General features: G+C 42.2%; 1 protein-coding gene across 1 annotated transcript; it reads right to left on the bottom strand.

Moving 5' to 3' along the window:
- Window positions 1-2,270: 2,270 nt before the first annotated feature.
- fgfrl1a (fibroblast growth factor receptor like 1a) lies at window positions 2,271-104,331 on the bottom strand. Its single transcript, XM_058649615.1, has 8 exons — window positions 103,817-104,331; window positions 101,185-101,296; window positions 74,879-75,151; window positions 18,803-18,880; window positions 13,315-13,608; window positions 8,382-8,554; window positions 8,120-8,300; window positions 2,271-7,610 (listed from the first exon to the last, which is right to left on the bottom strand). The coding sequence occupies exons 2-8, from the start codon at window positions 101,243-101,245 to the stop codon at window positions 7,168-7,170; spliced, it is 1,503 nt and encodes a 500-aa protein (XP_058505598.1). The 5' UTR covers window positions 101,246-101,296; window positions 103,817-104,331; the 3' UTR covers window positions 2,271-7,167.
- Window positions 104,332-106,675: the final 2,344 nt, after the last annotated feature.

The raw sequence follows: 106,675 nt of genomic DNA, 5'->3' as shown, positions 1-106,675 counted from the left end.
TCAGAGGTGAAAGTCAAGGAAACACAGTATTTGATTCGATTTTTTCCTCCCTCCTTAAATCTCATACCTATGAGAATAAAGACTAATGTCTTTCACAGCTTTACATTCTGCACGTCACTTCTTCTGACATGTATTTATCACCAGTGAAGCCTTTCCAGATGCATGGCAGAGGCAAGTCCATGCCACGGCTCCCACAGCATTGATAAATCCCTGGGTCGAGTTATTCAGCAACAGTCATGAGTACGTAACTGTTGACTTTGCAAAAAATCTCAAAACCACAAATTCCTGCGAGGTATTTCCCTTCTTTGTGTATTTTCATTTCTTTTCCCGCTCCGCTCGCTCATCTAATATTCCCTCAACCCCACGAACAGTTTCTGGTCCTTACAGTGCACAACACTGTGAAACATTATTGTACGCATGTGTAGTAATAACCATGTTTTGGTCAAAATCCAGTACGACTGTTCATGTTTCAGTCTCTGTGTGTTTCTATATGATCTAATTTAAATGAAAGTGGAAGAAAATATGGGAAGCAAAAGCAAACAAAAGACATTTTTGGCAAAGTCTTTTTCTCCCGTTTCATCTTTTCTAACTCACTTATTTACCATTTTATCCGTTCATTTTTAATCAAAAAGTAATTATTAAACTATGACTCTGCTGGCTCTGCTGTTTAAACACCACAGGGACTCTGGCCTACAGCGTATCACATGCGTATGTGATGGGATATAGTATTTCCACTCACTTTGTAAATAGAAAAGTCTCAAAAGTCCTATTTTAACAAGAAAATACAGAAAAAAACAGATACAAATCTGAACAGAATAACTTTTACAGGCACAACACATCCTGAACTCTGTGCGGGCGACTGAGATTCCAAGTTTTCTGAAGTAAATCTTGCAAAATTAGGACTTTTACATGCGACAAATTCTGTGATCATTGGTATTTTGAATGGAATAATGTGACTGAAAGTTAAAAACCATACAACATGTGCATGTAATGCTCAATTATGTCTTGAATAAATGGCGTAAAAGACTTTAGACAGGACAGGTGTTACCGATGACACTAATTAGGGTTCCATGTCATTCAGTTTTTAAATGAGCCTGCTATTGGAAAGGTCACACTATACGCCTCACTCTTTTTAATATTTCAGTATTTGTCCACGTGCTTGATACTGTTTTTCCTGCTACATCTACTTCTGTATTGTTAAACCTCTTATCAAGGACAGGACCAGTACTGTTAAGACTGGTACCCTCCAAAAACAGTTCAGATTTCAACACAAAATCACTTTGCTTGTCCCAAAAGTAAAAAAAACAAAACAAAACAGGAAAACAGCTCACGATGAAGGCTGGAACATTAGACGCTGAGAAACAAAGGGAACGCAGCTTATATACGTACACAGAGGTGGAGGGAGACAACGACACACAGGTGCACCTAATGAGGGCGGGGCAGACAATCAAGAGGCTGGAGGGGAAACACACAGGGGCAGGAAGTGAAGCGGTCTGAAACGAGAGAGGAGAGGTGAGTTTCACAATAAAACAGGAAACATAAAACATGACCTTCAGAGGAATGTCGACATGTATAACAAGTACATTAAAAAATAACATGGATATATATATATATATATATATATATATATAGATCTTTGGTTTTATAAGAAAACATAATTTGAAGGAAATCATTAATAAATACTGCATTTGAAAGTCCGCCGAATTTATTTATGTGTTTCATTGAGGCTGTTGACCAAATTCCGAAAGAATCAAGAAAACTTATTTTACAAGTTGGTCTATAGAGAGTGTGCCATAGTCAGGGCCATTCCAAGCCTTTGTGGGGCCCTGAGATGAACTGCTAAACAGTGAGGAGGAGCACAGAGATGATGATGATGATGATGATGGCTACCTTGGTTTGTGAGTCTTATTCTGCTCCGCCCTCCTCATCCTCAGCCTTTTCCAGTACCCCATCATTTCCACATCATTTTCTTTCATCATTTTATTTTCCTAAAATGACTCAGACAGAACAACAGAGAGAGAGAGAGAGAGAGGGAGAGCGGGAGGGAGGAGAGAGAGATCCCGGGCCTTCGCACCCTCCGTCTGCACGCAACGCTTGTCCGTCTGTCATCTCGCTCGACAGACATGTTGACAAGTGAAACGTCGGCTGCTGCTCTCACAATTGAAGGCCTACAACTATTTAGAGGATTTAAAGACAGGACTGGAATCCCTGTGTGTGTGTGTGTGCGACAGGAAAAATGAAAAGCAGCAATGAAGATGAAGACATCAAAATAATTCTTGACTTTTTTAATGGCACAAAATGAAGTGATTACAAATGAGAAAGAGGAAAAAAAACAACTTTTTTATCCTAAATAACGATGAGACTGTACAAGATTGTCGATACAAAGGTTATCGATAAAGTTTTTCGTTTATATATTCTGTCGGCACGTATAAATACAGTATCTTACAATGACGGGAGGAACATGGCGGCGTTTGCTACATAGCTTACATTAGGACTATAACACAGAAAATCCACTCATGCAGTATAATGCCCAGGTATATGAAAAAATAAAAATCATAAAACGTGTTTAAAATGAAAATAAATTAAAGGCACACTTTCCTTTTTGAATGTCGAGGCCAACTAGAGCTACTGTACGTTAATGGTCCTAAGCAGTAAATGACCTAGATTTCTCTCCATTTGATCATGTTGTTTCATGTACATACTAGTGGTAAGTGCACTCACACACACACACACACAAACATATATATATATATATATACTATATATACAGTCTGTCCATTGGCAGTCCATTAGCTTTGACACTTAAAACTTACAGTTTAAGTTGTGAAATGAGGGAGAAAAAAACAAAAAACAAAAAACAAAACAGTGGCTGGAGAATATTTTCATCTTTCCAGGAGAAGAAGAAAACTCTTAACGGCGAGATAACTCGGCGCAGCTGTTTGTGCGACGCTGTCAGCAGACGCCCAGAGAGCCAGGAACGCTCGGGAGGACAAGGAAAAACATCTCAAACAGAGCGTTACAGATGCAACAACTCAACTGCACTTTCCAATAAACGTCCCTAAGTGGACGGACGAGAATCGCTGACACAGCGCGTCGTCTTTGAAATCATTTTTTTATATTCCAGAGGCAGCAGCGTTTTATTCTTAATCCTCACATATATCAAACAAATTCTCTCTCAGTCAACTTTAAAATGTATCAGTGGAGGTCACTGTGATTTATCCACCTCTGTACACTTGCACATGTTCTACTCGAGTTTGAAAGAGATTTATGTGCAAAGTTAAGAAAGCCCAGATGTGGGCTTACACACGATGGTGCAGTGGCTCGCACCGTTGCCTCACAGTGGAGTTTGCGTGTTCATCCCCCGAGTGTACAGGTGAGTTCAGGTGAATTGGACACACTAAAAAGAAAGCGTGATAGTCTGTCTGTCCAGGGTGTGTCCCCAAACCCGGCCCACCCCCCTCCCCCGTGCTCCGACCTTTTGACCCATGTCAGCTGGAATTGGCTCCATCGTTCTCCGCAACCCTCACGTGGAGGATAAACTGGTAGAAAACGGACGGATAGAAGAGCAGATGTACGAACGAGTTCACCAGGTGATTTAAAAAAAAAAGGACCACTTCCTGTCACATGGTTGTTGAAGAAAGCCCGCCTTTCACCAAAATACAGTACAAATAAACAGAACTACACTTTTCTTTCATATTTCACATATATACACAGTATAATTTCTGCAGCTTTTCATGTTTAAACATTTAAACTCTCGACTTCTTCCATCCACACGCGCGACAGCTGCAACCTAAGTCGTATCTTGGCAACGTCACGTTAGTAACACGGTTTTTCATTTAGTGGTCAGATTCTAATGGACATATGAACACATGGACGACGAGGCGGACACCTGAGATACACTGAGAAGGTCTGCGGTTTATTCATTTGAGGGGTAAAACGTAAAGTTAACCCTTTAACACCGAGCGCATCGCAGACGACACGTGTGACACGTATCGGAAAAACTCCCAACGTTTTCTGAAAGTGGAGAAGTTGCATGTCAAAGACCTGTTTTTGGACATTGAGACTCAAACAAATGTTATTTTATCTGTTTTACACTGTTCAAATTTCAATTTTTTCTTTTTTTTTTTTTTTAAATAAAACTTCTTCTTTTTCTTCATTTTAAATTATAAATGTAAATCACTGCCAGATATTGAAAGTTATTCTGGAAAAACAGACAAAAGCACTTAGTTACAGGATACTTTTCTGTCTCATCTATGGTTGGTTATGGTGTTAAAGGGTTAATAATGGACAGGTGTGAAAGAAACAACTAAAAAGTCCTCGGAACAATCGAGCAAAGTCAAAAACGCAGTTAATCAGAGTTTCATTGAACACTTCCAAGAGGAGAAGCCAGCAGACCACTGTCCTGGAAAAGAGGTAAAACTCCACTGCAACAACATAATCTTTCTATTTTGAAATGTAACGGACAACAAGCGCTCTCCTCTTCCTCTAACTCTGACGTGATAACGTTTTAACTCCACTCTCTCTCCTCCGTGAACTCCCACTGACTAAACAGGTCCTCCTCGGATTCTTCGGCACTAATTGCTTTCGTCCACAGCTGCCGATGACCTCACTAATACATGGAAGGCCCTGCACAAACACACACATGTTTTCAGTTTCACTGATTAGATCTCTGCTCAGGATACAGCCTGGAGGGAAGAGAGCGTTAGGAAGTGTGTATTAAAGGTTTTCCCACTTGGTGTGACAAACATTAAATGAGGGGTGAGAGCGGGCGCGGGGCGGGGGGAAGTTTGGGGGGGGGGGGGGGCGGGTATCAGTTAAGTTTGCTCATGTCCACACGAGCATGCGGAGACGTCCAGATCGTTAAAATGAGTAATAATTCACAGATGCTGTGTGTGTGTGTGTGTGTGTGTGTAAATGCATGTACAGCACCTTCGGAGATCAAATCATATCCATTAAAACATGTTTCTGTGTCTCATTATTCGCTAAAGATGTGTTTTGCGATAACTCCGCAGGTGAATCTCTGAGTCAACGCATCCCAGGCCAGTTCAGACACATGTGCGTGCACTTACGTGTCACACGTGACAACAACAACAGCGCTAATCTTCAACTCAGTAACAACGGTATTTACCGCCATTATTTTACCTTCTCAGTATCAGAGAGGGAAATGGAGGCGGTCATTTTCACAGCAGCCATTTTGACGTGACACAGGTGGAAAATAAACAAATGAATCAGTTTCATCAGCCTTTGATGTTTTGATGTGTATTTTTGATTTACATACAAGAAACTGAATGGAAACACTTGACGAAGGTTTAAATGTAAATGTGAAGGCCGATAGGGCAGCAGCAATTAACCGATTAATTGATTATTAATGATTCATCTGTTTCAGTTTTTTTTTTTAATAATCAAAACAAGCTCTCTTGTTTGTGAATATTAAAAAAAAATAGATAAACCCCCTGATATTTATTAATTTGTGTGTACAATTTAATATGTTATGGCCACAAATAAGAGTTTTTGGTCACACTTTATATTAAGGAACATATTCACCATTAACTAGGTGCTTACTAACATGCATACAAGTAGCATACTAGCCCTTTATCAGTAATTATTAAGCACAAATTAACACCTTAACCAGGAAAAATCTTAATTCATGTCATAAAAGGGGTAGAATAAGGTTATGTAGAATAAGGTGTTATAATAATTACTAATAAAGGGCTAAATATAAAGTGTGCCAGTGTTTTTTTCTACCCCCATGTCATGTCTGGGGCTCCGTTACAAAGAAAATCATGAAACCTGTGGACAAAAACCAAGATATTCGAGAACATCATCGTTTCCAGGTTTGTCAAACACAGATTCAACAGTTTTTGAATATTTTTTGTCATTTTTCGACCCAAACAAGTCCTCGATTAATCGAGAAAATAACTGACAGATGAATCGGTTACGAAAAGAATTGTTTGTTGCAGCCCTAAAACACATTCGGCGAATAATAGATGACTTCTCATCCTGAAATAATCATCCAATCCAAATTTTGGGAAACGTAGCACCAGTCGCGACTATATGAACTGCACACTGCCATTGTTTATGTGATCAGTATCAGGGTTCTTCTACCAGTGCGGTGTAAAAACGGCTGCTGGGAAAAGAGGAGCGACAGCAGACAAACGTGTCTCGTGTGTGAGTTCGAGAGTTGTGAAAGTGTCTGTCTTTAAAGGACCTGTGTGATACATCCAAACATCCAAGAGTGGTCCATGAAATCTGTGAAAGACTCGTGGTGATGATCCCTTTGCTCAAAACAAGATGAGAACTGACGTACTGACAAGTGCAAACAGGAAATGCCGTCAATCTGTGGGTTGGAGGGGGGGGTAAAAGTACTTATCGGAGTCTGAAGAGATCAAGTGATTACTTCCGCATCTGCTGTCTGCAGGAGGTCCCCGGGCTGAAGCAGAAATCACATTTTAGCTGCTCAGAGAGGCTGATGTGAGCTCTCTCTCTCTCACACAGCAGGCGGCAGCAGCAGCAGCAGCAGCTGTGGGCACAGAGGCGTTTGTCTCCTGTTGTGGTTCTTATGGCTCTGAAGTTACATTACACACACATGCTATATGTTGCTATATAGATTATCCGGGATGAAGTAGCATGCTAAATGCCATATAATCATAATCCACTATATATACACGTGCAGCTATATTTGGAGCCTGTGAGTGTGAGCGAGGAGGTTGCGGTTGTTTCCTAAAGTACTAAAAGAACAGAGGCAGATAAATTGCCGGGTTGCAATTTGGGAGTCAAGGCTTTTTGATCAACAAGGTGGGAAAAAAACAGATATAATATAAAAAAGATTTGGTATTTAACACGAGGCGTGACTGCGACATATATTTAGGGATCGCTCAGTCACAGATTGTTTTTCAGATTTGCTCCCACGTTGGCTAAAAATAAAGATCTCCTCTCTGTCTGTACATTCTTCATTGTTTGTGTCTTGAATCCATTCGTGCACAACATTACAGCTGGAGCACAGTGAGGAAGAAGTTGCGTGACTCCATGTGTCCCTTGCATGTGGCTTTCCCTTGTTCTTTGCTGTGTGTGTCAGCGGCTTGCGTGGCACCGCTGTGACCGAATCCTCGCGCACAGGAAAAAACGTGTTCACGCGAGAGTTGATTAGGGAAACACGCCCCCAGGCTGCTAACACTGGTAGTGAATGTGCTGGTGCTGGTGCACTTTCCCGTCCACGTGCGAATGCGTGTGCGTGTGAATATCCGTGTAGATCTTGGGGTAGACCTTCGGCGCCAGAGGAGCGCTCCCCTGAGCCGCGAGCAGCTGCTGATGTGCGACGTAGTCCTCGTACGACAGACACTCTTTGTCCCCGCTGGACGTCTGCGGAGGCGGCGCGGGGCAGGTCCGCTCGCGGCTGCCCGCTGGCTGACGCTGAGCGGCGGGCAAAGCGGAGGACGAGGAGGACGAGGAGGAGGAGGACGAGGAAGAGGAGCAGGTGCGCTTCGACTGGCAGAACCAGAGGAGGGCGGTGCCTAAGATGAAAGCGACGCCTGCTGGTATTCCAATGATGACGGGCCAGGGGAGGCCCGGGGACGGTGCCGTGGGCACAGAGTTGATTATGGGCTTCTGATCTGTGAACAAATGAGACATGAACAACATCAGTTAACCCTTCTATCACCATCCCACAGGATTTGGTATCTAGAAAATTCAAATTCAAAAAACTACGGAGTGGCGATCTGGCCAGGGCGTGACACAGCACTTCTGATGCTGATGAGATTCACCACACGGGCAGAAAATCTCACTCATGAACATTTTTTTGACAATTCCCCAGCTATAAAATCAAAATAAACCCAGGGTTAAATGACAAAAGGATGGCAGCTTAAGTGAAAGATTACTATGCAAAGAAGGAATAATCCTTTTTTGGAACATGAAGGTTAAATTAAAGGAATACTTCACCGACTAGCATTTAGCTTTGTGTTACAACAAAGAAAAGAATGAAGATATTTCTCAACTCCGGGGTAACTGTGGTCGGGAAGCACAATTTCTTCTAAAATACTACCCCCCTATTTTAGTAATACAACGCTAAATGCAAATCAGTGAAGTATTCCTTTATCATCTGTGAGTGTCTGATGTCTCTGACCTGGCAGCACAGTCAGGTAGGCGCTCCTGAAGCTGTAGCCCATCGTATTGGCTCCCAGGCAGATGTACATGCCCGCGTCCTCCTCCTTGGCTCTGGTGATCAGCAGCTTGTTGAGGTAAGATCCGTCGGGACGAGACCACACCTCTCCTGTCGGCAGGACCACAAAGCGATGATCTCCGACCTTTGAATGAAACCATAAAAAAAGTTCACTTTAAACGCCACGCGGTCGTTGTTATGCTACGTGAATGTGCTCGCTCGTTACCTCTATGGTGGAGTTGAATTTGTTCTCGTCGCCGGGTTCGACCCGTTTGAGCCACTGGATCACCGGCTTGACGTCACTGCGGACTTTACACTGGAAGGACGTGGTTCCGCCGTAGTCTACGGTGGTGTTGACGGGGTGAGTGCCGGTCAGGATGGGTTTAGAGTTGGTACGCTCTGCACAGAAAAAGACACGAGAACAAGTAAGAAACACAAAGAAACTGTGCTACTTCTCTATTATGTTGCTTCTAGAGCTGCAACTGAGGATTATTTTCATGATCGATGAATCTGTCGATTATTTTCTCGCTTCATCATAAAATAACAGAAAACCTTAAAAAATGTTGATCAGTGTTCGTCAAACCTGGAAATGATGATGTTCTCAAATGTCTTGTTTTGTCCACAAACCAAAATGATTCACTTTTAATGATTTCTTTGTTCTCCAGAGCAAAGAAATAAAGAAAATATTCACATTTTAGAGGCTTAAACAATGGGAAATCTTGTTTTAATCATAATCAAAAGCTTCAAACTGATTAATCGATTATCAAAATAGTTGTCGATTAATTAAGTAATGGATTAATAATCGATTCATTGTTTCAGCTCGAGTTGCTTCCTCCCATTTTCCTGCATTCTGCTGACATAGAAACAGTTGTCTATGAGGCTTTGCTGCTTTTTCCACGTCTGATATTGGACTCGTCGCTGGTTGGAAACCACCAAAAGTTGTTTACAGCCGCTGCTGAAAGTCTACACCACGAGAACGACCTGTTACATTACATATTATATTTCAGTTTATTTTTAATTGGGCAGTTAACCGCTTGCGTTTCTTCATTTCAAGGTTATTTAAAGTGTTCAATGAAAGTGGAAAAGTGCAAACATTTGACCAGAAATAGATTTATGGTTGAATTCTTAAACATGGATGCTGTGACGAGAATGAAATATGCTATGAAAGCATTATTTGCACAGTTTCTGCTGTAGTCACCGCCACATCCTCCCACTCTTGTACACACAAACAGATCCCTGATCTTCTGTTCTCCCGCCCTTTTCTTTCTCTCTGTTCATAAAGCAGAATAAACACACCTGGCTGCCACAGACACATTCAATAGTCTCTAGTCTTTAGTTTTCAGTACGTGCTAAATGCAATCCCACGGGAACGGAACAGAAAATGACCCAGATTTGAAAGAGAATTCTCTGCCATCAGCTGTTTTTAAACTTGTTTTCTTTGTTCTGATAACCATTACGATGCCTGCAATGAAACTCAATAAACTAAAGGGAGTTTATGAAATCTTTGGGATCAAACTGAGATGTTGTGAAGATGCTTTTACTCTATTTCTGGGTTTTTACACGTCACCAACAGCTGCGAGTGATTGACAGCTGAGTGAATCTCTACTGATAGATAAAATATCACATTTGACAGAAGTGAACAGCGGTTTGATTTAATTCCTTTGTGCGTGCAGATAGAAAATGTGTAAGTGTCGGAAAGACTAATGCTGTAGTTTAATGTACAGCAGATGTGGCGCGAGTAAAGTGAGAATCAAGACAGCAAAGTCTGAGCCTCCCAACAGAGCTGTAACACGGAGAAACACACACTGGGATTCAACGCCAGCAGCTCTCCACTCAACTGCTCCACATTAAATCACTGGCGGTGAAGGAAAAAAAGCAAAACACCCAACACTTCTTCTTCTGCAGCTTCCAACTTCAAAAAACACTCAGCACTCATCATAACACACATTCAACAGTGAAACCAGAGTCCTTTTTTCGACGTTTTAAAAGTGCAGCCGGCTTCACCTTCACACTCAAAGTCCTGCTCGACAGTCCCTCACTCGCTTGAACGCTGTTTACTGACAACACTGGGCTGTGATCAATAAATGCCACTGAAGCAAAAGGATGCTTATAAAAAAGAAGCTATTTTCAACGTCTATTTTTGGTGCGGTTCTATTGCTAACACATTTTCTTTCCACCACACTTGAAATTAATGACATGCAGGTTTTTGCTGCTCAGGGGTTGTTGTTTGACATAATCAAATCTGTGAATGGAACTTGTTTAAAAGCGTTATTATATCTCACGTCCAATTAAGTTGAACACTGTCAGCGTGCAGAGAATATCTACATCCAGCTCCTTCCTCGAGCCCAAAGGAACTAAAAACGCTGCCAACAAATCATTTACGGCAGCTGAGAAGTTAATTATGATGACATTTTTGAAACAGAATCACCGGATTGTGAGTCACAAACCCGGTCATTTGCAGCCACAGTTGCCTCTCAGTCAAACAATAACATACAGCACATACAGTACACTGTGCAGAGAGCGCACATACTGCTATTGTGTGGCTTAAGTGGCAGAAAGGTATCGTGTAACAGCAGCGGGGAACACTCCACGTCTCACGTAGCCGCAAATCCTCAAATCTCTCAGTCGAATCCTGACATGAAATGACCGCTGAAATGCAGCTATAATTTTTGGATACACTCAAATTTTACAATCATATTTTTAGAGCGCAAATGGCCACAATATGAAGAGTCAGCATATTTTTGCTAACTGACAAGTTGACAAGCCACAGAAAACATTTAAGGTTATTTTTATGGCACATTTTTGCTGATTTTCTTCTCTTTTCCCCCTTTTTCATCATTATCTGCATATTTCTGGGTTCTGTTTTGGACGGCCGTGGACAGACACGCGCCATCCCATTACATCACCTCAGTCAGAATTGATCTCACGTTGCAAATGGCAGGGTCTAAATGTATTCGAGAATAAATAGACCACCCTTTTTATAAATAACCATTTCAGCATTCATTCATTCTCCACAGCTTATCCTTTGGGGGGTCACAGGGGGAGCTGCAGCCAACAATCCCAGCTGACTTTGGGCGAGAGGCAGGTTACACCCTCAACACAGGGACACTAACAACCATTCACGCTCACACTCACGCCACCATTTCAGTACAAATACTACATTTTCAAGGAAGACATCACTAAGTGACTCATATCTGACTTATTTTTTCCCCCTTGATGTGACTCAGATCCAATAATATTTTTAAGGGCTGTGTGGAAACAGAAATCCAATCATCAATTCGTCAAGATTGGCAAGTTTACATGACATATTTTTATTCCCATCTGGCTTTTATTCCGATGACTTGTGTCCGTATTAACACAGCTACTGTTGGATGTCAATAATTCTTACACACTGGACCTTTAATGATGCAATAACGTTTTAATTCCTGTCCAACTGATGCATCAAAAAGGTGATTTTGGGGATAAAAAGTCATAGTTATGAGATAAAAAGTCTTAATTATGAGATAAAGTCAAATTATGAGATAAAAGTCGAAATTATGAGATAAAAAGGTGAAATTATAGGATAAAAAGTAGAAATTATAGGATAAAAAGTCAAAATAATGAGATAAAAAGATATACACTTTATGGAGCATTGGGACAGCTGACTATTACACCAACAGGGGCTATAATGTCACATTTAAATACATATACTGTACTTTAATATGAAGTTGTTCCCCCCTTTTGCAGCTAAAACAGCTTCCACACTTCTTGGAAGAAGTGTTTCTTAGGGGAATTTGTGAATGTCCATTCATTCTGTGGAAGCATTTATGAGGTCAGACACTGATGTTGGATGAGAAGGCCTGGCTCACAATCTCTGTTCCACTTCATCCCAAAGGTGCTCGAAGGGGCTGAGGTCAGGGCTCTCTGCGGGCCAGTCAACTTCTTCCACACCAAACTCGTCAAACCGTGTCTTTATAGTCCATGTTTTGTGCACTGGGACAGAGTCATGTGTCATGTAGATGTAGAAAAGGGTCTTCCTCAAACTGTTGCCACAAGGGTGGACAAATATGATCCTCTCTGCTGTTGTAGAGTTAGTAGCATCCACATGAAAGTCAGATGCAAAACACTTGTTGTTCTACAGAATTGAGTATAATTTTGAACAATGTGGCTGGTATTTGTTACGTAGCCTAAGGCAAAGGCAACAAAAAGTGCAGTGCTTTATCAAAAAATCTGTAATAAAAAATGTAAAATGTGACTTTGGAACGCACTCAAAAAGTACACAAAGAGACCAGAGTGTTTATAATCATACTGTGCAAGTATCCATTTACACTAACTCCATCTGCTGATAGAGACGACTGTAATGCAGTTTGGATCTGTGAATAAAGGCCAATTCATAGTATTTCCATGTCTGCGAGTCAGCTGAGGACCCGCTGTGGTCTGCGTGACGTAAAAAGCCGATCCCCGCCCATGTTCACGACAGCACATGTGGACCCTAATCAGATGTCTGTGTAAAACCTGGACATTTGTGAGTGCAGGAAACGTAACACATTGACTCTGCATGCAACGGGATAGGACTAACAATAGAACGGAGCGGAGCGTGTGATCAGGTACACACATAACAAACATCAAAGTGGTTGAACTTAGAAACAAAAGTTCATCGAAATGTGAGTCAATTCAAACTCGATGCTTCAAATTGTATCAATACAAAAGAATAAGTTGCTTAATATGTAACAATTTCCTGTTTAAACCCACTTCCAGATTACTGTCAACGAGTCATTTCAAGCTGAGTCAGTGAAAATCAAGTTGACTATTGTTTTTAAATAGCAACATATAACTAACATGTTCAAAAATATAACCCATTTTGTTTCTCTGTCCACCACTTTAACAAAATTCCCAATTAGCTGCGACAATGAACAGCTGTCAGTTTATCTTCAGGTTTAATAACTTGTGTATAATGCCCATAAAGTGTCATTATAAGTGGTCAGATTGAAGCAGATGCTCATTTGAGCATGAATGGATGAACATAAAATGTACATAACTCACTGCACAGACATAAATGTGGAGTTCTATCACCTTTTCCCAACTGTTATCTCCACATTTGAGTGTGAGCAACAGAGTCAGCCTCTCACAATCGCAGCGCAACACTGTAATTATTGTTTATAAATGGTACGGTGACTCACGTATGACTTCCACTTTGTAGGTGGCGTTGATCTCCCCTGCTCTGTTGGACACGTGGCAGGTGTACTTCCCGCTGTGCTCCGGCGTCAGGTTCTTCAGACTCAGAGTCCACTTCTTCTTCTTTCCGTCTCCTCCGGCTCCGCCGTCTTCGTCCACCAGCGGCCGATTGTCCTTCAGCCAGACGATGTCGGGCCGAGGGTTTCCGCTCGCCGTGCACTTCAGACGCACCGAGCTGCCCACCGGGCGAGCGATGACGCGCTTCCTCATCTTTGCCGGCTGGGTAAAACGTGGACGCACTGCAAGAACAGAAACAGTGATTAGACGCGGGCAATATTCAAGTTCAAGTGAAAATATATTTATGTATGACAATATCACTCCGCCCGTGACTCACAGTCGGCACCAGGTGTGAAATAAGAGTAAGAAGAGCAGAGAACTAAGAGAGGGCAAGCGAGAACAGAGGGAGATAAATGGTTTAAAGAGCAGTTTTATATTTACAAGCTCTGTTCTGTTCTTCACAAACCAGTCAAAGGACGACAGGTTGGGGGGAAAGGAATTCATCAAATTCTTATTTGACACTTTTATGAGACGTAACAAGCGATCAAAGCCGCATTATCTGAAGAGTCTGTGACACAGATGGAGGGTTCAGAAGTGTTTCAAGTCTCCTTTGTTTGAAATTATATTCGTTTATTATTATTATTATTATTATTATTAGGAGACATTTTCGCTGTTTAACAAATTAACACCGTTCAAAAAGATGCAGCTTTTAGTTGTTAATTTGATGTTTTACTAACCATTATTCACCTTACACTGCTCTTTTTTAGGGAAATAAAACGATGTCAGAACAAGGTGCTGCATATACGGAGCAGTTAAACCCTCTATTATAACACTACTATCATTCACATGTTTTTATGAACACTGTTTTGTTGTTTAGTTGCCAACAAATCAGCTGTTTCCAAAGTTGAACCCTCGTTTGTGCATGCAGACATCTGCGGCAGCAACTACAAATGAATTTTCTGCCCCACAAATATTCAGCACTGGCGCGTAACCTTCCATTAGGCACCGGGAAATCAATTTTTTTGATGTTAATAATAATCTGCATCCACACGCAAGTGTCTGGCGTGAAAAAGGCTTCTGTGTTTCCTTGTGACAACATATGAACATGTGTTTGCTGTAATAAACTCTGATTGTTTAGATTTAAAAAAAAACTAACAAAAAAACAACAACCCTTTGATCACTTCCTTTTCTTTCTGACACAATGCACTTACTCGCGTGACACACCCACAGTTATTTTCCACTGATCCGGCAGAAAACACCAGGTTCTCGTTAAAAAGCCACATATATAGCTTGAAATCATGCTTCCACGACAGCTCACTGTAAAACCCCCGAAAATCTGCTCGACAGCAATGAAACAACACCGTAAATAACCCGGTCATAAATGTACATCTGTGCACAAGTCATACAGAGCCATACAGTGACAAACATCTGTTCACTCGCGGTAGTTTTTTGTTCCTGAAACAACCAGTTATCAGCCATAGACCTACATACAGTTACAAATGTGACTGAGTTTTAAAATGCACAGCCTAGAAACGCATCAGACGTCGGAAGTAATGGTGCAGTAGAGGGCGCTGTGAGTGCAGATTAGCTTTAAGATGACTGGTTTTTGCAAAGACTTGGAGTACACACTAACTCGAGGGTCAAATTTGATCATTTAGACCTTTTTTAGTAAGTAAAGTAAAATTTACACACAAATGCACTGTTTTATAATAAGACATTTATTGTTCTTGTCACAATTATCATTTTAAAATGTAAATGTAACCAAATATAAGCCACACAGGAGTGAACAAATGAAACAAATCTGCATCTCTTTCACGTCTGGTGTCAGATATCATAATAACATTGTGATGTTCTTAGTTTGAGTTTAGCACAGAGATTTTTCCTGCAGCAATATTAATTTTGTGCCTTCAGAGTTTCCGTAGCTGGTTATGTTCAGATGTTGTAAAACTGCATTTAGAGAACGTTTCATTCATTTACAGAGAGAGATTACAGCACAAAATACGCTCAGTAATCTGTACATGCTAACCATATAAATTAGCATTAAGCTAGCCTGACTTGTTTCTATAAGTTTAAACATGCTATTTTTATGTTTGTATGTGAATATATACAGTTAAAAATGATATGATGAGACAAACGACATATATTTGTACGTTTGTTTAGTTTTACAGTGATTTTCAAGTAAAGATATTGAAAGGAAACTTCAGCTTCTTTCTTGGAAACTGTTAAGACACGCCACACACGCTAAAGCGGGGGCTGAATAAACATAATAAGAGAACAGGAGGTGGCATGTGATTGAGGCCGATTTTCTGCCCCCAGTCTCTCCCGAGCCACAAATAATACATTATAAAAATGAAGACAATGATGATTATATTGTTTTGCTTTGATAATGGAGGACATAAATACGCTAAACCGTACTCTTGTGTGCCAAAGTAACAAACAAAGCAGCACAGACCGAACAAATAAGAGTTCTACCTCATCTGACTAATATCTTTAAAGGAATATTCATTTGAATTTGAACAATAACCCCCATTTTGCATCTATTCATACACACTCACACACACACACACACACACACATCCCCTCTTTAAAAATTCAACAATCAACAAGCAGTGAAAACAGATCAAAGAGGGGAAAAAAACTATCCAGCAGGGAGGGAGGAGAGGAAATCATTCACAGGAGCGCTTGATTTTTACAGCCCTCCTGCTTTAGCCACAGCAGATAGCCATCAACCGGGGCGATAAATCACCCTGAAACTACTGCAGTTGCGTCTGCTTCTTTGGACACAGTTATTATTCCAGCTCTGGGTAAACAAACAGGGGGGAAGAGTTATGTGACGGCTTTGCGCACACAAATCCGGAGATTTCACTACGGCTGCATTATTCAGCAGAATATAGCTCTCTGCTGACCGACCCGAAGCTGGGCCCGATGACAAAGAAAACACACCCGAAAGGCTTTTAAGTTTCGCCTTTGTCCCTCCTTGAGTCTTGAGAAAAGCTACTGGAAACTACAACTGTGCTGTGACCAGACTGAGTCAATACAGAGGGTGAGAAAAGTAGAGAAGAGGAGATGCAGAAGATGAAGATTGAAAGGTTTAATGTCGTCGCCGTGTCCGACTCAATATAAATTCCGACTGCACTTGTTTCAAGTGAAACGATGTGAAAGGAGGAGGACGGCGCCGGAGCAAAGTGAACCCGATCTGAAGTGAACTGGAGTGGATAAAGATGAGACTAACAAAACACAGTAAGGTGCAACTGAAAGGAACTGATTTATAATGTCCGAGCAGAACCAAATCAAACAGAGGTTAAGGAGAAAACAGATGGAACGAGAGTTCACGCGAAGGTTAAAACATTCAGAAGACCGATTGCTAAAAACAGATGAAACAAAACTGGGGTGATAGCAGAAAAGAGAAAAAACAAGAACAGAGACGGAGTTAAGACAATAAAAAGATTCAGGTAAGACAGAGGACACACAGAAAAGAAAGAAAGAATGAAAGAAAAACAGAGAGGATAAAGAGTGGGAAGAGGAGAGAAGGTGAGAGCCAGAGCGGACGAAAGGGCAGGCTTGTTCTGGGTCTCAGGGGCCACTTCAACGCCACACTTCACAGTGTAAAAATACTACTGACCCTCTGACAGACCGCCTTTGATCAGCGTGCCAGAGAGATAGAGGGTGTGGGGGAGAGAGATAGAGAGATAGAGAGGGAGAGAAGTGTGATTCCATCTTTAGATTTAGCCTATTAAAAGATTTTTTGTGAGGTAATTGTGGTTCCGTGGTTCATCTGGCCTTGGCCCGAGAAGGTTTGGGTGCTAGAATTCACATTTATCAAGTTCTCAAGTCCAATTTCTCTTATGCAGCACATTAAAAACAACTGCAGTCGAGCCAAAGTGTATTACATAAGCAAAGGATTAGAAAAGTCAAAACACGACAAAATCGTACAAAACACAAGACAGAGTACAAATTGCAAGAGTAAGACTCTCCAAAAACACTGCACAGAAGAACCAGTGGTCACCAAGACATGGTTTTTACAGCACATCATGATGAACAACTCATTTATTGAGCATGCGTAAAAGGTCCAGTATGTGAGAAGTAGTGACATCTAATGGTGAGACTGCAGAATGCAACAAACTGTAGTGAATGAACCGAAACTTTCGAATAACGTATTCCCCTCCTCGCCTGAGGTGGCGCTGCATCAAAAATTACTATTAAATATTAAAAAGTCTTCTCCTTAAATATTAAGGAGAAGACTTAAAAGACACAAGAAAACTCGCTCTATCTATCTATTGGTTAATGCAGGGCGTAACATAAGAGCAAAACATGGAGCGGCATCAAATCCTGTCGTGGTACACATATGTGCATATGTTTTTGGTTGTGTTTACCCACAATGCCCTGCGTTGTAGTCCGCTTCCTGCATTCGGTTCACTTGAAGCGAAACAAGACCTACGTTTTTTTTTAGGCGGACTGGAGTTCGCTTCTTTGGTCAGAGTTCGGTTGTGCATTCACACCTACCAAAACGAACCGGACTTTCCGAGCAAACGGACTAGATTCGATTAAGATTAAGATTAAGATTAAGATGACATGCTCTTTGGATACTAGTAAAACATGTCAGTGGACGATGGCGGCCTCTGTAAGGCCTATCCTACAGTACAAACAACGTAAGGCTATGGAAACTATTTTTATTTTAAGGCCATTAGACACAGATACAAACAAAAGTATGGGTAATCCAATATAACCCCCCCTAAATGTGGACCTGTGACTAATATAAATAAAGGTGGAACAAAGCTGAAGTAAAAGCATTTGGTGCGGGTTGAGTTTGATCAGAGAAAAGAGGGTTGAGTTTGATGAGAGAAAAGAGGGTTGAGTTTGATCAGGGAAACTTTAAAGGGGGCAAATCACACCTCACAAAAATAGACTGGTCTCCGCTCTGACAGAGCCAATTACCCACACAAACAACCACACCGGTGTGTATTTCTGTGCCTGTGTGTGGTGGGCATGTAACCTCTCTTTCTTCCCTCTGACAGGGTGTAAGGTGTTTATTGTGCTGTCTGCTACTGTGGTTATTTTTTACGTCTCAGATACTTTAAGGGCAGGTCATACCTACCATGTTCTGCGTCCCTGGAGAGCTGCTTTGCATTTCTACGTGCCTGCCGTTCCATTTATATTTTAATGAGGGTCAGTGTCCCACGCATGCGTTGATCGATTTTTTAAGTAATGGTAATTTCTCACCGGGAAATCGCCCTCGTTTGAGTTTCCACGGCAAAAACAAGAGCGAACCGCTAATTGGACCGGACAGACCGGGCCGGTCGACAAAATTTACATCATGCAGACCCTGGTGGACCTTCTGCGCACACATGGAGGTGGAAAGTATGACCTGGCCCCCGAGTGTCACTCCTGGGTTTCCTGCCTGTGTTTGTGAGATGACAGACGTTCAAACATGCTCACCCAGTTTCCCGGCAAGCTCTGGGCCGTGTTCCGAGTCGCCATTGGCCGCTCCTGCTCCACCTCTCGCGCCGGAGTCATCTGGTGAGGTAGAGAGAAAGACAAAAGGTTGAGTGTGCTGACAAATGCTGATCGTGACTAATTACGGTGGTCTTTGAAGTGTTCTGATGCAGGAAACGGCACTTTTTTTTTTTTTAAAAGGGTCTTGATTAAGTGAGGTGATTTGTTTGCTCCGGTTTGGCCTCACATATGCATGTGCACAGCCAGTTTTGAGCTACGCACAAGGTGGTGGTGGTGGTGGATGGGGCGGCATTTGTCTGTTTTCTGTCAGCATTTGACAGTTGTTTTCTATGATGTAGTGGTTTCAACACAGGGTCACGATGTACTTTAACACATTCACAAAACGCGCTAATTGGAGGCAGACGGATGCAGGTTAGGGGAGCGGTGAGGTAAATACTCTGTGACAGTTTAATGTTGGATGAGAGAAGCACGCCGCTGATAAGGAGGCGGGTGGTTTGATTCCCTGATGTTGCAGGGAGAGTATGATCATAGTGTGTGACTGAGGTGCTACAGGTCAACAATCGTGACACATATGAACAATTACGACACCTCCGCCTCACACTGAGGCCTTAAAGCTGGAAACACAAGAAGAAGACGAGAGACAATGACACAAGGATGTTGGATGACGTTCTTCATTGTTTGTTTCGGTCCATAAAATAAAGAGGATTGCATCCCTACGGTGCACACCATAACCCAAAAGTGCATTCACCTGGGTGTTCTCCATCGCTGCCGATCGACGCTGATAGAAACTCTCTCCGTCTATCGTGGAGTCATTTGACCCCGTGAGTGAATGCCAATTGTATCTATTCCCAATGCACATAAAAGCCAGATGTTAGTGGGTGTTAGTGGGTTTTCTTGACTTGTCGGAGCAGGAGCTTTACTGTGACTGTGATCAGAGATGTGATGTTGCTACAGGTCACTGGGGAAGGCCAATAATGCAATAATGTGCCCTATCACTGCTCACTGTTCAAAAAGATGCATTTCTGACATGGTACAAAGTAGATAGTGTTTTCTTTCACTGCCTTTATGCTGTAAATGTCTGGTTTCTTATTGATTACTACACAGATACAAACATCAGTGTGGGACCTTCCTGCTAGGAACCACTTCAAGATGGAGCCAATGTATGTGAGGGGCCCTATAGCAGGGAGCTGGGGAAGCCTGATACAGTGCAACATCAGTGCAATGTCAAAATACGTGAAAGGGGGAGGGGGGGTATGTGTGCTCTTAACTTGGCTTGAACCTGAAACTTCAACCAAAACCTGATGGTAGTCAAAGAACAAAATAAAGGACTATTCAGTCTTGGACCACCTGCAGAAAGTACAAGAGTGTGTGTCATTTTGAATGAATATGTCAATCGAGTTGTTGTTCTAGAAGTGTGCGTGGATTTAAAAAAAAACACAACCTGAAAGCTCAGGGGTGTTTAATGCAGCGCCAAAAACATCTTAAAAGCGTCACCATTTTCATGATGGAATAAAATATGCATTTGAAATGAAAAATATGAAGCATGGCCTGCATCTTCAGGGCTGGTATTAATAGCAGGCTAGCTGCGTGGTTACAGGCCCCCTGTATGTGTGTGTGTCCGTGTGTCACGAATTCCTCAGTGGGTGTGTCCGTGCATGTGTGTGTGTGTGTGTGTGTGTTCTGGCGCTATTTAACTAAATGGTAACTTGAGGTGCTGGTATTCCTATCAAACCTCACTCCTCCTCCCCCCCTCTCTCCTCTCCCCCCCTTCATCCCTCTGTCCTGCGACATGCACACTATGTTCTAAGAAAGGACACCGCTTTTGAAGCCAAAGTGCATAGGGGTCTGATTTAGAGGGGGGGTTATAATGAAAACAGGCCCAAACTGACCAACAGTGAACAATATTTTCAATTTTATATAAGCATAAATTATGTTTACGTCTGTTTTTGTGATTTACAGATTCATTTTGCATCGTAAATATGTTTTTTTATACACTTTTACTTTGAAATGGTGTCCAATATCATCCGAAAATTTTTAATAGCAACATCATGATGGATTATCAAGATATCATTTTAATTTCGAATCACAAAACAGTTAATTTTTCACAAACTGTTGGGGCTTTTCTCACTGACCAGACTAGAAGTTCACTGACCCCAAGGTCATTTTGAGTTTGAGGCCCCTGCTTACATCAGATATACAGTTGATTCAATTCAGACTTTACAGACTCGTAGTCTAGTAAAGTAAAAATAACAGCACAAAGCAAAAAGTTTGAGTGCCTAAAAAGCTTCCAAAAGCACAAAAAGGTTCATAATAATGTACAGTTTCTGAAAAGTAAGTCATAATATAACATTATACATAACTACTACTATTAATACTACTACTTTTATAGCTGCTACTCTTATAGCAGTGTAACAATGTCTCCACGGCTTAGATTCTAAGACTTCTTCTTAAAAACAGGTAGAAGAGAATGATATATTGCTATAGCTTTTTATAACATGGAGAAAATCTGCAGACATCTTTGAGTGACACGTCCAAGTTTTTCAACACAGGACGCTAAATTAAGATCTATAATATTTAAAGACAGCTGTTAAAGCGCCTATAGAATAACCGTAAAAGTTAAAGTCTGACCATAAACACACAGATGACCGGTGCACGTCTCCACTGTCACTTCAATCACGACACGATGAGGAAGCTTTCATCCAAAAGATGAGAGAGCGCGAGCAAAGTCAGCTCTGTGTGGTCGGACTTAAAACAGTCATTAACATCAAACTCTTGTGCAGAACTCCGTCACCCAAAGACTCCTGCTGGAAAAGCCATTCACTTATAATATGCTTTTATGTTTAGGATGTGACACCTTTTAAAAGCCATCTGTTTCTTTCGCCGCGTTAACGGTGACAAACCTACACGTCACATATCTGCTGGCATGTTTCAACATCGTTCACACCTCTCGTTAGTTGTGTGTTACTTACACAAGTGCAGGTCTGGGTATGTGTGTGTGTGTGTGTGTGTAAAACTAATGTTTTAATGTTTCACTGTTTTGTTTCAAGTCGAATGCACACAAAGTAGAAATCACAGTCCCGTCTCAGCTTCAGCTGCTTTCAATGAACGGCGTGATTTCTTCAGATCCTGTTCCACCGCCCTAGCGTTCAGCCAGATACGTTGGCAGGTAACAGCACACACTGTAGGTTTTAACACAGGTTTCACACAGGATTCGTAGAGAGTTATTGGCACACTTTGTTTCTGTTGTTCAAGGGCAGACAATTCAATCCTAGACTGTATGTATATACTGTATATCTTTGCACCCAATCTCCTCAGCAACGAATCGTTCACTCCTGAATGTTACGCTTTAAACAAACGTAATAATTAATCAAATAATTCAGAAATTAAATGCAACCACCTTTGCGTCCCAAGATTACGCACCATATAATTTCCAAAGTTGGAGTTGGACACACCCACTTTAGATCCACTAAATGGTCTGTATTTATATAGCACTTTTCTAGTCTTGACGACCTCTCAAAGCTGCTTTTACACTACGGTTTTGACATTCACCCATTCACTCACACTTATGTGCAGCACATTTTCTATCACTCATCCTTCATACCCATTCACATGCTGCCATAAGGGAGCAACGTGGGGGGTTAATTGTCTTGCCCAAGGACATATCGGCATGTAGATGTAACCTTCAAGTTGAAAGATGACTCGCTCTACCACTGAGCTACTGTCACCGCCTTAGTTTGGCCAGTAGGGGGCCGGTCAACTGAAAAACATGTTTTTTGGGGGGGGAAAAAGCAACTACTATTCAGTCGGGGTGAGCGAGTAGAGTTTAAAATGATATCACGACATTCCATCATGATATTTCACAGAATTTCAAAATAAAAGTGTCTGTGTTGACATGGCGTGATATATAGTTCATGAAAGCAATGTGTTTGTGATGCAAAAGGTATCTATTCCTTAAAAAAAAATATCAAGTGGCTATTTAAAAGACCTGTAGCGTAAGATCTAAAGCAGAAGGTGAGTTTGAGACCTCTGCTTTAGATCCTCAGCTACAGGTCTTTTAAATAGGACCCATAGTGTCTAGGTCAGGACACTAAAGCCAATGAGAAAGTGCATGGAACCTGCATTCCCTCCCATGTGTAAATGAATAAGAAGATAACAGTGCTTGTTTAAACCTGATTTAAAATGTCCGTAAACATTGTCCTGAGGAGTTTATGGTGTCAGATACTAGTTGTATGTCTTCTTCTTCAAAAAGGCACCATGTAAACGTAGTCATTGATGGACCCGTTTAGAGAATAAGTAAGACGAAGGGTATGCACGGGCACAGTGAGGAAAGTATGCCGGCTCACAGGACTTGCATTTACACTGAACTGAAGAGAACCATTGTTAGTGTGATCAGTAACACCTGTGGTTTTTCAGCTAAAAATGTCTGAAACATAAAAAGAAGAACAAAGGTTGCTGTGAAAAAGACCTATGATGTGATTGACAGCAGATGAGACCTCTGTTGGTCCTCGATTTCTTCAGATTTTAAAAACAGGACATGGCGCCCGACAGACTGCAAACGATAAATTCAACTATTATTGACCCCCAAAAAATCAGTGATGGTTCACTGCCATAGTTTACACAAACAAAAAACACTGTAAACACACTAAACTGAACCAAAATGATAAGAAGAATTACACTTTGGTGCTACCGTATATTTTTGGCCATATGCTTCTGATTAAAGTCAGTTTTTACTCTCGTCTTTGCTTTTGTCCCTCGAGTATCATTTCAAAGATTTACAGATCGCGTGGACGGACCGCGCGCTGAAAATAAAGACGTCTGAAGTCTATAATGGGATTGTAACATGTAAAGTACATTGAGTTGTTTATTTTCTTCCCGAAAACAGATAAAATATAAGATAAGTTGACTATACAACTTTTAAAATCTTGTCTCTTTACTCTCGCAGTTTCATTTTGTGCCTGATCTTTGTTTTTCATTCCTCTCTTTTAATCTACAGGGGGAAGTTAGTTCAACAGTGTGCTACATTTCACACATTCACTGGCGCGGTACCCCTATGTGAGTGTGTGTGTGTGTATATATTTGTGTAACCCCTTCTTGTATTTACTTTGAGGTCTGCAGAGAAAAGACGGCGATTGGACGTAAGCACGCTCAGACACATGAGTCCAGAAAGTCCACTGTGTTACTGTATGGGTGTGTTTATGTGTGTGAGTGTGTCCAGGGGGCCAGTGTTTTCCTAAAGGGTCATGTCCTTCTAGGTTTTAATATAGAGACACTGGATATGTGGACACAACCTCAGAGTGTGTGTGTGTGTGAGGCACAGAGAGATGTTTCTGTGTTAGCTCAGTGACCACTGATTGTTGAAGCGTCAGGGCCAAAACCAGCAGTCGTGATGTGAGTTTATGTGTCTGACAAACACAGTAAACTACTGTAAGTCCTCTAAAAACTGACCCCAGTGTGTAGCATCGAGCTTATGCACGGGCTCGGCCAAAACACATTTGCTGTAAGTCAAGAACGTCAGTGTTCAACGCTCCGGTGTGTAACGTGTGAAGGTTGCTGCAGCCCTCAACGACCACAGGTATTATTCTAAAAGGTGTCTCGGCGATTACAATCTAAAGCCGTGTTTTGGAACGGTTTTGTTCTGCATGGTCCGGTAGGTATTGTTTTGCATTTCCATTATGAACTGTACTGAATTAACTGCCCAGAACTGTTAATTTTACGGTTATGGGCGGTTAGTTTAGTACATAACAGTGAGCTGATTGGATGACAGAAAAAGCAAAATCCATGCTAATACTCTCACAGTGCTGTGTGAGTGAGAGGGGGAGTGGCCACAGTAGAGCAGCGAAAGCCAATGTGTGCTTCTTTTACCGATATATTTAACGATATCTTTTGCATTACTTAACCAAACAACGTCAAACTCGGCACTGCACTTGCTCGTGGCTGTAGCAAGACACCTGTCAATTTTGAAATCAATCGGACCATCGGTTCGAGAGATAACAGACAGACGTTCCTGCAATTTATAGATAGAATGTAATACACATTTGTTTATATTCAAAAGCTGCACTTTAGAGCTTCACATAATTATTTTCTGTCTTGCCTGTTCAGTTTCAGATGGTGGCAGTTAAGTTTGATGATCTGTTTCCTCTCTGTGGTTGGATCTATTAGCAGTAACTAACATTTTCAAATGAGTTGATACAACTTTCACTGAACAGCACATCAACAGGGGCCATGAATAACTTTTAAATTAAAAACAAATCCAGTTTTACCTTCAACTAAGTTAAATAATGGATGATTTCATCAGCACATTTTTCATTAATGTTGGCTTATGAACCAAACTTTAATTCTTCAGTTTATTCCCCCCATATAAATGTTTTAAAAAGAGTTAATTTTTGATTTTGTGGAAAGCAAACATATTCCTGGCTGGATTTAGTCAAGTTTGAAATGATGGTTATTCGGCCTATTACCGGTACATTAAAGCTTTTCCAAAACATCTGCAGCAGTGTAACTTTATCCCGAGGCACAATGTCGAGCTTTGACAGCAGGAAATGATGCACATCACATTTTCAGTTCAGTTAGGAAAAGTCATTTTTGAAAAGAATATATATATATATATATATATATATATATATATATATAAATAAAAAGAGCCACTTAATCAACGTTGAGGAAAAAAAGGACATCAGATTAACTTTTAATATGTTTATTTTTATGTTGACCTCTGATAGAGAGTACAGATAGCGTGAGCTTATTCTGTTCACTGTGGTTGTTTTAAAGTGCTTTACAAATACAGTTGGACTGGACCGGAGATATTTGAGGCCGAGCTTGAACGGCAGGATGACATGGCAAATGCTGACTTTGGGTATTTCCGAGATGAACTTAAAAAACCCCCGCTCTTCTCCTCCTCCAAACCCATCTACTGTAACAGGAAGACGGAGAAACGGCATTTGTCCTTCAGCAGTTGGTTAGCCTGTCAGAGCACTGACCCCATAATGAAACAACACACACTGTCATTATGTCTCCGTGCGTTCAGCGATACTACGAAAAACAACAAAACCACACGTCGTGTGGGTCTTTCCTTTTGTTATTCCGGGTGATGGAGTGAAACAAGAATTGACGCATTTTTGACACTAGAGGAATAAAAGGAGCGAGGCGTCCAAAATATCTCCCGTCTCCGTTGCACCACAGTTGTCCTGCGTTTCACCGCAGTCATTGCAGGAATATTTATCAGGATTATTTTGTAAGATATTGCAACACTACACACACACTGAGTGTGTGTGTCATTGTAAGAAATGATTAGATTTTACACGCTGCAGCTCCCGGTCCAAAATGTAATACCTTACATGTTGTGTGGAAACCTTCTGTCCGCCGTGGGGCTTGTGTTTCAGATGCAATTAGTGGCTCATTTAATCCTCTATGGACAGTAACTGTTTAACACAGCGAGGAACAGGCCAAACCACTGATGATGGGTCTGTACAGTGTTCAAACCGACATGGATATGCATGTAAAAATAGCCCTTTCTTAATTTGAATGAGTCCATTCAGTGAACGTTGTATATACTGCAGGTCTTAAGGAAGATGAAAGGTTCCTAAAGGTTCAATGGGTGAGATCACAGCGGCTTCTGTGAGGGAGCTCATGTGTCAACAAAGACATCGTCTTATAAAACTGATTAAGTTACAGTTAAAAGCAAAGAAAATTCCACTCACTGGCCAAGTTGAGCTACTACAAACTGACATTTTCAGCTCAAGGACAAAGTAATGATTAGATACTTTGTTAAAATGTGATTTTGGAAACATTTTTTTATAATTTATCAAGCAAAATACGACACAAATGTCGGTTCCAGCTTTTCCAATTGTACGGATGTATGTTTTACGTCACTGCACATTCCGTATCTTTGAGTGATGGACTGTAATTGGACAAAAAACAAGCGCAGTGTGCGGAGACAAGTTTGGGTTCTGGGAATCCACGATCGGCGTTATTTACTGACTTTTGACTTTTTTTTGACGACATAATCACGGCGGTGAACATAATCTCTTCCATATTTAATGTCTTTGGCCGCGTTGAGCCGCAGCTCCGTGTGGAAAAGGAGGTGATATTTTTTTCCAAAAGATTAACTGGACTATGAAAATAATTAGTTTCAGCCTTAATTTTTATTGTGAGTTTTAGCTTCTCTGGACCTGTGACCCTTTATGCTAGCGTGTATGTACACACACACACACACATGTCACAGTGATTTACGTCTCGCCTAGCGAGAGGCTGTGTCGCCTTATGGAAACCATTATAGCTCGTGCTGCTACACAGTCTTCAATTAACAGCATAAGAGGGAGACACTGAAAGGGGCTGTGACGGAGAGAGAGAGGGAACGGGACGGCACGGGATTGGACTCTCTTTCTCAAAGACGTCGCGAGGCAGCAGGAGGGAGACGAGAAGACGGCGATGGACAGAAAAGGGTGACAGTGCAGAGAGATGTTTATCAAGTGGAACCACAGAAGAAGAGACAATCGCACAGAAAAGCAAGATTAACAGCTTGTGTATGCTCATTAAAAGACAGAGAAGCGCACACACGATCACGCACACGTCACTTTAGCGAGGTTTTCAGGGCCAAACATACACCACCTCTTCCCCTTCCCCCCTCGGCCCTCCTGGTCCCGGCCAGGACAACAACCTTTTTTTACGAGTGCAACTTTTACGATGCTATTTACAAATGTGATTACAAGTTGTGGCATTCCGAGCCCAGGCGCTCTGAAATATGATGAACACACGTCAACGTTCGCCTTGGAATTGCTTCCAGGTTTCTGAGACTTATTTGGTACAAACCTGCATGTGCGAGGAAATCAAACACGCGCGCACACACAAACCCACTCATGCATCTACCCAGACACTATTTCATGTAACAACCTAGGTATGTGGTAGTTAGCCAAGATTTCTTTCTTTTTTTTTTGTTGCCAAGGGTTTCAAGAACTGTGTCATAACTAAATCACTCACTCTTTCTTTTACTGTATCAGGTAAAGAACAGAAGAAAGAGAGAGATTCATTAAAGTGAAATGGAAAACTTTGACATTCAGCTGTTTTTACTGGATAATGCACAATAACTATCTCCAAAAACTGAAGCACTACCTACAAAGACGGGACTAAATCATGTTGTCTTTTAAATAGATGAAATAATATAGTGATTAAATGAAAAAGGGATGAATAACAGCCATTTTTTTATGATTAAAGATCATTGATGAATGTCTCAATAATCTCCAGACTCTAAAGCTGTACAAATAAAGTATACACAAACCATGAGTTATAAAAGTATATATATGTATATGTACAGTTCTTTACAAAAATAGGATCTGTAACTAATTTTGATCAGAAATGTTGACGTAGTATTGGAAATCGAGAGGAAGCCGCTCAAGTTTTTCCGACGTCCATGGATCCAAAAATGCTTTTGTCATCGCTTCACATCACTTCCTTAATTTCCTTAATGGAATAATAAAAAAGTGCCAAATTTAATTCACAAGATGAATTCAAGTCTGCAAGTGACTGTGGAGCAAAATGTGGGTTGGACAGAAGAAAGTTTGTCACCGCACCAAAGAAAGTTTAAGTAATCAACTCAAGTATTGTATTTGTACATATGTGAAACCAATGCAAACACGACAGATGTTACGTACAGTACAGTCGAGCAGTTGGATATGATATTAAGTGAGATAACTACCTTCCTCTTTCTGTTGTGTTTAGTGAGGCAAAGTTTCAATCATCAAAGTTGGTGCCAGAGCACGAAACCAGGCCAAGACCTTGACGGTTGAAAAACAGCCAAATTAAACAATGTTAACTGTATCCACTGCTTTTTCCTTTCAATGGCAAGCTCTAACCACTCATACTTCCATTACAAAACAGCTCATTTATCATTTAATGACTCCACTGTTACAATTTAAAACAAAGTGGGAAGAAATGCAGGCTCGCAGAGAGACACATGCCCGGTCATCTCTGTGAAGCTCTTGACCATGAGACCTACGAGCTTCTCCTCCAGCAGCATTTTTTTTAACTGCTTTCATAACCTTGTACCCAGCTGGTCTGGCTGCACAGAAATCTACTGTGTGTGTATGTATGCCTAAGGTTGACTGGAGATATTGAACATTTACAGGCTTATCTAACTTTAAAATCCCCGGCTCGGCACCTTCTGTCGTCTGTATTCCGTCCCGTTGCCGCAGAAGCAAAATGCACAGTCTGCGAGTTTCTGCCGTGAGCTCAAACAGAGCTGTTTTGCTTACAGACTAAACAAAAACTGTTTACGAGGGAACCTTTTGTGTGCCAGCCTCGCGTTAGAGAGAGAGAGAACAAGACAAATAAAGAGTGAAGGTGCAGGTATCTGGATAAGTGTGCATGTGTGTGTGTGTGTGTGTGTGTGTGTCTAACTCCAGGCACGGATCTGTGTTTCCTGAAGCACACAGCACACCGCAGTTTGATGTTGTGCCATGAATGGGCTCAGCACATTAATTACAACCACCTGTGTGCATGTGTGTGTGTCAGAGAGAGAGAGAGAGAGAGAGACGAGTGACTGTATGATTGTGAAAAAAAGCAACCTGCTGTTTCCACTCTGTCTGCACACACACACACACACACACACACACACACACGTGTAATAATGTAGCATCATAAGAGCATCATAGAAGGAAGAGGTGCTGTTTTCCACTCTTGAGTTAACCTTGTGTGTGGATGCATGTGTGAGTGTGTGTCTGGTATGTGTCAGACCTGTTAATTCAGCTCGGCCTTGGCCATATCTCATAACCAGACCACTCCAGCTGTGAGTAAGCCACTCATTAGGCCAGGGATCAAAATCTGACAACATTTTAAAAATAAACACACTTGATTCTAAATATTTCTTCACACATTTCCAATTGTCTCATACAGCAACAATCGTCTGACTCGTATTTGAAAAATGAAAATGAAAAATTCCACACATCCTGATGCCATGAAACAGCTTCACTACACTCTTTAAATCTGCATATGGTTATTCACCACTCTGCTGTTGCCCAATTTTACCCACAATTTGGTTGGGTACAGTTGGCACAGAAAGGGCCAATGAAACAGAGTCGAAGGGAAGCGGGAATATCAACGTCTTTCAGTCGTTGTAAAGTCTTTTCAAAATTGGTAAAGATTGTGAATGTTGTGTAGTGTGTCCTTCACTCACCTCTCCCTTTCCTAAGTGTACCACAGAGCTACCGTAGCTTAGGGCTGTTTGATTTTGCCCCAAAAAAAATCCAGATTTTCTTCTCTCAAAACCCGATTTCCAATTACGAATGACAAAAGGCAAAGAAATGTTTTTATTGAACATTTTGCAAATAATTTCCGCATCGGGATGAGAGTGCAAACCTTGCTCTTTGTTAACCTCTGCTTCCCTGATGCCCCCGGTACCACTTCCACACAACGGACTTGCTCTTCTTTTTTTGCGTCAAAATCTAACGCCGACATGTTTGTTTACAATCTGTGGGGAGAGCGCGCGATGGGAGGACGGAGGTGGAAGTCACTACGGCAACACAGGGCAGCCTAGCTACATGAACGGGGGTTGTACTGTAAATACCCTAGTTAAAGTGAAAAATCGTATATTTTTTACGATTCTTACGTTTCAACATCGTCCTAATTAAATAATTGCGATTACGATTTAAAAACGATGAATCGAACAGGCCTAAGTTAGTGTTTGCTTCAAAGTGTGAAAAGCCTCTGTGGAAACTATCGTAAATTATAAAAGGTGAATTCTAACGCTACAAAAAGCAAACAATTTTTTTTATTTTAAAGCAATTATACACTATACACTATGTCACTATCAGATTGAATGTCATGCAGCCAAAGAAGCTGAGAAGTGGCATGTGTGTGTGTGTGGGATAAATCAGGACAACAACTGACTAATTGTGAGATCAGTCACAAAGCCACATACTCGACACACACACACACACACACACACACATTGCCCTTCTAGTGAAAAGCAGGCAATTTTATAGTGAAAGTTAGAATCACGGCGCAAACATCTGGCGTTCCTCTGGTTTACTCGTCAACAAAAAAGCACATATGGCTGAAGAAGAAAAAAAAAGAGCCATGCAGTAGTCAGAGTGTTGAATAACGGACAAAAAGCCACAGAGAACAGAAAAGCCCCTGAAGTTCCCAGTTCCCTTTTCCAGGTAACTAATTTAAGCCAGCGAGCAAGAGTCCTGGCTCAGTAATAAAATCTGTTCCAGGAAGTAAAATCCACACCCCAAAGGATGAAAATACTTCCAGACCCCTGAGCGTTGCAACTTCCATAGATGTTTTATATGGCCGAATTACCACATCCTTTTAAAAATAAATTACTTCATATTTCTGAGCTGTCAGCCGACACTTCAGCAGAGTCATGACAAGCTTCTTACACAGCAGCTGTACAGATTACAGGGAGATTACAGCCTCACAGATGATCAGATTTAAGCGTCATTATTCATTACTGAGTGGGACCATTTAAATCAACGTCAATCAGCATCACTTGCAGTTCGTTAATGTTGAAAATAAGAAAAATGACTGTGAAGCAACTAAAAGTAACTTGTAATTCCGTCTTTAATCCCACAGCCATGAAGAAGCACTACGTCTGTTCAAATCCACGACCACCACCATTCACACCACTCTTTAGGGGTCGCCACAGCGGACCATCTGTCTCCATCTTGTCCTCGCCCTCGTGTCCTCCTCTGGTTTCACCAACTGTCCTCAGGTCCTCCTTCACAACATCCACCAACCTCCTCTGTTGTCCAATATAATCCCTATCCCTCATCTGCAAGTGTCCAAACCATCTCAACCTTGACTCTCTAACTACATCTCCAACTTTACGCTCATTTCTAATCCTCAGCATCTTATTCAGTTCTGCCACCTCCAGCTCCAGCTCCAGCTCCAGCACCTCCTGTCTTTTCAAACAGTGCCACTGTCTCCAAGCCATAGACTTGTAGACCTTCCCTTTCACGTTTCGCGACCTTCTGACACTCGTCTCCACCCTGCCTGCCCTCTGTCTTCTGTCCATTGCTTTGGTTGATGGTATACCCCAGGTATTCAAATACCATCCAACACAATGGACGGTGTAATGACTTGAGACCCTTTTGATACATCAAGTTTACTACAGGAGAAAATGAAACATTAAAGAAATAGAAGAAGAATCACTAAAAATTAAACAGTATTCTGTATTCAACTGCATGAAACTGTATTTAAGTAAGGTTTTCTTCCTTAAGGTGTTAAAGAAACTAAATCCCCATCTATATTTCCATTGCTGACCCCGGCCCTTAACCTCTCTGCAGGAAGCCAAAAGAAAAGACAGGTTCCTGCTGGACTTCAATAAATTACCACACAGCTTTTTGACTCGAAGATCCAGTGAGTGAAATGTAGGCAAACTGCTTTTCCGTTATTCTTAATTTTTGTTGTGTTGTGTTTTTTGAGGCCGCCATGTTTGAACCACCGTGTTTTTACAATAGGCCACCATGGACAAACGGAAAACATCTTTTGAGTTTTGATGCTAACTGAAGGCTACATAGTTTCTCCAACACATTTGGAAGGGAGCAGCAAGTTGAGCGACATTTAGCTGCAACATGCAACATGCAACTTTACACACCGTACTGGATGTTGCCGCCTTGCCCCGAGAGGTGATTCAATCTTCTCGATTTAATCAAACTACACTGATCGTCAAGCCACGTTTTCATGGGAACGGATCCATTGTTGGGCAGAGTTACTCACCGACTCATCTGACAATGTGGCCAGGCACGAGCCACTTACCCTCATGTGGTCAGGTTTAGGTTAAATTCAAGGCCCCGGGTTTGGTTAGGACACGAAAAATGTTGAGAAAAACAACAGTGAGAAAATACATCAACAAACTGCCGAGTCCTCCGGCTCCGAACATGGACTCTGTCAGAGCGTAAAATATCAACAGAGCGATGAAATAACATACAGACATGAGGCATGAGTGGTTTCACTCACTCATAAACGTCACACAGTGACGGGGTTTATGAGTTCTGAAAACACAGTAAGGGGATCGAGTTTTGGTTTTGTGAGTGAGCGAGTTTGTTGTTTTAGGTATAAAAAGTTAGGTAGCCTGCTCGCCTTCCTTCTCTCTTTACCGAGCTCCCATCAGCTTTTCCATATGCGTGCGCATGTGTGTGTGTGTGTGTGTGCGCCTGTGAAAGTACATTCATCTTTGCGTCTACGCCGTGTGTGTGTGTGTGTGTGTGCCGGTTTATGTCGCTGTTTAACATCACGGTTCACACTTCAGTGACGGAGCAGCAGGGTCAAGCGTGCAACACAGACTGAGATTTCCCTAAAATGGAGACGATATGAGCAGCGCGCAGGAATCTGGCACAACACACTGACGCCGCCTACAGCCTCCATTGTTGACCTGCCAGATTTACGTAATGGAGGTGATCTGCTGAAGGACAGAGATGATTGTGAGGAATCATCCAGTTACTTCATGTCTGTTGCTCACGGAGAGTGGAAACAAAAAACAAAGTAAGCAAGTCATTTATTTATATAGCGCAAAGTGCTTTACAAAAATGAAGACAACTTTTGGCTTTTTTTGAAAACACGTACGTCACAATTTTAAAACAACATCTTTATATGTGAGCCACAGGTAGCGATGATCACCATCAGAAAAAACGAGCCGAACATCCTGAGACAATTACAGCATCCAAGACTGATTAAAAAGAAAAACACACACGCACGCACACACAGAATCAGACAAACAACAAACAGCAAGGACGAAAATCCACACCAGGGCCACGCGGCCATCTAAAACTGTTGCTTTAGAGCAAAAAGACCCGCGTTAAATGGACAGTGGACACTAAAGGATAAAGCAGTATACAATGAATGAATGAGAATCCACACTAATATGACAAATGTCCGTGATGAAAACCATGTTTCTGCAACACATTGACACTGGGCTGACAATCTGTAAGGGGTTCACCACCCACTTTAGCATGAAGTCACTCTCATGCGCACCTGTCCGCCATGTGTGCGTTCGACCACGTTCAACTTTAAACCTGTTTTTCTCAAACTGGGGGGCGGGGCCCGGCTGTCAGGAGAACGTAAAGACCAATCTGTACCAAATGTCAACAACAACAACCCCAAACGAATAAGGCCACGAGAATATGATGAGGCGTATCTCGCCTGCAGCTTCACCGGTGCAGCTGCGCTTAATGAAGACACGCCGCGGCGTGTGATTTGTCTCAGGACGACTGACAGTTTGAAGCTGAGGAGATACAACTTGAAGACTTCACATCCAACACACGTCCAACTTCAAAGCGGTGAAGCCACAGCCAGCAAAACTGGAGTCTGCACCGCTGCCAAACTCTTTATAACACGTCAATGCTCATTGCTTTAGCAGAAGGTTGAAGTGATGGATGGTAATAATGAGTGCTTATTTATACTCAAGTGTTGGTCATGGGTCAACACTGGAAATGGTTATCCGAAAAAGAGAAACATTACTGGACAGTAAAAAAAAAGGAGATTAAAACAACAGCATTTTAACTGAGTGACGTTGTGGCTTTATTTCTCTGTTATGACTGAAAATGTAAAACAACTATATTGGGCTGATATCAGTACTGTAAGACACTCATGGTTCTGAAAGCTGGATTGGCTTTGGACACAAAAAATGTCATCGTGCCATCCCTACTTTTTTATGAAATACATATTTGTAGTCCCTGATGCTTTCCTGCAAACATGTAATTATCATATTTTGAAAGAAGCTTATCTAAAATGGTAGCGAAAAGGAGGGATGCGAGTGCTTCCCTCAAAGCCAAGCGTGATACACCGAGTCCCGAGCTGAACAATGTAATGACAGCTGTAACTGCTACAGTAAACTACATCAAAACAAGATCCATCAGAGCGCAGGTTCTTTTTCCACACTGTATGAGAGGAAAACGGATCCGGTGTCCACAGCTGTTTTGTTTCACAGCGAGCACGACGGCTGTCTTGATGATTGTCTCATCCAAAGTGGTTGAATTGTGGGATGAGATCAGAATCGTCTCAGAGGAGCAGGGTAATGAACTTGCCCACAGGTTTGACCAGAACAACATCCTCGTGACACTTGGATACCCCGGTGACATGATTCAGAAACAACATCTGCACACGCACACCATCCACAACTGGCGGAGGGAATCTCATCACTCTCAAAAGATAAAAAGATGAAGAAACAGGAGTGACAGAGGGGGGATATGGACTCATTTGAAAGCCTCACATCATTCATCAAGGTCAACAAGCAGCTGAAGACAGATTCCACGTATGAAAACACATCTAGGCCTCACAAAAGCATTTCCAGAGGTATTTCCCAGTGTGGTATTCTGCAAACTATGAATGAAACCATATGACTATGCACTGCAAAAGAAGAACAGGTCATTGATGTCATCTCTGATTCAACAAAGAAGATGTATTGGAGTGGGTAAAAAGAAAATACAGTGGTATGTGTGCTGTGCGAAGTATGCTAAGCCACGTCTGAGACGACTCTCTGTCATAGCGGACGAAGTTTGTCTGATGCCGACTCCATTAGCACGACACATACATGGACGCCTGCCAGGGCAAATTATGTTTAATCACTCGCTGTATGTGAGCAGCGCAGGACGTGACGCACACCAAAGTCAATCATGTGGTCTGTAGAGCATTTGAGGTTAGGGGTTGATGTTACTGGCACACCATTCTTACGTTCAGCGCTGGACTTCCGACTCACTGACACCCGGGCCGACTCGCTTTTGTTGAGCAGCTTATAAAACGTCATGTCCAACATCATGAAGTGATTCAGAAGATGTGCAAAGACACGCACGCACATCCAAACTAAATAAACACGGAATGCCGGGCAGGATCGACAGAACCTAATATAGCAAAGTGTCTGCACACCAGCGGTGGCTCCAAACAAAACTCTTTATTACCAACGAGGAGACGTTTCCTCTGACAGACAGCTGGGGTCCAAAACATCACTTGGTTGACATCATGGGGTCTGAAAACTAAAGCCAATGTCAGCTAGGTAGGTTTTGGTTGAGGCTGCTTGCTTACTTAGGCCCTCTGTCCTTGTCAGAGCATAGGCCACCCAATGATATTCCTCCATTGTACTCGTCTCTGGGCCTTCTTTCTAAGGTGGTGCCTGTTGTTACTTACACTCGTCTTCCGTGTCCCTTGTCCAGCTGCTTTTAGACCTTCCTCTCTTTCGTCTACGCTGTAGATTCCAGGTTAGGGCCTGGTGTGTAATGCTGGATGGCGGCTTCCTAAGTGTGCGCCCTATCCAGGACCATTTCCTTTTGAGGATCTGGCTTCCAACTGGGTTTTGTCCTGCGCTGTCCCACAGCTCAAGGTTGCTGATCTTGTCTGACCACCAGAGTTAACCAAAGTTAAACCTTACAAGGATACAAATGGGCAGCAATCCACAGAATGAAGAGTGAACAGCCCCAACAATTTAGTCCACCTCTTTCATTGTGTGGGTTTGGTTTATGATAACTTATTTTCTTTCCCTAAATTATTCCTGGCATAGATGCCGTATACCCATGCTCAACATCTTTCCCGGTTTCGGTGTAGCAGAGCTGCAGCCCCACGTACAGAAGAGCCACAACGGAGCAACCCGGATAGTTATAAATAAGTCCGTTTGAATGGATGTTGTTGCTCCAATAACTCCATAAACACAATATAATCTCTTTTGTTAGTAGTTGTAGATAAGTGCCACCTGCTGGCCTTGTTTGTCAAGGAAATAATAAAATCCTCAGGCTCTGAATCGGCCAATTTTAAAAAGACTCCTAACACATGGAAGGAAGCTGTTCCCAAATCAGATCCATCCACCTTATTTTGTTTTTCTGAAGGCACAATCTGTAAGTGTACGTGTTTACGGCAGAGTCAAATATTATTTGTTGTCACAATTTAGTTGTTGGGATGACAAACGTTAGCAGTATGAAGGCAAAGTTTAAGATGTCTATTTAGACTCATTTGTTCAACAGATTTAACGTGTTAAGATTCATGCTGATATGATTATGTCTTTGTACTGTTTTACAGCTTTACACCGTTTCCATTACAAACCTTAAGCCAATTCCTTTATTGGTTCATCATGGGAGTGTATTTAGCTCACTGCCAAGCTTTGTCCGTAAGACGGGAGGTTTGAGGGAAAATGACAATACTTCTCACTTGATTTAAGAGTCACTGAACATTTTCAGGTCTCCTTCAATGGCACGTGATGTCAATAATGTAAAATGATCTTCTCGTTTAGAGGAGATTAAGGTAATACAGCGCAGCACATGCACTGTAAGTGGACACCAGTGTGATTGACAGTTGGAATTGTCCAGTAGCAGCGTGGTTGCAGGTGACATATGTTAACTTCTGTTTGCAAAACATGGTGCAGGCCAAAATTGCAAATCTTGAGGGTTTCAAATTCAGACTCAACATGAGAGATAACTCACTCAGAAAGAAAGAAACAAGATCTAGTTTAAGACTAAGAAAATAAACAGTATGCTTGATACAAAATAATACATGATATGATCATTTTACCTTCAAAAACCACAATTAACCAAGAGTCCAAGCGCGTCTCCACGCCACGTGAAGGTCCAACACTCACCGGGAGTGCACAAGTGACAGTAATTCTTTAAGGATGATGGATGCTGAAGGGATTCACTAATGTGCATGTGGCTGTTATATATCATTGCCGAACTGCGCTGTTGTCTTAGAAAGCAAAGATGTTTGGTTAAAACGCGGGAGAATAAATCCTCGCCGAACGCTCAAAGAGCCTCAGGCTGTGAGGTTTAATGAAGAAAGCAACAGCTGTGTCAATACAGTACGTGCGAAAGAAAATATATACGGCGCGTACGTACACATTTGTGTTTAACGTATGTGGTTTTTGTTTTTATTTAATTTGTATGCATGAGTGTTCGTCTTACCATCTCTGGGCCCTGTCTGTGTTTTTGAGCGTGTGTGTCATTAAGTGTGTTTACGTGAATGTCTGAGGGCTAAATGCTCACGTGTACTCAGTTTGTACCTTTTGTCCTTCACTGTGATACATGATCATCTGCCACTTAATGGCCATTAATACATATCTGACATTAATGTACACACACTGTTGACTGTGAGCGTTCAAGCAAAATTTTATTGACAATTTCCGTTTACATATTAAGCGTACGCACATAAATGGTGAGGTTTGACCTTAAATCTCCGAGAATTCACTGTACAAAAACAAGAAATCTTGAATTGTGCCGTGTATCTACTGTACGTGTGCGCCCCCGCACCTTATCTTTAGCATCCAGGTACATTTGTGTGTGTTATTATTGTACCTTTCTATGAATGTGTGTGTGTGTGTGTTTGTGTGCGCGTTCGTCCAGCTGCTGCATGTGTGTAACTCTAGTAAACATCAAGGCCGAGCTTTGCTTTACTGATTTAATGAATCTCTCACATCCATCGCCACGCACCCGACTTTGAAACACATACCGCCGGCCTCAGCTCGGCACTTTGAACTCCCAATCGCTCTCTCCGTCGCGCCCACCCTGCTCTTCCCCGTATCAAATTATGCTCCGTTAAATAGCTACTCATTAGTATTTTTGGTAGTTTTCTCCCCATTTGACCTCCTTCTCGTTTTACATTCCTGAATTCATTTTTGGCCATGTGTACAATCACAGCCGCTGTGGTGTCACATGGAGGTGGATCCTGAACACATCGTATGTATATTTCATTTCATTGTAGTTTATTCACTAATTCATTCTACTAAATGACTCATGGTTTAGTTTGTATTTCTGTTTTTGCTTCAGCTGATTTGAACCACGTGTACAAGTGGAAAAAAGCTCAATTGTAAGTCACAAGAAATATAAAACAAACTAGTACCGCGCGCGGTTCTGAACGGGTTCGAGCCGACCCACGCGGGTCGCCGTGTGCCACGGCTCCCCGCGTGCCTCGCGCTCTCACCCGTTCATTCACCGCGCGCGGTACTAGTTATTTTCAGTACTAGTTATTTTCAGCGGCGTCCCCGCGCATGTCGTTCCAAATTTCGAGGGGGATCGGGCAACGTATGGCAAAGTTATAGCGCACTTCCTGTTTAAAATGGCAGACTTCCTGTTCGGTCAAGTGCGTGTCCGTAAACGTGTTCAGGGAACTTCCCTTGTCTTACATATCAAGTTCTGTTCAAATCGGACAATCTTAGAACTTACTTCCTGTTTCGGTCATTCCACTTCCTGTTGGGAGGTCATCTTTTGCCGACATGCTCAGGACAGGTCCCTGGTGTCACATATAAGGTTTCGTGCAAATCGGACAACGTACGGAAAAGTTAGAGGGCACTTCCTGTTTAAAATGGCCAACTTCCTGTTCGTCTCTGGAAACATGTTCAGGGAAGGTCCTGTAACTCACATATCTAGTTTTGTGTCAATCGGACAATGTAAGACTTTACTTCCTGTTTCGGGCGTTCCACTTCCTGTAGGGAGGTGACCTTTTACGGACATGCTCAGGACAGGTCCCTGGTGTCACATATAAGGTTTTGTGCAGATCGGACAATGTACGGCAAAGTTAGAGGGCACTTCCTGTTTAAAATGGCCGACTTCCTGTTCGGTCAACGGCGTCTCCGTAAACATGTTCAGGGAAGGTCCAGTAACTCACATATCTAGTTTCGTGTCAATCGGACAATGTAGGACTTTACTTCCTGTTTCGGGCGTTCCACTTCCTGTAGGGAGGTGACCTTTTACGGACATGTTGAGGAAGGGTCTGGGGTCCCACATACTAAGTTTCAAGTGGATACAACAATCCCTGTTGGAGCAGCATCAAAAACTATAAATGTAATTCTGTCTGCTGTCACCAGGGGGCGCTGTATTTGAAAATGAATATTTTCATATAGACGTGTTCAGGGCCGGACTGTCATCAATCCTTGCAAGTTTGGTTCAGATCGGACCAGGATTGGCAAAGTTGTAACAGTTTGTTTTTTTAGAATTTTCTACCACCACCAGGAGGCGCTGTTTTCAAAATGTACCGTTTCAGCTATACAGTCGTCTTCAGCAACTAACCATCATCAACTATAGCAAGTTTGGTTGGGATCAGACCTTCCATCGCGAAGTTATAAGAGTTTCATTGTCTGTTATGAAAAATTATTATTATCTCCAATTTTGGCGCCCCCTATCTCGTACGCCATACAATATTTTAAAAAGCTTTTGATAACTTTTGATGCTCAACTCGTCCACATTGATCTCACCAAGTTTGAAGGTGATCGCACAAAAGCTCTAGGAGGAGATAATTGAAATACAAGCTGTCATATTGTCTGCTGTCACCAGGGGGCGCTGTTTTCGAAATTGGATATTTTCATATAGACGTCTTTAGGGCCGGACTGTCATCAATCCTAGCAAGTTTGGTTCAGATCGGACCAGGATTCGCGAAGTTGTAGCAGTTTGATTTTTTGTCCCAAAAATCCGACTTTGCCTCGTTGCCATGGCAACACCGTTAAACGATTTGTCGTCATATTGATCACGCATCATCTACCATGTGTCTTGACTGTTGTCACCAATTTTGAGTGCGGTACGATTATCTGTGTAAAAGTTATTCCCGAAATCGTAAAAAAACTTTTTTTTTGTGTATTTTCTTTCACCACAAGAAGGCGCTGTTTTCAAACTTCACCGTTTTTTCGTAGACGTCTTCAGCCATGGCCCATCATCAATGGTAGCAAGTTTGGTTCGGATCGGACCTTCCATCGCAAAGTTATAAGAGTTTTGTTTTTCTGATGCGAAACATCAGAATCATCACGAACTTTGCCGCCCCCTATCTCGTGCGCCATGCGACATTTGAAAAAACTTTTGATACCGTAAGCTCCTCAACTGGTCCACAGGGACCTCACCAAGTTTGAAGGTGATCGCACGAAAACTCTAGGAGGAGTTAGTTCAAATACCATTGCTGCGAATTCGCCAAAATCGCCAAAAAATGGCCAATCGACCCAAGATGGCGGATTTCCTGTTGGGTTTGGATCATGGTCATAATGTAATTTTTTCTTCATCCTGACCCACTACACATGTGTACCGAATTTCGTGCATGTGCGATATTTGTGTTGGTCATGGTGAATTTGGACAGGTGGCGCCGCACTTATTGGCCCCTCCCACATTCAATTTTCGATGCACATTCCCCGAACCTTTTTCAGACGTAAATTTACACCAGGATTGATGCGGTCACAAAAATTGGTGAGTTTTGGGGTATGGGAAAGGCCTCAAAAAGGCAATTCATTTGGGGGAATAATAAGAATAATAATAATAACTAGTACTGAAAATAACTAGTACCGCGCGCGGTTCTGAACGGGTTCGAGCCGACCCACGCGGGTCGCCGTGTGCCACGGCTCCCCGCGTGCCTCGCGCTCTCACCCGTTCATTCACCGCGCGCGGTACTAGTTATTTTCAGTACTAGTTATTTTCAGCGGCGTCCCCACGCATGTCGATCCAAATTTCGGGGGGATCGGGCAACGTATGGCAAAGTTATAGGGCACTTCCTGTTTAAAATGGCCGACTTCCTGTTCGGTCAAATGCGCATCCGTAAACGTGTTCAGGGAAGTTCCCTTGTCTTACATATCAAGTTTTGTTCAGATCGGACAATCTTAGAGTTTACTTCCTGTTTCGGGCATTCCACTTCCTGTTGGGAGGTCACCTTTTGCAGACATGCTCAGGACAGGTCCCTGGTGTCACATATAAGGTTTTGTGCAAATCGGACAATGTACTGCAAAGTTAGAGGGCACTTCCTGTTTAAAATGGCCAACTTCCTGTTCATCTCTGGAAACATGTTCAGGGAAGGTCCCGTAACTCACATATCTAGTTTTGTGTCAATCGGACAATGTAAGACTTTACTTCCTGTTTCGGGCGTTCCACTTCCTGTAGGGAGGTGACCTTTTACGGACATGCTCAGGACAGGTCCCTGGTGTCACATATAAGATTTTGTGCAAATCGGACAACGTACGGCAAAGTTAGAGGGCACTTCCTGTTTAAAATGGCCGACTTCCTGTTCAGTCAACGGCGTCTCCGTAAACATGTTCAGGGAAGGTCCAGTAACTCACATATCTAGTTTCGTGTCAATCGGACAATGTAAGACTTTACTTCCTGTTTCGGGCGTTCCACTTCCTGTAGGGAGGTGACCTTTTACGGACATGTTGAGGAAGGGTCTGGGGTCCCACATACTAAGTTTCAAGTGGATACAACAATCCCTGTTGGAGCAGCATCAAAAACTATAAATGTAATTCGGTCTGCTGTCACCAGGGGGCGCTGTATTTGAAAATGAATATTTTCATATAGACGTGTTCAGGGCCGGACTGTCATCAATCCTTGCAAGTTTGGTTCAGATCGGACCAGGATTGGCAAAGTTGTAACAGTTTGTTTTTTTAGAATTTTCTACCACCACCAGGAGGCGCTGTTTTCAAGATGTACCGTTTCAGCAACATAGTCGTCTTCAGCAACTAACCATCATCAACTATAGCAAGTTTGGTTGGGATCAGACCTTCCATCGCGAAGTTATAAGAGTTTCATTGTCTGTTATGAAAAATTATTATTATCTCCAATTTTGGCGCCCCCTATCTCGTACGCCATACAATATTTTAAAAAGCTTTTGATAACTTTTGATGCTCAACTCGTCCACATTGATCTCACCAAGTTTGAAGGTGATCGCACAAAAGCTCTAGGAGGAGATAATTGAAATACAAGCTGTCATATTGTCTACTGTCACCAGGGGGCGCTGTTTTCGAAATTGAATATTTTCATATAGACGTCTTTAGGGCCGGACTATCATCAATCCTAGCAAGTTTGGTTCAGATCGGACCAGGATTCGCGAAGTTGTAGCAGTTTGATTTTTTGTCCCAAAAATCCGACTTTGCGTCGTTGCCATGGCAACACCGTTAAACGATTTGTCGTCATATTGATCACGCATCATCTACCATGTGTTTTGACTGTTGTCACCAATTTTGAGTGCGGTACGATTATCTGTGTAAAAGTTATTCCTGAAATCGTAAAAAAACTTTTTTTTTGTGTATTTTCTTTCACCACAAGGAGGCGCTGTTTTCAAACTTCACCGTTTTTTCATAGACGTCTTCAGCCATGGCCCATCATCAATCATAGCAAGTTTGGTTCGGATCGGACCTTCCATCGCAAAGTTATAAGAGTTTTTTTTTTCTGATGCGAAACATCAGAATCATCACGAACTTTGCCGCCCCCTATCTCGTGCGCCGTGCGACATTTGAAATTTTTTTTGATACCGTGAGCTCCTCAACTGGTCCACAGGGACCTCACCAAGTTTGAAGGTGATCGCACAAAAACTTTAGGAGGAGTTAGTTCAAATACCATTGCTGCGAATTCGCCAAAATCGCCAAAAAATGGCCAATCAACCCAAGATGGCGGATTTCCTGTTGGGTTTGGATCATGGTCATAATGTAATTTTTTCTTCATCCTGACCCACTACACATGTGTACCGAATTTCGTGCATGTGCGATATTTGTGTTGGTCATGGTGAATTTGGACAGGTGGCGCCGCACTTATTGGCCCCTCCCACATTCAATTTTCGACGCACATTCCCCGAACCTTTTTCAGACGTAAATTTACACCAGGATTGATGCGGTCACAAAAATTGGTGAGTTTTGGGGTATGGGAAAGGCCTCAAAAAGGCAATTCATTTGGGGGAATAATAAGAATAATAATAATAATAATCCTTCCAGTTTCAATAGGTTTCTTGCAACCTTGTTGCTCGAACCCTAAAAATAACTAGTACCGCGCGCGGTTCTGAACGGGTTCGAGCCGACCCACGCGGGTCGCCGTGTGCCACGGCTCCCCGCGTGCCTCGCGCTCTCACCCGTTCATTCACCGCGCGCGGTACTAGTTATTTTCAGTACTAGTTATTTTCAGCGGCGTCCCTGCGCATGTCGTTCCAAATTTCGAGGGGGATCGGGCAACGTATGACAAAGTTATAGGGCACTTCCTGTTTAAAATGGCAGACTTCCTGTTCGGTCAAGTGCGTGTACGTAAACGTGTTCAGGGAACTTCCCCTGTCTTACATATCAAGTTTTGTGCAGATCGGATAATCTTAGAGTTTACTTCCTGTTTCGGGCATTCCACTTCCTGTTGGGAGGTCATCTCTTGCAGACATGCTCAGGACAGGTCCCTGGTGTCACATAAAATGTTTTGTGCAAATCAGACAACGTACGGCAAAGTTAGAGGGCACTTCCTGTTTAAAATGGCCAACTTCCTGTTCGTCTCCGTAAACGTGTTCAGGGAAGTTCCCTTGTCTTACATATCAAGTTTTGTTCAGATCGGACAATGTAAGACTTTACTTCCTGTTTCGGGCGTTCCACTTCCTGTAGGGAGGTGACCTTTTACGGACATGCTCAGGACAGGTCCCTTAACTCACATATAAGGTTTTGTGCAGATCGGACAACGTACGGCAAAGTTAGAGGGCACTTCCTGTTTAAAATGGCCAACTTCCTGTTCGTCTCCGTAAACGTGTTCAGGGAAGTTCCCTTGTCTTACATATCAAGTTTTGTTCAGATCGGACAATGTAAGACTTTACTTCCTGTTTCGGGCGTTCCACTTCCTGTAGGGAGGTGACCTTTTACGGACATGCTCAGGACAGGTCCCTGGTGTCACATATAAGGTTTTGTGCAGATAGGACAACATACGGCAAAGTTAGAGGGCACTTCCTGTTTAAAATGGCCGACTTCCTGTTCGGTCAACGGCGTCTCCGTAAACATGTTCAGGGAAGGTCCGGTAACTCACATATCTAGTTTCGTGTCAATCGGACAATGTAAGACTTTACTTCCTGGTTCGGGCGTTCCACTTCCTGTAGGGAGGTGACCTTTTACGGACATGTTGAGGAAGGGTCTGGGGTCCCACATACTAAGTTTCAAGTGGATACAACAATCCCTGTTGGAGCAGCATCAAAAACTATAAATGTAATTCTGTCTGCTGTCACCAGGGGGCGCTGTATTTGAAAATGAATATTTTCATATAGACGTGTTCAGGGCCGGACTGTCATCAATCCTTGCAAGTTTAGTTCAGATCGGACCAGGATTGGCAAAGTTGTAACAGTTTGTTTTTTTAGAATTTTCTACCACCACCAGGAGGCGCTGTTTTCAAAATGTACCGTTTCAGCAACATAGTCGTCTTCAGCAACTAACCATCATCAACTATAGCAAGTTTGGTTGGGATCAGACCTTCCATCGCAAAGTTATAAGAGTTTCATTGTCTGTTATGAAAAATTATTATTATCTCCAATTTTGGCGCCCCCTATCTCGTACGCCATACAATATTTTAAAAAGCTTTTGATAACTTTTGATGCTCAACTCGTCCACATTGATCTCACCAAGTTTGAAGGTGATCGCACAAAAGCTCTAGGAGGAGATAATTGAAATACAAGCTGTCATATTGTCTACTGTCACCAGGGGGCGCTGTTTTCGAAATTGAATATTTTCATATAGACGTCTTTAGGGCCGGACTATCATCAATCCTAGCAAGTTTGGTTCAGATCGGACCAGGATTCGCGAAGTTGTAGCAGTTTGATTTTTTGTCCCAAAAATCCGACTTTGCGTCGTTGCCATGGCAACACCGTTAAACGATTTGTCGTCATATTGATCACGCATCATCTACCATGTGTTTTGACTGTTGTCACCAATTTTGAGTGCGGTACGATTATCTGTGTAAAAGTTATTCCCGAAATCGTAAAAAAACTTTTTTTTGGTGTATTTTCTTCCACCACAAGGAGGCGCTGTTTTCAAACTTCACCGTTTTTTCATAGACGTCTTCAGCCATGGCCCATCATCAATCATAGCAAGTTTGGTTCGGATCGGACCTTCCATCGCAAAGTTATAAGAGTTTTGTTTTTCTGATGCGAAACATCAGAATCATCACGAACTTTGCCGCCCCCTATCTCGTGCGCCGTGCGACATTTGAAAAAACATTTGATACCGTGAGCTCCTCAACTGGTCCACAGGGACCTCACCAAGTTTGAAGGTGATCGCACGAAAACTCTAGGAGGAGTTAGTTCAAATACCATTGCTGCGAATTCGCCAAAATCGCCAAAAAATCGCCAATCAACCCAAGATGGCGGATTTCCTGTTGGGTTTGGATCATGGTCATAATGTAATTTTTTCTTCATCCTGACCCACTACACATGTGTACCGAATTTCGTGCATGTGCGATATTTGTGTTGGTCATGGTGAATTTGGACAGGTGGCGCCGCACTTATTGGCCCCTCCCACATTCAATTTTCGACGCACATTCCCCGAACCTTTTTCAGACGTAAATTTACACCAGGATTGATGCGGTCACAAAAATTGGTGAGTTTTGGGGTATGGGAAAGGCCTCAAAAAGGCAATTCATTTGGGGGAATAATAAGAATAATAATAATAAAAATAACTAGTACCGCGCGCGGTTCTGAACGGGTTCGAGCCGACCCACGCGGGTCGCCGTGTGCCACGGCTCCCCGCGTGCCTCGCGCTCTCACCCGTTCATTCACCGCGCGCGGTACTAGTTATTTTCAGTACTAGTTATTTTCAGTACTAGTTATTTTCAGCGGCGTCCCCGCACATGTCGATCCAAATTTCGGGGGGGATCGGCAACGTATGGCAAAGTTATAGGGCACTTCCTGTTTAAAATGGCCAACTTCCTGTTCGTCTCTGGAAACATGTTCAGGGAAGGTCCCGTAACTCACATATCTAGTTTTGTGTCAATCGGACAATGTAAGACTTTACTTCCTGTTTCGGGTGTTACACTTCCTGTAGGGAGGTGACCTTTTACGGACATGCTCAGGACAGGTCCCTGGTGTCACATATAAGGTTTTGTGCAAATCGGACAACGTACGGCAAAGTTAGAGGGCACTTCCTGTTTAAAATGGCCGACTTCCTGTTCGTCTCCGTAAACATGTTCAGGGAAGGTCCCGTAGCTCACATATCTAGTTTTGTGTCAATCGGACAATGTAAGACTTTACTTCCTGTTTCGGGCGTTCCACTTCCTGTAGGGAGGTGACCTTTTACGGACATGCTCAGGACAGGTCCCTGGTGTCACATATAAGGTTTTGTGCAGATCGGACAACGTACAGCAAAGTTAGAGGGCACTTCCTGTTTAAAATGGCCGACTTCCTGTTCAGTCAACGGCGTCTCCGGAAACATGTTCAGGGAAGGTCCCGTAACTCACATATCCAGTTTCGTGTCAATCGGACAATGTAAGACTTTACTTCCTGTTTCGGGCGTTCCACTTCCTGTAGGGAGGTGACCTTTTACGGACATGCTCAGGACAGGTCCCTGGTGTCACATATAAGGTTTTGTGCAGATCGGACAACGTACGGCAAAGTTAGAGGGCACTTCCTGTTTAAAATGGCCGACTTCCTGTTCGGTCAACGGCGTCTCCGTAAACATGTTCAGGGAAGGTCCAGTAACTCACATATCTAGTTTCGTGTCAATCGGACAATGTAAGACTTTACTTCCTGTTTCGTGCGTTCCACTTCCTGTAGGGAGGTGACCTTTTACGGACATGCTCAGGACAGGTCCCTGGTGTCACATATAAGGTTTTGTGCAGATCGGACAACGTACGGCAAAGTTAGAGGGCACTTCCTGTTTAAAATGGCCGACTTCCTGTTCGGTCAACGGCGTCTCCGTAAACATGTTCAGGGAAGGTCCAGTAACTCACATATCTAGTTTCGTGTCAATCGGACAATGTAAGACTTTACTTCCTGTTTCGGGCGTTCCACTTCCTGTAGGGAGGTGACCTTTTACGGACATGTTGAGGAAGGGTCTGGGGTCCCACATACTAAGTTTCAAGTGGATACAACAATCCCTGTTGGAGCAGCATCAAAAACTATAAATGTAATTCTGTCTGCTGTCACTAGGTGGCGCTGTATTTGAAATTGAATATTTTCATATAGACGTGTTCAGGACCGGACTATCATCAATCCCAGCAAGTTTGGTTCAGATCGGACCAGGATTAGCAAAGTTGTAACAGTTTGTTTTTTTAGAATTTTCTACCACCACCAGGAGGCGCTGTTTTCAAAATTTACCGTTTCAGCAACATAGTCGTCTTCAGCAACTAACCATCATCGACTATAGCAAGTTTGGTTGGGATCAGACCTTCCATCGCGAAGTGATAAGAGTTTCATTGTCTGTTATGAAAAATTATTATTATCTCCAATTTTGGCGCCCCCTATCTCCTACGCCATACAATATTTTAAAAAGCTTTTGATAACTTTTGATGCTCAACTCGTCCACATTGATCTCACCAAGTTTGAAGGTGATCGCACAAAAGCTCTAGGAGGAGATAATTGAAATACAAGCTGTCATATTGTCTACTGTCACCAGGGGGCGCTGTTTTCGAAATTGAATATTTTCATATAGATGTCTTTAGGGCCGGACTATCATCAATCCTAGCAATTTTGAGTCAGATCGGACCAGGATTCGCGAAGTTGTAGCAGTTTGATTTTTTGTCCCAAAAATCCGACTTTCCGTCGTTGCCATGGCAACACCGTTAAACGATTTGTCGTCATATTGATCATGCATCATCTACCATGTGTTTTGACTGTTGTCACCAATTTTGAGTGCGGTACGATTATCTGTGTAAAAGTTATTCCCGAAATTGTAAAAAAACTTTTTTTTGTGTATTTTCTTTCACCACAAGGAGGCGCTGTTTTCAAACTTCACCGTTTTTTCATAGACGTCTTCAGCCATGGCCCATCATCAATCATAGCAAGTTTGGTTCGGATCGGACCTTCCATCGCAAAGTTATAAGAGTTTTGTTTTTCTGATGCGAAACATCAGAATCATCACAAACTTTGCCGCCCCCTATCTCGTGCGCCGTGCGACATTTGAAAAAACTTTTGATACCGTGAGCTCCTCAACTGGTCCACAGGGACCTCACCAAGTTTGAAGGTGATCGCACGAAAACTCTAGGAGGAGTTAGTTCAAATACCATTGCTGCGAATTCGCCAAAATCGCCAAAAAATCGCCAATCAACCCAAGATGGCGGATTTCCTGTTGGGTTTGGATCATGGTCATAATGTAATTTTTTCTTCATCCCGACCTTCTACACATGTGTACCGAATTTCGGGCATGTGCGATAATTGTGTTGGTCATGGTGAATTTGGACAGGTGGCGCCGCACTTATTGGCCCCTCCCACATTCAATTTTTGACGCACATTCCCCGAACCTTTTTCAGACGTAAATTTACACCACGATTGATGCAGTCACAAAAATCTGTGAGTTTTGGGGTATGGGAAAGGCCTCAAAAAGGCGATTTACTTTAAGGAATAATAAGAATAATAATAATAATAATAAAAATTTGGAACGACATGCGCGGGGACGCAGCTGAAAATAACTAGTACTGAAAATAACTAGTACTGAAAATAACTAGTACCGCGCGCGGTTCTGAACGGGTTCGAGCCGACCCACGCGGGTCGCCGTGTGCCACGGCTCCCCGCGTGCCTCGCGCTCTCACCCGTTCATTCACCGCGCGCGGTACTAGTTATTTTCAGTACTAGTTATTTTCAGTACTAGTTATTTTCAGCTGCGTCCCCGCGCATGTCGTTCCAAATTTCGAGGGGGATCGGGCAACGTATGGCAAAGTTATAGGGCACTTCCTGTTTAAAATGGCAGACTTCCTGTTCGGTCAAGTGCGTGTCCGTAAACGTGTTCAGGGAACTTCCCTTGTCTTACATATCAAGTTTTGTGCAGATTGGATAATCTTGGAGTTTACTTCCTGTTTCGGGCATTCCACTTCCTGTTGGGAGGTCATCTCTTGCAGACATGCTCAGGACAGGTCCCTGGTGTCACATAAAATGTTTTGTGCAAATCGGACAACGTACGGCAAAGTTAGAGGGCACTTCCTGTTTAAAATGGCCAACTTCCTGTTCGTCTCCGTAAACGTGTTCAGGGAAGTTCCCTTGTCTTACATATCAAGTTTTGTTCAGATCGGACAATGTAAGACTTTACTTCCTGTTTCGGGCGTTCCACTTCCTGTAGGGAGGTGACCTTTTACGGACATGCTCAGGACAGGTCCCTTAACTCACATATAAGGTTTTGTGCAGATCGGACAACGTACGGCAAAGTTAGAGGGCACTTCCTGTTTAAAATGGCCGACTTCCTGTTCGGTCAACGGCGTCTCCGTAAACATGTTCAGGGAAGGTCCGGTAACTCACATATCTAGTTTTGTGTCAATCGGACAATGTAAGACTTTACTTCCTGTTTCGGGCGTTCCACTTCCTGTAGGGAGGTGACCTTTTACGGACATGTTGAGGAAGGGTCTGGGGTCCCGCATACTAAGTTTCAAGTGGATACAACAATCCCTGTTGGAGCAGCATCAAAAACTATAAATGTAATTCTGTCTGCTGTCACCAGGGGGCGCTGTATTTGAAAATGAATATTTTCATATAGACGTGTTCAGGGCCGGACTGTCATCAATCCTTGCAAGTTTGGTTCAGATCGGACCAGGATTGGCAAAGTTGTAACAGTTTGTTTTTTTAGAATTTTCTACCACCACCAGGAGGTGCTGTTTTCAAAATGTACCGTTTCAGCAACTGTGACGGCCCCTGCCTAGTCAAGCCTCAAGTGTGTTAATACTGGTAGGAGTCTTGTGTATTTTCTCCATAGATCACTGAGTACCTGGGAGAGTGTGGGTGTGGCAGCCAGCTGAATTAGGAGCACCTGTGCCTTGCTGCCACAGAGGATAAAAGGCCCTTCCCCAGTGCTGTTCGGTCTCTCTCTGGTTTTTGACGCTTCCACCAGCTGCAGGCCTTTTGTTTGTTTGATTCTGGTTCTGTTTTCACTTCACTACACCATACACCTCATTCTTCACACACCCACACTTACATGGCTGATATCACTGACTGACACACTTCATATTTGCAAATTATTGTTTAGTTGTCTATTTTGTTATAATAAATATTGTTACTTTCCTGCCATCCATTGCGTCTCTTCCCATATATGTCATGGCCTAGGAGCCGGGTTATGACATATTGGGGGCTCGTCCGGCCGTCTTGTCCGCATTTCTGGGTAGGATTTGTGAGTTTGTAATTTGTGCGCTCAGGGCCTTTGTTCCTTTGTTTACTGGTGCATGTAAGCTATTGTCTGCTCACGTGGAACTGTGTGTGGGTTTGAGGGGAAGGACGATTTTCCAGGGATGGCTTTGTAGGGTAAGTTGAACAACTTGTGTATGGCTTTAGTGGTGTGAAGCGTTTGTTGTGTCGTTTCTTACCCGATTTTGCAGAGAGACTAGTTTGTTTGCTCGTTGTTTATGCAGGTAGCAGCAGGGCCTGATGACACTGTGTTGCCCCGTGCGTAGTTGTGTGTGAACTGGCAAGGAGTTTTCCCGGTAGGCTGTAGCGACGTTCTCCTTTGAGTTCGTTGAGCTGGTTGGGGGATAGTGTTGTGGCGAACGTGGCTGAAGCTTTGCTTGGGAGCATGTCCGTGGTTTCGGGAGAGTTGCTAGTCCGCTAGTCGCTCTCCTGATCCAGCGGTCTTTAGTGCGTAAATACCCACCATAAGTGGCCACATGAAGACTAGGGGGGAGACTAGTTAACGGGACTTGTGGTTAGATAGCGGGGAAATTCCAAACCGAGGATTATTTTTAGTGCGCACGGGTAAGCGCTGTGTCTGTTCGGTCCGGTTGCGTGCGTAAAATTTGATTTGATCAGTTTCTCAATTTTGTATACATTAAAAATGTCTGACATTAGAGACTTTATTGCTGCTCCATCTCAGGAGTTATTAGATTTGTTTACAAAGGAGCAGTTGCTCTTGGTTGCTGAGCATTTTTCAGTGGTCATTGTCGGAGACAAACGTATTAAAGAAAACATTAAAGCAGCTATAAAAACAAAATTGATTGAGGAGGGACTGATGCCGGGAGACAAAAGGGAGTCTCTAAATCCTGCTGCTTTACATTTTCAGACACAGGGGTTAACTTTCGAGCAGCAAAAAGAGATTTTGGTTTTGCAAATGGAACATGAAAAAATGAAACATGAATTGGAGATAAAAAAGCAACTTGAAGTAGAGAGAATCCGCCAGGAATCAGAGAGGGCAAAATTAGACCTGGAGAGGCAGCGTTTGGCTTTGGTCAGAGATGGCATGTTGTCTGGTGAGGATCAGGGCAGACAGGTGGCCAGCTCTTCCGCTCATCGCTTTGATGTGAATAACTTGCGCTTGTTACCTCAGTTTAATGACAGGGATCCAGACACCTTTTTCTCATTGTTTGAACGTGTGGCTACAGCTAGAAACTGGCCTGATGCAGACTGCGCCCTTTTGTTGCAGTGTGTCCTCTCAGGGAAAGCACAAGAGGCTTATTCATCTTTGAGTCTTGAGGATAGCTCTAGCTATTCTAAAATAAAATCTGCGGTTCTGAAGGCATATGAGCTCGTGCCCGAGGCATATCGCCAACGCTTTAGGTCCTGGGACAGGAAAAACGGCCAAACATACGTAGAGTTTGTTAGGGATCTGTCAACTCACTTTAAACGGTGGTTATCTGCGCTTGATGTCACTACGTTTGAGAATCTGTGTGATTTGATGATTCTGGAGCAGCTTAAGAATTCTCTTCCAGAGCGCATTGCGAAATATATCACAGAGCAGAAAGTCATTACCGCTGCTGCTGCTGCAGTATCAGCAGATGAGTATACGTTGCTTCACAAGAACAGTTTCAGAGAGCGCTCTGTGGGGCGTGATGTTTTTGGTGGGCGAGGAAATTATTTCGACACTATGTCAGCTGAGATGCAACATTCAAAGAAAGTTGTTTTGGAATCTGATTTTAAAGCAGGTGGCAACGCTGACAGTGGTAACCTTTGTAATTACTGTCACGAGAAAGGGCACTGGAAGGCAGATTGTCCTGTGCTTAAGGCTAAAACCAGGGGAATGAGAGCGAAGCCTGCGGCATTCGCTGCCCCGGTTAAAAGCTGCTGTGTTTCGGAGGTGCCGGTCTCTCATGCTTGTGAACCTAGTGTTTTGGCGGCTTATGCTCCTTTCATTCGGGATGGGTTTGTGTCACTTGTAGGAGGTGATGTTAAAGTCCCGATTAAAATCCTGAGGGATACGGGGGCTTACGATTCCTATATTGTCGATTCTGTTTTGCCTTTGTCTGGAGAGACAGATACTGGTGGCTGTGTTCTTAGTCGTGGGATGGGGCTGAAAATTCTTCCTGTTCCTTTGCATAAGATGATTTTGAACTGTGAGCTGGTTAATGGTGAGGTGGCTGTTGGTGTGCGGCCAGCGTTGCCTATGGAAGGTGTACATTTTATCTTGGGCAACGGTTTAGCTGGTGGCAGAGTGTGGACTGACACTCCTCCCTCACCTGTGGTTACGTCTTGTCCGTCTAATTTTGTGTCTGAGGGCTCTGGTTGTACTCCACAAGTTCTGCCATTATGCGTAATTACGCGCGCTATGAGGAAGTCAGACCCTGACGCGCCATCTGACGGCGACAATGATATCTTGTTGGAGGTTCCATCACTGTCAGAGCTTCCTGTGTCACTGTCACATAGCGAGGTGGTGCAGGAGCAAAGTAATGACCCCTCCTTGAAAGAACTATTTGAGCGCGTCTTGCCGTCCTCGGAGATAAGTAGTGCTGCAAATGGATACTTCTTGTATAATGGCTTGCTGTTTAGAAAGTGGGTTCCTGTGAGTGAAAACGGTGTGGATGCTGATGTTTTCCAGATGGTGGTGCCAGTTAAATTCCGCCCTCTTGTCTTGACAGTGGCACATGATGAGTGTGGACACTTTGGTGTGCGCAAAACGTACCTCAACATCCTTAAACACTTCTTTTGGCCACACATCAAGCGGGATGTTTCTACATATATTAAAACCTGTCATGTGTGTCAGCTCACAGGAAAGCCTAATAAGAAGGTCAAGCCTGCACCACTGCAGCCTATTTCGGTTGTGAGTGAACCGTTTACACACCTCATTGTGGACTGTGTGGGTCCGTTACCATCTTCCAAATCTGGCTGTAAATATCTGCTCACAGTGATGTGTCAGAGCACCAGATATCCTGCAGCGTATCCCTTGAGGTCAATTACCACAAAGGCTGTGGTTAAGGCATTGGCTCAGTTCATTTCGATATTTGGCATTCCTCAGGTGGTCCAAAGTGACCAAGGTTCAAATTTTTCATCTAAAATGTTTCGGCAAGTGTTGACACTTCTGCGTATTACGCAGAATCAATCATCGGCTTATCATGCGCAGAGCCAGGGTGCTTTGGAGCGCTTCCATCAGACTCTTAAGTCTCTTCTGCGTGCGTATTGCACAGAGTTAGATAGAGACTGGGAGGAGGGGTTGCCATGGCTTCTGTTGGCTGCTAGGGAGGCAGTACAGGAGAGTACAGGCTTCAGCCCAAATGAGTTGGTCTTTGGACATGTTGTGCGTGGTCCCCTGGCTGTGCTGAAGGGAGATTGTGTGGATATGAATCCACCCACTAACCTGGTGGAATATGTGAATGGGTTTAGACATCGTTTGTTTGTGGCCGGTTGCATGGCGAGAGAAAAGCTGGGCCTGTCCCAGAGGAGAATGAAAGAATTGTATGACCGTCGTACAGAGCGCCATGAGTTCAATCCAGGGGACCAGGTCCTTGCACTTATGCCTATAGTTGGTTCACCTTTCCAGGCCAAGTTTGCAGGTCCGTACACAGTCACTGAGAAAGTCTCTGATTTGAACTATATTGTTGCAACACCAGGACGGAGGAAGACTAAGCGTCTCTGCCATGTGAATCTCTTGAAACCATATTACAAGCGCGAAGTTGATGCAGATTCGGGTTGTCACCGGGGGGAGGACGTGCGTCCAGCTCTTGCTGTAGTTTCAGAGGGTCTGGGGCATGATGGAGATGGGGTACCAGAGCCTGATGAAAGCTTGTTGTATGGGAGGCTAAAAAATTCAGAATCACTTGGTAACTTAGACAAGTTGTTGGCTCACCTGCCAGAGTCCAAGCGTGATGAGCTGTCTGAGTTGGTGCATACATTTTCTTGCTTGTTTGGTGACATTCCTTTGCAGACTGACTGGATCGAACATGATATCGATGTGGGGGATGCTCGACCGATTAAACAACAGTTTTACCGTATGGCCCCAGGTAAACGCGATTATTTGGAGGCGGAGGTCACATACATGCTCCAAAATGATTTTGCTGTTCCATCATCGTCCAGTTGGGCTTCTCCGTGCATTCTAGTGCCAAAACAGGATGGAACACCTCGGTTTTGCACCGATTTACGGAAAGTGAATATTGTCACAAAATCTGACTCGTTTCCATTACCACGCATGGATGACTGTATTGATCAGGTGGGGTCCGCAAAGTTTGTGAGCAAGTTTGATTTGCTTAAAGGATATTGGCAAGTGCCACTGTCTAAGCGTGCGCAAGAAATTTCTGCATTCATCACTCCGTCTGGCCTTTATTCTTATAAGGTGATGCCTTTTGGTTTAAAGAACGCCCCTGCGACCTTTCAGCGTTTGATGAATCGCGTTGTGGCAGGGTTACAGGGTTGTGCAGTTTATCTGGACGATTTGGTTATATACAGTGATACCTGGCACTCGCATCTTCAGCGCATTCGTGCGCTGTTTGAACGCTTGGCTGAAGCTCGGCTCACGGTGAACTTGGCTAAATGCGATTTTGCGATGGCTACAGTGACGTATCTCGGCCGTGTAGTGGGGCAGGGTCATGTGGCTCCGGTCCAGGCCAAGGTTACAGCCGTAGCCAAATATCCACAACCCACGACAAAGAAAGAACTTCAGAAGTTCTTGGGGTTAGTGGGTTATTATAGGAGTTTCTGTAAGAACTTCTCTACTGTTGTGTTCCCTCTCACAGAACTGCTTAAAGCAAAGGTGAAATTTGTGTGGTCTTCGGAATGTCAGTTGGCTTTTGAGAGTGTGAAGTCTGTCCTGTGCTCTTCTCCTGTTCTAGCTGCTCCTTGTTTCGATCGAGCATTCATGCTCCAAGTAGATGCCAGCCAGGTGGGAGCAGGTGCTGTCTTGCTCCAGAGTGACGACCAAGGGGTGGTGAGGCCGGTCAGCTTCTTCTCAAAAAAGTTTAATAATTACCAGCGTAATTATTCTGTTATTGAGAAAGAGGCTTTATCACTTATTTGGGCTTTACAGCATTTTAGTGTATACGTTGGAGGAGGAGGACAGACGGTGGTTTACACGGATCATAATCCCCTGACCTTTTTGCATTCCCTTAAGTGTCCAAACCAGAGGCTGGTGAGGTGGGCGCTGTTTTTGCAGGCCTATGACCTCGACATCAGACATATTAAGGGTGCAGACAATGTTATTGCAGACGCCTTGTCACGCGCTCCTCAGTGTTAGAGTGAACTGAGGTTAAATACTACCTTGCCCTGTTTTATTCAACTGTTGTTGCTTTGCCCGTCTTCTTCATTTGCTTCTCAGGTGCCGAGTGGCCGAGGAGGGGTGGGCCAAGCTTCAGTCGGAGTATCCAGGAGGAGGGTGTATTTATTATTATTTTTTGTTTTAAGTAATTATGATTTGTGTTATTGTGGGTGGGTCAGCGACCTCCTTGGGGACGCTGACTTGAGGGGGGGGTTGTGACGGCCCCTGCCTAGTCAAGCCTCAAGTGTGTTAATACTGGTAGGAGTCTTGTGTATTTTCTCCATAGATCACTGAGTACCTGGGAGAGTGTGGGTGTGGCAGCCAGCTGAATTAGGAGCACCTGTGCCTTGCTGCCACAGAGGATAAAAGGCCCTTCCCCAGTGCTGTTCGGTCTCTCTCTGGTTTTTGACGCTTCCACCAGCTGCAGGCCTTTTGTTTGTTTGATTCTGGTTCTGTTTTCACTTCACTACACCATACACCTCATTCTTCACACACCCACACTTACATGGCTGATATCACTGACTGACACACTTCATATTTGCAAATTATTGTTTAGTTGTCTATTTTGTTATAATAAATATTGTTACTTTCCTGCCATCCATTGCGTCTCTTCCCATATATGTCATGGCCTAGGAGCCGGGTTATGACACAACATAGTCGTCTTCAGCAACTAACCAGCATCAACTATAGCAAGTTTGGTTGGGATCAGACCTTCCATCGCGAAGTTATAAGAGTTTCATTGTCTGTTATGAAAAATTATTATTATCTCCAATTTTGGCGCCCCCTATCTCGTACGCCATACAATATTTTAAAAAGCTTTTGATAACTTTTGATCCTCAACTCGTCCACATTGATCTCACCAAGTTTGAAGGTGATCGCACAAAAGCTCTAGGAGGAGATAATTGAAATACAAGCTGTCATATTGTCTGCTGTCACCAGGGGGCGCTGTTTTCGAAATTTAATATTTTCATATAGACGTCTTTAGGGCCGGACTGTCATCAATCCTAGCAAGTTTGGTTCAGATCGGACCAGGATTCACGAAGTTGTAGCAGTTTGATTTTTTGTCCCAAAAATCCGACTTTGCGTCGTTGCCATGGCAACACCGTTAAACGATTTGTCGTCATATTGATCACGCATCATCTACCATGTGTTTTGACTGTTGTCACCAATTTTGAGTGCGGTACGATTATCTGTGTAAAAGTTATTCCCGAAATCGTAAAAAAACTTTTTTTTTGTGTATTTTCTTTCACCACAAGAAGGCGCTGTTTTCAAACTTCACCGTTTTTTCATAGACGTCTTCAGCCATGGCCCATCATCAATGGTAGCAAGTTTGGTTCGGATCGGACCTTCCATCGCAAAGTTATAAGAGTTTTGTTTTTCTGATGCGAAACATCAGAATCATCACGAACTTTGCCGCCCCCTATCTCGTGTGCCATGCGACATTTGAAAAAACTTTTGATACCGTGAGCTCCTCAACTGGTCCACAGGGACCTCACCAAGTTTGAAGGTGATCGCACGAAAACTCTAGGAGGAGTTAGTTCAAATACCATTGCTGCGAATTCGCCAAAATCGCCAAAAAATCGCCAATCAACCCAAGATGGCGGATTTCCTGTTGGGTTTGGATCATGGTCATAATGTAATTTTTTCTTCATCCTGACCCACTACACATGTGTACCGAATTTCGTGCATGTGCGATATTTGTGTTGGTCATGGTGAATTTGGACAGGTGGCGCCGCACTTATTGGCCCCTCCCACATTCAATTTTCGACGCACATTCCCCGAACCTTTTTCAGACATAAATTTACACCAGGATTGATGCGGTCACAAAAATTGGTGAGTTTTGGGGTATGGGAAAGGCCTCAAAAAGGCAATTCATTTGGGGGAATAATAAGAATAATAATAATAATAATAATAATAATAATCCTTCCAGTTTCAATAGGGTTCTTGCAACCTTGTTGCTCGAACCCTAATAATCCTTCCAGTTTCAAGAGGGTTCTTGCAACCTTGTTGCTCGAACCCTAATAATAATCCTTCCAGTTTCAATAGGTTTCTTGCAACCTTGTTGCTCGAACCCTAATAATAAAAATAACTAGTACTGAAAATAACTAGTACCGCGCGCGGTTCTGAACGGGTTCGAGCCGACCCACGCGGGTCGCCGTGTGCCACGGCTCCCCGCGTGCCTCGCGCTCTCACCCGTTCATTCACCGCGCGCGGTACTAGTTATTTTCAGTACTAGTTATTTTCAGCGGCGTCCCCGTGCATGTCGATCCAAATTTCGGGGGGGATCGCGGCAACGTATGGCAAAGTTATAGGGCACTTCCTGTTTAAAATGGCCGACTTCCTGTTCGGTCAAATGCGCCTCCGTAAACGTGTTCAGGGAAGTTCCCTTGTCATACATATCAAGTTTTGTTCAGATCGGACAATCTTAGAGTTTACTTCCTGTTTCGGGCATTCCACTTCCTGTAGGGAGGTGACCTTTTACGGACATGCTCAGGACAGGTCCCTGGTGTCACATATAAGATTTTGTGCAGATCGGACAACGTACGGCAAAGTTAGAGGGCACTTCCTGTTTAAAATGGCCGACTTCCTGTTCGGTCAACGGCGTCTCCGTAAACATGTTCAGGGAAGGTCCAGTAACTCACATATCCAGTTTCGTGTCAATCGGACAATGTAAGACTTTACTTCCTGTTTCGGGCGTTCCACTTCCTGTAGGGAGGTGACCTTTTACGGACATGTTGAGGAAGGGTCTGGGGTCCCACATACTAAGTTTCAAGTGGATACAACAATCCCTGTTGGAGCAGCATCAAAAACTATAAATGTAATTCTGTCTGCTGTCACCAGGGGGCGCTGTATTTGAAAATGAATATTTTCATATAGACGTGTTCAGGGCCGGACTGTCATCAATCCTTGCAAGTTTGGTTCAGATCGGACCAGGATTGGCAAAGTTGTAACAGTTTGTTTTTTTAGAATTTTCTACCACCACCAGGAGGCGCTGTTTTCAAAATGTACCGTTTCAGCAACATAGTCGTCTTCAGCAACTAACCATCATCAACTATAGCAAGTTTGGTTGGGATCAGACCTTCCATCGCGAAGTTATAAGAGTTTCATTGTCTGTTATGAAAAATTATTATTATCTCCAATTTTGGCGCCCCCTATCTCGTACGCCATACAATATTTTAAAAAGCTTTTGATAACTTTTGATGCTCAACTCGTCCACATTGATCTCACCAAGTTTGAAGGTGATCGCACAAAAGCTCTAGGAGGAGATAATTGAAATACAAGCTGTCATATTGTCTACTGTCACCAGGGGGCACTGTTTTCGAAATTTAATATTTTCATATAGACGTCTTTAGGGCCGGACTATCATCAATCCTAGCAAGTTTGGTTCAGATCGGACCAGGATTCACGAAGTTGTAGCAGTTTGATTTTTTGTCCCAAAAATCCGACTTTGCGTCGTTGCCATGGCAACACCGTTAAACGATTTGTCGTCATATTGATCACGCATCATCTACCATGTGTTTTGACTGTTGTCACCAATTTTGAGTGCGGTACGATTATCTGTGTAAAAGTTATTCCCGAAATCGTAAAAAAACTTTTTTTTTGTGTATTTTCTTTCACCACAAGAAGGCGCTGTTTTCAAACTTCACCGTTTTTTCATAGACGTCTTCAGCCATGGCCCATCATCAATCATAGCAAGTTTGGTTCGGATCGGACCTTCCATCGCAAAGTTATAAGAGTTTTGTTTTTCTGATGCGAAACATCAGAATCATCACGAACTTTGCCGCCCCCTATCTCGTGCGCCGTGCGACATTTGAAAAAACATTTGATACTGTGAGCTCCTCAACTGGTCCACAGGGACCTCACCAAGTTTGAAGGTGATTGCACGAAAACTCTAGGAGGAGTTAGTTCAAATACCTTTGCTGCGAATTCGCCAAAATCGCCAAAAAATCGCCAATCAACCCAAGATGGCGGATTTCCTGTTGGGTTTGGATCATGGTCATAATGTAATTTTTTCTTCATCCTGACCCACTACACATGTGTACCGAATTTTGGGCATGTGCGATAATTGTGTTGGTCATGGTGAATTTGGACAGGTGGCGCCGCACTTATTGGCCCCTCCCACATTCAATTTTTGACGCACATTCCCCGAACCTTTTTCAGACGTAAATTTACACCACGATTGATGCGGTCACAAAAATCTGTGAGTTTTGGGGTATGGGAAAGGCCTCAAAAAGGCGATTTACTTTAAGGAATAATAAGAATAATAATAATAATAATAATAATCCTTCCAGTTTCAATAGGGTTCTTGCAACCTTGTTGCTCGAACCCTAATAATAATAATAATCCTTCCAGTTTCAATAGGGTTCTTGCAACCTTGTTGCTCGAACCCTAATGATAAAACGTGAAAATATGGATGCCATTTTGACAGAGAGAAGGAAAATATAGACAAAATCTTTAGCTTAAACTAAAAACTACATTTCAGGTTAGACTAAAGATGATCTGACATGTACTTTGAGACTATATGCTAAACTATTAGTGGCTTCTATGTGACCTGGGTCTGCGTGTTGCAGCTCTGCTCAGTGCCGGGTGCTAAACTCTACACTGTGATCCCTGCTGGAATGTAAGAGAGGCCTTAAAATAAGTCACACTTCAAAGCAACTACTGAACGTCTTTAGCGAAAGTCTGACGGACGCAAAGTGCACAAGCATGTGTGCAGGACCTTACTTGATTTGCACATGCTTGCATGTATGTTTGTTTCTGCACTGTTGTGCACTTAAATGCCCTGATGTGTGAGCACTGAAAGTGTGTCTGTGTGTGTGTGTGTGGTTGTCCTGTAGAACTTCAAAGACGCTGGCATGCTCTGCTGAGTGAGGCTACACGCTGACAGACCGTCTTTGATGAACAACTATTTACAACAATGTAAAACTAACCCGCTTGTCATGATGCCCCCGCCGCGCGGCCTTCCAGCATGACTCACCTTGATGCCAGCTTTTGTTTCGACACTCATTTGTGTTACTCAGAGCTGTTTCTTGGATTAATCAGAGTGTGACTTTTATCTCCACACTGTGGGGATTCTCAGTTTCTGCTTACTCACTCCCAATAGTCAGTGCTTTGCTGGAGAACATTTCAGTAAGGCAGACAATTGCATATGTTCACTGCCGTTGTTCATGTCCACTCCACGTTTAGCCTCTGAAACTGGTGCTACATCCAGACTACTCTATTTTTATTACAAAATGCATCATTTCTGCTCCACATACGGTTTCTGCTCCATATGGTACCAGTACTTGATAGTCGGGGTGTGCGCTGTGCCGGTGGCTGCATCAGCGAGTTATACGTAGCGTGACGTCGTACCAGCGCAACGGCAAAGAACGACGACTTCAAATGCGAGAATAGACTGCGGACGTTTGCCTCCACTTCCATGGGAACGTTACACCGATCGCAAAAGGACATGGCGTATTTCTGTCGCCCAATCAGCTGACTGTCTTGGGTGGAGCCGGTCTAACTCCACCCTGACCCTACTGCACCATTTCACTCTGGTACCCCAAGAGAAGGGTGCCGCAAAATGGAATAGTTATTTTGGTACTAATCCTAATGGAAACACAAAAAAGGCGTATCCATTTCACTCGCTGGAAACGCAGCTAATGACACGTTATGACGCATCAATTTGGCCCACACGCTCATGTCACATGACCAACTGCCAGTGTAGAACGCAACATGGAACAGTCCGAGGATGTTGGGAGTACTTGACCTTTTGTCAACTTTATACTCCTGTGTGATGTTAAAGAATAAGTCAACTCCATTTTTAGGTTTCGTGTAGACAAAGATGCTTCAAGGAAGTTACAAAAATACCCACCTACATATGGACCAGGCGTGTGTAACATGACGTATCGGGCAGTTGTTTTCAACACGTCTATGTGGTGGAGAAATGAGAAACACATTGAAAATCTTCGCAGTCCAGAGTCATCTCCCACTTGAGTGAATTTCCCACCCATTAAGGCTTTTCATCGCGCTCGGATTCATTCAGAAATGCACTTCTTAAATTGTGGCATTCAGGACCACACATGCCCACAGTCTCCGAAGGATTCATGTTGGAAAAAAAAAACCGTGGTGTTACAGTAGGAGGAGAAGAGTCCTTGTGGGCTGACAAGGTTTTAACTCTGTGGCTTGTTCTCATCGTTTTACGACATGTCTGACAGCATCTACACACCCTCCTCTCTCCCTTCCTTTCTTCTTACTTCTGTTTCCACTTGTTGTGAGGGCTTTGGTCTTTGGGCAACGACCAAAAGGACACACTCTGCTTGTCACGGCGGCTTTAATCTGACAAATTTTGGCATGAAGCGCTCCCAAACTACGATCAAAGCAACACTCGCATACAGAAAAATTGTCCAAGGATGTCAAGCCTCGACTGAAAGTGAGAACAATCTCACAATAGCTCAAAACCTCCGCCGTTGCAAAGGATTCAAAAGGCCTCTCTCGGTGTGTGTGTGTGTGTGTGTGTGTGTGTGTGTGTGTGTGTGTGTGTTAGACACAGAACGCACAAAGAACAGATAAAGATCTTGAATTTACAAATGAAGAAAATGCTAAATAGTCGGGACAGAGGAATGTAATGAGGGAATTATGGTCATGGCCACAGATTATTTGTGTATGTGTATCACTTTTCAGCATGCTGTCACACTGATCAAACTTCAGGCTGATAGTGGAGGCGCCACACAACCATCTACGTGTTTGTCTTAGAACCTTGGGGAAAACTACACACACACACACACGTACACCTTATCGAGACAACAAAGGGAAAACATATTGTGCATGCGTTTAGGTGAAATATAATGCGATAGAATGCGGTGGCATCATGCGAGTGAAGACACGCACACATACACTCATTTCTTTTTAAGTAATATAAAGAGTATTAAGGATAATTTAGATAATTCTCCTGTCTGTCGCTAGTTTTTGTTGTTTGTTCGTCCACGACTCTGTTCAATGTTTACAAAAACAACTGATAAAGCGTTTTTTTTTTTGGAGATGTGATATGACCCAGAGGAAGGCTTTAAAAACCAGTTTAGTCTACCCGTCTGCAACATGGCAAGAAAACATCGAATACGACGACGTCTTATCAGGAGCAGATAAAACCCAGGCTTTGGGATGCATAGCTGAAACTATGATTAAACCTTTTTGATAAGTGGAACAAGTTGTTCCATGCCTGCTGTTGTGTTGTTTTTTATTGTCTCTCGATGTGAGCAGTTTTCCCACTACTTCCCACCTGCTCGTTCTCACTGTGGCGAGATCGGAAAATGTGAAGAGTGACAAAGGCCGAGGAGTGGAGGGGAGGACGAGGACTCTCTGAGCATAACTCGCTCTTCACGTCATCATTAAGACATCAAAGCGGCTGCAGAAGATACAGGGCCTTTCGGTGCTGACACAAATGCATTCTCGGGGGCAGAAGGGTAACAAATGAGAGGAGAAAAGAAAGGAGAGGGGGAGGCGGAGGAGGGACGCGGCGTGCTGAAGAACCAGTCTTTGGCTTTGATGACAGCACAAGAGTGAGGCAGCTAAAAAAAAAAGAAAAAGGAAGGAGACAAAAGTTTCTAAAACTTCAAAAGAAACCTTTTTGTAGCGCAGGTCCACTCTCCCTTTTCAAACATCTCTTCCCTCTCTTCAAACATGTCGCTGCTAATTGCCAGACGCTGTCCTGCCCTTCGTAGGCACTCCACTCCTCCCAGGTCTATTCAGTTGGGGGGGGGGACGTTGAGCGGCGGCTAATAACGCGCCCTGAGTGGGACAATGGAGCCTGCAGGGCCAGCGACAAAATCCCAACCCTAATGAGAAAAGACTCCTTGAGCGAACAAGCACGTCTGTCAATGGACAGGCCGATTATGGAGGAACAGGGTGGGGGTCAGCCTGGGTGACGGCTGGGCTTGGTTCTTCTTAACTCTGTTTTAAGTTTTAGATAAAGTTATGGTGCACTGCTTTATGCGAGGAGTACAAAAGAATAACTATTGTATTAAATAATAATAAAAAAAGAACAAATGTGGGGGAAAGTGTATGTATGCATGTGTGTGTGTGTGTGTGTGTGTGTGCTGGTACCTCCTGAGGGTAACAATAGTGAACACGACTAATCCTCCAGACCGTATAATAGCTACTAAGCTGTCTATTCAGACGTGCACAGCTCCCCTGCTAACTGCTGTGATCAGACACGAATACTCACACTCACCCATTCACACCTCCTTTCCCTCCTTCGTTTGCATCTGTATTTTCTTAGTAGCAGATTTAAGTGATATTTTAGGCATTTAAGTGATCTATCTATCTATCTATCTATCGAGCTCTAATCCCCCCGTTTTTTCTTGGTGGTTGTGTATTTGATGAAGTTTGCCACTTCAGCTGTGCACCTGTGTCTCCTTCTTCCTTAATCCCTCTTCGCTCTGCTTCAGCTCGTCCACCTGCCAGTCATCTTTTTGTGTTGCGAGTGTTTGCACTGATGAGGTTGCGGGGGGAGGTTAACCCCTCTGCCGTGAGAAAACGCCGTCGGAGTCGGTGGTGTTGGGCAGTGAGGGGACGGGGGAGTTATGCCGAGAGGGACGCTGAAGAACCTCGTCTCCTTTCAGTGGAAGGTGGAGTGAGGCTGTGAAGATGTGGTGGGTGGTTTGTTAAGTGTGTGTGTGTGTGTGTGTGTGCAGGACACAGGAACCCACTTTAAGAGCAGTGTCTCTTTGAGAGACTCTGAAGTTCTTCTGCTTGAGCGTTACCTTACTCCGTCTCTATGTTTACATTACCTTGAACTGACTAAACCCAGATTTAAATTGGACTAAATCTAATTTTTCACATGCAGATTATAAGCTACTACTACATGTATTCTTTGAGTTGGACCAGAGTAGGATTCAAGCTGACCAGGGGTCTCTGTGGATGATCCCACTAGAGCATGGATGACCTGACCTAAGCTCGTCAGGTTGGGCTTGGTTTGCATGGAAATCCAAATTATAACATTGGTAACATTGGGTGAATTCAAAGAATTCCATAGAAAATACAATGTAAACATTGAATGAATAGATGTAATACATTGAAACTGATAAATGATTGACCTTGTGTTTCTGTTTAGAAGCAGAGTTTAATATTTACCACAGTAGAGTGAAGAGTGACCACACACCACCAAGACTATTAAAACCACTATGACTGGATTATGTCAGTCAGCAATGGTCGTTGATAGTAATTAGAGTTACCGGTTCGAGTCCCCACCAGGTCAAAAGGCTGGAGTACCCCTGAGCAAGGTACTCAAAACCCCCATTTGCTCTCCGGGCACTGCTCAGTGGCTGCCCCCTGCTCCTCTAGTAGAGGATGGGTTAAATGCAGAGAAGAAATTTTCCTAAGGGGATAAATATATAAAGTACATAATCACAATAGTTTTATCTCATTTATCAACATTATTTATATGAAGCAACAGCAACAACGTGGATTCAAGTACCTAATGACTAACCACTGTGTAGTTACAAGGAACTCTGAAAGATGTTGATGTTATTGACACATTTCTGGCCCAACTATCGTGGGTTGAATACATCAAAATCAATCATCATTAATATAATTTAATTGTTTCCACTGTTGCGTGCAGCCCAACATCCTTTGCTTGCTCCATTTTGTGCCTCCCTCATTATCACCAATATATCTACCATCGTCTTCTTCTGCTTCCCCTTCTCTGTCACGGCGTCTCCCTCATCTTTTTTTTTGTTACTGTTGGACTGAGAAGTTCCGCCTTAATTACATTAAACAAACTGAGAAACCGAGATGCCCACATCGTCAAATATCCAGTTTCCCCCACACTGGCTCTTGTATTTCAGGACGGCGCGCGCAAAACGATATGAATAATAGTGCACTAAAAAAGAGAGCCGTGTTAAATTCTGCTACATTTGGATCTTATTATAATTATATTATTTTAAATCTGAGGATGCCCACTCTGCCAAAAAACACACATGCACACAAAGCTATTCTTCTTAGGACACTGCATTGACTTCTATTCATTTGGGCAGGCTAAACAAAGCAGCGTTATCCAAACCACAATTCAAATCTCAGCCGTCAACTTTATCGGTTCCTCAGAAATGAGGTTCTGGACCAAGTTTTGGTCTCCAAGAGGACTACTCGTCCCGACAACGGTCCTAAAGAGGTGATAAATACAAGAACACACACGCATGCAGGCAGACACACACGCCCTGAGGTAAGGTTACATCTCATATTAGCTATTCGAGAGTTGCTGTGGAAAACCAGAGTGAAAACACATTTGCTTTATATACTTAATGAACAGCTGGTGGATGAAGTTAGAGGCAACTTCCACCCGGAAACAGGATTCACAAAAAGGATGGAAGTGGAGGAAGTGACACAAACGAGTAGACCTGATACAATGAATCGATTATACATCGATTACTAAAATAATCTGTAATCGGTTAATCATTTTGGTTTGTGGACAAAACAACATTTGAGAACATCATCATTTCCAGGTTTGACAACATTTTTTAAGGTTTTTCTGATGCGATTAATCGAGAAAATAATCGACAAATTCATCGACAGATGATGAAAATAATAAAAGTTAGTTGCAGCTCTACAAACAGTATTAGGATGACACTCAAGACTCGAGCAACATGACTCGCCCATGCCTCCATGTGATTGAAAACACAGGCGAGCGCCAGGTGAGAAATGTCAGAAGCAGACATCAATAGTTTCCTCCGGGTCATGTGACTGCGCCACATTTGACTCGCATAAAGAAATGTAGCATGACAGCACGCCAGAGTGAAAGGAAAGGAAAGGAAAGATTTATCCGTGAGAGGGGAATGTAATTCGGGGAGGTGAGCTGAAGAGATTTCAAGGCTCAATGAGACAATAGCAAAAAAACTCCACATAATCATACAAAAGCCTCATGTATCACTTCTGTTGTGTTGGATTTCCGCGTCACAGCGAGTCGCCGCTCTGGGCGCGATGACGGACAGATGGCATATTGCACAGACAACTGAATCTAGCGGAGGGTATTTAAGAGCCATTAGGAGTCCATGAGAGCTGGACTTGGCATCGAATCAGTAGATACAGGCCATACTCGCTCACTCACACTCGCGCTCTCTCTCTCTCTCTCACACATACGCCGATGTAAATGGAGCATGAAGGCAAACGGGGAGGGAGAAGAATGAGGAGCTGAAAGATGCTCAAGAGAAAAGACGACTTCTATCAGCTGGTGGAGGAGAGGGTACACAACAGCTGGCTCGAGAGAGAGAGGGGGATAAACGGTAAAAACAGATAAAGACGAGAGTTTCAACATTCACATCAATAATCGGACTATTGTCCTTAAGACCTAAAGGTCCAGTGTGTTACATTTAGTAGACTTTATCAGCAGAAAGTGAATACTCCATGTCCATAAGTTTGTTTATTTGATAAGCCTTTTATATCCTTTCTGCCATGTGGAGGCCACCGTAGTTTCTTGATAGGTGTGATCAGGAGTGCACTCTGCAGTCTCACCATTGGACGTCACTATTTCTCACTTACTGGACCTTTAAAGACATGATTTTGCTTAAAAAGTTGACATTAGTTGCTATTACAGAACATTTAATCTAAAATCCACCATAGACCGATTATGTCTCAGATTAATTTACGTCCTCTACGATGACCAAAATACTTCACACATCTTAATCTGCTTATCCTGAGAGTTGTTTTAATCGAGTTAATACTAAAACATTAATGTATACAAAAGGAAATACAGTCGCTTTGAGTGTGTGTGTGTGTGTGTGCCGTTTCCGGAACGTTACGACAGGTCGACGTCTCTTTATCCCTTCAGTGTTTTGGATTCACGCGTGACATCTCATCCTGTTAGGACAGATTGTTATTTGTCTTCCTTCTTCTTCTTCTTCTGCAGACTATATTGACGTGTTCAAACTGAAGCCAGGAAAAAAGCAGAAGCTTTGCTCCTTTCTTCCGCTGCCCCTACATGCAAGTCCATCTTCTTTCCACGTCTTTGCTGGAAGTGAAACGAGGCAGAACGAAAGGATGTGGGACAGACAGCCATGAAATGGAGGCCGGGGCCCCTGAGGAGTGTGCAGGCTTGTACATGCATGTGCACGCGCACATTTGCACTCTATTCACATCTGCCTGTGAGGTGAGTGAGTGAGCGCATGAATGAATGGTTATTCTTCTGGCTGCACGGTGCCTTTTTTTTTTTGATATATTAGATTTTGTGTTTTTGTCTCAACACGACTCGGCGATACTTTTGTATAACTTTCAAAATTAGTCTTCTTTTTTTTGAATTTAATCCCTATGTGTTAGTCCATTGTGTGTTTTTACATATTCGTGCACACACATGGACACCAGCATGTTTACATCTCTGTTCACCGCCGTGCCACCCTGATTTCCGGAGAGCCAGCTTTGTCTGCTTCGCTGTCGGGGGAAGTCTGTTGTTACTAATCTGATATGGAGCCGTATGGAATGAGCGAGTGTGATGATAAAAAACTCTAAAACAGACAAAACCTTCTTCTCTCAACTCCTTCTTGATGTCATAATTTGTTTTTTACAGCATTAACGCCGTTAGAATGTATACTTTTTTTTTTTAAAGACTAGTTTCATCACTTTTGGCGAGATAAGCTGATTTCTTTTTTCTTCGTGTTTTCCAAACATTTAGTTTACTCTACATGTGACTCAGTCAGGAAGGAACATTTTATTTGACTGTTTTCAAACTTGAACGTGTTTGGCCCTGCTCTGAGTCGAACAGTCAAATCAAACCTGATCAAATATTTCAAATAAACAAGAGTTTTCCCCGTGTGTGCACGGATGGGCTCGGTAAATCGTACAGAATCCGACCCATCAGCAACAATAAAACCCTGTTTTCTGACTTCCTAATGAGGGCCAAATGCTAAAACTTAGATTTAAAGCAAAGCTTTAATGGTGCAATAAAATGGATTTACATGGATATTTAGTATTTTTCTATTTATCAAATGGTATAAATGAAACACATGGAGGCACATGGTAAAACTGGTGGGATCTGATTCAAGGCCAACGCGGTTCAAGAGCAGCGGGACTAAACCACTCCATGATTTCTGGGCCTCATTTCAAAACAACATCTTTTTCATGTTCTGTAAATCAGGATTGAGAGCGCCTCCAACACACACACACACACACACACACACACACACACAGGGGTTTGCACAGCTATTGTTCTTAGGACGCTGCATTGGCTGAAACAAAGCGATATGCCTAAAGTTAATCAGAACCAGTCGATGCCTAACCCTAACCACCATTCAAATCTTAGGCCCTAAACCTCGTAAGAAATGAGGTTCTGCCTCATTAGGACCAGTTTTGGGTCTCCATGAGGATTAATAATCCTGACATGGTCAGTGTTGATGCCAGGAAAGGTTCTAAAGAGGTAACAAATACAAGCACACACACACACACACACACACTCCCCAATGAGGCCTCAAACCCCTCAACTCAACACCACAAAACACAAATGAGGCGGCGGTTTGTCCGAACCAGCGAGCTGAAGCACCAGGTTAACTCCATGCATTTTTCAGCCATTACTGAAAAAAGTGGTGTGTGTGTGTGTGTGTGTGTGTGTGTGTAACCTGAGCAGAGGAATCTGGCAGTAAAAACACACACATTTATGCACACACACACACTCAGTAAAAACACAGCAAAGACAGGCACAGCTGCCCTTGTGCGTCTGTAAGAAGGTGTATGAGTGTGGAGCACAGACGACACACACACACACACATTCATTTCTCTGTGTGTGAATGACTCACACTCTCATTAGGCTGCAAACCTTGGCCACCTCTCCATCCTCTCCAGATGAGGCACCAGATATTTCAATTAAAAGAAAAAGAAGTGACATTTGAGAGGACTCGGTGATATGAAGGTACTGTGGGACACAGTGGATGATGATGATGATGTGGACCTGCAACCTGATCTGATGTGTTAGGTTTCTGCGCAGGAGACAGCTGCACACACGCAACACAAACACAGGAAGGCATAAACCTGAATAAACCGGTCTGCACTAAGTTGCCCAAAACGTATGGAGACTGTGTATGAGTATTAAGTGATAGTTAACTGCGGCAGTGATGGCGAATTAATCCGGGCATAAAACCACAAGAATTTGGTCCAACGCAATATGAGCAATTCTGTACCTTGGCCACACACACACACACACACGGCTGCAAACCGCTTCCTTCCTTCCTTCCTTCTTACGCTCGGCTTCCAAACTCTATTCCAGACACACTCCCGTTGTCATCACATCTGGTTTGGATTATGAATTTTTGATCATTTATCTGGGATCATTTATTTCAGAATATTGCAGAGTATACACAGCTGAGAGAAAGACAGGAGAAGATGAAGAAGAAATAAGGACTCTCCTGTCCTAATCCAACAAGCAGATAGAGATTAGAAGACCGAGATTAATTTGCCAACTCACGCGTAATAAAAAACAAAACAAAACAAAACACACAATAAAACATCCACTATGAACAGTATCGCGATTAAACCCCCTAAAGAATATTGATCGAAATTTAAAACGTCGGTCCTCGGGAAAAGGAGCCGAGCAATTGAGGAAGCAGGGACGAGGGCAGAGATTGAGTGCTAATCGGAAAAAGGTGTTCGAGATACTTTGGGTTAGAAATTGAGAGGGAGAGACAATAATACGCGGGTGTGGGCTCATTACTGTGAAACGGAGCGGTCATAGAATAATTACCGCAGGACCACACAAAGAGAGGAGCGGAGATGAAAGCTGAGGGAAGGAGAAGAGAGAGTGGGGAGGAGGTGTGGAGGCAGAATAAAAAAAGAAAAGAGAAAACAGAGAATAAAACAAGATCACGGCGCTAAAACGACGCTTCATTTTCATCTAGTTATTAGCAGATGAGGACACTCGTGCTCTCTCTCATGCTCTGGATGCCATTGCGTATGCAGATTGCTCCAGCTATGAAAACACAGCACTGCGCTCTGTGCTCAGCGCCTCTGGAAGGAGATGCTGCTGCATGAATTCTGGCTTGGATTTCAGAGAAAGGTCAACTGTGAAGGTGAACCAGGTGGAGCACAGTGTACCACTGGTTACCGTTCATGTTGTTAGTTAGGAGTCGCAAATCAAGAAAAAAAAAAATCGCAATATAACCAAGTTCAAAATCGATAGACACTGCTAAATGTTTGTCAAAAGAGCATCAGGGTGAAATTCTCAAGTGCTGCAGAAAATAAAACGGGTTGAACCAGTTGTGAAACATATTGCAATGATAATATCAGTCAAAAGATAATTGCTATATAATTGTTTTTTAAAAATCATTTTGTGCAGCTCCAGCCCTCATATTAATGTGGTAAAGATTAACTTGATATTTGAAGTATAATCTGAGGTTTGGAGAGTTTTCATCCAGCAGCCAGCTGTCTTCATCCCAAACCGTTTTTGTCACCTTTACTGGCCTTTCTTAGAAGAGAAATTAAAGTCGATTAAATTCAATTGCATTTCAAAAAAATTCCAAATATTTTGCAGTTAAACACTCTTGCATGTTTTTCCATCAAAAGTTGAAGCCGACATGTGTCAGGTGTAGCTGTCGAGGCAGAAACACTGGTATTTTCACAGTTAAATGTGTCTTGCTGTCAGTGTTTTCCATCTTTTCTTCTATTCCCTCGTGTAGTTTGGTCTCTGTCTCCATAAATAGTCCACTAAGGTTTTTCTGGGCTTGTTGGCAGTGTAATAAAAGTGTAATGATATCTTCCCTTGTGTGTGTGTGTGTGCTGTATATGAACTTTTGGCTGTTTGAGTGGAGGGGGGCGTGTCGTGGCGTGACTGCTTAATTATTCAGCACATCATCGTTCTTCGACATTATTATTAACGTGCATTACGTAGCAAATCGGGTAAGATGTTGATCCTTTTATTCTTAGAGATAGTTCTGAGAAAAAAAACAAAAAACCCACAATGCTAAATTTAACCATTTGACATTGGATACTGAGAGAAACACCCTCGTCATAGACTGTGTGGATGCCGCCGAACATCCCAGCAGAGCTCGCACAAACACGTTGAGAAGGGACCGTTTTTGTCGAGTGCATCTATATCATCGCTAATTCTAACATTGAATAACATCATGCATGAAGGTTTAGGTGAAATCAGGTGGTCGTCAGAGACGAAAAGAAAGAAAGAAATCCTCGAGATGAAACAAAGTCATGTGGGTTTGTTTGGTCCATTGAAGTGAGTGAGTGAGTGAGTGAACATGAGGAAGTTTAATGTGAATGAAAAGGATAGTAAATGAGATACAGAGTGAGAGAGAGAGAGAGAGAGAGGCAGCAGCTGTCTGCATGGATGACCTCAGCTGCAGCTGTTGTGCACCCCTCCTGCACCCCTCCTGCACCCCGCCCCCCCCTCCCACCACCACCCCTGCCCTCTGTATGCCAGCCCGCCTTTGAAGTTCACATCAAGACCGATACAGCTTTGGATCACACACCGATAATTATCACTGAAGAAGAAGAATGTTTATTTATTCTGTGTGTAGGGCTGGAGGATATGGCAATAATAACAATAAAAATGACTGAAATCAATCGATATTGATACTTATCCTGATGAAATGTCAAGATAATTAAAGATCGCTCTTGAGTTGAAGTTGGAAAAAATGTGGATTGACAACAACCGAATGAAACTGAGAGAAAATTCCATGAATAAACATGAAAAACATCTATGGATATTGTAGTTTTTATCAAAACACTGAAGGACTTTTTGACACAAACAACTGTAGTGTAATCTTTACAGCGCCCACTTTGCTGCAAAATTATGCGTAACCCTTAGTTTAAGATAAGTGAACGTGCATCACCGTTAACAAGGTGAATTCAGGCGAATATCTGCATCACAGTTGTTTTTAACTCGTGCCCGTCTTTGAAGCGCCGACGCTGGGCATAAAGAGATGCTTTAGTCAGATTCTCTGGAAGGTAGTGCAGCCTTAATCTCCCTGTTGGCGTCTGCTCAACTGACTGAAACCTGACACACACACACACACACACACACATATTTGCACAGCTATTCTTCCGAGGACAGTGCATTGACTTGGCCTAAAAAACACTATCACTAACATTAACCATAACAATGTAAATTGTTTGCCCTAGTACGCACACACACAAACACACATTGGTTCCCATGACTTCAGAGGACATTACATTGACTTACATTAATTTCCGGGAGATTTACTTGAAACTTAAACATAATTATGGCTTAATCTTAACTTTAACTTAACTTTAAAACCTGTCTTTAAAACGCGTCTTCACCTTAAAATGTACTCATTTACATCATGGGGACTTGATTTTTGTCCCCTTAAGGAAGACAAGTCCCCCATAATGTGACTGTGTAAACAGATGTTGGTCCTCACAACGAAAGGAATACCAGGTACACACACACTCACACACACACAGGGAATACTTAAACCAATCCATAAAACATGTGTTCACTTTACAGTTTTTACAATTTTACATCATGGGGACTTGCTCTTCGTCTGGATTTGAAATATAAAAAGGAAGAAAAAATGGTACTTTGTTGACAAATTTAACAGCTGAGGGAAGCGGCGGCTATTTGAGTGTCAGCACGGACGGTCAGGAACAAACACCTGTATCTGAGCAGCAAGGTTGTCATCGTCCTCATGGTCTGAGACTACAGCTCAGTACATGCTTGTACAACGACTGGAGGAAACACATGCTGCTGCTGCTGCTGCTGCTGCTGCTGCTGCACACACCAAGACACACTGACAACAGACTAATGTTTATGACTGTAGAGCTGGAAAATTAAAACGTAGAAAAAAGCAAGACACAATGAGTCTTTTCATGGCGCTGTCAAAACCGAGACGCACACAGAAACATGACATTCCACACTACAGTGACGCAACGTCTCACTCACAAACACAAAGCGAAAACACGAGCATCTTCTCCAACAGATGTCTCATTCATAATGAATAATTGTGGTCGCCACACACACACACACACACACACACCCAGACAAAAGCAGGGCTTCATTGTCTGGAGAACTACACAGGCTTTCGTACTGTACAGTCTTAATCGCTCGCCCAACCTCACCCGGCTAATTACATCCTAGATAATCTCACAGCGCAGAGTCAATGGGAGCGAGCAAGCGTGGAAAATCAGAGAGAAAGACAGAAAAGAAATCACGTGTGACATGACGACGAGACGATATGAGCCTGGGGAGACCAACTGTAAACTTAACCAAAGCTGCCGTGCGTAACTTGAAATGTATGCAGCAGTCTTCACATTATTTGTATGCCGTGTTCGTCATCGTCGAAAAAAGCTGGCTCCGTCAAACAATACTATCAGACCGGACTGAAATAAAACAAATGACTTCATGTGTGTGTGCAGTGCGGCAATAGACGTAAACCCCTGAACTTCACTGACACTGATATACCAGTTCGATTATATTTAAAAGAGAGGATAAGAAAAACTGACAGAGCAAAATACTATGATTTACTGCTACGGCTGGTTTTTATCAGTCTGCTGTGACACAAACAGAAAAGAAGTCTGTGTTTTTATCCAAGTTCAAAAAATTGGAAAAACTAATAATAGTAACGGCAATTTTATGTCTGAAATCCATCCATCTATTTTCTACCGCTTATCCGAGGTCAGGTCGCAGGGGTAGCAGCTTGAGGCCCAGACTTCCCTCTCCCCGGCGTTCCCAGGCCAACCGAGAGACAGAGTCTCACCAGCGAGTCCCGGGTCTTCCCCGGGGGAGGAACACCGGGAACACCTCACCTAGAGGTGTCCAGGAGGCATCCTAACCAGGTGCCCGAGCCACCTCATCTAACCCTGTGTGCAATGATGCAACGACACAGCCATTACAAGACACTCACCGATGATGATGAGCGTGTAGTTGATGTTGACGCTCCCGAAGCCGTTGGTGGCCTTGCAGATGTAAGTCCCGGCGTCGTCCGTCTCCACGTCTTTGATCCGCAGGCCGTGCTGCAACACCTTGAATCGCGTCCAGCCGCTGTGGATGTTGCGGCCGTCTTTGGTCCACATGATAAGCGGCGGGGGGTCGCCCTCCACCGGACAAGGCAGCTTCATGGTGCGACCGAGGCGGACGCTCTGGCGGTGAGCCACCCGCTCCGACACCCTGGGGGGACCTTGGTGACAAGATGGAGAAAGACATTTTTAATGGAAATTCTTCTCTGTTGCCTGCTTTGATTAATCAAACCATCGGGCCTTTTTGGAATGATTTAACAATGGAAATTAAATCTGCCCCCCCACCATTGGACATTTTAAATCACTTTTAAAGACCCACCTCTTCTCCTTGGCCTTCACTTCAGGATAAGAAGAGTCAACCCGGACACATTAATGTTACTATTTTACTGTTTTACTTTTATGTTTTTATTGATTTTATGTTTTATACCTTTTATGTTGCCGTGCCTCTAACTCTGGAAAGCACTTTGGTCAACCTTGGTTGTTTTTAAATGTGCTCTAGAAATAAAGTTTGACTTGACTTGACATTGACAAGGAGTTTAGGATCTTCCGTCGCCCCGGCAACATTCCTACACTGCACATGTTGGAATAATGACTACAAACAAAAGGAATGAATTTTACTGTTTATAAAACCTGGTTGTTTAGCAGTTAAAATTCACCCTGGTCCACCCTGTGTCCTGCTGCTTTAAAAAAACGCTCCCTCAGTCAGGTCTGATAGTATTGCATGACAGAGGTTGCAGCATACAAATAATATTACATCACAAAGATCAACAATGATCCAAATCAGCTTTAAATCCACTAACAACTTAGCGAATCATCTCTTAAGTGTCTTTTTAAATGTGTTCTATCACAACCAGTGTCTGCACGTCAGAGATTTTTGTGTCCAACAGCCAAAGAATCACTATCCCCAACAGTAGTCCTAATGCTACAAAATAAAACCAAAACTCACAATCACATTTGTCATCTAATCAACTGTTCGACACCTCAAAATATTCTTCTTACAAGTATTTAAGGCAAAGGAAAGTAACTCCTTCATTTGTTGCTGCAACATGAAGATAATTTATTTGGTATTTTTTTTTGGATTGAAGAACGAGTTAAATGGATGATGACACATTATTATTTTCTCTAGTATCTTTTGCCTCTAGGTTAAATATATATCACAAGTTACATTTTCACATTTGCCTCAGCCAAGGAGATTTGGATGGAATTCTCGGTGAAGGTTACGGCCCCGAAAGAAGAAATGATTAATGAAGAAATGATTGGTGGACTGACTTGGACACGGTTCCTGATTCAGGAATTATTTAAAAACAATTGTTAACCTTTTGTGAAGCAGGGGAGTGTGTTGACGCAATGGGAAACTGAGCGGCCTTGGCGCAGGTTTGCACTCCCTGACTGCTTTCTCATCTTATTGTTTGGTTTAATATATGTATGATGAGCTTCACCCTTAAACTAACCAGTGTCCGGAGAGATGGATGGATTTTGAGAAGAGGTGAGCCAACAGGATCGAGTTTAGAACACATGAGAAACTCTCACTGTTCCCACACTAAATGAACATAAACATAGGGCTTGAAAAACACTGAAATTATCCTTTAACCTTTTTCGTAATTTTATAATGGCTTAACTAAAACATTGACATTTTAACAATGTCGCCAATAAAACCCCCTTGGGAGCAAACACAGAACCACGCGGTGAGTTCAATATCAACTGAGATGTCGTGTTGAGACCAAATCAGGCGTGACCTTGACCAATCAGTAGCCGCTCTAAGGTGAAACCGCACACTAGAAAAACAAAGAGGGTGGAGGAGCAGACAGAATGACTGGAAGAGGTGGAAGGAAATTAGACAGAGATGGAGAGGAGCAGGGGCGATAGAGAAATGAATAGGAATGAGGGGGAGGAGAAAGGGAGAGGAAGGAGAGGCAAAGGGAGGAGGATGGAATTTAAGGGAGTACGTGTGCGCAGTGAAGGGGAATTAAATATGGCCAAAGTAGGAGAGTAATACATTGAAAGAAAAACAGGAAAATGGAGAGTAGGAGTTCAGATGTCTTTGTTTGGTCTCTCTTTCACTCCTCCTGGGTTAAAACAATTCTATCAGCATCCAAGTACAAACACACACAGGCCACCAAGAAGTGGACAAAGCGTCCTGACACACAACAAAAGGCAATTGTATGTAAATCCGTCACAAAACAAACCCAATGTCAGGTCACGTCCTGCAGGTTAAACGTTTTAAAAAAAGAAGGACAAAGGGAGTTTTATTTCAACAATGTGCCACATACAGTAGAGGCTTATCTGGCTGAGTGTATACGGTCTGATAAAGATTAGAAACACATGCACTTAAACAAACACCATTTGTGGTTCGGTACATTCTGATGACAGGAAATGAACCGCCTGATGCCAGATTACGTGACATATGGAAACCTTTAATTTACCTTCATGTGCAGATCCTTTAAGGAGAAAGTGCTGCAAGAGCAAATGCATCCACCAACACAACATCCCATCGTCTAATTTTACATGCGTAGGTACACTGCATGTCATTTTTAGTAGTTTCTCGATTAAGATGTCAAATTATAGTTATTTACTTGCATTCCTGAACAGAAACATTAATTTAAATGGTTGAAGGTTACACTTGATTAATTTCTGACCTCTGAGAGAAGAAGCCCAGTGAGCCAGCTCAAGTTTGGCTAGAAAAAGGGCTGAATTCAGTTTGTAATTTGCCAAATAAATAACAATATCATTTTTAATTTTAGACATTCATGTCATGTCATTTTCTCCTTTTTATGTTAGGTGGTCTAGTACATCTTCCTCCTCCTCCTCCTCTGTCCTGCCTCCATCCCTCCTGGATGGGATTAATGTGTTCATTTAGCTGTATGGCTTTCTCATCAGTGGCTCAACAGCTCACTTTTTCTCATTTTCCCTTCCCTCCACCTTGATTTCTTTCTTTCCTCTGCAGCACAGTTGTTTACCCCTTTTCTTTTAGTCTTATTTTAAGGTTTACTCTTCTCTCTTCATATACCCTTCTAATTCCATTACTTCTTCTCCTTTCCCTTTGTCTTCTTTGTCTGTTTGTACCATTTCTATACATCTTAAATGTCCCTTTAATGTTCATTTTCTTCCTTTCCTTCTCCAACAGATTGAAATCTCATTCCTGTGAACTCACTCACTACTCCCTTGCTACCTCTCTCTCTTTCTCGCCCTTAACCCCCTCACTTCCTTTCCTCTGCCTCCTTCAATCCTCTCTCTCTCCCCTGTCATCACTCTCATCGGCCTCTCTCCTGCACTTTAGTTTTGCTCTCGTACTCCCTGCTCCCTCTTTCGTCACACTCATTGGCACCGGCGCGTTCGCTCAGTGCCTTATCTCTTGGTTTTCTCACAGGTGATTTACTGGTCTCCTGCCTTTTTCAGATTTGCACGCTGAAGCTGAACCTCAGCTTCCCAAGAGGATCACGGGAGTGGAACCTCGAAGTGAACCTCTCAACTTTCAGCAGTTAACCTCTCCTACACTCTCCCTCCTTACCCTCTTCTCCTCCTCCCCTCCTGACACTCTCTGCCTGATGAAGAGAACACAGTGGAGCCGTTTTCTTCCCTCTCTTTCTTCCTCCTCCTCCTCCTCCTCCTCTCGCACGATCCATGACCAAAGTCCTTTTAAATCTGTCTCTAGAGGTGAAACTGAAGCAAGTACAAAAATCTATTCTTCTCTTTCATGAGACACAAGCTTAGTGTGTGTGTGTGTACTTTTGGGACCTTTTCTGACATAAATGTGACCTTGTCAGGTCCAGCGGTCATCATGGTGAAGGTGGGAATCTCAAGAGACACGATATTATCACGATATTTTAGTCATGATACGATATTATCACGATATTGAAGTCACAATACGATATTATCGCGATATTTAAGTGATGATATTTAAGTCACAATACAATATTATCACTATGTTGAAGTCATAATACGATATTATCACAATACGATATCTTGATAATTAAGTCACAGTTCTATATTATCACAATATTTAAGTCATGATAAGATATTATCATGATATTTAAGTCACAATACGATATTATCACGATATTTTAGTCATGATACAATATTATCACTATATTGTAAGTCATGATACGATATTATAACAATATTTAAGTCACAATACGATATTTAAGTCACAATACGATATTTAAGTCACAATACGATATTTCAGTCACAATACGATATCATCACAATATTTAAGTCACGATACGATATTATCACACAACGGCTCTAGTGAGATTGAGCATTTAGCACCCTCTAGTGGACTGAAACGTCAACTGATATTTTAATGCTAATCCCCAACAATGTTTATTTGTAAGATCAATGAAAAATGTCACTGTATTCAACCACATGGGGACCAAAATCTGGTCCTAAAAAGGCAGGACCTCATTTCTTCGGAACTGGTCAAGTTTTGAATTGTGGTTAGGTTAAGTTTAGGGTAAGACTTTCAGGGGTTCCACTTACGGTTATGGATAATGCTTTGTTTAGGCTGTCCACATGAATGGAAGTCAAAGACGTGTCCTGAGAAGAATAGCTGTGCAAACCTGTGTGTTTCCACATGTGTGCAGGTCCCTTAGGACATAAACTGTACAGCATGTGCAGCTAAATGTTAGTTTGTGTACGGCGCTGCGTTTAGTCAAATTATGTGGTTAAGCATCTTTGTCTGTTTATCTGTGCAGTGTGTGTGTGTGTGTGTCAGGAGGGGTGTCAAAGACAACTGCAGGGCTTTAAACTTTGGTCTGTTTAGTACATTTAGGGCTCATGGCACCAGTTTCCCTAAAAACTGACTTTCCGCAACAATATAACGCTGTTTGTCTCCAGATGCATGCAGACACGCACACATTCCACACACACACACACACACACACACCCTCCCATTTTTTTTTTTTTTTTACAGCAGGGAGTATGTAGGTAGGATATATGTGCATACCTGTTATTATGCAGAGTAATGACAGGAAAATGCAGCCCATATCAGACACACACGCACATACACACACATACACAAACTCCCACAGGGGCAGAACCTTCCAGCTCTGAAATGGAGAAACTGAGATCAGCTCAGACATTCTGTTCTTTTCAGTTTTACCCAAAAGTAACTACTTATTTACCTAATAAAAGTGTATTCATTAGCATAAAGCATTTAGTGCAATGCAATAGTGATGTGGAGATGATGGGTAAAAGACTTATTTAATCTACCATACATCTACAGCATAGTACTTTATGGTTTAGTATAGTTTAGAATATTCACAATGTGCATACAATTCCAATGTTATAATGCACTACATTCTCAAAGTGTGCGTCCTTAACCCATGTGAGCTGTGTCATTATTTACATGCTATAGACAGGGAATTGTTAGGATTTAAAATTTTTCCATCACAGTAAACACAAGTTTAGAGTTTTCCTCTTCTTTCCTCCATTATTCTGTTGAAAGTTTGAGAACCATTGATACAGTGCATCAAGTTTGGGAGCTTGGTAAAACAGGTCAAACTCAGAGTCTTAAACAATGGAACTAATATTACTAAAAAAATATTATATTTAATTTAATATTATTTTAATAATAGACTACAGTAAAAGTGCCAATCACGTTTCAATCTAATTCAGGAGAGATATAATGTCTGGCTAATAGTCGTATAATGTCCAGTTTAGTTCAATCTACTCTAACATAAATACATCTCTGACAGTAGAGCAGTTTAAGTCAATTTGACTTAGCTTGCAGCTCCAGTGTGTTTTCACTGGCTGTCTAATCTGGATTCTCCTTTGAAATTGAAAGACAACTGCCATCTAATGTCCAAGCTCTAAGCTGACATACATGACACTGGATGAGTTGAAATAGGTCAAAGCATTTGAATACATGGTTTTTCTAACGCATATTTTGTGTGACAGCCACGGCTTTCTCTTTATGTTTTGGTTTTGAATCCAGAGTTCGCTCTTTTAATCCCCTTAACGTTCCACTGGACTTTGGGTCAGATGGGTCCAACGCAACGTTGTTATTGGCAAGGAAGTGAGACTGGAGCTCGAGGAAAGGGCCCGAGGAATGCTTTTGATGGAGAGCACTTAACAGCGGGACACTGTGTTGATGTACTGCACAAGGTAGAAGTGTGTGTGTGTGAGTATGTGTGAGTGTATACATGCGGCGCGATGTGTCACTACGCGTTTGTCAAAAGAACCGGAGCGAGGTAACGCAAAAGGGTCCCGGCAGAGGATGTCGTAATTGTCCAATCAGTTCTGAAAGCAGTTATCATTTAGAGAATACGCTTATTTCTAAGTTGTACTTTTAACTACGCTCAGATCATAAACTTGGCTTTATCCTTCCACAGAGTGCTCCAATGAAAATGTGTGCTTGCTTCTTAAATTACCCCGAAAAACACGCAGGTCCGATATTTACGCAACTCTTTTCGCTTAAACCCTGTGATCCTCTGCTGCTATGCTGCTTTTTTTCTCACAACTCGTGATCTGAACTCGCTCCCCTGTTATCACATCTTTACCATCTACATTATCTATGGCCGGTGCAACTGTGTGTTTAGAGAGTCCTCTATGGCACTGGCATGGAGTCAAAAGACACGTCACACCCAACAATAAACTAAGACTCCCAAATGCACAAATAAAAGTAAAAACAATAAATGTGCACTGCATTAAAGTGCAATTTGTATGGAAACAGTGCTTTATTGAGAACAGCCGCAGCTGATGGAATGAACATTTCCACTTTTGGCATCAGTAAAGTATGTCTGTCTATCTGTGTCTATCTGTAAAGGACTTCATGTCGCTGTTTCTCATCACCATCGGGACCACGAGTCTGCAGACTGATGGGAGCAGCTGTCGTTGCGTCACACAATGGTTATTTTTGATCAGGTCAGTTCCCCGTAACAGAATCACGACCCAAAATGTGGCGTCCGTCCTCCTCTTCCATCTCTGTCACTGACATACACAAACCCAAATACACACACACACACACACACACACAGAGAGCCTAAGGCAACAAAAGGAGTAATTCATTCCCATCAGGTTTCCTTCCTCAGGTGCACACGCTCACACAAACACACACGCAGCTGCGCTGACATGTTCTTGTTGTGACCCAGTCACTTCCACCTCATCAGAAGGTCAACTGCTGCTTGTTACTCTGCCCTGTCAGTAAACACTTAAGGCCCCGGGGCCGACATCATTGAAGGGACACACGTGCATCTACAGAATGACCTAAGGCGTGCACAAAACAAAAACTTACATGCAGCAGCCAGACAGCCGTTCACAAGTGGTTGTTGCTGAAACATGATCTTTGAAGCAACTCACACAATCCGCTCTCTGAGAGCACATACTCATAAAAAGGTGCAGAACCGTCTTAACGCTGTTTTCATCAGATATTGTATCGTGTTAAAACCTTTTCACATTCAAGATTGATGGCTGTTATTCACATAAAAATCTATCAAACAAGTTGGGAGATGAAAACTAAACTTATACATGATGTAATAAGGAATTTCTAAAATAGAGATATAAACAAAGACACTTTTTTTTTTTTACATTTCATATCATGTCCCCAAAAACAAGCAGGGTAAGGAAGACGTTTTCCACATTTTCCTGTTACGCTTTGCAAGAAAAGAAAATTTGCCCAGTTTAGTTCCTGGCCTTCGATATGCAGTGAATCATTTTTAACGACACACCTTATCCAAATAAATGAGAGAGGGAGAAAATGTATGACTTAAAAAAACCCCCACAGTTTTAAAGGGGAAAATGTGTAGATTTCCTGTAAAATGATGTACTAAAACTTACTAAAATGTCATTCTTTTCACAGCTACCACCTGGGGTGAGCTTGTGACTAATGGGGCTAAGGTTCATTCATGTATAAATGTATTTTCAGTTTAAAAATAAACACTGCAGAGGTGTCATTACTTGAGAGAAAGGGGCATTATTCTCCAAAGATGGAAAGTGGAAACAAGAGTTTTTTTGGGGGGAAACTGAGACTGTAAATTTCTACAAACCACCGAGAACCTGAGGGCAGAACCTAGAACATTCTTTAAAAGCTTGTAAAGGGCTTTACAAAAAAAACCACATCATGTGTAATAAATACTTGCTTGAGTGTAGTTACAGTGTGTCATGAGCCAAATAAAGGAAAGTGATTAAAGTACAGCAAGGGAGGGAAAATACATTTACACACGTGTGAGATATAGAAGCGACGACGACGACGTATACGGAGGCAGTTCAGGCAGGTATGAAGTTAAGAGGAGATAAAGAGGGGGGAATTAATCCCCGCAAACAACTACCTGCTAAAATTGGGGATTTACAGGTCAACTGCAGGCTGGACAAGAAACTGACATTTTAATAAGTACCTTAGATAAAGACTGTAACTTTCCATCGCCTTCTATTATGTTTACATCCTGTTAGAGTGACAGAGCTGGAGACATCCTTGACGGTCCATTAACATCCTGCCGTCACGACTTGTTTAAACCAGATCTGACACAGACACAAAACCATGTTTTCTCTGTTGTAACAGTGTAACTTCCAGGGACAGCGACGAAGAGGAAATTAGATTTCACAGCGTTTGACACTGAGCATATTAAAAATGCCACATCTGTCTCCTGTGATGACAGAGTGTCTCCAATGCATTCAAGTGACCTGATGTGGTTTGGCTTCATGTTATGTTCATGTCAAGTTATTTTTACACTCCTTGAACTACAAACACACACTGAATATAAAGTTGTTTTTATGTGCATCACTGCGGCTGTGGCCATATATGACTAAAAAGGCAATTAAGGAAACAAGAGGAGCATCTACAGTATGTTCAGCATTGGGACATAGTCAGTCTTGCAACTGTAGGGAACATCATCATGAACCTCCCAGATCCTTCATAGTGTCCTCTATCCCTGACCTGGTAGACTGTGCTGATGTGTCTGGGTTTTTGTCTTAGTTTCTTTCTTAACACTCAGTATCGATAGATGGATAGATAGATGGATAGATAGATAGATAGATAGATAGATAGATAGATAGATAGACAGATAGATAGATAGATACTTTATTCATCTCACAGAGAAATTCATCTTCTCCAATCTTCTCCAACTCTAACACCAGACTGTCAAAATACTTCACAGACTTCCTTTCACCAGCGGCATAAGCCAACCATTCCTTCTGGAGATCGAGTGAAAGTTTGCCCTCTGTTGACGTGACTTATAACAGCTACTTAATTCCACCTGTCTCTCTAAAGCTGTGTTTCCATCATGGTACAGGTCGGTTTGGTACACTACGGTATGGTTTACAATGGTAAAGCCCTCAGTCTGGCTTGAACAGTACTTAGTGTGCGCTGTGCCCAACGGCCATGTCAGTGGGATATGTAGCATGATGTTGTACAACGCGACAAGAACACAACGGACAACCATGGAGGACATCCAGCAGCCCTGTTGGTCTCTGGTGCTGAAGAAACACCAGGCACAAGGGAGTGACACTTTTCTGTTGCCGCATCAGCTGATTGTCATGGGTCTAGCTCCACCCATACCGTCTCTCGTACCCCAAAGGAAGGGTACCAACAAGTATTATGGTTGAGGCCAGTTATTTTGTTATTTTGGTACTACTCTTAGGAAAATACAAAGGAATGTGTACCACTTCCATTTGGTGGAACCACGCCAAAGTGTCACTCAAATCTTGGGATGCCCTTTCCACATTTTGAATCTATTTCACGAGCTAGTACACAGAGGATCTCATCTGTGGTATTATAAGTCATAAGGCAAAGGTTTCTTATGATTTTGTTGCCAAGACCGTCCCGTAGTTGAACCTTCTTTGTCTTGGCTCCAGTCGGCTCACCCTGTTTCTGTGGTGCCTCCCAGTCCCTTTTCCACCTGGAAATTGCGTTTGTTGCTAGTCAACGAGGGAATGCACTTAACTTTCAACTTAATAGCTGGTGGAAGATCACTGAGGGCAACGGCAGATTGCGATGAACCTTATAAAACAACAAAGGCAAAGAATGAGGAGCTGGTATAAGGGGTGAAAAAGACCAAATATGTGGGGGCAAAATGGCCAGCTGGGGCAGAAAGTAGGTCAAAGGCCATAAGTACTATTCCAGTTCAGTGTGTGTATGTGTGTTTGCTCGATCAGTGTATGGAGGCTGGGGACAGGGTTACGTTTTAGGGCAAAATAAGACCAGAGACAGACATGGAGCAGACGTCCTGATCCAGAGCCAATTACCTAAGTATGAAAGTAATACAGTACAAAGCTAAACCACCAACGTTAAAGCACTATAGTTCAGAAATAAAAAAAATTAAAAATGTAAGTCAATAAATAAGTGTTTTTTCAGGTTTCAGTCAGTAAAATATTAAGCACTCAGTGCTACAAAGAATCTCAGGACCATTTCCTTTACTTTATGTCTCCTTTTACTCTCTACATCCTCGCCCATTTATCCCTCTCTTCCTGCTCATTTCACTGGAACAGCATCTCTTTGTCTAACCTTTCTTTTCTTTTTGTTGTGACACCTGTCTGCTTTTTGCCAGAGGGGAAAAAAAAAATCAAGATTAAAGAATAACAATTGAGGCTTTTATACGGAGGAGGAAACCTTTTCAAACCCCCCCCCCCCCCCCCCCCCCCCAATCTCATCTAGAATTAACACCTCATGACCAAAAAGTGTAAAAACTAACCTCTGCCAAGGCTGAACATTCACATTAAATTAAATTCAAGCCTTACGCTATTTCCTGAATCTTATCCGGGTCTGCACCAAAAAACTTTATGGGTGCTTCCTGTGCCCATATCCTCCCTCCACAGAGTTTTGTGAAAACCCATTTAGCGGTTTTTCTGTAATCCCGCTCACAAACACACAATCCAACAGACGACATGGGTGAAAACACGACCTTGGTGGAGGAAAAAAAAAAAAACAGCCTTCAGAAAATGTACTAAAGACGTTTTCAGGAACAATAAATTTGCAAAAGTTTGGTTCCTGGCCTACAACACAGAATGAATCATTGTTAATGACTCATCTAAATGAGCCAGAAAAAGAAAATTTATGAAAGTGATTGATTTGCCTTTTCTATAGTAAAAGGAAACACTTTTTTAATGGGAACTGAATTCCTGTTTTACATTTTATGTCCATGTGGGAGAAGAATGAGTAGATTTGCTGTAAAAGAATGTATTAAAAGTTCTTTGCACGACCCATTGCTGCTGCTAGCACCTGGAGTGAGCCTGTGACTAATGGACCAAGGTTCAATGAAAAGTCACATTCAGGAAAGTAAACGCATGTAACACTCAAAGATAAATTTGCAGCTGAAAGAAGGAGGTGACTTTGAGTTTCCAATCGTAAAACAATTGATAATTGTGGCTTATTTAAAATCTAAGTTGACTGCAGCATCATTTTTTTTTTATCTTAAAACAAAGTTTTAAAGTTAAATTTTTGTTTTAAAATATCTGTAAGTGATGAGACTGATGTCATGTGCTGTTTTGAGTAATAAAGTTATTGCCCTATTGACACGGAAATGTAAAGAAACCATCTTTTTCTTTGTTGTTTTGAAAAAGTTTCCTGTAGTACGCTGCAGTACACATGCCAGGCCTGTAAGTGGCGCTGTAATGCCGGTACACCACAAAATGGAGAAGACGGAAACATAAAATAATAAAATAAAATAAAAGCTATCATAAAACAAACAGTGTTGACAACTTAGTGACTTTGTCACTTTATTTAGTGACTTTTCAGACTTACTGTGACTAAAAACATATATATCATTATCAGATATCGGCAAAAGTCCAATATCGTGCATCCCTACTCTAAACTCTCCTATGTGCTTAATAAAATGCCAGACAGGATCAATCACTTAATCGGAAGTGAGCAGAAGCTCATGATGCCACACTACTAGGCCTTTTGTTACAGCTTTAATAGAGTTAATAGAGTAATACAGTTCAAAGCAATGACCATCTAAACACGGTTGTGAAAGAGGGAAGGTACAATTTAAAGACTAAAAATGGATATTTAACGATAATTCAGTGCCTCAAACGAGATGACTTGTAATCCACTATTTGACGTCCATCGCAAATGCATCCATTTGTGTAGTAAACATAGTAAACGTCTGTGTGCACTGTGTCTCGTGCCTCACAGATAAGGCGAGACATAGTTAGCACAAGATAAGAAATAGTTAACACTCTTTGAGTGCGTCTGTGTGCATGTGTGTGGGTGAGAAGCCGACCAGTGTCCTCGACCTCACTTTTATCAGCGTTCTGGAGGCAGACACTGTCATTCATTAACAGCAGTGACACACACACACACACACACACACCTGCTGTGATGTGCACTTTAGTGATACAGCGTCGATGGGGTCTTTCATATTGACATAACATGTATAAAGATAGTGACTGATTTCATAAGCCCCCTGAACAGATGAAGTCAGATCACTTGATTTAAATGATGCTGGAAGGGTAATTCAATAACACAAAAATCCTGCCAATTTGTTACAATTATATTTAAATCCAATAATATGTGCCCATTCAATGCTGGAGCAGTAATAGAGGTTTACATTGAGAACACTGTCACCAAACTAAACACTAAAATAACACTTATGGAGAAAATGACAATACAAGCTGTATTTGCAACCCCAGTCTTCCTTCTTTCTTCTCCTTCCTCCTGTATTTCCTCCTTCTCTCCTTCTCCCTCCTCCTCCTCCTCCACCTGTGTGTCTTCTGGTTCACTGGGTGGGGAGTTTGACATTCCAAGCATGCATATAACGCATCTCTCTCTCTCTCTCTCTCTCACACACACACACACACACAGATACACTCACACAAACATGCCCCCCTCCCACATTCCACACCAATCCTCAGCCGTGACTAAGTCCATTTGTTCAGCTCAGGTCGCTGTCTCTTCTTAGACTACCGTGTGTGTTTGTACTTGCATTTGCTGTCTCTTCAGGACCCGGCGCCGGCATACACACTGACCTTGTCAGGACCAGTAGTCCCCGGGGAGACCAAAACCTGGTCCTACCTTGTTAATGGTTAAGGTTAGGGGGATGCCACTTTGTTTGGGGCTGTCTAAAATGAGTGGATGTCAATGTGTTCCAGGTATTAGCCCATTTTGTGGGGACCTAAATCTCTTTACACTTGTCCATAATGAGTGAATTATTACATTTTAAAATGAAAACATGTTAGGTAGTAGTAAGGCTCCAGGAAATGAATGTAAGTCAATGTATTGTCCTCTGAAGTCATGGAAACCCGACTGTGTGTGTGTGTGTGTGTGTGTGTGGGGTGGGGCTTTATTTGCTTATCTCCTTTTGTTGATTGACAAGACAAAAAGGAAATGAAAAACAAATACTTGGGAATGAGGATGCAACAATACTGAGTGACTTCAAACGTGTCAAGTTAAACCTTTGAGAGCAGTAGTTACAGGGAAGTTGCCTGAAGTCGTGTTTTCACTCACACACACACACACACACACCTGGGGACTGAACCTGCTCACTAACTTACATCATACTGTACTGTATGTACACAAATAAAAACGGTGGAGTTGACGCCCAGTTACTTTAGGATCATCCTGCAGACGAACAACCAAGTGTGCAAATCACAATCACAGTGACGTCCCCCAGTTTAGTATTTTGTCCAGTTTCATGTTGTTTCATGTTTGCATATCTAAGTCCTCCTACAACCAAGTGTCTGTTGGATGAACCTGGCTGTCAATCACACAATGGCCCTACAGATCCCTCAGTAACAAAATCTGCTTCAAAAACAAACGTCCTCACGTGTAAAAATATCTCGTCAGTCTCTAATGCCAAGTGGCCGTACCTGCTGGATGGGTTGCTTTTGGAAAGTAACAAAACTCGCTGCGCACAATCGACGTAAAGTCAACAAACACCGAGGTGGTACAGTGACGCTCGTTAAGGGCCACTTCAGAAATATAAAGCTCTCTATTCAAGTATTCTCTGATTCCTTCTACAGTAAATATGTATAATATGTAGATAGAGATTAGTTAGGCAAGTTGAGAACAGCACCTATGAAGTGTTGAAACAACACACACACACACACATACACACAGACATACAGAGAGAGAGAGAGAGGCGGATTCAGCATGCCAGCTGAAACCAATCATTCACCATGTCATTTGTAGCTGTCAGTATGGACAAATCTCTGCCTCCGTCTGCTTCCCTCGTGTTTCCTTCAGCTTGTCTTTCTGCATGTATGTGAGTGCTATGTCTAAATTGCAATCCAAATATTTTTTGGGGGTTGATTAGAGATCCCAAAATTCAGCGTCTAACGCTTAACACGTGTTCACTTGTTGCCACTTTATCAGCCAAATCACTGCCTTTAAGCCGTGACTGTTTCCTGAAGTAAAGTGAATGGCTACTTCTGCCTGGCACCAAACTCATGTTTCATATGATTTTGTTTAACGCGTGATTAATAAGTGTTAAAACATGTTTGACAACTCAATACATTAGCCAGAGTAAACAAGACATTTTCTTTTTTTTTCCCTCATACCTCAACTTCACCACAAGTAATCCACTAGGGGTTAACGCTGAACACCTAAAGTCTAAACCCACCACTGATCTGGGAGCTTTGCCTTTACCCCACCCTCTGTATTTTCCACCGTGTCCCACTGCCTTCCCCAAAGCTCCGCCAACACAACACTTAAATCCCACAAAGTAGCCATAAGTACCTTTGTTAATTACACGTGGAAGAGAAAAAAAAGGCCATTGTGTCCCGGTGTGATAACGGTGCCAGCACAACAGAGGGATTACCCCCCCGGCTGACACAGACGCTGAGCTGACCAGTGTGACGGAGGGCCGCGTAGTGGGAAATAATTAACACAGCTAACTGGTTTGCAGGCCTTTTAGCTACACGTCAGTTCTGTGTGGTTACTGGCAGGGGATTATTGTCCTGGTTTATTTCACTGCAGCTGTAACCACTATCTGGAGAGACTCTGTGTTTGATACTACAGACTTGAAACGTAGTTTCTGCTTTTCCCTGTTACTTTGAGGGAAAAATGCAAGAAATGCCAGTCATGCCTTTCTCAAATTATTAACAATAATCAACTCTTGTCTACTTTGGCTGCATGGGAAAAGTCCTGAAGCTGAGACTTATATCAAACTGTGTCCACACACACACTGTCTCTGTGGGATAGGAACGACTGGCTTTAGATGGCTGTGTGTGATCTGTGGTTCCACTTCATTGTAGACTGTAGATTTCTTTTACTTAACAGAAGTCTAAACAAAGTCAAGTCTTTTTTTTTCTTTTTTTTAACTTGTGCCAAAGTGTCCAAACTCACTTAGTGTTTCTCTGTTCTCAAACTCAAACAGAGAAAAGACTTAAAGGACCACTTTAATGGCAAAAATTCAAAACACTACCCATCATTGTGTTTGCATAAGTGTATGATCCATTTGATCAAGAAGAAACTGTTTGGTTTTCATAGCCTTAGAATAACGTGGTTTTTAACGTGGCCTTGCTTGCAATCTGCAGTCTCACCATTAGATGTCAGTATCTCTTACACACTGGGCCAAAGAGCAGGGCCATGCACCAGGTTTTCCATTTTGATGCTAGATTTCGTCGTTTGAAATGATTTAAAACTGTAGGTTTGTTAAATGTAATTAGATTTATGGCCAAATTCACGACAGGGACAGGCAAACTTTCTAGATTTAACAGCATAGTTAAGATCTAAATCAAAACCTACTGCTTTTACAGAAGGAGTCGACATGCTGAAAGGCAAGGTTTCGATTTAAAGTCTTAAGAAAACATTCGCCTACATCTATATAGAACTCCCAACTATAGAATGAGCTAGAACCAACCTTTGAAAACAGAGGGTTTTTTTTCGTTAAGCCTCTGAGGATGCAACTTAAGACAAGGAGACCACCATGCATTGGCTGTGGCGCTGCTACCTGTGGAAATACATGCCATCACTGGTTTGGCACAGCTCCGCTTGAAATGGACCAAACCCAGGCTAATGGAAAATCCCTTTATGAAAGCGGAGACTGTTGTGCACCAAACAGTTTTCCACAGTTTTGCACATTGTTCGTCAACCGGCAGCAGTGACACAAATGAAACGAAATATAGGCAAACAATTTGTGTATTTTTCTGGATATAATGTTACTTTTTTTTGTTATAAGAACACTTAATAAATAAATGTCTATACCTTTTGGCCACAGTCATATAGAGGCTGGTATATGATCCTACAAGACTTTACCATCTTGCAGAACCCACCCCCACATCTCTCACACTCCTCTCACATTCCCACTGCAGTATGGATTCCACACTGACAGCTGGCACCGGGGAGAAATAGCAGTGCATTTGTGTCTCCTCATGTGTTGTGGTTTCTCAGCTTTGTGCCATGTTTAAATTTTAGGATATCTTTTTTATTTTTCTCTCTTTTTGGTGGATAAGTGGTCAACAAGTGTTCCTATGCCCACAGTGATGATGAAAATAAAGCCCCCCCCCCAATCAGACATTCAGTGCAGTTCCTGTCTCAGCTGAAAGGAAGGAAAGGGAAGATAAAATAAGGAAGAGATGTGATCTTGTGTGTGAATCTTATAATACTAAAGCTACAATCTGATTGAAGCAAAACAAGAAGTCAACACAACAAGAACAGCGTGTCAAAGGTATACAGCAAGAGCTTACAGAAAAATATTTTCCTAAAGCTGGGTGCCTTAACATCCTGCCCCTGATCAGCCTTCACTTCCTGGGGTTGAAGGTCATCTGAGTGTCTAATGAACACACAATCAGAAGAGTGCGACTCACTGTCTATAACACACACATCAATTACATTCGAGACGGAGGTCCCGGTGGCAGTATTCTGGGTTCTCGTGTCAGTCGTTATCCTCACAGTCAATCAGTGCGTTTACATGGCCCGCCCCATAGCCAAGAGGAAGGGAGTTGGGCTTGTAAATCTGGGACGGGCCAAGGCCTGGGGTGCCCCTGAGCAAGGCATCCAATCCCTGACTGATCAGAAAAGAGCTGGCCACTGCTCCTGCGCCCAGATTGTGTGTAATGATGCAGAGGTCAAATTCACTATCACTAATTTCATGAGAGTGCTAAAAATGACTCATTATATGACATTAGTTTGACTGAAATTGCATTAAATTGATTTATTTTAAAGTTAAAGTTGGACTGACACATCCAGGTAAAGTGATAGGAGGTCAAATTAATAGTGCATATAGTATGTGTTCAGTCAGACTCAAGCTGGTCTGGGTGCTCCACATGGGGATGGTAGAAAGGACACTTCATTCAATAAATCGATTCCCCACCGGTGGTTGTATACAAGGACAAGGACATTGGTCCAATTAAATGTTGTCAAGCATGATGTAAATGTGCAGGTAAACATACACAGTTGTCCTGACTAAGTGCTGCAACCCCCCCCCCCCCCCCCCCCCCCACACACACACACACTGAACAGACCCAGACCAAGTCTGACAGGCTGAAGTCCAAAGAAAACAAGGGTATGTGTCTCCTGTCCCAGCGATCACCTTTCAACATCTCATTTGTAACGCCATCAGGAATAACAGCTGGAGACTGTGTGTGTGAGTGAGTGTGTGAGTGTGTTAAAAACCGGTTGGTAAAGGTCTGGTTGAAGGACAGAAGAGAGAGAGAGAGAGAGAGAGAGAGAGTGAGAGAGCAGCAGAGACAAAGAAAGTGGCAGAGGAATTAAAGTGTCAGGGAGAGAGAGATAGAGAATGACAATAGAACAGACAGATCACAGAGAAGGTGAGTTGTAAAGGCAGAGAGACTGACACTCACACAGACCTCCCCGTAGACAGTTTGCACCAGTGGGGTTTGCTGGTCTTTGAAACGGGGGGAAGCTCATTTGAGGCCCAGTTATTTTTACATAAATTCTTACCTAAACTCTGCAAACGAACAATTAGAACAAGGAAACACGACAATCGTGTAAAACTAAAAATAAGCAAATAACACACAACGACCAGCGACTTGTCTACAGACTTCTCTCATAAAACCCAGTCAATCAGAAACAGGTTGCACCTTTCAGACAGTTCCTCTAAGCCGAAGCCGAGCTTCCATGGAAGTGCGGTGGAAGATTTTGCCGCAGCTAATCACCGCCGAGCTCTCTTAATGCAGAGGCTGCTACGGGAATTCGAAAATCACATGAGACGATCCGCGATAAACAGCTGATTCTGAACAGACTAGTGACACGTTCTAACTGCACACTTTCTAGTGCACGTTTAGTATTGTAACGTAAATATGACTGTTTTTTAGAGTTTACTTTCACCTTGAAAAACAAAGTATAAAGACTGACTGCAAACTTTGGACTCTTCCAAATCCACAGTAACCTGGAACAGAAAGACAAGTTCCTTGTTTTTCATACTTTCTGATAGTGTTCAATCATTTCTTGTGCCTTGCATTGATTCACCAGTGTCACACACTCGTCCGCCGCAGTTGCCGTCGTTATCATTACACGCTGGACATATAAATATACCACTGGAATTTGATAAAAATCAGTGTGAAATTTACACCGGTAAGGAAATAAGTAACAATATTTAATGGAAACAAATATTAGAGTTAATATAAAGGTCGTTATCATCACAACATTGTAGACTGAATGTGTTTATTAGTGTCTGGTGGAGCTGTGTGTGGCAATCTTGGGGCTGACTGGGAGACAGAGGGGAGATAAAGGAGTGAAAGCAGAGTGTGTGTTGTCCTGTGGGGATCCTGGTGTGTTATTGCAATCTCCTCTGGTGCAGGCATGTGCTTTCTCTGACCTATACCTCTCACACGTACACAAACTGTCCCTGAGCCCCCCTCCCCGATCCACTGGTCGCCCTTTGACCTGCTGTGCTGTAGCACTGACCAAACATACCCCAACCCCACTGAGACCACAATACAGCACTGTGGCGCCACGACCCACACAATACTGCTCTCTGTGGGGGGGGGCAGACGCAGATGCTGGGAAAGATGGGGCAAGAGAATAACGACGTTTAAGTATCAACATATTCATATTCAGGAACCTGCGTTTAACACGTATCCTTTTTCACTTTGTACATGTCACTGCGTGTTTATCTGCCCTGTTTCTCTGCTGCCTCTTGGCCAGGTCGTCATTGACTCACCTGGTTAGATAAAGGTACTATTTTGATCATCGATGCATTGGTTTGAGGCTTTTTTCATGATTAAAACACAATTTTGAATATTATCTTCATTTCTTTGCTCTGGATAACAAAGAAATCCTTAGAAGTTAATCATTTTGGTTTATGGACAAAACAAGACATTTGAGAACATCATCATTTCCAGGTTTGACGAACACCGATCAACATTTTTTAAGGTTTTCATGGGCCAAACGATTAATCGATTAATCGAGAAAATAATCGAGAGATTAATAGTTGCAGCTCTAAAAGGTACAATGCTAAAGTACAGTGATAGCAAAATGTACACAACTGGGGACAAACGTGATGGGCCACATAATGCTGAGCAAACATTACATGGCACTTATAAGAGATATGAGATTATGGAAATCAGGTTTTAAAGAGAATAACTTGAGGGCAAAAGAAATATTTACGTACTTTCTGACATTTTCAACCCCCTTAATAAAAATATAAACTCTACAATTATGACTTACGTAGGCACTTGTCATATGTGTTTACGGTCGCGTTCTGAAAAACCTTTATCAAAAAGCAAACAACTATTTCCATGAACTCCTGTATGTGGATAAACATTGACATTCAGAGTTGTGTTTATTTTGGTGAAAGTTCAGAAGTTTCACAGACACAACAACAACAACAATAATAACATCATCAGGCTGAAGTGCTGAGAAAATATGTAGAAAATGACACATGACGAACATTTAGCAGCGAGGCCATAAAAAAAGCAAAGTACAAACTCTTGACTTGAGTATGTGACACAGTCTAAACATCCTGCAGATGATTTTCCCAGTCTACTTCGTCACCGTGTGTCGAGAGGCTTAAATCATTACTCCTTAGAATTTCTGTCTTTGTCTCTACATTTCTCTCCAAAAAGCCTTCTTTTGTCTCCTTATCTCCTCCACTTCTTTCCTCCTGCACCCCCCCCCCTCCACAAACACACACATCACATCTTCACATCGGAGTGTCAAAGCATCAACCCCCGCAGAGAACGTCCAGACCACCCCATTACTACCTCACCATTAGCAATGTCAAAGCAAACATTGACTTTATCTAAATGTGGGCTAATAGCCTTTAACATTAACAGGCCCTGTAAAACTGAGGGGGGGGGGGGGGGGCTTGACCCTAAGCTTGCCATTCAGTTCCCTGCAAATGTGTTTATGTCAGTGTTGGTTAAATGATTGGGTCATAATAATAATAAGAATAACACTGTCTTATAGGATGAAGATCAGAGAGTAAATTGTCACTCGAGAGATTCACTATGTCTCTCGACTGCAAATATTTCTTCTAAAAGTCAAGTAAAACCCGACAGCCCGAGACGGATAAGTTATATTTAAAATGATTTACTGCAGCGCGGGGCATTTGGACGACAGCTTCTTTTACAGCTCCGTCATTTGGCCCTGACATTAGGCTTTAACGAGAGGAACTGTGTGTGCTCTTTGAAGCTACACTCTTGTCCGCTGATCACCGCGTAATCAGCGAAAAGCCCACATGTTTTCAAAGTTTTCACTTTTACGTCTTCTTAAAAATGACAGCATTACAACAACAAAAAAAAGAAAAAGCTTTGTAGTAAAATATAAGGAACAAAAAGGTGAAGAAACCCTGGTGTCATACGTATACAACACAATCCAGTTTTAATAAAACGAAGGCTGGCAGCCAGATGCCCATCACCACCATCAGGCCGTATAACGCTTATCAGGCAGGTCAAATGGTGTTTTACGATAGTTAGCTGTGACTTAGGACGCAGTGCATGCTCACACAACAGCAGCAGAGGAGGAGGGACATTCACTGATGTGAATCTACGTGTGTGTCTGTGTGACTGTGTGTGTGAGGTTGTGTGTTTGAAGCATCTGCCTGTGGTATGCAGTTGTTTACTCTCGGGGAGGAGTCGAGATGCTTTCCTGGTCCATCGCCACTCATTCACATGGAGACACATGTGATACCCTTTTACCGATAATACTGGTATATCAGTGGAGGAACACGGCAACAGTTCAAATCCTACAGGAACACGAGAGGAGCAACAATTTCCTTGATTACTGACTTATCTCGGTTGATTGATCAACAATAAGTGACTCATCATCTCAGCTCTTTCTCGAGCACTCCAAACGGTGTTATTTACAGTCGTTGAGTTACGTGACGCGTTCAAATGGAGGAAACTTAGCTCTTAGCGAGAAAAAAAACCCAGGCCCATTAATGATCAAGTCTAGAACTTCAACTATTAGTCAAATAATTGGCCTGGCAGAAAATAGAAAGAGGTAAAATGGCAACACTGGTTTTTAGGTCCAAGTAAAACGCAAACATTTCCTTATCTATTCTGAGAATTATCTGAATATCTAAGGATTCTCGACAGGTAATTAGGCACTTAAATACATCACCTTGGTTTTGTGGAATTACTTTACAGTTTCCTGATATTATACATAAGTTATACCCATATGACACTATTTCCATCTTTTACTCTTTAAAAAATGTTTTAAAAGTTCTGTTATTTATTTGTTTTCTGATGTCTTTTACCACCACTGGGATGCTAATTACGTATTCCAGGAGGTTTTAAGGGCTCAGCATGCGTTTGTCCCACATGTGTGCGCTTACATGTGTTAGGTCATATTCATGGGTAGCCTCTTCTCATTGTATACACGTCCAGCATCTGTGTATGTGGTTGTTTACACTGTTTGTAACTGCAGCGACGATGCTGCGCGCTTCTCTCCCGCGTGTATGTCATATTTGGCAGCTCCGAGTGCAATTAAGACATGCTTTTCTAAGTGTCTGTGGCTCTTTAACACTCGGTACAACAATAAACCTCTCATCGTTGTGTCTGTTTCTCTCACTTGCTCGCGGATCACGGGTGGTCTATACAGTGAGATCACCTGGGAGACATTAAATTGTTTGGACAGGGAAAACATGCATTGAGGATTCCATGCACACAACCCACACTCATCATCTAATTCCTGGGCAGAGCCGTCTTTTTTTTCTCAATCTGTTTCTTAAGCGAGTGGGTGGAAGACTTCCCGTGTCTCTGCTCCAGTACCGTCAGTAAACACATGATAATACATACGTTTTTATTATGATGTTAGAGATGTGTCTACATTTTTCACTAATACATGACAATTTTGTTTTCTTTAGGTCACGCAAACACGTTAGTCCGACTAAAATTGAACGTGTCTTAGTCTAACATACCTGGATGATGCGACTCATAGTCTGATTACTCGTTGCGCATGTATACACTTAGTCAGACTGGGGTCGGACTTGGCGGTCTTTGACCCGGAAGTAGTAGCACTGTTAATGAGATTTGTGCGTCCATACACGTCATCAACTCATCTGCGTGGGTTGCTTTGGTAACAATGTAGACAAACCTATGTGTAACATTTCACGGGGGGTTTATTGGCAAACATTGAAAACATGACTTATAAGTATGTTTGTATAAAACAGCCACAATCGTACAATCTGCAATAACTCGAAACACGGACCGACTTAAAATAAATAAACTTAAAATCCGTATCTATGGAACCTTGAACAGCTGAAGGACTACTCAGAATGTTTGTTGACTACAACATCCTTTCCGGAAGGTTTCATGACACCCTTGGGAATGACAGGGGGTGAGTGGAGGAGACTTCAATTTGTTACAATCTGCAGTGTTGCCATTACATGTCACTAATTCTTAAGCGGTGCCAAAGATAACGTAAGAATTCCAATTTGAGCATCCAGAGTGTTCACACTGAGAAGCATCTGATTTGAACCAGATTGAACACGGTTTACTGTAATATTCTCCTCCTGGTTGTAGCTTTTATCTTAACACAAACTGTTTATGTTTTCATTTCAGTTCATAGGAAAAGCAAATGAATAAAATGTCAAAGTTTATCATCCATAGTTAAAACTTGCTGTGCAGCAGGAAGCTCAGAATGTACTGGCCTCCAATACCAGTCTGTGACCCAAGAGACTGTTCAACCAACAGGGGAGAATGCTAATCTCTCAGCTGCTCAGTCTCATGCTCAACTACACACACACACACACACACACAGGGACACACACAGTGTGGCCCAGACACCAGTTCAAATAGTGCGGTTGTGTAAGCCTCTGGAGAGCACTTTCTGTGACATCTGCTGTAATAAAGGCATAAATGTTGCATCTTTATCTGGTTGTGTCTGATCACCGGGGCTTATCACTGTCTTTGTTTTCCTGTCGTGTCTGCGCCCTGTTGTTTTTCCCCTTTCCCCATATTTTTCCCCTTCATCTGTATCTGCATATCTTACACACTCTTCCTCCTCACTTTCTTTCTCCTCTTTATCTCTGCGCCGTGCAGCAGGCCAGCAAAGCCCTCAAAGTCGTTCCAGTGTTCCTGCGAGCTCTGGCCAATCAGCACTAACAGTGGAAAACATACTTCGGTGCCATCGAAACGCTCAACTCCAAGGACACCCGGGGAAATGAAACTTCCAGTAACAATCATTAAAACCGTTTGGCCTCTCTTGGTGTCCAATAATTCATCACAGTGCTGTGCTGCTGCCATTTCGTGCTGTACTTTGGAGCAACATTAGAGCACGTGTGAATGTAACTTGTTAGGAATAACTTCCTGGATTTACACAGTAGCTGCCTGTAACAGAAGGTTCTGCAGAAAGGCGACTGCGACAGCCAAGTTCATTTTACAGCTTTAAATACACTCGCGTCCCTTGATACGTCTAACATTTATTGCCCCCTCCAGCATATGTATATTTATCTCAGGGATTTCAGTTATCATCAAGTGACTGGTAAAAATCTTTTATGCATCTTCCTCACGATGGTTTGTCTGGACCAATGAAAACGTAACATGGCTTGGCGGGAAATGCAACTCGCAGTTGTATACGATGTCAGTATCGTGGTATGGAGCAATCATTTATTCTACATAGTGTCTCTGTTTTGATGTTTTCTTTCTGTTCAGTAACAACAGAGACTTACTGTAAAGACACTTCAAGACTTTGTCCCACCATCTTAAGGCAGACGCCTTAATACTTATGGTATGTTTGTTCCTCAATACATAATATTGTCCAGGTGCCAGTGAACAAAGATTGGAACTACACTGCTCAACGGCTTAACATAGATCTCTGTGGCAACTCCCACTCCAGGTTAAGGTTACACACTTTGAACTGCGAGCTCTTCTAAAATGGATTTTCAGACGATCTACGGTCGTGTTGAGGAGGATACACAGATGCCCAGATGAAACTTAAACGTACGACCAACTAAAAAAAAAGGAAAAATCTAGAAAACATTTGCAATATTTTCATTTCAACAAACTCATATTCACAGCAACAGTTAAGTTAAGTCCAGCCTTTGTTCCCTCTGTCCTCTTCATGCTCTTATGCCCATGTTCTCACATCTTCTACAATCACCATATTCCCTTTACTTTCATCTATCATCCATTGTAATTCCAATCTTCTAAATTCCAGTGACTCGTCTTTCCTCTCTTCTACCTTCTGTCTCCGTCTTGCCGCCTGGCCCCCGTTCAGTTGACAGACTGCAGGCGGTGAGGAGGGGAGAGGGGAGGGGGGGGACGGGAGGAAACGCTGTGGCATTGCACAGCAAACTTCCCTAATAGGCTAATCTAATCTCATCTCTTTGCGGTCTATGACCCTGTGTTTACTTTCAGCCCCGTGTCTGCACACAGGCTCGGCCTCGCCTCGCTGAATGCAGCTTTGTTCCCACTGAAAACCCCATCATTGGTGTGATCTTGGGAACGGGCACCAACTCTGTGACCATCTGCCCCGGTGATGCCTGTGGGCTGAGGAACGTTCTCGTCCGTGTGGAGCTTCTGTAGCTGCCGTGTGGGACTGTGTCCACTCAAGACGGCCCTGTGCTGCAGCTTATCACCTGATACTGAGGTGAAAACTTTATATTGAAAGATGGAATTTAACTTCACAAACGCAAAGGCAGCATAGGTAGGATCAGAAAGACCGAACAGTAACTGAATAAACAACTGTTAAAACGAGCGTTCCCCTCCTTCCTCTATACACTGCTTGCTCCTGGATTATATAAAGTGTTGTGGGATTAGGGGCTGCAAAGATGACAATAAATTAGTATCTTTGGTTTGGACGGAGTCATCACGCTGAGGTCAGGGAAGCACAGATCCACATTTCTCACCATTTTCTAAAAGGAGCAAATAACTCGTGGAATATTTGAGAATATAATTATGGGATTGAGTCACTCCTCTATAAGTATTGTTATAGTCTTAATGTAGGATTAATAAAGTCAGACTCCCTGTAATATAAGGTGATGTAAGACTCACTGTAATCTTAATAAAGTTAGACTAAGTGTAAGATTAAGTTAGATTTGAGGTCAAATGAATAAAATCAGACTTACTTTACGATAATACAGTCAGTCGGATTTACTTTAAGATTAAAACATATAGTTTTCCTTTTCAAGTTAACTTACTCGTAGGTTATTAGAGTTAGAATAAATGTCGGGTTAGTGAAGTTAGACTTACTTTAAGAGAATTAAAGTTAGATTAAGTGTTGTGTTAGTGAAGTTAGATTTACTTTAAGAGAATTACAGTTAGATTAAGTGTCAGGTTAGTGTAGTTAGACCTTAAATTAAAGTTAAAATAAGTGTCAAATAAGCACAAATCGACATTTCTCACCATTTTCTAAACCTTTAAGGAGAAAGCACCTCATCGAATATTCGGGAATATAATCGTGGGATTGAGTCACTCCTCAAACACGATGTACTGTAGCTGTCCAAATACAGAGATGTTTAAATTTGACTGACTGCTGCTTCAAGTAAGTAAGTAAGTAACTAACAGCAGCTTCACAGGAAGTTCACCCAAGGACAAGTATGTGCGGATTATTCCAAAATCTATGAAAATACGTGCGGACAAAGCTGTTTACAAGGCACACAGTTTTTTTTTGTCAAAGCTCATTATTATAGTGCCTGACAAAACTTGTTGAAAAGGGACAAAGAAAGAAGCGGGGGTACGCACGTCCCATTGTCTTCATCATGCTCTTGGCTTCAGACAAAGACAGCCAAGAGCTTTCAGACCACAATGTCTCATAACCACAAGTAAAAAGAAAGGGAAAAAAAAAAAAAGCCCTCCTGGGGCTGGAACAGCAGCGTGTCAGCAACATATCAACCATCCAACAACAGAACATGACACTGCAATAAATTTCTCCCATGTCAAACAAATCTGCAGAACAGAGGTGGGATGTACTCACCCCTCGCAGCAGTGGACACCAGGACCATCTCCAGCAGCAGACACAACCACAGAATCTCCATTTTTGGGTTAATTCTCAGAGAAAAAGCACTCTGACGCGCAGACTCTTTGATCTGCAAGACACGTGAACGAGAAAAGTTACATATTATAACAAAAGATAACTGCGTGTTAAAATATCTGCGTTGGGGAGCTACGGTGATGACGTGTGTGTTTGATGACACCTCATCACTGCATGATTTAAATGGCTGCATTATCTGCTGTCAGAAGCCGACGTAGTTTATTACAAAATATATAAATAAATTAAAAAATTTAAAAAAACACCCTACACATTCATTACTTCATGTGACAGGGAACTTTTGATTAATTGCTTCCAAAATAGCTGCTAGCGCAATGGAATTAAAAACATAATTTAGTACCAACTGGCTGACAGCTGGTGAATTTGAGTCAGGACAAAAAAAAACATGACATATAATAACGTATGTGTCTGCGTCTTATTATGGGCTGTCATAGGTTTGACTACTTTTATGACATTTCATGGGGGAAAAGGAGGGGAAGGTTACAAGCACTATCTTCCAAAAATGATAAATCATAATCTACTTTTTGTCTGCTGAATATTTTCCTGAATTCTACAGGAGTCAGAAAGAAAAAAGAATCACTGAGGGGAACACCAGAATAAATCTGTCCAAACTCAAGCATTTTTGTTGGAGTCAAACTATTTTCCTTACAGATTTATTCTGTCCACCTGTCCATGTCTCTTCTTACAGTGGTTTTTAAACTTTACGCCACATAAATTCTTCCCCTGAACCTTTTACGAGATCTCGTTTCAGTAGCTTCACGTGCGGCGCGACTCCGATCAGAAAATTGTCAGTCGCTGCGTCGCAGTTTACAGGAACTGCTCGAGAACGGGTAATTGATAAGTGACAATCAAGATATATCCAGGTGTTGCCAGGGCGACGTAAAAGATAAAGCTGTGTATTAATGGACACTGTAGTAGTGAACAGTCTGTAACCTTCATTAGGATGATTTACATGTCAAGTTTATCCTGTTTAAACATTCAGAAGAGCATATTTTAATTCATGAAACAGATTAATATTGTTGTTTGTAATAAAGTAAACCTGTGTAACATGTTATAAAACAATATGACACTTGATTAATAAACTGTTTGTTCATCAGCAAAGTGAAAAAAATTCAACATATTATTAAGGAAGGTAAGGTAAGGTAAAATGAATAGAGTTGAAGGTAAGACACATGAAATCAAACTTACAGTAAGTTAAAGTTAAAGTTTATGTAGATTAAATGAATCAGGATTGCTTAAAATAAATAAAATTAGACTTAGCGTAATATTAAGGTAAAACAAATGAAAACAGACTTTAAGGTAAGACACATGACATCAAACTTTAAGGTAATTGTAGTCAAATTTTAAACATCATGTGGATTGAAAAAAAAATCAGGGTTACTTAAAATGAATAAAGATAGACTTTGTGTAAGATTAAGGTAGATTTAAGGTAAAACAAATAAAAACACACTTACTGTGAGGTAAATACAGTCAGATTTGGCACAGTAAAGACAGACTTACTATGAGATTATAAGAATTAGAGTATTGTTGTAAAGCCAGACTCCCTGTAAGATTATGTGAGGTAAGACTCACTGTAATCTTAATAAAGTTAGACTAAGTGTTAGATTAAGTTAGATTTAAGGTAAGATGAATAACTTACTTTAAGGTAATACAGTCAGATTAAATTTGGGTTTAATGTAAGATTAATGACATCAGGAGTGTTGATATAGATTTAATGTTGGGTCAGACTCACTGTAAGATTAATAAAGTTGGATTTACTTTAAGATTAAAACATTCAGGCTTCCCGTAAAGGTGTATACATCTAGACCTATTGTAAGAATAGTGAAGTTGTACTTGTTGCAACAAAGTCAGACTTACTATAAGATTATTAAAGGTAGAATAAGTGTCCAGTTAGTGGAGATATACTTACTTTAAGATTATATTAAAGTTAGATTAAGTGTGAGGTTACTGGAGTTAGATTTACTTTAAGATTATATTAAAGTTAGATTAAGTGTCAGGTTATTGGAGTTAGACTTACTTTAAGAGAATTAAAATTGGAATAAGTGTCTGATAAGTGGAGTTAATCTAACTTTAAGAGAATTGAAGTTAGAATAAGTGTCAGGTTAGTGGAGTTCGACTAACTTTAAGAGAATTAAAGTTAGAATAAGTGTCAGGTTAGTGGAGTTAGACTTGCTTTAAGATAAATAAAGTTAGATTAAGTGTCAGATTAATGAAGTTAAACTAACTTTAAGAGAATTGAAGTTAGAATAAAGGTCAGGTTAGTGGCGTTAGACTTTCTTTAAGATAAATAAAGTTAGAATAAGTGTCAGGTTATTGGAGTTAGACTTACTTTAAGATGAATAAAGTTAGAATAAGTGTCAGGTTATTGGAGTTAGACTTACTTTAAGATAAATAAAGTTAGAATAAGTGTCAGGTTATTGGAGTTAGACTTACTTTAAGATAAATAAAGTTAGAATAAGTGTCAGGTAAGTGGAGTTCGACTTACTTTAAGAGTATTTTAAGCAGACCTTGTGTGAGATTAGTAAAGATAGTGTGAGATTATTGAAGTCAAACTTACAGTGAGAATCCCAGCAGTGATGACAGATCCTCCAGTTAATGTGAGCCACTGGTGTCCTGCACGTTTAACGTGCCCGTTATCCCGCACTAACTTTATCCACCTCCTCTCTCTCTCTCTCTCTCTCTCTCTCAGCTTCTTAATTACAGCAGCGTGAGGAGATGTGAGGAGATGTCACCGCAGCGCGAGTGAAGTGCAGTGAAATAACAAAAATAATAATTAAAAAAACGTTCACAATAAGTCACCGCGAGCGACACAATAACAGAGGAGTAAAAGGTAAAAACACAGTTTATGTAGACTGAGGTCAAACACGTGAGTAGAAGCAGAAGACTGTAGTATTTCTGAATGACAGTCTGCGTGTAAAGCAGGAACTGCAGCGGGAAACAGAAGAAGGGGAGAAATGAAATAGTACTCATAAAAAAAACTTCTTCTCCGCTCGTCAGTTGACGTAACTCTTCGGGTAATTAGCGTAAAAAAAAAAGAAGCCGAACACCGCGTCCACTTTGCCTCTGGCAGCCGCTTCACGGTCCAAACTTCAGCCGCAGGCGAGAAAACAAAGTGCGTGGACGGACCCGCCCAGCGGCTCAACTTTCCACCAATCACAGCGCGGGCCAATCAGAGGGCCGGCCAATCACAGCGCAGCACTGTGCTGGACAAATTTGGAGCGGTTCAGGCTGGAGAGAGAGAGAGAGAGAGGAGGGAGAGGAGGGAGAATGATCCAGCGTGACTGTGATTTTAATGTTCATATGTTGATTTTCTACGGTAAATATCATGTACACATGATTTATTGGGTTTTTTTCGACAGAATTTCCAACTTTGTTTGAATTCCAAAGAGAAAGAATGCCTTATTGTTTTCTTATACCCTTATATAGTCCTTATTTATTAACTTATTCATGTTATTCTTTATATGTACTGGTTTTTAATTACTGCTTTTATTCAGTATTACCTTTGCAACACCCATACAATTCCTTCATGTCTGATACATTTATGCGTTTTAAAATATTTAAAATGCAAATGCACTTTTGGAGATTTATCACTTTGTATTGTACTGACTATAGGTTTCATTATTATTGATTTTGTTATTATAATTGTTGTTGTTGTTGTGTCTTGTTATCATTGTATGTTACCTATTTCAAAGTTGAATAGAAAACATTAGATCACAAAAAAGTTGTGCAAAAAAAAGGAAAAACAAAACAATTAGGACTTCTTTTTGAACAAGCCTGAATAGTATAGAATAGAATAGAATAGAATAGAATAGAATTGAATAGGTTTTAGTGAGGACACTATTGGTCCAGAACAGCTTGTCTAACTGACAGTGTGTGCCAACACTGCCACCTCGTGGCTAGGTAATGAATTTACTGGTGGTGAGTCACATTTTTTTTATTAGATCAAATTATTATATTATAGACAGTTTATCGCTTGTAAAAGACATGTAATTCATACATGGCATTAGGGATGGTATTTAGTTTTTTATATATATATTTTAGAATCATTAAACTCACTAAAAATGATCATTCACATTTTGAAAAATGCCAGGAGGTCAGTGGTTTCAAGGTTTGTGGTAATTATTTGAAATATCATTAAATCCGCTCTTTTACCTGTCCCGTTTTACATTTGTTGGACACGAATCAATAAAGACTGGCCTCAATTGTTCTTATTTTATTTTCCCAGTGATGTGGACTCAAAAAACCCTCAGCAGGGTTGCCTAAAGTGAACTGAAGAACCTTTTATGACATCCTGAACTTTATATCAGTTGAAACAGTCATTTGATGCAGCCGTCTCACATGATGATTTGGTTTGACTTTAAAATACAGCAGAGTATTGTCTGTGGCCGTGTTCCAGCTCCATGGCTTTAACCGCTGTTTTATTTCAGCGTCAGGAGGAGGAGGCAGAGCAAACTCCACAGAGCTGGGAACCAAAAAACTAAAGAAAGTGCAAACCTGAGATTCTTATGAAGAGATAAAGATTCTTTTACCTGATTTACCTTTAAATGAGTTGGAGATCGATTGAAAACAAATGAAAATGGTGTTTAAGTGATGACATTGTTGACATGATCAGTGTTTTTAAAAAGTTGAAAGGTGTTATTGAAGCAAACACTGGGAATACACTTTAAAAAAGAGTCAATGAATCGAACAAACTCTGTCAAAACAGCCTTTGCTGTTAAACCGTTCCAATATAATTATAATATAATATAAAAATATGTAATTAGGGTTAGGGGTCCCCTTAGGGTCCCCCTCCCACCGCCTTGCCTATTGACCAATCTATAAATTGCATTAATTACAGTATAGTTGTGTTATTTACACCAAATCAGTGTCACGCAATCACAAAAGTGCTCTTGTACTAATTTGTACTGTTATATTGAGAGTGATGCATAAGTGTGGCCATACTGAACTTAATTTAAAACAAGTAAACAATTTAATGACTTTGTTTTTTTTTTATTTCAAATTTCAAAATTCCAAATGGCCGACTTCCTGTTGAGTTGAGGCCATGGTTCCGATCGACTTTTTTGTCCGTCTTGTGCTATAACATCTTCCCACCAAGTTTTGGAAAATTTGGTGGAACTCAATTTCGGCACTGTTTTCCACCGTAGGGGGCGCTATAGAGCCCTTGATCAAAGGCGCACAGGTCCAGACCAGACCTGACCTCAAGAGTTTTTATGCATGTTAACCCCCTCAAATCCAGGGAATAATAATAATATTAATAGCTTAACTTAAGCATTATTAAGATGTCTGTTTTTATCTAAAGTAATCTAGAATTCTTTAATATTTTATATTTAAAAATGTATAAAATATAATTTTGACTTTGGAAAATGTGTTAGTAACCACCTTACCAAATTTGAGTCAACTAATATGTAAAAAATAT

The sequence above is a fragment of the Solea solea genome, chromosome 14, assembly GCF_958295425.1.
Source record: "Solea solea chromosome 14, fSolSol10.1, whole genome shotgun sequence".
In the NCBI taxonomy this organism is placed as follows: domain Eukaryota; kingdom Metazoa; phylum Chordata; class Actinopteri; order Pleuronectiformes; family Soleidae; genus Solea; species Solea solea.
The sequence above is the reverse complement of the archived record's forward strand: the minus strand, read 5'-3'. Positions and strand labels throughout refer to the sequence as shown.

Excerpts from the sequence above, each read along its gene's own strand:
- fgfrl1a (XM_058649615.1), bottom strand. The coding sequence starts at position 101,245 with ATGGAGATTCTGTGGTTGTGTCTGCTGCTGGAGATGGTCCTGGTGTCC. Across the intron at positions 13,609-18,802 it reads AGAGCTTGCCGGGAAACTGG|TGCGTCCACGTTTTACCCAG; the intron begins GTGAGCATGTTT and ends CTGTTCTTGCAG. Across the intron at positions 8,301-8,381 it reads AATTCAACTCCACCATAGAG|GTCGGAGATCATCGCTTTGT; the intron begins GTAACGAGCGAG and ends TTTCATTCAAAG.